This window comes from Enhydra lutris, unplaced genomic scaffold (genome assembly GCF_002288905.1).
Source record: "Enhydra lutris kenyoni isolate GAN:26980312 unplaced genomic scaffold, ASM228890v2 scaffoldscaffold1, whole genome shotgun sequence".
Classification (NCBI taxonomy): Eukaryota; Metazoa; Chordata; class Mammalia; order Carnivora; family Mustelidae; genus Enhydra; species Enhydra lutris.
This window is the reverse complement of record NW_019154085.1, coordinates 21,147,857-21,292,035: the sequence shown is the minus strand read 5'-3', so window position 1 is coordinate 21,292,035 and position 144,179 is coordinate 21,147,857. Positions and strand designations below refer to the sequence as shown.

The 144,179-nt window shown below is 38.0% G+C and overlaps 3 protein-coding genes across 6 annotated transcripts in view; all 3 read left to right on the top strand.

Annotated features, from left to right (window-relative positions):
• The first annotated feature begins 3,559 nt into the window (after positions 1–3,559).
• On the top strand, positions 3,560–27,029 carry LOC111145913 (myosin light chain 1). Of its 2 annotated transcripts, none has more exons than XM_022501224.1 (7): positions 3,560–3,826; positions 16,380–16,407; positions 20,543–20,686; positions 22,724–22,897; positions 23,356–23,433; positions 25,875–25,917; positions 26,715–27,029. In XM_022501224.1, the coding sequence occupies exons 1-6, from the start codon at positions 3,701–3,703 to the stop codon at positions 25,901–25,903; spliced, it is 579 nt and encodes a 192-aa protein (XP_022356932.1). In that variant the 5' UTR covers positions 3,560–3,700; the 3' UTR covers positions 25,904–25,917; positions 26,715–27,029. The 2 variants fall into 2 exon arrangements, with proteins under 2 accessions (XP_022356932.1, XP_022356941.1); XM_022501233.1 differs by lacking the exons at positions 3,560–3,826; positions 16,380–16,407 and adding exons at positions 15,243–15,313; positions 16,102–16,126.
• A 57,985-nt stretch (positions 27,030–85,014) lies between these two features.
• LOC111143314 (acyl-CoA dehydrogenase, long chain) lies at positions 85,015–125,635 on the top strand. Its single transcript, XM_022496976.1, has 11 exons — positions 85,015–85,091; positions 90,561–90,716; positions 92,958–93,095; positions 94,423–94,587; positions 100,559–100,625; positions 103,761–103,925; positions 104,580–104,681; positions 105,662–105,775; positions 116,695–116,822; positions 119,024–119,110; positions 124,697–125,635. The coding sequence occupies exons 1-11, from the start codon at positions 85,015–85,017 to the stop codon at positions 124,788–124,790; spliced, it is 1,293 nt and encodes a 430-aa protein (XP_022352684.1). The 3' UTR covers positions 124,791–125,635.
• Positions 125,636–141,972: 16,337 nt separating this feature from the next.
• The window catches only part of LOC111141724 (KAT8 regulatory NSL complex subunit 1 like), a 140,060-nt gene continuing 137,853 nt past the window's right edge, over positions 141,973–144,179 (top strand). For all 3 annotated transcript variants that reach the window (XM_022494528.1, XM_022494521.1, XM_022494513.1), the window contains exon 1: positions 141,973–142,045. The gene's annotated coding sequence lies outside the window, so the exon portion shown is untranslated. The remainder of the gene's footprint in view (positions 142,046–144,179) is intronic.

Below are 144,179 nucleotides of genomic sequence, written 5' to 3'. Positions count from 1 at the left end.
TCTAAAAAAAACTTACACAGCAAGTAGTACGGTTAAGCATGAGGAACACTTGGAAGATCTGGGCATGGAGGGCATCAGCTGTCACTGAGAACAGGATTCCTTAGCTCTTCCCTTTCTTTCCCCTTATAAGTAAGCTTTGTCAAATAGTCCTATAAAAAGGAGGGGTCAAGACAGCAATTTCCTTTTGATCGTGATTATCACATTAAATTGCTCAGGATCATAGTCTCAGAAGGCCTTTAAATTCTTCTTTCTCCACCTATAATTTCTGTGTATAACAAATAACACCTCACCAAACACCATATACATTATGTCCAATAGTACTAAGCATTTTTTAAAAGGACTGTGAACATGTTTAGACTTTCCTTCTATATCATACCTGACTAAAACACAAGGAATGTTGACTAAGTGGGAATGAGATCTTACATTTCTTATATTTGAAGTTTCAGGGTGACTTGTTTTTACATTTTTTAGACTTTTTTAAATTAATTCTTTAAAATTTTAGATGGTTCTAGATTTATGGAAAAGCTGAGGGAAGTTCCCATGCACTCCACACCCAGTTTTTCTACTGTTAGCAAGTGTATGGTACACTTGTCACAAGAAACCAATATTGATACACTATTTTTTTTAAAGATTTTATTTTATTTTATTTGACACACAGAGATCACAAGTAGGCAGAGAGGCAGGCAGAGAGAGAGGAAGAAGCAGGCTTCCTGCTGAGCAGAGAGCCCGACGCGGGGCTCGATCCCAGGACCCCTATCCCAGGACCCTGAGATCATGACCCAAGCCAAAGGCAGAGGCTTTAACCCACTGAGCCACCCAGGTGCCCCTATTGATACACTATTAATAGCATAAAGAAAAGTCCTTGCTTTATTCATATTTCTACCTAATGTTCCTTTTTTATTCCAGGCTTACACCTAGGACACCGCATTACATTTACCCATCATGTTACTTTAGGCACCTCTAGCCTAAAGGTTTCTCAATCTTTCCTTGTTTTTGATAATCTTGACAATTAAAAGTACTTGTCAGGAATTTCAAAGGATGTTTCTCAATTTAGACTTTATTGATGTTCTTCTAATGATTTGACTAGATTATGGGTTTTGGGGAGAAACCTGTCAAACACTACCTCCACAACATGATCAAGGTTAATAACAATAGTAATATGATATCAATATCATGTACCCTTGTATATGATATGAATGGCACCTGTACCTTTGCGAGCTCTACTCTTCAAATAGAAAGTGCTATGCCAACATATCTACTTCTGTGAATTCATAAATCCAAGATATATAATTGATAACACAAAGGGATTTAGATATATAGTGAGATCAAGCCATTTCCCTCTTCATACGAAATAAAGTATTTTTATTTCAATTTTTCTTTTTCCTTTTTTTTGTTTTTGCTTTGTTTTGATTTGCTCAGAACACAAAAAGCCCTTTTATATGTATGTCTGTCATAGATTTTAAGGGATTTCTTACATGGAGCAAAGTATTAAAATAGACGTTGAATTAAAGTAAGAGCTTACCCATCACTCAGTAATTGAAGAAAAACCCCATTTATCCTTTGATAGTCCAAAGGAAAGCAAATTGGCGGATATATTTCTGCTATTTAAAAAAGTACTTCTATTATAAAACATAACATTATTTATTAAATTCTAATTATTTACATTTGAAAGAAGCAATGTACCTAGAAAAATATGTTTGGATTCTTCCTGACTGTCCTATATGTGAGAAACAAGTACCAGTAGCTAATGTAGGTAATGATTGAGTCCTTGGTGTAAGGCAGCAAAGGAAAGAGCTAATAAAAACGGTTCTTCCGGGGCGCCTGGGTGGCTCAGTCGGTTAAACTGCTGCTTTTGGCTCAGGTCATAATCCCAGGGTCTTGGGATGGAACTCCAAGTCAAGCTCGCTGCTCAGTGGGGAACCTGCTTCTCCCTCTGCTGCTCCCCCTGCTTGTGCTTTCTCCCTCTCCCTCTCTCTCTCTCTCAAGTAAATACATTTTTTTAAAAATCTTAACAACAACAACAACAAAAAAAGCTTCTTCTGGACCTACGTGGATAATATAATCCAGTACAGTCTAGTAAGGAGACTGTTCTTGGGGTCAGATGTAACTTAAATAAACTTGATAATATGGGAGTCTAAATGTAACTTAGTTGTAATATATGGAAAGGAATAGTGACCTTCCCCAAACTGGGGAATGCTTTTATATCAGACCAAAACAAAATGGAAAATGGATAATAAATCTATATCTTTAAATATAATATTCAACAATTAAAATATAAATGTGTATTTACATATATACACATATATGTATGTGTATATAGATGTATGTGTGTGTATATATATACATCTATGTGTATATATAGATATACACCATATGCTCTTATATATCTAATTATCTAATGTATAAATATGCTCTTTTGAAATCCCAAACTAGCTACTGGGTTTTGGGGGAGGTTTTGTTTTGGCTTATTTTGTATTTTTGGTTTTTTTGTTTTTACTAATTAATAACTACTCATTAATTAAATACCCCACAAGTTAAAAGAACAGAGGTGAAGATGGTACAATGGTTAATCTTATGCTTCTCTAATATGAGAATCTAGCTTTGCAAACTGAGGAACCTAAAGACAGAAAAAGAAAAATTTTCAAGTTACTCACCAAAACTCACACCATATTGATAATTTAAGTCCTTTTCTCCTATATTTCTCTGTCCACTTAGATAAAAAGGATATCTTGTCTCCCTGGTATGGATAAAAAAAAATTCAGGAGATCAGTAATTAGGCTTTATGCCATTTAGGAAGTAAAATAAGTATCAACTTTGATTGACAGTTATTTTACTATTAGAAAAGCTATTTGGCAAGAAAGTAAATCTTGCTGTCATTCCATTCCATTTCATTTCATTTTTTTCATTATAGAAAGAAAATTAAGTTATATGAAGTAGTTTTGAATTATTTTTCTTTAGCATACAGTTAATTACAATTAAAAAGAGAGAGAGAGAGAGGCAGAGTTTGTGCTCCCTAGAAGGGAAAGCACTTTAATATTTGATGGGCTCTCCTTATACGTCTGCTTTTTATTTTTAAACACCACCACCACCTCTTTGCTGACCAACAACTTCTTGCAAATTATGGCAAGGGGGGTTGCGGAGCATGAGCAAAGGAGCTGAGTGAAAGTTGGTGATACTCCCTGCCAAAATTCCAAGTTGAAATCAAATCCTTCAGTAAAGTTTCCTAGGCATGAAAAAAAGAAAAAGATTTACAACTTCAGCAGAACTGTAATTCTACCAAGAAAAAGTATCAGTCAATCTACTTGACTGTCACCAAAGGATCTGAACCTGACTTTGTCATACTTCTTTCTCCTTTACATATGGAGGTGGGCGGGGGGGGGGGGGGCAAGAGGAGTTTTAAAAAAATTGATGAAGCCCTGACCCTTTAGATTCCATTTATAGTCTGAGCCTGAATGCCATCCCCCTTGACTAGCGAACTGTCCAATCCAGCTGCCTGTGTCTAGATTCTATTAGGCACTAAGTGAAATATATATGCACGCCCTTATACCATTTAACACTCTGGGTCCGCCTTCAAAACACTGGGCTGTGGATCCACTGAAGCACCAGCACCACTCCTCTTCCAAGAATCATTTTGACAGGTTCTTTTGGAGGTGCTCCTTTTCCTTTTTTTTTTTTTTTTTAACCCATTGTTTTAAACAAAATGGCACCAAAGAAGGACGTGAAGAAACCTGCTACTGCAGCCGCCCCAGCCCCTGCCCCTGCCCCGGCACCTGCACCTGCCCCAGCCAAACCCAAAGAAGAAAAAATTGACCTCTCTGCCATTAAGGTAACTAAAGGGGTGAACAGTTTGGTCACTGAAACATCTTTCAACAGTAGGAAACTCTAGGAACCTGCAAAGGGGTATGTTTTTCACCGAGAGAGACCGCGTTACTACATGGGCTGGGTGATTGGAGGAGAAAAGAATCCTGATTAGAAAATAAACTCCAGCGTCTAACTTCAGTTAAATCCCTAGGAATATGATATTGTCTACAGAACCTGTATTTGCTCTCATGTTTTGTTCTCTGGTTTTCTTTTTTCCCTAAATGGTCAGAGTGCAATTTAGGGATAGTAAGTGCAAAGGTGTTTTACCAATACTTAAACCGGCGTTTTGTTTTGTTTCATTTTGTTTTGTTTGAAATAAAATCTCTGTGGAAACTAGATCCCTTACCTTAAGGCTGCATCAAAAGGACATTTTTCACCCCTGCTTGTTTCCAAAAGTTTAAAAACAGCTAATGACCCAGTTGTCCTGGCTGCATTTATTGGACAGCTGCTGTATTTCATGTGAAAAAGAGAAGATTTTTGCAATTCAAGTTAGTTCCCCCTTCAGCTTCGCTTAATAAAATTTGATACAACACTAAATTAGATCTCAGTGCAGACAATTATGCACTCAAGTGTTTCAGTGACTATAACTGTCATCTTGTTTATTTATATACAGTATTTAATTCAGAATGTGTGAGCTGCTTCTAAATGAAACTAACCCCCCAAATACTATAAAACTTGGTTATATGGCTTTTAGCTTATGTCTCTGAGCTCTTGTGTACTGATCTTTAACTAAGGAGAATGTGATTGATTTTTGCATCCATACTTTGCTGTGATCAAAGTTCTCAAATGCCAAAAGATGATCTACTTTTGGGAAAATGACACAGTAGATGTGCCTGTTACCCCTCAGTGTTGTGATCTCTCAAATGTGCACCTTCTCCTTCACTGGGGCTGGACTGGTGAATGACAGTTTGAAAATCTTCATCTAATGAATTCTGCCTTACATGGAAAACTAATGGGCGAAAGGACCTATTAGGTGATCTTCTCTCGTAAGCCAAACGTTCTGTACATAATAAATCTAAATTTTGCTAACTTAATACTGTTTAATTGTAAAGACAAAGCTAACCGATAAACAAATGTTTCATTGAGTATTTTAGTATAATCATGGATTTTTAAAAATACTTCTGACATAAATAGTGACTTGGATCACACTTAGATATATTTCATGACATTAAATAAATACATTCATAATTTTTGTAACATTCTAGTTAAACATGAAATTTTATGTTCCAAAGTGGGAGTGGATTATCAAATATTTTACCTTGAGTTTTTAGGTACCTACAGTCACATTTGAAAAAAGTTGGACAGAGAATCTAATATTGGTTAGGAGCTATTCCTAATGAATATCCACTTAGGAGGAGAAATGTATGTCAGATCTTCTAATAAATGGTTTTCTACCTAAAAGACTGCATATAATTCATTAAGAGGAAACCCAATTTTTCATCTCCAGCAATTCTAGTTAATGTATCTTTATAGATGCACACCGACTACATTATACAGTGAACGTGATTGTGGCCATGACAATAATTCCAATAATCTGTATTATTTGACTCTCCACTCTATCCTAAGATTAGATACTTGAATCAGCATCAAAGCTGTTCCTCTGTATTTATTGTGATTTATAAGACAATATTACCTCTTTGCATCTAGGATTACAAGCATCTGTAATGGGAGAAAAATGTGCCTTCTTAAGAACAAAAAGAAATTTCCCACTAATGAATATAGGCATTAATTTTCTTCCCTGAAGAAATACTAAATACTATATATATACTGAGTTTGGCAGTAAGAAGTCTCCAAGAAAAGACAAAATATCACTTTTTTAAATACAGAAATTAAACTCATTAGTTGTTCACAGTCAGCAGAGAAGTGATGCTCTTTTAAAACTTGAAAAATTGGTTTATCCTTTAATCTGTATGCTGAATGAGTGCCAGCATGGCTAATGTAGCTAGCACAACTACACAAAAGAAGAAAATGCTCTTAGAATGTCTCTGTAGTGATGAGACTAGTTCATTACAGAATGAGAGATGGGATGGATCCTGATAAGGATGCAAAGGAAAAGGAGCAGTTAAATGAATGTAGAAGAAACAGGAGGAATTTAACCTTTATGGTTCACTCAGAGAGCCTACTCCTAATAGAGAGAGAACAAAAAGAACAAGATTGAAGCTAACATATTTTTGTAAAGGAATTTAAATGCCTTCAATGATTTGCATTCATCAATATGAATTCAGTGCACATTTATAGGTATTATAACCAAAGAAGGAGGTACAACTCGAGAACCATATAGAATTTAATTTCATCCCAGTAGGTAACAAGGCTAACTAAAATGTACATTAAAACATTTCATATTATGATGCTTTTAATCACTTAATGATGTTTCTAGATATATTACCTCATATAAGATATAAACTTTTTTCAAGCAGAGAAAATGAATTCTAAAGAAATTAATAGAGCTGTTATATGTGTTCATTAACTTTCTGAAAACTCGATAAAGAACAAAATTTAATTGGATTTTAAATTTTCTTTTATAAATCATATAAGATGAGAAATTCAGCTGTCCTTTAGACTTTGAGTAATGCTGAAGTGTAGGGGTGACTATCTTTGCATAGGACTACAATCTCAGGAATAGTAATATTTAATTCCTCAATACTATTCCTAGCTAATATCTGTGTTCTGTCATATAATATACCTTGTTTAATAGCCATATATTTAACCATAAACTCTGAATAATCTTTAATATTGTTAATTAGTATTATCAATTTCTTTAATGTGCTTTCCTACCCATTTTCCTAGTTTGTTGGTTATTTAGAACATTTGTTCAATTGTTCTAACATAAAAACTTTGATATTCATGAAAGGAATGCTTACCTGATGTCCCATGCCCATAAATGTTCTATGAGTATCCTTTTCAAAAACACAAAGACTGCTGATATTTGAACATTAAAGTTGCTGTCCTGGGTGGTTCTAAGCACTCTTCGCTTTCAGAGAGCTGACACTTCCAACAATTATGCCCAGGATAAAGAACAATGCCTGACAAAATCGCCAATGTAGGAATTAAAATCCACCATGAGTATAGTTGCAGGTGCAAACACAAGTATTAACACCTGCTGCCCAACACTTCAGCCAAGTGTTGAAATAATGAAAGAAAATAAGTAATGAGATGGCTGTGTGTCTAGTTTTTAAAAGATCTTCAATGTGTAAGTAAATGTTTTGCATGATGCATGTCTTGGGTGATATGTCAGGATTGCTATGAAGTGATGAGATTTGGAATCTTATGGTGCTTAAGTTCTAATTCTTGCTGTATTCACTGTAATTCAATCAGGTCATTTCTGACTAGATACTGCAGGCGATATTACAAAAAGCGGTAAAGGTACAGAATGCATTGACAGAAACTCATCCAATAACAAATCTCAACAATTTATCATACAGTCGGGGAGATTGAACTTTCAATTTACTGGGTAATGTGGAAATAGAGCATTCCCACTAAGTATATATGTTTACTGATGGGTATTCAGTGGAGGCAAATATTCTGTATATATTGCAATACCTGAGTTGTTCTGGTCCAGGTATAGGGTTGTCTGTGTTAATCTACAAATTCTTTTTTCTTGGCTCTAACAAGGCTAATACAAACCCAGTCCCACTTTGAAGAATTCTTGGGAAAATCAAGTGAGGTCATGGTCCAGGAAAGGCTTTGAAAATTATAAAGTTATTTGTAATATAATAATAAATATTCACTGAGAATTAACTCTGTGCCTTATTACTTTATTTAATCCTTAAAACATTATATTGAGGGGCGCCTGGGTGGTTCAGTGGGTTAAGCCTCTGCCTTCGGCTCAGGTCATGATCCCAGGGTCCTGGGATCCAGCCCTGCATCAGGCTCTCTGCTCAGCGGGGAGCCTGTTTCCCCCTCTCTGTGCCTGCCTCTCTGCCTACTTGTGATCTCTCTGTGCCAAATTAATAAATAAAATCTTTTTTTAAAAAGCCAAACAAACATTATATTGAGGTTGTTTTTAGCCTCATTTTGCAAGAAAAGAAATTGAGCCTAATGAATTTCAGTAATAACTAGTAGGTGATGGAGCTAGGATTTAACCTCTCAGGCCAAATCCAGAGTCAACTGTAGTAATCATATCCTAAACCACCTCCTGTTTATGAAGAGAAAGTTACTATTAAGAATGTGTGAAGAAAGGGCACTTGGGTGGCTCAGTTGGTTGAGTGACTGACTTTTGATGTCAGGTCAAGTTATGATCTCGGGATTCTGGGATTGAGCCCCCCAAAAGGCTCCACACTCTGCAGGGAGTCTGCTTGAGGACTCTCTCCCTCTCCCTCTGCCCATCCTCCCACTTGCATTCTTTCTCTCTCTCTCTCAAATAAATAAATAAATAAATAAATCTTTTTTAAAACGTGTGTGAAGTAGGGGTGCCTGGGTAACCCAGTTGATTAAGTGTCCAACTCCTGATTTCAACTCAGGTCATTATTTCAGGGTTGTGAGATCAAGCCCCATGTCATGTTCCATGCTGGGCTCGAAGCCTGCTTGGGATTCTCTCTATCTCCCTTAGTTAAAAACAGCAACAACAACACCTAATGTGTTAAGAAGCCTTTTTTTATTCAGAAAGGTGTGAGGTAGAGTGGATCTCGTATCACCCTGCACAACTCTGTGTAGCCAGTGGAGGGAGTGACAGGCACATGTCAGAGCAAGTTCACCTAGACTTTGACCTTGGCAGTCCACTACTCTTCTGTTCTACACAGCTCTCCCCTGTCTTTGCACATGTTGCTGACAGGTTGAGTGCTCTCTTTTACAGCTAGAAGGTGGGAAGATTAGGAACCCAGAAAGACTCCTAGTCACTTTGCTCCAGCTTCCTATAAAAGCTTGTACATGGGGACGCCTGGGTGGCTCAGTTGGTTAAGCAGCTGCCTTCGGCTCAGGTCATGGTCCCAGCGTCCTGGGATCGAGTCCCACGTCGGGCTCCTTGCTCGTCAGGGAGCCTGCTTCTCCCTCTGCCTCTGCCTGCCATTCTGTCTGCCTGTGCTCGCTCTCTCTCCCTCTCTCTCTCTGACAAATAGATGAATAAAATCTTTAAAAAAAAAAAAAAAAGCTTGTACATGGAACATGGATATTTAAAAAAAAAAAAAAAAGGTTATGAGAGTAGATTAGTTAGTAGTTGCCAGTGATGGAGCTGGGGGTGGGGGAAATGAGTGAGGGTGGTCAGAGGGTACAAACTTCCAGTTACAAGATATTTGAATAGGTTCTGGAACCTAATATACAACATAGTGAATATAGTTAACAATACCATATCGTATACTTTAAAGTTGCTAAGAGAGTAGATCTTTAAAGTTCTCACCACATAACACACACACACACAATATTTTTTAATTTAAAAAAACAATGTGACATGATGAATGTATCAACTATCTTTATTGTGGTGATCATTTCACAGTATCAAAATCATCAGATATCAAATCACGTTGTACGCCTTAAATTTACCCTATGTTAAGTCAATTATATCTCAATACAGCTGGAGAAAATAAACTATACCAAAGTATTTTTAAATGCTCTTAAATGTAATGAAACAGACTGAATTTTTAAAATAATTTTCATTTTTTAAATAAAATATACATCATACCAAAACTGGACCTCCAAATTTTGCCATCAGGCTAATATTTTAACAAAGGTATGGGATCTCTATTTTGCTTACAGATAGATAGCATGATTGAAACTGGGAAGAAATATCAACCATATGTCATTTAGAGTGATATGTAGGAACATAAGGCCACATGTATAACAAATCTTAACCTTAACTAGCTAGAGGAAAAGAAGTAGAAAAATAATACATATTGTCAATTTCTGATTAGAAAGAATGGGCAAAAGCATTTATAAGCTGTCTCTAAGTTTTCTTTATGTAATTTTAAGAGTTTGTCTTTTTTGAGGCACCTGGGTGGCTCAATCACTTAAGCGTCCAACTCTTGATCTCAATTTAGGTCTTGATCTCAAGGTCTTGAGCTCAAGCCCTGCACTGGGGGTTGTGCAGGGGGGTTGTGCACTGGGGGTTCTAAGCTGGGTGTGTAGCTTACTTTAAAAAAAAAGAATTTGTCTTTTTTATACCCTGGCCTTTCAATAATATGAATTAATTTTTACTATAACTATAATGTGACAAATTGCAATATCAAGCCATGTGCATTGTGAATATAACCTCAGGAGCAAATAAAAAAAATTATTTGAGACTACCATTAGGTATCAGTATCAAGTTTCCACTCTCAAACATCTATGATGTACAAGAAGAGAACAGGTGGAATGGAGTGGGAAAATGCTAAAGGACATTCTGTAACTCTCTAAAATTGTATTTTGAATTACAAGTAACTGGATAATGTCTTTGCAAAGTAAAATGCAGTTTGGAAAGGGATAGATACGCTCGCCAATTAATAGTGAATAGCCCTTTTAATTTTAAAGATAATGAAATCTTTGCAAGACAAGGAGACCACAAAGTGACAGTGCCAAATTTAGACTCTTGACATTTTAATGTTGCAAATGAACCCCCTGGCAAGTTGTCTTTAGAAGTCATTCCATAATTACCCAGCATTAAGCACCATCTGACTCATGGAAATTATGGAAAGGATTATATTTAGTCTGCTGATCCTACACTTTCTTCTGCTTCTCCTCATACTGAAATACTTTTTGTATGTGAAAATAAGATCTGCTACAGTTTGTTTCTACATCAACTTCTACAGTTTGTTTCTCACTCCAAATCAGAATTTGGAGGGCAAAAATTGCAATATACAAGTAGTAGTGGCTTTAATTATACTAGTTAAAAATTTAAATTATATGGACGATAAATCCTTGCTTTTCTGGTCATAAGTTAATGATAGTGAGTTGAAGCCAGAGGGAAAAAATATACACTAAAGATAAAACCACAACTTATTCAACTTTATATTCCTCCTTCCACTGGGGCAAGTGAAGTCTTTGTATCTAATAAGTGCTCAATGGTACATTGTCTCTTGTTTGTAAAACATCTGACTCACTTGAATATAGTGTTATGAAATTATATTTTAACTCCTTCTTATCTAAATTACTTCAAAATAATGAAAAATTTGAAGATGTATAGACCTAGGTCACATTTTTAAATTTTTATTAAAATTCACTTGGGCTTCGCATTAATTCTTGTAGGTGTGCATGGTGTTATTTTAATAATTCAGCCTTGGTCCAATGGGACCGAATTCAGTTGACTTGTCCACACTTTCTGAGCACAGAATTACTCACTTCCCCTTTCTGTTCAGATCAATGTATCCAATACAGCCATCTATTCTCTCTTATAATAGACAGGCTGAGCTGGTATTGTATTCTTAATTTCTTGTTGTTCTTAATTTCTCCTTTTTATATCATATTATAGTCACGAGCCTAAGTATATCCTTTGTTAAGTTAAGAAACAGAAATGCAATGAAAAATATGTATCTCCTTTAAACTAAGTGAGTTATTCTGAGGCACAGAACTCTTTATTTCCGAAATAGTATTTCTGCTGGCCTTTTATGGTGAGTCCTGGTAACTCTGAGATTAGAGTGAAAATTAATAATCTAAATTTTCTTTAGGATTTGTATACATCCTAGGTCTTTAGAGGCCTCTCTTCCTGGTATTAAATTAGAGAACATGCCTCAGTGTTTTCTTACTTGAATACTAGCCCTGGTGAGATTAACTTCTTTAACTTAGCCTTACCAGTCATTAGCCTCATTCTGTCTTGCAGGCAAGATGAAGTTGTTTAAAGACTACAGTCTGTGTCCCTTCGTCGGGCATTTTCACTCAGTATTCAATGTCACAGATCTCCTAGATGCTAAAGCTTAACATACAGCAATTTCAGACCTATTTGATTAAATTAATTTTAATATTTTCCTATAAATTAATTCCTTCTATATACCAGAAGCTTTATTTTGTTTTTAATCAGTTAACCGAACATCATGATTACTAATAGAAAAACACTTCTCAAAGTGAGGAAAGATCTGTAGACATTGCAATAAAAAATCCTTTTCAGTACCACCAATAAACTACTATTTACCTAAATCCAACACCAAAGAGCACATGAGTCACAAACATGTGAAATGTAGTTATTATACTAACAGTCTAATATAGGTATCAAGCTAAATGGAAAAGCCCCATGAAAAAGTAAATCAAGTGTCGGCAAATTAGAATTTCTGATCATAAACTTTATATAAAATGTAAGGAAATATATATTACTTTATATAAAAGTAATAAAGGCACTATATCAATAATTCAAAATGAGCAATGGGTGTGCCTAGTATGTGCCTGGCAGTTCTAGGTGCTGGACGTGTAGCCCTGTGGGAGATTATATGCACCTTCTGCAGAATGGAAGCTCTTTGAAGGAGATAAAGAAGTCTCTTCCCTCGGGGAACATATATAATATTCTAGAGGAGAGCTCATGTTTGAAGGAGGAAGCTACTATACATGCATTCTAACGATTTTAATTTATTGCAAATCTGTTGAACTAATAAAGGCAAGGTATTTTTCAGCTCTACGGGGAATAAAATGTAAGAATAAGGCAGGGACAACACTCTAGATGGCAGGAACATATTGGGGTGGGCCCACGTCCAATTTGCATCATGGACAAAGGTAAATGGCTTTCAGTAATAGCCTGGCTTTCTGGAAGTTTACAACCAGGAAGGTTAAACATCCTTCAGTTGGAAGAAAAGAGCTGAGTAAATAGAGAGAAAAAGTTCTTTCAAGAGGAGAAGATTTTACTAGAACTTTGGATAGTTAATTTCTAAGAAACAGAGATGAGAGGAGAGCATTCCAGATAGAAGAGCCTTGAGTTTAATTTTTAAAATGAAATGATGACAGAGCAAACTGAGTCCAAAATCAGCTGATATTTTGTATTTATATCATGCCTTTTTCAAAGAGCTGATGACTTTATCACTACAACACCAAGAAAGGGATGCAAGAGAAACTCTTCATCATCTGTGAGTGTACCAGAGATAAAGTAACATTTCCCATTTATTCTTTGAGCACAGCATTCATGTCTTTTATTTAAAACTATAGTTTATTCCCTAGGATGGACTACACTATAGCCTTTTGTACTGTTGTCAATAACTTGCTTACACATTTATTTTGATTTTTCAATAGGTACAGAAAAATCTAAACTCTGATCTTCTCTGTGGTAAAGATATACAGAGAAAGTAGAGTGAAATAATTTGACAACTGCTTGTCACTTCTAAATAATAGCATACCTTTACATCATATCCAGGTGGTCAGGAATAGCTTATTTATAGCATAAATACAACTTTTTAAAAATGACTTTCTAGTTTACTCCATAGATTTTGTACAAATTGTCCATATTTATACAAATTCGAGGACACACTTTTCTACTCAAAAAAAAAAAAGAAACAAAGAAAAGGAAATGAGCATTATTGTAGGGCAAAATATAGGCATTCTGTAGGGCAACTTTGATGGATTTATTTTGTATTATTTGTAGTTATTAATTCTACTAAAGATCTGTATTAGTTCTCAATATTAATCATAGGGCAATTCAAATTTAATGACACAATACATAAATGTAACTACAAGTCTAAAAAGAACAAAGAAACATGGTCTGCTCTCGTGGCTTGAATTTGAGCATCAAAAATCGTGAGACTCCAGGATTGATGGAGGGAGGTGGGCAGGGGATGGGCTAAATGGGTGATGGGCATTAAGGAGGGTATCAGCTCTAGGAATTACACGTAAGTGATGAATCACTAAATTCTACACATGAAACCAATTTTAGCATATATGCTAACTAACCTGAATTTAAACAAAAACTTGAAGGAAAAAATCATTAGACTCCAAGTTATACAATTATCAAAGGTGACAAATTTCTACTTTTGTTCTTCCCTTCCATTCCTCCTAATAACTTAAAGCACTTACATTTTTCTATTAACTTCCATTTCTCATAAACTCTCAAAATGTCTTTTTATGAAAATACATTTTCCTGGGCAGTAATATTTTTTTAAGTTGTGTTTCTAAGCCTCATTTTGACCCAATGAGATTTTTTTCACTACTTGTAAACTTTAGACAAAAAGTAATATGAAAAAAAAAAAAAAAGAAAGTGATATGCATTTAAATACTGATTTCTTCCTAAATGGCTTGAGGGAAAGCTGCAAAGCATTCATCTGCCCAGCAGGGAGAGACTTCATGCTTGTGGTGACCATTCCTTTAAAAACAATTACTGAGGGTGCGTGGGTGGCTCAGTAAGCAACTGCCTTCAGCTCAGCTCATGATCCCAGAGTCCCAGGATTGAGTCCCACATCAGGCCCCCTGCTCAGTGGGGGGTCTGCTTCTCCCTCTGACCCTCTCCCCTCTCATACTCTCTCTCTGTCATTCTCTCTCTCAAATAAATAAATAAAATCTTTAAAAATAAAAAATAAAATAATTGCTGAGACAGCACTTAAATCAAAATTTATCTCCAACATTCTTTATACTTATAACCTGCTTTAGGTATGAAGAACACTAATAAACATGTCGTCTGAACATTAGTGGACATGCTAGGACTGATCTTCCTAGGACCACTTTTCACAGTACCATTCTAGAAAGAGAGTTGCCTCCTATTTTCAGGTAAGCAGCCATGAAAACCCCTTACCAGCCAATTCCTTAGCCATCTTTAAAATCCTCAAGTATAAGTTGGCGTTTGACAGCTGCTGCTTTGGGTCTTTCTGGAGACCAAGGGTGGAGGATAATACCCACCCCTCACGTAAAGAAAGCTAAAGGAGAATGGTGAAAATGGAGTCCTAAACCACCACTGGCTTAGATACACTCTCTATGCCTCAGAACACAACTTCCAAAAGAGTGGTCTTTAATGAGAACCTTCAAGAACAGACCACATTTTCACATGGGTGAACCCTAAGAAACACAAAGAATACGCATGGCCTTTTCAAGTCTTCTGCACTTGACCCCAAAGGACAGAGCTCCAGAGGATGTTCCTTCTGTAGTCTTTGCCATTTGAAACCCCAAACCAGTCCCATCCAAAAAATTCCATTAAATACCAAAACTTGCTGACTTGCGGTTTGCAAAGTCCATAATTCACCAAGAGAAGGGGTCAGCCTGAGTGTGAGGGAAATTCTAAGCTCCTCTGCCACTGAACAAGGAAGAAGCTTCGTAAAAGAAGAGACTCCAAGAGACCATCTCAGGGATGAAGACCATAAAAGTACTGACAGGCTTCGGTCTCATTATGGCTGTCCACTCCCAGGTTCTGGTTGCCTAAAAATAGCCCTCAGGGTTCAGAGCCCTCCTTCCTTTTGCCCTAAGAAAGCTAAAGAACTCTCCAAGAGGAGTGGCCGTTTGTCTCTGAAACCTGATGCTAGCTCTGAGGTCACACCTTCGCCAGCAATAAAGGCAGCCTCAGCAAAGGCGTCCCCACTCAGGGACTGGAGCGACCCTCAACTCACTCTTCAGCTTTGCCGCTGTTCCGCAGCCCAGAGGCTCTGCCATGGTGGGTCCTAGGAGAAAATGGTTTGTCTGTTATAGGAGGATATAATCGTGCATATGATCTTACTGAGTAGAAAGGCAATCAAGGAACAGAATTGAAGAGAGAACATATTCGGTATTATAAGACTATAGAATCTGCGTTTGGGTTTTTTGTTGTTGTTTTTTGAGGTGGGGTGAGGATAGAAGACATTAATTCGAGCTGTTATGCTAACTGAAAATAATACACCTTATTCTCCAAAGCAGTACTTTATGCTTCATTAAGTTTTGCTATATCATGTAAGGTTTATTATATCTAGTTGGGGGGTGAGGGGAGGAGTGGGAAGTGGAAACTGCTAGTATAGCAAAATAGTATTCCTTTAAAAACAGTCTGATGAAGGTAGCTAAAATTAAGTAACCTACTTCCGACACATCAAGCAAAAACCTACTAGTTAAATAGAAGAAAGACTTAAGTAAATCTTTTTAATGCAGTATATCTATATTTCTGAATGCAGGGTATCTGTATTAGACATATCTTAAATACATCACAGGCTACTATATTATTCCAGGAAGTTATTTGACTTAGCATTTGTGAAATCATTGATTCATTGATCAAGTTACAGAGAGATGTTCCCTAACTATCTTTTGCAATAGTGTTTTTCCTAGATTTGAAAATATCCTAAGGCAACCTTCTTATTCTATGACACCTACATGTCTTCCTAAAAATCTCAGAACAGAGAGCACTCATTCTTCTGTCAATGCATTTGAAAGAGTACTAGTTGTTTCTTTCTTTCTCCCTCTCTCTCGCCACTGCAGTCCTTCAGTGCTGACCAGATTGCTGGTAAGTGAATTGAGCTTCTCTACTCCACATGTAGGCAGAACACTGCCTAGTTTCTGAAATACCCCTTATTTCTAAGGCATGTTACTGCGTGGCTCAACCTGTTAGTGTCTAAGCTATGCCTGAAGTCTGAAAAGTTGGCTTACTTTTGGAGCTTACTTTGACGATTACTCAGGGAATGAGCCTGGATACACTTAAAAACCAGGACATTTTTGTTTGGTTAAAATATTCTTTGTGGTTAATTTCTTTCTAACAGATCGAGTTCTCTAAGGAACAGCAGGATGGTAAGTTTAAAAGATACAGTTGTTAATATGTGCACACTCATAAAGACGGCGTGTGAGAAAACCGACTCCTTTGGGATGAGATTAGCTCTTCCTAATTATCCCCACTGGTGTTGCCACTCTAAATATAAATGCTCTCAATCATTCTAAGTTTTCTCAATGTGAACCCTTGCTTATAATCAGTAATCAAAGGTTTAAGCCAACAAAAGACAGATACCATAAGTTAGGTCCTTGTGTTCACTGATTTCTAAATAAAACCATTTTGATACAGTAGCCAATACCATATATATTACCCCGAAAAATGTTGTAGGTTATGAATGGCTAATCTGTTCATCAAATCCCTAAAGAAAGATTTGGCAGGTCTGAATTGTTCAATTTAGAAAATAATATTGATTGTGAAACTGCCCAATTGCCAAATCTACAAAATTTCATGGGCATGATAGTGAGTTGGGAGAAGCAGATGAAGTGGATAAGAATAAAAATGAATTCAGAAACAAAGAAAGAGGAGTAGTTTGTCACAAAACTGCAAGGAACATTGGACATCTCCTGGTCCATCTTTAAAGATCAAGACAGGCTCTCGAAGAGTTGATAGGGTTTGCTCAAGGACCCAAAGTATTAGTAACAGGATCAGCATCTGGTATAAGTCTAAACTAATGAGAAATTTCATAAAAACAGTTACTAGCCGGAAGACCTCAAACTCTTAAGATTCAAGAGAATCTGAGTGGTTTCCCTAACACTTCCACTTTTTCTCCTTCAGGCCTTTGGATCCAAAAGATCCCATGCCCCACAGGATGTGTTAATTCTCTAGAAGTGTAGGGGAGAATGTTTCGTTGAGCCAAAGTGGCCCAAATTCAAAGAAATGGAGACAGAAATACATCTCTAGAAGGGAGGGGGAGAAAAAATTTAGTTAAATGATAGCATCTAAATTAGGATATTAGTCATAAAAATTACTATGTATTTATATGTTATGATATATAATATATAAATAATTATAAATATAGGTGTTTGATAAGTACGTATATAAATACTCAGTTCTCTACCTAAAAAATTCCACATTTTCAGTTTGTTTCAATGTCTAGAATATTCATGTTTGGACATCAATTAAGGAAAAAAAGGATATTTGCTGTAGTAGAGACTCACATTTATCTACATCATGGCTGATAGTCTCATGTCAAGAGATTAGGTGATTTGATGGCTCAGAACTCAAGAGCATTTGAAATTATACTACAAAGGGCTATTTTTTTTTTTATTGAAACCAGTGGTAATTTTACTATAGTTTGTTTGACTCTTGATGCATTTTTAACTAGTGATGTTGCTACATTATCAGCTACTGCAACCCAGTCCTCTTAAATATCTCAATTATAGTGCCATTTTGACTATGAAACTATGGTGGGACAAAGCAACAGAAGACTTAAAAACCCTTGCAGGGACAGAAGGACTTACCATTGACCATTAAACCTGTAACTACATATATGAACTAGGTTTTAGGTAGAGAGGTTCAAGAAATGTTGGTGTAGTAGACTGGTTTTCTCTTGTGCCAGGAAAACAAATGGAAGCATTTAAAATGTATATGTAAACACAATGCTTTCAGAAATGAATGAAAATTTCCTCTGTTTCCTTCCTTGTTCAGTCCTTAAAGAGTTTCAGTCATGGCTGCTCTATTTGAAAGTATCACAGGTCCCAAGGAAAGAGGAAAAAAAAAAAAGAAAATTACCCATTCTAAAGGTTTATGTCCTGTGCTGTCCCGTAGAGTTGCCACTTGGCCACATGTGGTTATTTAAACTTAAATTTTTGTTAATTAGAAATAAATACATTTAAAAATCTATTTTCTCTGTTGTGCTGATCATATTTTAGTGCTCAGGAGCCACAGGTGGTTTTTGGGAAACCCAGATCTAGAACATTTTGATTGTCATAAAAAGATCTAGAAGAGTGTTGGTCTAGCCAGGGACTGTCAGTTTTTTTTGTAAAAGGCCTAATTGTCAAATGGCAGACTTTATTGGGAGTACAGTCTCTGTGAAAACAACTCAACTCCATCACTGTGGTATAAAAACAGCCATAAACAATACATAAGAGAATGGGATGTTTTCCAGCCAAACTTTATTTTACAAAAGCAGGTGACCAGCCCCTAGGTAGTAGTTTGCTAATCCATTATTCTAAACTCTTCAAGGGAATAAATCTTAAAAATCTGAGGTAGGAAGAGCAATTATCTTTCTGTCCTAGGTGTTTAAATCAATGAAGGGTTAATATCAGAGAGATTCTGTTACAGCCCATAAAATCCTATTTCTATATCTGCATCTGACCAGGGTAAAAGTGGCCCACTGGGCAATCTGCATGGAAGCCTGGAGCCAGTAACAAGAATAGTTCAGTTTCACATGTCCCTTAGAAAGACGAAAAATAATATTTGAGTAATGACCCCACCGTGTCTACAGCATGCTTTTTAGTTTAGGGGAATGATCTTTTATAGTCAAATTGCATAGAATCTGAAGGAGAAATTTTAGCAAACAATGGCGACATGATCTATAGTTGATTGTGAATATAATGTCTGTGCAACCTTAGATCAAGGGATGGACGGATGCTAAAACAGGGTACTTTGCTGAGAAATCTATCTAGATGGATCTTTGGATCTGAGGCCCCTAATGGCCTAAATACATTGTTTTCAGCTCTACCAGTTCCTTCACAAATGGTTTTTTGAGTGTTGCTGGGATTAACTCCAACAAGTTGCCATCAGTACTTTTGGGTTCCCCAGAAAACTGAATTATATTAAGTTAGGAATTCCAGTTGAAATGTCATTTCTGGACCCTTAATCTATGGTAATATCCTTTTCTGTCTCTTTGGTATACACATCTTAATTCTTTGTTAACATAATTATGAAAGGCCAAAATTGTTCCATCAACAGAGAAGGACAAAATTTAGGGAAAGTTAGCATTAGAGTAATTGTGATAAAAATAGACAACAGTAGGGGCGCCTGGGTGGCTCAGTGGGTTAAGCCGCTGCCTTCGGCTCGGGTCATGATCTCAGGGTCCTGGGATCGAGCCCCGCATCGGGCTCTCTGCTCTCTAGGGGAGCCTGCTTCCTCCTCTCTCTCTGCCTGCCTCTCTGCCTGCTTGTGATCTCTCTGTCAAATAAATAAAAATAAAATCTTAAAAAAAAAAAAAATAGACAACAGTAAAAATATGTACTTACATGTACACACATATAAGTACAATGAGACCTAGAAAAATCTGAATGAAATTGGTGGAGTCTATCAATGTGAACATTCTGGTAGTGATAGTACACTCTAACTTTGCAAACTGTTACTACTGGGGGAAACTAGACAGTATTTAAGAGATCTCTGCATTTTTTCTTAAAATTGCACGTGAATTTATAATTATCTGCACAAATTTTTAACTAAAAAATATATAATTAAATTCTAAAGTTAATATAGCAACACGTTGTCATATGTATTATCTGAAAAAAGAGTAAAGTTTAAGAGATTATCATCATGATAGATCCAAACAAATATTTCCCCTTCTGAAGTGATTACACCAGGAGCCTATTAAAGTCATACACTGGTTAAATGACACTCTAAAGCTTAGAAGTTTGTTTCTCTTTTCTAATTTTTTTTTCCTGAAAAATGAAGTTGCTCCTGAAGATAACTAGTCAAGGGGAAAGTCTAGGAAATTTGTATTTTAAGAGGAGGTTTTCCTAAATAATTTGAGAAATCTGGGTTAACCTCCTATAACACAACCCTGATTGAACATTTGTTTTCTTTAGATTTTATTAACTTTCTTAATTATGAAGAGTTCCTAAGATTTCTCAAGACCTCAGACTTTCTTAATCCAGTTCTGCTTCCCAGGCAGATGAAGGAAATATGAATAAATATGACAAGGAGCTTCAATTTCCACATCTGATTAATAATAATATATGATTTGAAGTTGGAAATGGTTTTAAATGGTTTTAAAGCAGTCCCAAAAAGAAATGTCAAAAAGGATGGTCAATGGCAATTTGAGCTAGGAAAAGGGAGAGTCCAAAGGTAACTTGAATGGTTACAAAAGTTGAAAAACCGAGGAGAATGTGAACTGGATCCTTGATGAAGTTAGGGGTAATTTATAGTTCTGAAGGAGAAAAAAAGCATCCTAATGCTTCTTGTTTCTTGCAGAATTCAAGGAGGCCTTCCTCCTGTTTGACAGAACAGGTGAATGTAAGATCACCTTAAGCCAGGTCGGTGATGTCCTTCGAGCTCTGGGCACAAATCCCACCAATGCGGAGGTCAAGAAGGTGCTGGGAAACCCCAGCAATGAAGGTAACCAGATTTTCCAAACAGCTGGGAAGCAAGCTTATTTACACACATGAGAGAAAGAGAGAGAGACAGTCTGTGTGTGCATGTGTATGTGCCCATGCACATGTAAGAGAAAGAGAAATTTATTGAGAAATAAGGTCCACAGAAGAGACTTTAATTTGCTCATGATGGTAAGTGTGTTTCTTGGCTGTCTAGAGTCTCAGTTTTTTCCTCATAAAATAGGTTGACCTTCCTTTGAAAATTTTAAGCATGATAAAATTTTGTGCTAATGAAATAATACCTAAAGCTAACATTGTCATCATCATCATCCTACCTATGTTCTTCATTTAAAGATTAATGACTGAAATAATATCCAAATCTGCATGTTTCTTTCAAACATTCAAAGTCAAAAACACATTTTGACAAAGATGGTAAATATCGCTAAAACACAACACACTTTGTAAGCAACTCAGTAAATTACAAAGGCATGATGACAAAAGCCTTGGAAATAAAATCTCAGTGCTCTCAGGAGGCTGAAAATACCTGCTGACTTGGCCCCGTGCTCTGTCTGTGATCATCTTAAAAGTAACTTGGCTCTTTTAATTAAGAATCGACAGAATGCCATGGTAATTAAGAGTATTTTCTATTTCTCAAGAATTATAAGAAGACTTAAAAATCTAAGTCCAAACCTGCATTCAGTACCCCCAAGTAAATCCTGGGACAAAAAGACAGTGAGATATGTAAGTGGCAACATCACAGCAGTCATTTGCTTGATACAGTAATCTAGTTATTAGTCTTCAAAAAATATTTTCTGATGCCAATGGTTCATGGCAAAGTATAAGCATTTATTGGAGAATACCACCCTGAACAAAAAGGACGAGACAACACTGAAATTTTTTCAAGTAGATATTTGGGCTGTTTATCTTTGCCATGAGGGAAAAAAAGAGGGGAAAGCAAAAGGTAAATAATCTCATTTTCCCCTTGATAACTGAAAAGACTTCTCCCTCGTTACCAAAATGGGGGGAGAGGAATTTGATTTCAAAGAAACCCACCTCTAAATCAATCAGCTGGAATTTTTCTCAAACTTTATTTTCTTTAGAGGAAAATGTCCAGGTAAATCACGCAAAAGTTAGCTGTGAGCATGAGATAACAGCCAGATCTTATTCTGTAGATGCCACTTTCTAACTTAACAAAAATATCCATCTTTTTTAGAATTATTAAGTAAATGTTCATTTGTTCAGTGTTCAAATTTGATCTTTTTAATACCATTCCATTTTTATTCTATGAGGAAAGACTAATAAAAGGGAATTTTGGTTTTAGGGTTACTTAACTTTATCCATTCACCTCCATCTGGATAGTCTGTTTGATACTTTTGTTGTAAACACAATTTACCTTACCATAATGAAGAAAACCTTACCATCCCCAGACCACTAAACTGCAAAGAAGTCAGGAAATCACAAGGAATTTGACATGCACACTCCTGTCATAGGCATCTTGTTAATGTTACATAAAACTTAAAGAAATTGAAGGCTCTACAAAAGCTCAGGACAAAGGAGGCATATATTTTAAAGTTAAGTTTTACTGTATTTATATGCTTATGGATTTGTTGTGTCAGTATATATTTTCCATTCCTTCTCTACTATTTATAGAAAATATTAAATTGACAATACTAATAAAAAGTAGCAAACACTTATTCAGCACTCAGTTTGTCCCAGGTATTATAATAAATTTTGCAGGTGTGATCTCATTTAGTGCTCACAGTAAAATTATGAGGAATCTCTATTTTACAGATGAAAAAGTTGAGGTACAAAAGGATGAAGAAATCTGCCCATGATCACATAGTTGTGATGGTGGGTTGAGGATAAAAGCTTAAGCATGAGGACTCCAGAGCTCATGCTATTATCTATTACTAATTTTTTGTCATCAGCAATTTACCAACTGAAATTTAAGCTATATGAAGATATTTTAGATCCTCTGGAATGAACTTTCAAGTTTAATTTGTGATCCAGAAGTGACATTTTATGGTAGTCTCCAAACTCTCCAAACTGCAATTTCTTCCAGAGATGAATGCCAAGAAAATTGAGTTTGAACAATTTCTGCCCATGATGCAAGCTATTTCCAACAACAAGGACCAGGGCACTTATGAAGACTTTGTTGAGGGTCTGCGTGTCTTTGACAAAGAAGGCAATGGCACAGTCATGGGTGCTGAACTCCGCCATGTTCTAGCCACATTGGGTAAGGAAAATTTATTTCAGTGGACTTAATAGGGCAGAATATATAGGAAAGGGCATGACATAGGGGGATCAAGCTCTAACAAAATAGGTAGGGGGGAAAAGCTACAAGATGAAAAAGAACAGTCCAAAATTAATGACCATTTCCATTGGCCTCAGTGTCAATGAGTTTGTTTTGGGGAAATGGTTAGTTTAAGATACTAGAAATGAATAAGTAAAGTAAAGCATCTTAGTTCTTATAGAATAGAGTTTAGATGACCCAGGAATAATATGTATTTAATTCATTCACTTAAAAACAATCCACTGACAATGTACTAAGTACCAGAGGAACAGGATGGGCTTGATTTCTATCCTCCAAGAGCTTATTCATAGTCTCTAGGAACCCAAAACTGATCACTTATGATGGAATTTAGAAAATAGCCTCTGGCCTTTTTTTCTGAAAAAAGAGTTTTATTTCCTTAGGTGAAAAAATGAAAGAGGAGGAAGTGGAAGCTCTGATGGCAGGTCAGGAAGACTCCAATGGCTGCATCAACTATGAAGGTATGATTTCGCATGCTCTGTGCTTATAGCAACTCTCAACTGATTGTGTTGTTGATAGACTCCTTCTGATTTTGAAACAACTTCTTTGTCTCTGTCTCTTTTATTGAATATACCCATGTTCTTTTTTAAAATCATCCATCAATTACACAATAACTCTAAGAAGATATCCTCTAAGAATCTGACTATATACCTAAGATTTTTATTCCAGTGGGCTTTGACTCTCCTATGCATTGTGATACAGCTTAAAATGTGTTTTCACATGTATTTTTTCTTGTTAGGTCTTTATAAAATCTCTGTAAAATAGACAGGGTTTGGGGGCGCCTGGGTGGCTCAGTGGGTTAAAGCCTCTGCCTTCAGCTCGGGTCATGATCTCGGGGTCCTGGGATTGGGCCCCGCATTGGGCTCTCCGCTCAGCGGGGAGCCTGCTTCCCTTCCTCTCTCTCTCTCTGCCTGCCTCTCTGCCTGCTTGTGATCTCTGTCAAATAAATAAATAAATAAATCTTTGAGAAAAAAAAAATAGACAGGGTTTGTATCAGAATAAAGTACAATAGAATATTAAAGTTGGAGAGATCTCAAAATCCTTTACAGTAAACAATTATGAAAATGAGGAAGTTGAGGGCCAAAGAGGTCTACTTACTGAGTGAAGGCCAAATCATTAATGAAAGGGCTGGTGCTAAAATTTCATTTATCTCCTTGTCTGGTTTTGCTTAAATCAAAGTTATCTCATGGCCGACCATCTATGTCCTGTTACCAAATTACAGCAGGCTCACCGAGAGGGTCTGAAAAACAACACACCCCACAAAATAAAGATGCAAAATAAAATTACATGATACAATTTATGAATTTTAAAATTTCCAATAAATTGAGAAACGTATCTATCCTCCCAAAAAGACTAACCTGGCCACTTTTCAACAAAGCTATGCTGATAGCTTTGATGTAAGTGTAGACTTATGAAGTCTAATGACTTGGGAAAAAGTAAGAAAAGAAAAGCAGAGAGAGGAGGAGGGAAGGAAAGCAGGGAGGAGGGGAAGAAGAGGAGAGGAGAGGACGGAAGAAAAGGAAAACAGTCAGCTAAGCACATCTTCACTGACGATCTTGATTAAACTTTACTTTTTCCCATAAATAACATTTTACATTTGGTTATTGCTATAAATACATAACATAAAAGAAGAATCATTCAATAAATATTGTTTGGACAAGTGAAGAGTCATCTAGAAAATAAAATCAGACCTGGATCTCATATCAGAATAAATTTCAAATGGTTCAAAAATTTAAATGTAAGAGCTAAAAGCATAAAAGCCATGGACAAATTATTTTATAACTTTCGGAGTGGGAAGGTGTTTCAAACACTGATAAGAACCCAGAAGGCATTACAAGTTTTGATAAATGCAACCACAAATTTTTTTAGCTCCATATGGCAAAAGCCACCAGAAGCAAAGTCAAAAGACAAATAGCAAACCATTAAAAAAAAAGCAATCAGTATCAGCAAAAGCTCATTTTCTTAATTAAAAGAAGCTATTGTAGATTAATAAGACTACAGCCCAATGGAAAAATTAACAAGTACATAAACAATTTGCAGAAAAAGAAATAAAATTATCTATAAATATAATATGCTAAACTTCACTACTATAAAAAAAAATGCAGATTTCTACATGGAGATACCATTTTTCAAAAAGATAATTGCCAAAGATTAAAAGTCTGACAGCACTTTGGGTTGAGGAGAGGGTATAAGCAGGTAATGTCATGCATTCCTGTTGGGAATATCTATCATTAAAATCCCAATATGGTGGTATAGTACTAATAATTCTAGCAAATCTACATCATGCAATGTGGTTTTTAGATACGCTTGCACTCAAGTGAGATGAGTGGTATGTGGTTATTCGTTACTGCGTTGGTAAATATTCGAACAATGTAATGTCTACCAATGTAGGATGTATCAAAGAGATTCTGGTATACCTACAAAATGGAATTCCCTACAGTGCCCCCCCCCTCCAAATGATAATCCTATTTACGGTCATTCAGTTAGAAAGCAAATGCAAAAGAGTTTGTGGAGTATGCCACCATTAGGGTGAAAAATAGTTTTAGAAATGAATATTTGTATTTTCTTATACATGCGTATTAGCTTCACCAACTTTGCTGTAAAGAGAAACTAGGTAGAAGGGAGACACTGGTGAGGAACATTTCCTTTTTGTTACAAGCCCTTTCATACTCTTAAAAAATTTTTTTATCCATGAGAATGTACTACTTTTTCAAAAAATGAAGTTTACAAAGTCAGGGGAAAGGCTATGAACCCAGGATGAAGAATAGTGGACTGTACTGAGCTTAAAACAATAAATGCTCCTGTTACAGCTAAGAAAAATTAAGATTGAACTTACTTGCTAAATCTCTCTTTCATTAAACTTGATGGTCTTTAACTTAAACTGTCTGTGTTATGCCCACAGCTTTTGTCAAGCATATCATGTCCAATTAAATGGAGCTTTCAAGGTAAATACCCTTTTGTTTTTTATTATACAAGGCTTTCTCAATATTGTGTTTTTAAAAAATTCAACAGCTTCACTTTATGTACTGGAAACATGATTAGTATTAGCTTTTAGTTAAAATTTATTTACATTAACCAGAAAATATCAACTCCTTTCAATTCATATCAACTCCTTTCAATTCATTTCAACTCCTGAAATCGGTTACTTGGAAATAGAGTATTTTGGGGGTGCTTGGGTGGCTCAGTCGGTTAAGTGTATCCTTCGGCTCAGGTCATGACACTGGGGTCCTGGGACCGATCCCCATGTCAGGCTCTCTGCTCAACAAGGAGCCTGCTATTCCCCCTGCTTGCTTGCTGGCGCTCTCAAATAAAACAAACTTAAAAAAAAAAAAAAAAAAAGGAAATAGAGCATTTTTGTATGAGTATAGAAGCAAAAATTTCTAAGATCTTTGCTGCCATATATAAACCTTGGTTTTGATTGTACTGTAATTTTGCAGTGGAGATTCAACAAGCCAGAGACTAGTTAATGAAGTTAGCTGGAACATCACACTAATAAAAGTATGACCCTAATTTCTTTGAATAATTGATAGAGTTTTTAACAATTACGGCTCTAGAAAACCAGGTTATCACAGCTTGAAGTTAAGCACTTGCATCTAGATTGTTACAAGTATGAAATGGCTTACCATCGAAGTGCTGGTTCGTTTGTGCTTTTTCTTCTTTTGCACTTCACTTTATTTCCTCCTCAGCTTTCTCTCTGAAAAGATGCAATCAACATTTAACTCAAATCCCTTTTCCTTTCCAGATCAAGCATTGTTTACGAAGACTGGCTGGAACCTTATTGCAATAACACCCATGACTTAGTGTCCAGAACTGCTTACCATCATTCAGAAAACAAAACAACGTGGACCGTTCTAGACTGAAGACTCCCTGTACTTTTATACATTTCACGTTCCTCTCTGAATTGTATTCATACCACACAAACCAAGTGTCTCCTGCTCTACACGAGAAGGATAAATACTGACAACCTCAAATTCAAGCACTACTCTTCATTTTCCACTAGGGGTCAATGAACAGCCTTAAAATACGAAATCAATAAATAATTTTGGTCAGTCTGGAATGCTCAAGTTGCATTGTGTTTTTTATCTTCCTGCTTAGAGAAAGTAATTTTTGAATTTTCAATTGTTTTGTTACTGTACAGAATATGGATGAATTGCAAACTTTTAGAGAAAAAATCACCGCGGTCTACATACCAGTAACAAACTGAATACGCATCAGCGTCATCACCACTGAAAAAGTGAGATAGAGAACTGAGGAAAGTCAGACAGGATCAGAGACCTCTTAATATGAACTATCCAGGTAATTTAAGATTAAAGCAGATTTTCTCAGTTTTGTGTAAATCGTCATATATGTGAGTTGACCTTATCACTTCTAGTGACAATCTGGCCTATTCATAAGAAAAAGGCCTAATAAACTATTGCTTCTTCTCACTGAATGTCCTCAAGGTTAAAATTTAAAGTGACCTTTCAGCAGTTATTAAAACAACAACAACAACAACAACAACAAAAAACTTCTGCAGATAAAATTATTACTCAGGAACTCAAGATCCTGTCTATTAATATTCTCTTTCCTGCTATGATCCCTGCTACCTTGCATATCCATATTCCTGAATTTTGGTTCAGTCTCCTAATACGTGTCCTAAGTGGTAAGACCAATGGTTAGGAAAGTTCAGAGGGTAAACTTACTTTGCCATCTCATAATGCTGTCATGTATCACTTTTTCTTTAGAATAGAGGCAGAATTTGCAATAATCAACTATGCAAAAGAGAGGAAGTGATAAATAGTTCTTTCACTCTCCAAAAGACTTCTATAATGTATAGGATTATAGAATCTCTGAAAAGCACCTGCCTGCCTATCCATTTTTGGAAGCTGAAACTTCTTCCTGTTGTTGGGCGCTTTAAGTCAATGTGCTCCTACCATCTTTAGTGAAGGTCACTCAGATTCCAGCAGGCAACAGCTTCAAATTGACCCATGTTTTTGTAGCCAAGATAATGTTGAGACATCACAATCCCTCTTTTAAGGAAAATTCATCATGGCCTTAAGATCCTTAAGGTCATGCTTGCCCAAGAATAGGATTTGGAAATTTTGCATGGCACTGTCCAATACGACTTGCAGTAAAAACGGAAACATATATATATGTACATTGTCCTATTTGGTAACCACTAGCCACATGTTGCTACTGAGTACTTGAAATGTGGCTAGTGTGACTGTGAAATTAAATTTTTAATTGATTTCAGTAGCTAAATGTGCCTCATGAATATCATATTGAAAAGCATTAGGTTTCAATATATATCTATATTTGGTTGTTATATCAGGCAATACAAAATGTTTTTTAAAAATGATGAATGTTAAAAAAAATAAAAAATAAAAAATAAAAATGATGAATGTTCACCATGTAGAAAAGTTGACTGGTATAAATAGGCCAATCATAAAAGACTCATTTTTGTTTTGGAATATGTAGCTAAATTTCACATCATCTACTTCTTTAACATTTTTCAATTAGAAAAATGTGATGTCTACAAGGTACTAACTTTTTAGTCTCAAGCTTCAGCTTTAATGCTTTTCCCTCAAGACCTTATAAAACTGTTTTAACTCCCAGTGGAATAACATCTTGTACACTATCATGCGACTTAACCTTATTAAATTACCATGTGTGAAATGCCCATAACTCAAGTAGTAGCAGGTGCAAAATAGAGTAGCAGGCGGAAGAGTGACAGTAATTTTAACATCTACACCAGCTGGCAAAAACGACAGGTGCTTAATTCTTCAGTCTTTAAAAATAACTTTTGAAAGCCCACGCTGCATAAGCAAATATTTTCAAGTTTGTTTTTTTAACTACCTTCAAGTTACCTCCCTGAAAAAATGTAACATACATTTTGGGCTTCAGAGTATATTTGAAACTTAATGCACAGGAACTTAATTTATTCTCCTCTATGAATAAAATAAATAATGATTATTAAATCGGGAATAAAAATTGATATTTTAGACTTCATGGTAATATTTCTCAAGAAACATTATACCAAAAAGAACTCTTAGTATATCTTTTTCTAACTATATTTACATGTCTCTTTCTATACTGGCAAATGTAACTTGGAACTTAATAGAATGGAGAAAGAATATCTTCCTTAAAATTCTAAATCCAGTGAAAACCACTGATCTATAGATTTATTTGTCAAACCACGCTATACCCTAAAAGAGAAGAGGAGATTAAACAGCAAGTATCTGGAGTCCAGACTAGAGTTTTGCTCCTTTAAATTACCAAGATAACTGAAACTAAGGAAGAACAAAATGATGGAGTAATTCAGGCAATGATCTCAATTTTACAGTGTGATGAGTTAAGCCCTGAGCACATAGAGATAGACATGAGAAGGCACAAAGCTCAGACTTTTCAGGGACAGATCTTGAGGTTGCCCGGAACTACTCCAAAAAGAATAGCAGAAATACTCCTCATCTTGAACTTTTGAAAAACAATAGCAGTAAATTCCTTTGTCCGTAATCACATAGGTGGCAAAGAGAAATTCCGGTAGCAAATAAATTGGGCTTTTCTTCCCACCCTCAAAAAGGCAAAGATTATCCTTTCCTATTGTCTTCCTCCAACCAGAAGGAGAAAATCAACTCTCCTCATAATATTCATTGTGTAGGGTGATAATAAGTATAACCCTATTAGAATAGTATTAGTCAATTATCAATAATGCCTGGTGGTACCTTAAAAAAAAAAAACATGAATTTAAAAGTGAAAAGCAGAAATATATTTGGGGGACATATTTTTAGACTTAAAAAATATATATAAAAGACAACCCCTAACTTGTATAAAAATGTACTTAATGGTAATCATTTGATGACAACTGGTGAGGTTCATTTGAACTGTACTTTAGCAGAAACGTCCAAAGAGCAAACACGGGCTTACTCTTCCTTGCTTTTCCACCCTCATCAGTTAGATGTTCTTAGGAAAAATTCCAAGCATGCCATAAAGGACAGGTGCTTTAGAGTCAAGGCTTAGGTTGAAACCTACCATGCCTATTTCTGTAGCAGCAATAGCTGTGTGACCATGTGGCAATTGCTTAAACTTTGCAAGACTCAAGTTTGTCTTCTACAAAATGTCTTTTTTTTTTCAAATTTACTTTTTTTGGAAATGTAATTGATATATAACATTGTATTAGTTTCAAGTGTACAACACGATTTGGTATTTGTATATATTGCTAAATAAATAGCAAGTATGTTATATTATAATGTATGCTATATAATAATAATAATATACATATGATATTTATGTCTATATAAAAATACTTACATATTTATTCAGTAAACTTATTATTAAGTTTACTTAATATCATTTACCTCGCATAGTTACAAACTGTTTTTCTTATGATGAGAACTTTTTTATTTTTAAGATTTTATTTATTTATGAGAGAGTGGGTGAGAGAGCAGGAGCAGACACAGAGGGAGAGGGAGAAGCAGACTCTAACCCCAGAACCCTAGGATCATGACCGAAGCCAAAAGCAAAGCTCCATCCGCCTGGGCCACCCAGCTACCCCAAAATGACTTTTAAAAGGATTATTTTATGAATTAAAATAAATTAAGAATGTGACTTATTTGGCACGAGGCAAGCACTTGAATATTTTTCTTCTCAGTTTCTTTAGTACTATCCCCTGGGTTTATATGAAGTATTGGGTTAAATCTTTAATAACTCCCTATTGCCTAGAGGATAAAATTCCAAGATTATCAAGATACACAAGACCTCTGAAGAACTTTTTTCAGTTTTGTCTCCTGGTATTACCTCTTAATTACTCTTCCTCACAATCATACTGAATGGTATAGTGCATAAGAGCTCAAACCTTTCTGTCACATCCTAGATGGGTAACTTTGATTATATCCTACGTAAGATAGAATTCTCAGGAAGCCCTGCTGTGAGAATGAAATGAGGCGACAGAGAGTGACAATATAAGAGCTATTTATTGTAAAATCTATATAAATGAAATGGTGGCTATTATTCTAATGATCACCTCTTGAAACTGTTATGAAAGTTCCTATTTAGAAAAATTATTTTACATCATCTAAGAGTTTGCTCCCTTATCACCTCTTTTACTGACCTTTCCTCACTTCATCCACCCACATATACCCACCAATGTGTGGTCTATAGCACCCTGTATCTATTATGGTATGTATAACATAGCAAAATTATTTGTTTGCTTCACAACATATCCGTATCCCCACAGTGTAAAATAGTGCCTGACACGTGGTTGGCACTATTTAGTATTTTTAAAAGCATGAATAAATAGTTGAATGAAACTATATCTAATGTCTTCCATTCCCTTAATCTTGAAGCTAAAAAACATGTCCCATTGGCATTTGTATCCTGAATGTTTAGGTGAGTAATAAAACTCAACAGGTACTCAATTCACTAAAAGTTAAGTGAATGTATTAATGAATTAATGAACATAAGAATGTATTAATAAACAAAAATGCCTATAATTATAGGTAAGATAACCCTGAAGTATATAACCACATTCTAGAATCAGACAGCAAATGGGTACAAACTCCTTTCAATTGGTAGTGTTTGTATGAAACACTTTCTTTAACCAATATTATGTAGCTATGCCCAAGTTCAACAGTAAAGAATGCTGTGATGGATTAGCATTACAAAAATTGTTGTGGGTGCCTGGGCGGCTCAGTAGGTTGCCTTTGGCTCAGGTCAGTATCCCAGGGTCCTGGGATCAAGTACTACAATGCGCTTCCTGCTCAGCAGAGGGTCTGCTTCTCCCTCTGCCCCCCTTCTCCCTGCTCATGCTCTCTCTCTCTCAAAAGTAAATAAAATCATAAAAAAAAAAAAGTTATAACAACAACAACAAAAAAGAGTTGTTGTGAGGTTTGCCATAAGATAGGATGGGTAAGTAGCGACATGCGTGCCGTGAATTTGCTCCTCCTGAGAGTCTACAGAATTTTCTGAGTCAAACAGTCCATTTCAATGTCAAATATCAGGTCAACACTGAACTGATCACATTTTAAAATTGTTCATGTGGACCCTGTTCTATCTAGGCACATCAATGAACAAAACAGAAAAACACAGCAGACCTCGTGGATTTACATTCTGTTGGTGGGAAAATTGGTAATTAAACAAATATATAAATAAATAATATAGGAAGTTAGAAGGCTATAATGCTATAGAGAAATTGAAAGTAGGGAAGAGGGAATGGGGAGCACAAAGGGAAGGGGAGGACGGGGGACACCAAGACCAGGAATGACCAAAGAAAGCGGAGAAAAAACTCAGAATAGGCTAACCCAAAAATTTCATGTTTTTAATTCCAAAAAGGGTTTCTTCACCATTGGCAAGTAATCCAAATTACTGCTGTATTTTCCCCTTGCCAATATATGAGTTCAGAATTTATCTGTCAAATTCCTTAAGTCGTAACCCCTGACCATCTCACGGCAAATAAAACCTACCCATATTTAATCCAGTAAAATTAGTGCATCTCTGCAGTTGATTTTGGTCTCAATATTCCAAATTCAAGTTCTATAAGTTTTAGCAAATAAAACACAATAAAACTTTACACTACAAACTATACACACACACTCAAAAGGTTGAGAAAGAGATGCTACTGATGGTTATGTAGACAGGCATAATAACGAGATTTTCGTTTCTTTGCATGTTATCTTTACTCGATGTAGGCATTCTTGACTTTTCATAGCAAGGGTATATTGCTTTTGTGATTAGTAATTAAAAACAAAATAAATGTTTCTTTTAATTTTGAAATCATATAATGGTAGTAGAACCAATGTGAAAAGGAAGACAGAGCAACAAAAACTTTTTTTTTTTTTTTTTAATTTTACTTATTTGTCAGAGAGAGAGAAAGAGAGAGAGAGAGAGCACAGGCAGGGGGAGCAGCAGGCAGAAGGAGAAGCAGGCTCCCTGTTGAGCAAGGAGCCCAACGCAGGACTCCATTCCAGAATCCTGGGATCATGACCTGAGCCAATGGCAGCTGCTTAACCAACTAAGCCATCCAAGTGTCTCAACAAAAACACCTTTAAAAGACAGGTTACTTGCAAAAAAGTTTACAAGGACGTTTAGGATTTGTCACTGCTGTTGTTTTGGAAAGGGTATCCATATAAAAATTCAATATTTAATGAAAATTTCCACATAACTACCAAATTACTCAGTTTTCATTTTTTTGTTGTTGTTGTTGTTTTCAGTAAACACACACACACACACACAGCAATGTTCTCCTATAATTTCAAAAAGACAGGGAGGTAGCTATTTCTGTTAGGAAGTACTTTGCAAGAAGGTTCAAGTTTTCATTTCTTTTGAGAACTATTGTTAAATAAGGGGTTCCAGGTTTGTTGGTTTCTTTGCTTAGTTTTTGCTCCCATAATATGATGTGTGCACTATCCGAGATGAAAGTACAGTGGCAGACTGCTTTCACATAAAACCATTTGATTTGCCTTTTGCCTTGGCGGTCAGGAAGCTCAGAACAAACTTAATGTATTTTACAATTCTCCCCATATAATGATTTTTTTCTCTTCTTTACACCTTTTTAAACTTTACTTTTAACTGCCCTATCGAAAATGCTTTTATTTTAAGCCATATCAATCTGTTTGGAAAGCTTGGTGGCATAAACTATAATAACCATATTGATAGACTTCATGGTTTCATCTTTCCAGATATAAACTTTATTTACTATCCATGAAAATCAACTTCCTGGATCAAATAAAAAGATGATAAAATGGCTCATAAGGTTTCTGGACATCAAGCATTTTCTACCAAATAATATTTCAATGAGTAATGTATAGCTAAATCAGAAACAGATTTAATTTCCCTTGAAATTCACATGGCTATAGGCTAAGAGTTTAACACATATTATTTGCTGAGTTTGCTAAACCCAGATAGAGAATTACCTAAAGTTTTCTAAACAACCAAAATTCTCATTTTTTTCTGTTCCAACTGAAAAAAAAATCAAAATTGACAAGATTCAAAAAAATATAACAGAAATTATGAAGACCCCCCAGGAGAGTAATAATGATGATAAAATGGATTCTCTTACTGTGGGTGCCCTTACTTCAGAGACCAAACTGGCACTTGAAAGTCCCTTCATAACAGCCTATATGGAACCAGGATTGAAATAAAATCCCAGGCCATCTTTCCTTGATTGTGGTATCATCATCTCCTCCGTACGTCATTTCTCTTTCAAACTATGCTAAGCTTGAATACAAATAAAAAAAGAAATCTGTACCTAATACAAACTTGTTTCCAGACTCTTAGGTAGGCTTAGAAGCCAATCTTTTCTTTGTGTCAAATTTCTGTACTTTATATTAGAGAGGTTGTCGAAAACAAGAAACAGTTACCCCCATTGACCAAAACGACATCCTCTTGACTCTTAAAGGGAGAGAGATTAAGGATTCATATATTTTTTTCTTTGAAAAAATAAATTTTTTCATGTTTCTTTTTGAAAACTTACCTTGGACAATGGATTTTTTTTATTTTTTTATTTATTTATTTTTATAAACATATATTTTTATCCCCAGGGGTACAGGTCTGTGAATCGCCAGGTTTACACACTTCACAGCACTCACCATAGCACATACCCTCCCCAATGTCCATAACCCCACCCCCCCTCCCAACTCCCCTCCCCCCATCAACCCTCAGTTTGTTTTGTGAGATTAAGAGTCACTTATGGTTTGTCTCCCTCCCAATTCCATCTTGGACAATGGATTTTTTTTCCTAATTTCATGACAGTGTAGAACCTATAACTGATTTTTTTCTCTTTTCCATGATCTGTGGGACACATTTGCAACCCCCTTCCAGCAACTGTGCCAGAAAGACTGTGACAAGAATTTCTGTGTATGAGTCTCTGAGGTTCAACTTTTGTACAACTTACTGTTTTAAACAGTATTCAGTGACAGCTTTAACCACTTCTCATATGCTGAACTAACGGGATGGGAGTTTGGGGGAGGTTGTTTTGGTTTGGTTTGGTTTGGTTTGGTTTGGTTTTTAGCCACTAGTTAAGTAGCTGCTTCCTCCTGTCTCTTTGTGTCATTTCCTACCAACTAACAGTTTACCCTTGGCCAGCAACACTGAGTTTGTGCAGTAGACAGCCTGCACCTCTGTCTTTCTGGAACTATTTGAATACTTACTGCATTTTGTACATATTCTATAAAAGAGAGTTCAAAACTGAAAATTGGAAGTGTTTATGATATTGATAGAAAGCACAGACTCCATAAATTTAAAACAAATCAACAGAGATAGAAATTAGTAAGTATATCAAAGGAGCAAATCAGTCTCAATTCCATACTCATGTGTTGGTTGACTAAGATATTTGATTGTAAAGTAAAAGAACATGTTGAAATACTGGAAACTGGTATAATGCAAATACTGTGACTAAAAGGCAAGGAACATTCCTTTTATTATGAAGCTCTTTGGGTCCACACTTGCAATACAGCTTTTGTACACACTTTATAGTAACTTTATCTCTTTTGCTTCACCTATTTTGCTTTTATTTCCCCTGTACCTAGCTTGTTTTGCTTTGTTTTTTTGTTTTTTTTCCCTTGATAGCCTATTCGGTTTACTACACTTGCTTTGGTAAGCTTCTTCATCCTTTCTGGAGTGAGGTAGAATATACAATTATAAATTAAATATTTATTGAATAAATGATGGTTTGGGGGCGCCTGGGTGGCTCAGTGGGTTAAAGCCTCTGCCTTCGGCTCAGGTCATGATCCCAGGGTCCTGGGATCGAGCCCCACATCAGGCTCTCTGCTCAGCAGGGAGCCTGCTTCCCCCTCTCTCTCTGCCTGCCTCTCTGCCTACTTGTGATCTCTGCCTGTCAAATAAATAAATAAAATCTTTAAAAATAAATAAATAAATAAATAAATAAATGATGGTTTGCATACTGCTTTAAAAAGTACTAAGAAAAGTTATTTGCGCTTGTTTTATTCTTTGGGCAGGCTGTTGCATTAGAAGGTTATGGGCTAAAAAGCCAGAAAGATTTAGATATGAAATTATACGAAACTTAAGATATGAAATTATAAGAAGCTGGATTTCTGTTTCCTTTTCTATAAAAACAGGGAAGAAACTACCTTCCAAGGACTGGTAAGGATTCCTTGATCTTTCCTGCATGTGGCATATACAGTAATTATTCCATAAGCTACTATTCTGATGACCGTGTGGAGGTTATGGCTCTATGTTGTAAATTTTGCCTCAGGTAATACATATATATTTTATAGGTAATATACTCTATCATATAAATATGACTAGAGGGCAATATATTTCACAGCAACCACCTCTAATTTCTCTGATTAACTTTTCTTTAAATATTTGTGATGAATTCTCTCCAAAAGCTTTCTTTGGAATTGAATATAAAACGTGTTAGGGCATGGGAATGCCTGGGTGGCTCAGTCGGTTAAGCACCTGCCTTGGACTCAGGATCCCAGGGTCCTGGGATTGAGTCCCACGTGGGGCTCCTTGCTCAGTGGGGAGCCTGCTCTCCCTCTGCCTGCCAATCCCCCTGCTTGTACTTTCTCTCTCTCTGACAAGTAAATAAAATCTTTAAAAACAAAACATTTTAGAGCATGAACTATTGTGGCTTTTACCTTAGTTACTCACCCACATTTAGGGAGTTACCTGGTTGTCTTTCATCCTGAAGATACATGTTACTATATTGACAGGGATAAAAGAATTTTGGAAAGGAAAATATAAGAATTGGCCTCTTAAATACCTATAAAGGCATTACAATGGCCTGAAAACAGGAAGAATTAAAGTTGGTATCTAGTGACTCGGAGTGGTACAGAGCGACAGAGCCAAGCTGAGTTTGCAGAAAGAGCCCCAGGCGGCTTCTGAGAATGTCACTGCAATGACCCAAGCCTTTGAAGTGGAGGAGAGTGGAAGTGGGATTAGCATGTTTCAAAAAGCAGGATAAAAGCTCTCCTCCTCCAAGGAAAAAGTCCCAATTTACTTAATTACTGACACTGATTATCTCACCTTGCAAGCTCTAATTATGTAAAGCAAATGCATTGGTGGTTCTCTTTTAATAGTGCTATTTTGGAACAGGACGACCATTAAATAATTTATAACTAGAGATGGTCTCTGTTAGGAAGACTCTGAGCCAATGCACATTGCCTCAGACAGGGGACAAAGTCAACAAATGAAGGGACCATTTTTCACAACTTCCAATTTCCTCGTTCATTTAACTAGGCCACTCCTGTTTTATGTAATGAGATGAAGAAGACTATATTTAGTGGGATTTTTCTTGGGAAGAGTGCTATATATGCCTTTAAGAAGTGTTTTAATATACTGACTGGAAGTAACAGGAATGTTCTTATTGCGTAAGAGTGACTGAAAACCCTACCACAAGTGGAGGATTTGATGCAGGAGGGAAGTCTTGCAACAGAGACTCAAGAAAAGTAGTGAGACTAAATGAAGCCGTCTCCCACTTCCACCCCACAAGGCCAGCCCACCCAAAAGCATGGTTATTTTTGGATTTTTTAAATTCTTTTTTTTTAAAGATTTTATTTATTTATTTGACAGAGATCACAAGCAGGCAGAGAGGCAGGCAGAGAGAGAGGAGGAAGCAGGCTCCCTGCTGAGCAGAGAGCCCGAATGTGGGGCTTGATCCCAGGACCCTGAGATCATAACCTGAGCCAAAGGCAGAGGCTTTAACCCACTGAGCCACCCAGGTGCCCCAATTTTTGGATTTTTTAGGATAACAATTTTTGGACTATTTAGGATAACGATTCCTTGTTATCCTACCTACTTCCTAGAACAAGACGATGATGGCTGTTTGGTTATGCCATTGTCTTTTTACTACGGCATGCCATCTCTCTCCAAAATTAATTACTAAACCAAATACCAAAAGAACTTTTCTAAGTCATTTTCTCACCTCCCAAAAAGTCATTTTCTTCTTCGTTGAATTTGACCAGTCAGTTAAATTCTAAAGCCTATTATTCGTGCATCACTTATGCAATGACCGCCCCCCAACACCTCCTTGTCAATTTGCACCTGTTCAGCTAGCTTGCTTTTATTAAAGTTATTTATGGGGTGTGGAAGATCGTTCCTCCTTATATTAGGAATTAATTATAGGATCAGTTGGATGTGGCTTGTACAAAAGTACCAAGCCTATCAAATTTTCTTTCTCAGAAAAGAAAAATATTATATTCCTGTAGGAATGAAACTGGGCCAGATATTTTTTTCTAAAATTCTTTTAATGTTTGACCTCAAGCAAAATATTAAGGATGAGCTACATTAAGGAATGTATCTCTAATGTTTTATTTGTGTAACCTGAGTTACTCCAGGCTTCTCACCAGATTGTGGGAACAGATGGGCAAGCAGCAATAGCAAAAACCCAGATATCACTAACATTTCCTCCCCCCTAACTTCCTACCTTGTTAAGGCAATACCTCTAAGGTCATACACGGGGTACTGCCTCACTTGGCCCCCAGGAAGTGTTTCTGGAAGTTTCCAGGCCTTTTTCATAGATGTGCATGCAAATCCTTCCTGCTGAACTTTACCACTGCCTTTGCGAGCACCTAGTGCAAAGCACCATGGACCTTAGCTTGGTGGCACCTGCTAAATATTACCAAATCTGTTGTGTACTTGCCACTCGCCACAGGTACCTACTGGGCACTAATCTGTCTGTTGGACACCTATAATTTGCCACTGTGCCTCTGCTGCATTTGGCCCTGCCTGCTGGGCACCACTATCCCTCGCCCTCACTGAGTCACTGAAGTCTCCTAATTGTCAATGCAACAAAGTTTTCTATTTAAAAGGACAGTGTCACTCTCTCCTTATATTAAGTTCTATTTAAGGGTCCCTACACACTGCTGTCAATATGGTCAATACTCAATAGTCTAAATGAAATTAGTTCTTACTAAGGCATAATTTTATAACCTCCCCCAAATAGGGCCTGTATGGGGGACTATATAAGAGAATTCAATTTGTGCCAAATGAAGAGTCAACTAAGGGTTGTTAGTGCAGACATTTCCGACCAAGCTACTGGTGAGGGACTATATGTCCCTGGAAGAGTCCCACAAAGGCTATATTATCTTGAAGAGCCTCTGAGCTTTGTACTCCTGGGGCTACATCTGACCAAAGGAGGTACCTTTCCCTAGTTTGTACAATAATGCTACAAAGGCTGGCAGCAGCCTAGGGCACGTGCGTCTATTTATAGTGGGGTTGGGGCAAGGAACCAAACCAAGTGACAGACACTGCACAGTTTCAGAATCACCCTTCCCTCCACCTTCTCAGAACCAAGAATCATGGCTTTCTTCATTGTACACAACTACATTTTTCTTCGATGACTGATCTTGGAAGGCCCCTAGGTCCTTGTGCAAAGGAGCTTCTAGAAAGGCCTCTCACCTAATTTACCAGATATGATCAGACATAGATTAGTATCCCTTAGACAGAAGCCACAATCCTACCATCATTAAATAGTCCTGTACGGTGTCTGAATGCTTGATGTAATTTTTCATGAAATCATTTATGAAATAATATTTGACAGTTCAAATCATAACTTGATCCATAAATTGAAGTAAGAATAAATAATCAATATTGCCGGATATTAGCTACATTGCCAGGGTCCACATTCACTTTGGGTTTGCATTTTTCTGCCCTTAAGATGGGTCAGTCCTGGACACTGGGGTAGCACCAAGCATAGAGATACAACCTGTTCCTCCACAAGTCTTTAAGCAACATTTGGTGACTTGAGAAACACTTTGATTTTGTGAGAAGAGAACAAAATTCATCAAAAGGCTTGGGTTCTAATTCTAGCATTGCCACTGGTTCTGGCCATGGCCAGTTTTCTAAGCCACAGAATGATGGTAAAGTCAATTCTGCTTATTTCACGTGGTTGTTATGAATAACTAATGAAAATATTTGAGAAACTATAAAAGCACTAGATAAATGTAAATCATTGTTATCACCTGCTATCCACAAGGACCTAGAAAACATTTTATGACAGGCTCTTCATGTAATGATGCTTACTAAAAGGAGATATTGTTTAAATATACAAGTAGAGAAAAAAAGACATATATACATATATCTGCTCATTACTGCATCACATTTTCAAGGAGTACTTTACTACAATTAAATTTCAAAGGATAATTATTGCTTTTATTTAAAAATTATTATATACTTGCTAATGTCAGTAATATGCATGTGTATAAACAATTCATCTCCTAACTTCATGATACATATGAAAGAAAACCAAAGGGGCAGTGCCAAGCCCTGAGTCCATATCAACTAGCTATATGAATTTGAGCAGGGTGCCATGAGTATTACAATTTAAAGAAACAGAATCAATCAAATACTTGAGCTCAGTCTTGCCAACAGATAAAGTAATATATTACCTAGAAAAATCTGGATTCTTTCCTAAGACTTGCTGTAGATACCTTTTTCATTTCTCCTCTAGGTGATTAGAGAAACAAAAGAGACAGAAATTATTCTAAAAAGAGGTACTCTGGTAGTTGAAAGAGGGTTGAGCAGGGAGCCAGGCTGTTTGTGCATGAGAGGTGGTAACAAAGTACAATTTAAAAAACTGAAAAACTAAAACAGAGAGGGACACAGATGAACAAAAGTCCGATTAAGTGAAAGAGTACTCCTCACTTACTTCTAACGACATTTTTAAAAATCGTTACCTTAATGGGGTGCTTGAGTGGCTCAGTCGGTTGAGTTTTGGTTTTGGTTCAGGCCATGACCTCGAGGTCATGATCTGGAGGTCATGAGTTACAGCCCCAAGCCCAGCCCCATGTCAGGCTCCATGCTCAGTGCTGATTCCGCTGGAGATTCCCTTTCCCATCTCCCTCCGCTTCTGCTCCTCCCCCTGCTCACTTGCTTTCTCTCAAATAAATAAATAAAATCTTAAAAGAATATATTTATCAAAAAAAAAGAATATATTTATCTTATTTACTCATGTATGAAAATAATTCTTTTTGCTCTTGTATGTAAATCTTTTTGTATTTCTTACATATTAGCTCTGAACGTCCACAGAGTCAAGGCAAAAGGAAAACAACGGACTACATCGCTATCTTCCCCTACTAAAAGGAAGCATTAACAATTCTTCGGGTAAACACAATAGAGTTTATGGATCCCATTCCCAAGGAAAATTATGTCAAGAATGTAGAGGGGGGGAGCTAGATAATGATGACATAATAAGACAAATATGTGCAAAGTATTAAAAGTAGTTTCCTAGTCTGTTAAATGTTGGGAAGTCAATTGGAATACCAGTCAATTGTTAGTGTTAAACAAGGCATGAAAGTAGAAAGGGGCTCTTTGTGTTTCTTTTCAATTGGATACTATTCTTCTCCTACAAGTCATTATTCATTTCTAAGTTATGCAACCACCGTTTCCTATGATACTTTTGGGGTGTGTGTGTGTGTGTGTGTGTGTGTGTGTGTGTGTTTCGTTGGAGACCTAGAAGGGCTTTTGTAAATTTTTTATTTTTGTTGATTCACCTGAAGTTGCAAATAAATATACATGGAAGTGTCATGAATCTTTCATTCTTTCTCCCCCAATATTGACATCTTGTCTCCTTACTATATGATAACAAAACCAGGAAATTGACATTAGTGCATTCCACAACGCATATTCAGATGTCCCCCGTTATACATGCACTCCTTTGTGTGTGTGTGTGTGTGTGTTTAGATGTCCCCCGTTATACATGCACTCCTTTGTGTGTGTGTGTGTGTGTGTGCGTGTGGCTTTATGCAGTTTTATCACATGTGTAGCTTTATGTAACTACCACCATGAACAAAATAGAAAACTATTTCATAACCACAAAACTTCCTCTTGCTCCTCCTTTATAACCACGCACTCGTCCCCCTATATTTCCAATCCTCAATCTCTATAATTGTGTTATTTCAAGAATGTCATAAAAATGGAATCATACAAGATTGGCTCTTTTCACTCAGAATAATTTCCTTGAGGTCCATCTTGTAATGTGTATCAAATTGAGTTTAAAATCCAAATGAAGTCATCATTTTTCGATGTCTCCTTTGAAAGTCAGTCCATGTAATTATAAATGTTTATCCTCATTTGGTAGAAAAAAATTTTTTAGATGAGGCAACTATTTTTCAGACGTGATCCTATTATTTCTGTCTTATTTTAAGTAATACTGTTCTTTATCTATTCAGATAATTATGCTCAGAACATCTGACTAGCTACAAAAAAAAAATCTTATCCTTATATAAGCTTTCTAGATCAATTGGTTCAATGTCTTACATTACAGTTTATTAGCATATTCAGCTAAACTTTCTATTGCCAAAACTCTGTGCTTCGTAAGGAAAATACAGGTTACTTCACAAATATTTCATCTGAAGTTAATGTAGCAATGATGGACAGCAACATTCTTAAAATACTTTGTGACAGAATCAACAACTGTTAATACCTTAAAAGAAAATGCTTTGAACAGTTTGGGGGGTGGGGGTGGTGAGAAAGTATATCCTCAATCTCTTTAAGCTCCCTTCATCTTCTTGCTGTAACCAAAATTTGACCTTCCCCTGAGAATTCTATTTCCCTGCAAGTAGTACCTATTTTCTTTCCACCCTGAAAGGTCTAGAGATGAGGTGAGCCACTTCCAGAACATTCTCTCTCTACCCTAGCACACTCCAGCTTTAAAATTCTTGCTATCAAGCTACATCAGCTGCTGTCCCTCCTTGCTGTAGTCATCTACAGATACCTAGGTCACTTCCTCTCACAAGTATTGAGGATTCATATATCCATCCAAATGATCCTTCTAACATTTTGACCTCACAGTATCATGGTCCTTTCCACGCCAAAGATCTTGTCCTCTAACCCTGTCTCAGCCACCTACTCACATGGTCATGCCCTCAGACATTGCTATTACCAATCACTTATACACCCTCCAAAATCTCAAATTCCAACTTCCTAGCACTCCTTAACTTTCTACCTCACCCTCGTTGGTAGTTTGACCCTAACAACTCCGCAATCCATAGATCATATTTCCATTTGATTTTCCATTGTCTCTCATCCTTTCATGTCCTCACTTCACACTTTATCTGGTTCAGCTTCCATGATCTATAATTTTTTTTAAAGATTTACTTATTTTAAAGAGAGAGAGCACGCACACACGAGCAAGGGCAGAGAGAGGGGCAGGGAAAGAGGAGCAGAATCTTCAAGCAGACTCCCCACTGAGTGTAGAGTTCAACATGGGGCTCAACCCCAGGACCCTGAGATCATGACACTCAACTTACAGAGCCACTCAGGTGTCCCTCCATGATTTATAATTATAATTACACCCCTGCAGACCTCTTCAATTTCTGGCCCTTTTTTGTTGTCTATTGTACTCACATGGCCAAACCTCAACCTTGGTGAAATACATCACCCAGCCTACTTTGTAACACCTTGCACAATAACACCTTGCACAGTTGAGGGTGGCTGGGAAAAAAGCGTGGTGACTGGGCTCAATTTAAATTCATATCTTACGTGACCTTGATTTAGCAAAACTATTACATTCCCCTCAGACATTTACTTTCTCACTCTTCTAAATGATTATTTCACACTTTTTCCTCTCCTCTCAAATCTGGAACACTTCCTATCTCATATCATTCTTAGAGGATGCCCTTGCTTCCTATTTCACTGACAGAATAGAATAAATCAGAAGAGAGCTTCCATAAGCTCTCCCCACCGTTTTACCAGCCTACATGCATCTGCTCCCATACACTTTGCCTTCTCTCCAGTTACTATGGAAAAGCTGGCTGTGGCCCCTTATTCACTCCTACATGGATTCTATCTCCTCTTGCCTCCTCAAAGACATAGCTTCTTCAATCCCTCCGCAACTGGCATTATTAATTTTCACTTTCTACTTGATCATTTCCATCAATATATACACTTGTAATATCTCCCATGTTCTAAAAAACTCTCTTGATCCCACTCTCCTCTCCAGGTCTTCCCCCATTCTCTGTTGCCCTTTACAGAGAACTTATAAAGCATTGCTTCCACTCATTGTCTTTAATTTCTCACCTTTAATTCTCCCTTCGGAACCCACTATGCTTTTACTGCCACCACCCCACTAAAACTGCTCTGATCAAAGAAACTATTTACCCTCACTTCATAATTGAATTTCCAGTTCTCAATTTAACTGATCAGTTGCATTTGACAAAATTGATTATTACTCCTCCTGGAAACACTTACTTCAGGACTCTGCACGCTGGTGGTTTTCCTTCTATCTCCTGAAAGTTCACATGTTCTCATAAACTTAGTCACTGGTTTTTCTTCACTCACTTCCTAGGGGATCCCATCCAGTCTATAAACTTTAAATACCATCTATATGCTAATAATTCCCAAATTGATTCTCCAGACTAGTTCTCTCCCCTGAACTCCAGGCTTATATATCTAAGTTCTGGTTAACCTCTTCATGTGGATATTTCAGAGTTACCTCAAACATGACATACCCAAAAATAAAATTCTGATTTTCCCCTCCAAAGCCTCTTCCTCACACAGTATTCCCCAGTGAAAAACCCTAGAATCACCCCTCATTAGTCGTTTTCTCCCACTTGTCCCATCTAGTCTATTAACAAATCTTGCCAACTCTATCTTCAGAATAGACTCAAATTCTGATCTCTTTCCATACCACCTTTAAAGCTAGCACCTTGATTTTCAAGTTATCATAACTCAACTGTCAGCAACAGTCTCTGAATTCTTTTACCAACTTCCATTCTTACCCATCTTATAATCTGTTCTCCACAACATAGTCACAATTATCTTTTTTTAAAAATATAAGTGAAATTATCTTACCCCCTGCTTAAAGCTCTCCAATCCATTTCCAGCTAACTTGGAATAAAAGAAGACGACCTTACAATATCTTATAAGGTCTTACATTATCTGTGTCCCTCTTCATCCCTTAATCATTTTCCTTTTTCCTTTTTTTCACATTCTTTTCTTGCTATTCCAGTCCCCATTATAATTACACCCCTGCAGACCTTTTCACTTTCCACCCCCCTTTTGTTGTCTATTGTACTCACATGGCCAAACCTCAACCTTGGTGAAATACATTGTGCACATTCTTACCATGTTTCCTGAATAAGCACATAGGGTCTTGACATTTGTTATTTCCCTACCTAGACAGCTCTTCACTGGTTACATTCTTGGCTCACTACCTTACTTCCCCTCAATCTGCTCAGATGAGCCCTATCACCACCACCACCTTGACCACCTATCCTTTTTGTTTTGCTTCATTTATCCCTTTAAATCTTACCATCTTCAGATATATCATCATTTGTTTATTAATTCTCTCAGCACCTGCCTCCCCCAGAAGAATTTAAACTTCCTAAGAGCAGGGACTGTGTTCTGCACCTTGAACAGTACCTAGCACAAAGCAGGTGGTCACTATTTACTGAAAAATATTTGTTGTTTATTTATGATACAAAAAATATAATAGCCACCCAAGTTATCTTTAAATATAAAAGAAATGTGTTTTATTGCTCTTTTGAGTTAGAATTTGTTTGGGTTTTAAGGAACTTTAAAAGAAATTTTAAGAGTTAAAAGTTGTAAAATTTTTCAGGTACCTGGTTAGCTCAGTTGTTTAACCGTCTGCCTTCAGCTCAGGTCATGATAGCAGGGTCCTAGGATCAAGCCTTACACCAGGCTCCTTGCTCAGGAAGGAGTCTGCTTCTCCCTCTCCCTTTTCTTCTCCCCCTTCTTGTGCATGCATATGCTCTCTCTCTCTCTTTTTCTCTCAAATAAAAATTTAAAAAGATTTTTAAATGGTATTCATTGACATTCAAGGGGATTTATTTGGACATTATCCTCAACACAAAGAACTAGAGGAAAGATATTTAATATCCCAGATTGATTTTTTAAATTTATTATGAAACTATTTCAAGCCTACAGGAAAGTTGCAAAAATTGTACAAAGAACTCCCATGTATATTTCACCATATTTATACTCGTTAACATTTTTCTACATTTACTTCATCATTCTCTCCCACGAATGCACAGAAGGGACTAAGCTGCAGATATACTCCTCCAGTCCTGAACACTTCAGTGTACGTCTGGATTCTTAACACCTACTAATTTCAAATGGAAATAATAAGTAAGCTAAAAATATCACTAATTGGGACCCCTGGGTGGCTCAGCCATTAAGCGTCTGCCTGGGGCTCAGGTCATGATCCCAGGGTCCTGGGATCGAGCCCCGCATTGGGCTCCCTCCTCGGCGGGAATCTTGTTTCCCCCTCTCCTCCCCTGCTTGTGTTCCCTGTCTCGCTGTGTCTCTCTCTAACAAATAAATAAATAAAATCTCTTTTAAAAATACCGGTAATTGACTACATGGAGTATTACAAGACCACAATGTAATTCTTTCTAACTTTATGAATTCAGATTATTAAAATAACACATATACTGCATTATTGTGACTTAGTTTCTTCATGAGCAATGTACACTCTTTACTTTAATCTTCTTATTAAAAAGTATAGAAATACCAAATAATATGAACTAACTTGATGAGCTTGAGCAATAAAAGGACATGTTCTGTAGAAAATACTTGAAATGGAGCTATTGGTCTTATATATTCATATTGCTACCAGAAAAATAAGTACAGATAATATATTTTGGATGCAGTAGGGGGTGACCACAAGGTTCTAGGGAAAAAAAAAATAACAACAACAGCAATCCTTATAGCAATTTCCAAGTAGAGGAGATTATGTTGTACAGAGGCAAAGGAGATCAAAAAGAAGGAAGCATTTGAGCTGAACTGAGTGGCTTGGGTTCCAATAAATAAGAAAAGGAGAGGAGGCCACACCTCACAGAACACATAGCAAGAACAAGGGCCCAAATACCTGCATGCCAGTGTTTATAGCAGCAATGTCCACAGTAGCCAGACTATGGTAAACTATGGTGTCCATTGACAGATGAATGGATAAAGAAGATGCACACACAATGGAATACTACTCAGCCATCAAAAAAATGATATCTTACCATTTTCAATAACGTGGATGAAACTAGAGGGCATTCTGCTAAGTGAAAGAAGTCAATCTGAGAAATTAATTATCATATGATCTCACTCATATGTGAGATTTAAGAAACAAAGTAGAGGATCATAGGGAAGAGAGGAAAAAAATAAAGCAAAATGAAGCCAGGGGGGAGAAAAACCATAAGAGACTCTTAATCACAGGAAACAAACTGAGGGTTGCTGGAGGGGATGGGGGGGGGGGGAAGGGATAACTGGGTGATGGACATTAAGGAGGGCACATAAAGAAATGAGCACTGGGTGTTATAAACAGCTGATGAATCAATGACTTCCACCTCTGAAACCAAAAATACATTATATGTTAATTAATTGAATTTAAATTAAAAAATAAAACAAAATAAAAAGAATAAACTGCTTAAGAGAAAAGAAAAAAAAAAATAACAAGGGCCCAGGGTTTAAAAAAAAAAAAAAAAAAAAAGTGAAGTGTGTACCCAGGGAGCTTCAAAGAGACCAGTCTGGTTGGAACAGATGTGTACTGAAAGACAGCAGCACAAGAAAATGCTGGTGAGGGAGGCAGGCCTTACTAAAGAAGACCCTGAATATTGGCCTATTGGTTCTGAACCCACTGAAAGTATTTGGGCAGAGAAGTGAAATGAAAACCACTGAAGGTATTCAAACAGAAACATAAAATGCTCCGAGTGGGGCTCTAGGAATATTTTCAGAACAAGAAGATGCTGAAAAGCAATTCAGAGGGTACGAGCTATACTAGAACCACTGGGAAAGCAAAAGTATTAAAGTCTTGATCAAATGTATGAGAATAAATCAGTTATTAGCTTAACCTCTTAGGCTTAGATATCTAAAAAAATGGTTAACAGTATTGTAATAAATCAGGAACCCCCTTACAGGGTAATCTTTATGAGAAAGGAGAGCACATCATCTTTGTTCAACAATGCCTATATCCCTTGTGTCTAGTATCCATGGTCCCTGGTGATCATTCTGTCCATATGTCTTCGAAAGGCGAACCAGATTAATTTAGGGGAATAAATTAAAGGATCACTTTAGGGCAAAATAAATTTTTCGGAGCACGTAGAAATAACCACCAGACAATTAGAAATAAGGAACTGAGGGGAGCCTGGGTGGCTCAGGGTTTAAGCCTCTGCCTTTGGCTCAGGTCATGATCTCAGGGTCCTGGACTGAGCCTGGCCTATGGCTCTCTGCTCAGCAGGGAGCCTGCTTCCCCTTCTCTCTGCCTGCCTCTCTGCTTACTTGCGATCTCTCTCTCTGTCAAATGAATAAATAAAATCTTTAAAAAAAAAAAAAAAGAAAGAAAGAACTGAATCTTGGGAGTGTGTCCAACTGAATTGATCTAAAACTTATTGAATGTTTTTAAATATACTTAGCTCTAGTAATTAAAGATACCATTTCTCACCTTCAACGTGTTAATGGTTTATTAGACTAGAAATCCAAATTTTAGATCAGAACTTCGAGGAAAGGAATGCACAGAAAAAAGACAGAACTTGTTTTTGTTTTTTTAAGATTTTCTTTTTTAAGCTCTACCCCCAACACAGGGCTCAAACTCATGACTCCAAGATCAAGAGTCGTATGCTCTACTGACTGAGTTACCCAAGCATCCAAGTTAGAAGTTTTAGGTCAGAAGATTTAAGAGCACCTATTCAATGGGTGGAAGGAAAAAGAAGAACCTAATTAAGAAACAGACAAAGCCTTTTCAGAGGTCAGGAAGGAGAATGGAGTGAACGTAATGTCATAGAAGCCACCAAAAGTGAAAGTTTCAATGTGTGTGATACTGTTGAGAAGGCAGCTTACTGATAAGAAGGCTACTGGTGAGCGAGAAAATGTTAGCAGGAAAAATGGATGCTAGAAGAAGAAGGTTAAGAAACTAAAGACATAAAATGTAAGTTACCCTTTTAAGAAACTTGAAAATGAAAGAAAAGACATGGAAGAAAAGGACCATTAATTTAAAAATCAAGGGAAAATAATTGCCATGTAAAACATGCAAAACTAACTGTTTTCCAGCACAGAAGGGATTAGGTACAGAAAAATTGGCCATCACTTTCCTTTTTGGTATAGCGCTTTTTGCATATTTCCCTTGTTGTCCAAATCACACCACAGAATAATTAGGTTTGTATTTTTGTCTCCCCTTCTTGACTGCACTCTTTGACTTTCTTGTTCTCCTTTATAGCCCCAGCTCCTGGCACACAGGGGCACTCAAAAGTTTGTCCAGCTTGAACTGAAAATTTAAGACACAAGATGATCACTGAAGGAGCATGGTCCTGAAGGAAGTAGGAGAGTTTGAAGTTGAGGAGAAAGCATTGGAGGAGGAAAAAAAGGACATGTCTGTCTTCGAGACAAGGGGAGAGAACCGGATCCATGAAGTAGAGACACAGTGGAGAATAGAGAGGAGGGAAACTGAGGAAATCCCAACAGATGAACAAGATTTGGTTAAGTAGGATAGCTCTGCTGAAGGTTCGAGAGGGAAAGCTGAGGAAAATGGAACCATTTGTGCAAAGGCTAGAGAAAATGGGATGAGAATTAATAAAAGTTCCAAGCTAGAAATGCTAGTTTCACGAATACAACCTCACTAATAATACTTAGTTAAGTAACTCTCAATCCTAAATGCATATTAGAATCACCTAGAAACACTTTTTTTTAAAAAATGACTTATATTCCTGCCTGCAGAAATTCTAATTAAGAAATCTGGATAAGACTCTGGCATTTTTAAAACCCTCCAATATCACTAATGTACAGCCAAAGATCACTCTGGCTTGGTAGAACTTCAGTATTTAAATACAAAGCACTTAGCATCAATTATTGGTACTGTCTGGATTTCAAAGAGAGGAAAAAACAACAGGATACAGGTAACGCCATGTCTATAAAGAGAGTGATTGGATAATTCTACATACTAAAGTTCACTGATTCTCTGTTATGAAAGAAATTATCAATAACAGTGTTGATTTCTCTCTACAGACTCACAAGACTTCTATGAAGGGAAGTCATCCTTAATGGTATTTCTCTCTCTGTGTCTCTGTCTCTGTCTTTCTGCCTTTCTCTCTGTCTCTCTCTTTCAAGTTATAGGTGGGAGCCACTCTGCTGATCTGAATCTGGTTTGTTATTTTATGCAAATTAAAATGCAAAACTTAACCTCTTCCTATAGAGCACCAGATAGCTCAGGTCCAGCAATGGAAAGATGTGGGTTTATTGATATTTTTACTACCATCACTGACACAAATAAGATCACTTCACACAGCTCCGCTCTAGAAAGCTATAATCACATCATCAGTGAGTGGAAATGAGCCTGCATTTACTTGACAAACTGGTTAGAGGAGATTGAATGCACCCTGTTAAGGATAATGTATCTGGGGAAGAAAGGAAGACACTCTAAATAAGACACCAGACTCTACCTAGTTCTGACATAATGGGAATAGTTAATGTCCACCATAAAGAGAAACATGCAACTTGTTTCTGGAAATTTTTATTTCTTTTATTTTGTTTCAATTACATACTTAATAAGCAACAAAGAAACATCTGACACAATCTAATGGTTAGTATTTTTTTCAAAACTACAGTTGACCCTTGAATAATGTGGAACTTTGGGGCACTGGCCCACCCCCCCTACAGTCAAAAATCTTCATATAATTTTGACTTCCCCAAAACTAAATTAGTAGATTCCTATTGACTAGAAGCCTTACCACTAACAAAACAGTTGATTAACACGTATTTTAAATGTTATATGTATTATCTACTGTATTTTTATAATAAAGTAAGCTAGAGAAAAGAAGATGTTAAGAAAATCATAAGGAAAATACACTTACAGTACTGCACTGTATTTATTGGGAAAAATCCACATGTAAGTGGACCTATGCAGTCCAAACCTGTGTTGTTCAAGAATCAACCGTACGAAGCAAATTTCTTCCATCCAAATATAGCGGGAAGAATAATAGCTTGTATTTTTTAGCTTCCTATCACATGCCAGACACTGAGCTAAACGTTATTTCCTCTAATCCTTCCAATATCACCAAGAGATAACAGCTCTTATTACTCCTGCTTTACAGAAGAGAAAATTAAGTTTCAGAAAGAAAAACTTGCCCATAATCACAGAGCCTGTAGATGGTAAAATCAGGATGGAACCCAAATCTTTTGGCAAGCCCAAGTACATAACGATTATGTAACATTACACCTCAGAAATTAAAGTGAAAGCAATTACATGCAAGTCTTTTGATTGCTCTCCGGTGCGCTTTCTCCAATGTCTTCCCTCGTGTGTTCTTACAAACTTTTTGAAATGAAAATGCGCCTGGCTAAGAAAGGGTCCTGGATATTTTTGTTTTGTTTTGTTTTTAAGATTTTATTTATTTATTTGACAGAGAGAGATCACAAGCAGACGGAGAGGCAGGCAGAGAGAGAGAGAAGGAAGCAGGCTCCCTGCTGAGCAGAGAGCCCGATGCGGGACTCGATCCTAGGACCCCGAGATCATGACCTGAGCCGAAGGCAGCAGCTTAACCCACTGAGCCACCCATGCGCCCGGGGTCCTGGATATTCTTTTGCACAGAACAAGAGAATGCAGATACTATGTAAGGTTGTGTTGTTACTTTCTTTTCTCCCTCTCTCTCTCTTTTTTTTTTTAAAGAATGCATTTCAGTCCACTTGCGTAACAAGCAGGAATTTTGAGACAAAGCCCAGAGAAGTAGTCAATATAAGCATATTGAAGGACGAAGACAACATTGAACTACAGAAAAATGGCTCTACTGTTTCGATTTATGTTACTCTATTGCCACCTTCTGGTTGTATCCTAAAATGCATTTTAGAAATGTTAATCTGGTTGTGCAGCCAGTGGGTACTGCTGCTTACTTAATAGAAGTCTGTATTGGCAAACCGGACAGGAATGATTAGCTCTTAGTCTAGGCTCCTACAGATTCCAGTGCTCTATACCAGCTTGTGTATAGCCACCAACAGTTCAGTTGGCTTCTCCTTGCCCTAGTAGACTTCTCTGCTCACCGTCTTCCAAGGCAATTGCCCCTGGGGCTGGAAACGGCTGCAAGTCTCTCTGATGTGCCACCCATGTTCTCTGTGGCTCACCCCTTTCTCAAGTTCAGTTTACTCAGTCTTATGTCCAGGGTTCTTCAAAAGCTCTAAACACAAATACATTTGCTTTTTTGCCTGTTTGTTTATCCAGGTTTCCTCATTAGAGATAAAACAAGGGTCTTGCCCTCACATATCCTATTTGAATGCTTTCTGGCCTCCCCCCGCCCCCCGCCCTAGGATTTTATTTATTTATTTGACAGAAAGAGAGGGAGAGAGAGAGAGAGCATGCATGTGTGCACATGAGCAGTGCAGGGGCGGGGGCAGGGGGAGGAGGGAGAGAATTTCAAGCAGACTAAGCAATGAATGTGGAGCCACTCAGGGCTCAAAACAGGGTTCAACCCCATCACCCTGAGATCATGACCTGAGCAGAAATCAAGAGTCTAGCACCTAACCGACTCAGCCACCCAGACACCCCTTCATGTCTTCTTTTTGAAATGAAATGAAATACCTCTAGTTCTTCCCAGTAGTCAATATACTGGTTTGGGGACTGAGATGGGATAGTATCAATTCTTACTTTCTTGAACATTTTTTCATTCACCAATGTTTGTTGAGTTTGTGAAAGATCTTTTAGTATACATAGAGAAATTAAGAAGAAAATTTTTGGAATATATTAAGCATTCTTACACCAAAGGATAATATTGAGAATGAGGCCCAAGACTTCATTATAAGGGTGTCAGAGGTACAGAGGAGATTATATACTCAGTCCTGGTAAATCTAACTATTCCCTGATTAGAAAGGACTGAGACTCTGAAGCATGAGATAAGAACTTTGGTTTGATGCAGTCAAAAATACTGCATCCGGGAGAGCCTGGGTGGCTCCGTTGGTTGAGCATTGGATTCTTGGTTTCAGCTCACATAATGGTCTCATGGGTCCTGGGAATGAGCCCTGCACTGGGCTCTGGGCTCAGTGGGGAGTCTGAAAGATTCTCTCCCACTGTCCATCCCCCTGCTCTCTCCCTCTCTCAAATAAATGGGTAAATCTTAAAAACAACAACAGCAACAAAAACACTGAAGCCCAAATCCTCCTGAATCCTCTTGGCCCACAGAAGTGGCGCACTCTTCGGGTAAAGACTCTAATACGTAATGAAAAAGAGGCACTTCTGTAGGCCGACTCATGGCCTCCAGATCATCTGTTCTCTCTCTCCCCTGTTTCCTCCTTACTTCACCCTTTATAGCTTCCAGTCCTGCATTAAATCAGTGGGGAGTTTACAACACAAGATAATGAATCTTTCCTGTGTAAAGAGAATACTAATCCCGATAACTATCATTTAAATAATGTCACATGTTATTTAAGAGTAGAATGACTCACTGAACTAGTCTTACAGACTTAGAATCCACACCAGAGAAAATCTTAACAGTTCAAGGTAGATGTGACAAGAAAGACAGATTTTTCCATAAACTATTTCATGGCTATTTCATGACTGTAAAGTGACCATATTTCCAACCACTTAATGAGCCATATCTTCTATCAATATTCAAGTAAGATGTTACTTCCACATCTAATCTATTAATGCTGTGGTCTGAATGTTTGCGGCCTCCTCCCTTCACAAAATTCATATATTGAAATCCCAACCCAAAGTGATGGTATTAAGAGATGGGGCCTTTGGGAAGTGCTTTGGTCATAAGGGTCATAAGAGAGTCCAGAAGGATATCTTGTCCCTTCCACCACATGAGGAAAAAACGAAAAGTCTGTAACCTGGAAGAGAGACTTCATCTAACTGTCCTTGGCACTCCCCTCTTGGACTTCTAACTTCCAGAAGTGTGAGAAATAAATTTCTGCTGTTTATAAGCTACCCAGTCCATGGTATTCTGTTACGGCAGACTGAACAGACTAAGTTTGCAAAACTTGTCAATTCTATCTCTAAAAAAATATATATATATTGAGAACCCATTTATTTCCTTCCATCTCCACTGCATCTGTTTCCAGGCGGCCATCGTCTCTCACCTACAAGAGCACAGTAACACGGTAACAGGGATCCACAGACCCACTCACCAATCTCTTCTCCACAAATGTAAACCATCATTCCACTCCCCTGCTTAAAATCCCTCCCTGGCCTCTTTTTGATGCTAAAATAAAATCTCAAATCCTTATCCCTGTTCCAATGTCCTGCCTGACTTGGCCACAGATAGCTGCCCCCTCCCCACATCTCACACTACCCTCCCACACACTCATTACACTGAATTCCAAACATGCCAAATCTTCAAGTTGTTCTCCCTCCAGGCGTTCCCTCCAGGCTTTGTTCCTGCTCTTCTCTCTACCTGGAAGTCAGAGATGATCCACAAAATAAAAAACCACCTGCTGCTCTATTTTGTGATCTCAGATATCTTTTTACTTTAGCCAAGAAATACTGTATACCTTGAGAATTCACTCCTCCAGACTAGTGGGAAAGATAAGAAAGAAAAACAGGAGGGGGAGGAGTAGCGGAAATAGTGCTGAATCACAGCCTGCTAATGAGCATGTATTTAGTACTGGATGGGCAAGGTAAGGACCAAGAAAATAAGCCCCTACCCCTCCAGCCTCCTCTTTTTCCCACTTGAGAAAGACTTAAGAGCCATGAACGACATGGAACTTCCCTTCAGGCTAAATTGCTAACCAATACATGACTGTGTTCCCTCATTTATAAGTTTACACATTTTAAAGCTGTCATATTTAATGTCATTTTCTTGCTAAAATCAAGAATTTGGCCACTGGTAAAGAAAAAAAAATAGAATTAGAACACTGGTATAATTGCAATGATTCTAGATGGAGCAGGAAACTGAATTAGGCACGAATGGGTTTATTCACAAGCATCCACCTTCTAGAACTATGTTTCAGGAAAGTGCATTACCTAGCCCTAATTATTGGATCTTTATAATTCTGGCGGTTTTCAAAACAAGAATTCTCTAGCTTCATATTCAGGAACAAAAATCTGCATTATTTTCTTTTTACAGCTGTAATTGTTGTTTTACTCTTGATTCAAGTCAAAAGAAAGATCATATAAGGGGGGAGCATGAAATAAGAGGGCACTTTTTTTTTAAGTGGACTCTTTTTTTTTTTTAAGATTTTATTTATTTATTTGACAAAGAGATCACAAGCAGGCAGTGAGACAGGCAGAGAGAAAGAGAAGGAAGCAGGCTCCCTGCTAAGCAGAAAGCCCGATGCGGGACTCGATCCCAGGACACTGGGATCATGACCTGAGCTGAAGGCAGAGGCTCTAACCCACTGAGCCACCCACGTGCCCCAAGAGGGCACATTTCTATCCTGGCCAGCTCACTGAGTTCCCACTGAAAATAAACGAGGCAAGTACCATCAGGATTTAACAGAATTCTAAATTTTCATATATATATTAAGCAGGTTCTCCAGAGAAAAAGAAACAGGAGTACATACATCTACATCAATGAGGAATAGGCTCATGTGATTATGGAATAGAAGGAAACAATATGCACCCACTGTGGACATTCAGCATTTATTCACTCATGCAGTAAGTATTCATTGAACACTTACCCTATACAAGACAAATGTGCCAGTGAATGAGACAAGACAATGCTGCACTCATCAGAATTCTATTAAAAAAGATACTTTAAAAGTATAATGGCTACCGTTTCTTTGCTATTGGTTATGCACCAGATTCTATGATAAATGTTTTATTCACATGCATTTCTCATTTACTCTTCACAAATGTAAATTAATCCTCCTAATTTAAAAATTACATATGGAGGAAATGCAGTAGGCTGAATAATGGCTTCCCAAAGATGTTCTTGTCGTAATTCTCAGAATGTGTGCATATGTTAATATATGTGGTAAAATGGGACCTTGCAAAAATGATTAAATTAAGAACAGTGGATTCTGGATTCCAGGTGAGCCCAGTGTAATAACAAAGGTCCTTCCTTATAAGAAGGAAGAAGGAGGATCAATCATTAGTAGACGTGAAGACAGAATCAGAGTGGAGTGGTTGAAGAGGCCTCGAACCAAGAAATGAAGGTAATCTCCAGAGGATGAAACAGCCAAAGAAAGAGACCCCTCCCTAGAGACTCCAGGGGAAACCCATGCCTGCCAACACCCTTCATGTTAGCCCAGTGAAACTTATTTGTCCTTGGACCATTGGAAGTGTAAGGTAATAAATCTGTGCTGTATCATACCACTCAATTTGTGGTAATTTGTTCTGCCAGCAAAAGAAGACAAATACAGGAAGACCGAACCCCATAGGAGGTGGATGCAGTGAGCTACTGGTTCTCGATTTGGGCTCTACCTTCCAGTGACTGATTCATGAAATCTTCTATGGGAGCAGGTTATTTTGAAAATGTTTCCCGGGGCGCCTGGGTGGTTCAGTGGGTTAAAGCCTCTGTCTTCAGCTCAGGTCATGGTCTCAGAGTCCTGGGATCAAGCCCCACATTGGGCTCTCTGCTCAGCAGGAAGCCTGCTTCCTCCTCTCTCTGTGCCTGCTTCTGTGCCTACTTGTGATCTCTGTCTATCAAATAAATAAATAAATCTTAAAAAAAAAAAATGTTTCTCAAGTGCCTCCAATATTCACTCACACTTTGCCGGGGTCCAGCCTTGGCAGGTCCAGGTGTCCCCGAAGGAGGGGTGGTGTCGGTGAGATGAACGGGAGAGCCACCAGTGAGTTCCAGCCAGTAGTCAGGCATCTCCATCTTACATAGGCAGTTTGACTAGGGCAGGGGGTTACAAGCACTCATCAGATAATTTCTCTTTGTTTAGCACATGTTATTTTAGTTAAGTCGTAATAGGTACAGACTGGCACCAGGGATGGGAGACAGGGTCTTGCTTCTTGAGTAATCATGTCCCTCAGAAAGGGAGGTAGCACAAATATGTGCTTTTTGGTAACTTATTCTGGGGTCTGCAGGAAAACAGGTCATAGGTTAATGAAAAAGAGGAGCTATAGGGATGAACTATATGGTAAAGAACTGTAGGAAAACAAGGTATAGGTTAACGGAAAACGAGAAGCTATCTGAAGAAACTAGGTATATAGGAGAGAAGTAGGAACAAGAAGGCATTACGTTTGCAGGAGGCAGGGTGTATTTTAAAGGCTTGACTTGTGAGAGCCTTGGACAAACACCAGCTTAGGGAGGAAACTGTCTATCGTGGGACACATCTAAAGTTCTCTATAGTCCTAGGTATAGAATAATTTACCTTCTTGGAGTTGCTCCGGCCCACAAGCCTGAGACAAGTTTCCGGCAGATTAGCAAGGGGCTCTTTGTTTGAGAGAGAAATGGGGATCAGAGGAAAAGGTAGGAGACTAACAGACCATGCTATGTGCAGGGCTCTCCGGCCTTCGGCAGGGTGAGGCCTGCATCAGCTCAAACCTTAACCTCAAACCTTAACCAAGGGCAATGCCCTTGACCAGGCCTCATGGCTCCCAACAACACTTGAGTAAATGCTTTTGGTAGGTAAATGAGAGTTCCGCATTCTCTCTTAAAATTTCATGCAGGACACAGAACTTTCAGGAAAAAACGACATTCCATTGCATCCTGCTGACTTTTTTTTCTTTTTTTAAGATTATATTTATTTATTTGTCAGAGAGAAAGCACAAGCAGCGGGAGCGGCAGGCAGAGGCAGAGGGAGAAGCAGGCTCCTAGCTGAGCAGGGAGCCTGATGCAGGGCTCAATCCCAGGACCCTGGGATCAATGACCCGAGCTGAAGGCAGAAACTGACTGAGCCACCCTGGTGTCCCTACATCCTGGTGATTATTTATAACTTCCTAAGTTGTTATACCCCCTACCAACCACGGTTAAAACATTGTAACTAAGTATACTGAGGATAAAGTCAAAATCATAAAAAGTACAATTTTCTGAAGCGGTTTTTACCTCTATGTAGATTTACCTCTTCGCTTTGGATGGAGGTACTTTGCCCATACAGGTTTCCCCCACTTTTTGTGTACACATCATACCACTTGACTCTTATGAAAGATCTAACATCAGTACTTGTTTTCACTAACTGAAAGAAACTGGAAAAGGATTTTCATTTTTATGATGAAAGTGGAAAAGCTAAAACAGCATTGTTTGTTTTTCAGGGAGCTGTGATTGAGCAGGTGCACACCCCATGCAGCTAGAGAGCTCCCCAGTCTCCTTCCCCAGAGACCACACAGCAGCTCACCATCAAGCAGCTCTAGATCTGAACTGTGTCTGTGAGCATCTGTACTTTACCATAACTTACTTTGTGCATCCTTTAGCAAGATGTGTTCTAAGGTATCAGAAAAGCCTAAGAGAGGTTATTTTTGGGGTTGGGAAATGCTCAAAATTTTTTGCATATAAATTAATAGTTATTGCTTCTATGTTGTTCATAGGAATATACTATTTTTGAATAGTGAGGGAAACCTGTATTCTCTAAGAGTTTTTGGCTTTTCTGCATTTTATCTTCTGTACATATCTAAAACTCTCACTTGCTCTTTTTGTATATATTTTTGCATATATTTTTTATATTTAATTACAAAAATTAACCTCCCCTCATCTGTATAGATCCCTCTATACTCCACCTCTGTATATCTCAAAATCCTTATGAATCCACTCATTCTTCCTTTATTAGCTTACTTATTCACTTGGACTCAAGGAAATCATTGAGTGTTTAGCACATGCAAGACTCCCCTCTACACATTCTTTGTACTTGTGGAGATAAACAGACAAACAATACCAAGTCCTTACCATCAAGAAACTTATTTCCTGTATGATTTATCAGCAATTTGTAAAAACCTTTATAACTGCACCTTTTACATAAGATTACCACTGTTTATGTCTGCATCTCTCCTAGGACAGCTCTTGTGGGCAGGGGCAGGTCATAATCATCTTTGTATCTGTGGAATTCAATAAATGTGTTCTTTCATATGTTCCTGATTGACTGAATGAACCTAAACTGAATGAATCCTACTAAGGAACCCTACTAAGGTAAACACACAGAAAATCTGCTCCACAAATCAAAGAGAATATGGAAAAAATCATATTCAATTGGGAGGATTTTACCAGATTGAGATGGTGGATATGGCAGCATCAGGGCTATAAGGTCACTAACTTCCTTTTTTCCCCCCTGACCTGACCACAAAGGAAGACAGTATTTTCTAGTCTTCTCAATCTTGATGGGGGTCACATGAAGCCATGTGGAGTCATGTGATTAGTTATGGTCCATGAGACATGAGTCAAAGGAATGTAAGCTACTCCCAGGCTCAACACCTAAAGTCAGTCTCCACTTAGATTTTCTGCTCTCCCCCTTTGTTTTTTCTTCTTTCTCAACAACCCCCGAGATCACAAATCTAAGACACTGGTGTTCTAAAAAGGAAAGATCTGGGTACCTAAATGTCTGCATGTAGTCAACTGCTTACTCTAAGGACCTATTTAGAAACTATCCCTGCTCCCCTTCCCCCAGGGAATTTCCTTGGAGACAAGTCCCGGAAACCAGCTTCAGGAAACAAAGCCCAGATACAAAGGTGGGTCAGGCCAGGTGGAGACATCCAATCAGTGGGGGATGCATACTGTCTCCCTGGTTACCAAGGAGTATGGGCTCTGCCCTTTGGGAGCCTTTTGGGTGCCAATCCCAATCAAGGTGTAATAGGCTGGTTCAAATGTCTACTAGAGTAAATTGTAACTCAATTGGTCACCTAGCATCACTGTGGAGTTTCCTGTGTGTGTTACAATCTCATTGGCCACCTGTGAGTGGCCAGGCCCGACCGCACGGCCTTTGCCTTAAAAGCTAGTCTGTGAAACAGAGAAGGGTCGCCCTCTCTTGTAAGAGGTGTGTCCCCAAACGTTCGGTTAGATTCTTGATGCTTGGTGTGAAATAAACCTTTGCTTGACCTTCGCTTTGTATCAGTCTCGCTCCTTTAATCACAGACCCATTATTGGGGCATAACATATGGGGGCTCCGTCCGGGATTAAATGACGAGAACTGAGCCAGCATCAGAATTTCTGGGAAAAGCCTCGAGGTAAGATCTCACAGATTTTACTCTGTGGGATCTGTCTATCTCCAGGTGCTCTGTGAGATCAGTCGGTCTGTCTGGGTGGAGCTCCAGGTATAGCCCACCGGGGTGAAGCCGGACATGGCCATGCTCCCCAGGGCTGGAGAGGATGCGGGGACACCCCTTCCCTCCACTGGTAGATAGTCAGGGGGTTCGAGTTCCCCTAGGCAGTCAGGGGGTTCGAGTCCCCCCTAGGCGGTCACCTAGGTGGTCAGGGGGTTCGAGTACCCCCAGCTGGTTACCGGGGGTTCAAGTCCCCCTAGGCGGCCAGGGGATTTGAGTCCCCCTGGACGGCCAGAAGATCAAAAAGTCCCCACCGGTGGCAGGTTCTGGGTAAGAACTGCTGGGCCGGCGGTTCTTTGTCTTGTCTCTTCGTTGTCTGCTGTGCTGTTTGTTGTGTTTGAAGGAATGAGGCAAACAGAGTAAGGGGACTCTGACTCTTAATGGCTATAACTGGAGCCAACTGGGGGTGGTCTAACTCGAGACAGAGACTTTAAGGAATATTCCCAAGCAACTGCCAAAACAACTTTGTTTCGGGGACATTCCTTGCCTTCTCTGGCCCGATGGGGACTGCCTAGCCCCTCCCCCTTGCTGGTGGGAAAGCATGGCGTCTGCTCCTCTCTTGGAGCTGATGAGCACCAGAATTGGGAACCCTTCCTCTGCCTTCTGGTGGCACCTTGTTCTGTTCTTCGCTGTCAGGAAACAAGAAGAGCCACCCTGGGACCTAACATCCCCCACTCCGGATCTTCCCACCCGGGTCTCAGGTAAACATTCGAAGTGGAGTGGGCCCAGGTGGAACGTAAATCAGTATTTGAACTAAGTTAAGTTTGTCAGGTTAATTAGGATAAACATGTCTTTTGAGTTAACAGTAGTAAATGTGAAACTTTAGAATTTTTACTTCAGGTCAGAAAAGCTCATGTTATTTGTTAATCTGTGTTGAAATGTTTCATGTTGGTAAACATGTTTTGTTCTTAACTGATTGATAAATTTGCCATCTAAAGAATTCTGTTGTAACAGTTCACATTTGGTTTATATTTAATCTTCGGCAGAGGTTAAGGTATTTCTAAGAGTAAAAAATTCTGTTAAGTGTAATTAAGACTGATGGAAATGAGAAAAGCAACTCTGTATGTAAAAAGCAGGAGATATGTAAAAAGAGAGAAAAACAGCCCTGAGGCCACCATCGGAGCTAGACCCATTTGTAAAAAAAATGGAAGGGGAGACTAATCACCTCCCATTAGCCAGGGATACCCAAAGGGAAGGGTGTCCAACCTGTTTGAATCTGAAGAGTGCCTGACTGTGTGAATGTGTCTGTATGGCTCCACCGCTTCAGCTACGGAGTCTGAGTGGGCTGCACCCTGAGTCTCGCGGGGTGTCATATGGCTCCACGGAATAGCCTGGTCCCGGGTTTATACAGACAGACCTTAGCTAAGACGCTCCTAAGTTCCCACGAGGGACATGAGCAGGACAACATCTGAAAGAGCCCCCTCCCTTCATCTGCGACATCATTCACGATGGGAGGGAAACCCAGAAAACTATCTTAAGGCTGCACGTTTAAAAAAAAAAGGAGGGGGGGGCGCCTGGGTGGCTCAGTGGGTTAAGCCGCTGCCTTCGGCTCAGGTCATGATCTTAGGGTCCTGGGATCGAGCCCCGCATCGGGCTCTCTGCTCAGCCGGGAGCCTGCTTCCTCCTCTCTCTCTACCTGCCTCTCTGCCTGCTTGTGATCTCTCTCAGTCAAAAAAAAAAAAAAAAAAATTTAAAAAAAAAAAAAAAAAAAAGGAAAGACACAGGTATAGAAAAGCTGGTTTTCTTTGTTTAAAAGGGCAAAGTTTTCTTCGGTTAATTGAAATGTAAATGGTTTTCTCTTTGATGGCCCAGAGTTGTCAATGAGATCTCTTTGGCTCATAAGGCTTCCTTGATATGCTAAGTTACTGATACACCTTGGGTTGCATTTGGGTAAATGCTGTAATTCTTCTAGAGGTTCTGTACATTTCCTACAATTTTAATGTTTTAATAAGGGTCATCACTTAATATTTAACTATATCTGTTCTGAGTTTTGTCATTTGTAATTGTTTTGGTTCTCTTGTAAGATGAATTCCGCCTTAAAGGAAATTCATGGGAAGACTTTGACATGTTAAAATCTGGGAACTGAAATGGGTAAAAATTTACAGAAGTAAGGGCTACATTCGGACTAAACCAGAATTAGTAACATGGGAACTAGATGAACTGAAAGGCTGTAATGTTGTGTCTCTTAATGTTTTAAACATGACTGGTTCTGTAATGTTTGCTCCTCTAGACTAGGGAAACTTTTTCTTAAGTTACCTGTAACTTATAGAGATGTAAAGGTGTTCATTTATAAACAAATCAAGGCATTCAGCTTTTCTCTCTGTCTGAACCCTCTGAAACCAAAAGGGCTCAATAAGTATTATTCCTTAGCAATCAGTCATTTGCATAAATTCAATAAGAATCTGTTCTCCTTGTAACAGGACAGCATTGGACACTGGTTATTTTACCAAGGCTTTGACTGGAACGTCATATTTGAAAAGACTCAGATATGACCAGACAGCTTAAAGGATCTAAGGTTGACTTTACAAAACCTGGAGCCGTAAAACCCCTTGGAACTGTTGGCCTGATACCTTGCTTACAGAGTTCCCAGCAGCCTCACCAGGTGAGTAAAGAATGTCACTCCCTGGTAGGAGGAGGAGCCTCAGACTACTTTGGGCACCTCAGGAGTTCGCCCAAATCTGATAGGTATTAATACGCAAGCATGTCTGGTGGCAAGTACGTGGCTTGGCTTCTGGCCCGGAGAGGCTACTAAAAGTTCAACCTAGAGATTCCTTATAAAAAGTTCCAGCAAAGCAGATTCTAAAAGATGTATATGATCACTCACTGTTCTTGCTGAGCTTATGTAAATAATTAGGCCAAGTTTGTTAAAACTGGACTTGTTTTTCAAACGAGTTAGTCCTGATTTGGCTATCTCTGGAAATGAGAGTTATTTTAGAGAGAAAAAATTATGTTTTAATAACATGGCTTTATGGGTGTTAAATTCTAGATTAGATTGTTATTAAATGTTTGTTTACCTAAGCTAGACAACTTAAGGTAAACTTCAGAGAAGTTGCACGATAACTCGTGTAAACAATCTTGCTTTTGCCAGTCAGTCAGCCCCAGATATAAGGAGGAAACTTCAGAAAACTGAAGGATTTGAAAGGAAAAATCTGACTGAGTTAGTGGGAATAATGGAAATAACCGCTGAGGACTATGGGTCTTGCTTGCAGGGGACGAGAGCTCTCTTACAGACTCTGCAGGGAAAAGGGTATCAGGTGTCCGCAATGAAAACACAGCTTTGTAAGAGCCACGCCACTTACTTAGGCTTTGGTCTCCATGAGGGAGTTTCTTGGGACGTTGGGCTACTGCAGGCTGTGGATACCGCGGTTCGTGGAGATGGCGCGACCTCTCTACGAACTGACTAGGGAGGACTCACTATGGTAGAGTGGACTAAATTAGACTATAAAGGAGATTGGGCTAAGACTAGAAGAAAATCAGTAAGCCAAATACATCAGGGCATTCATCTGGGGACACGCAAGCTTAAGGAGCTTATGGGCAAGCAGTTCTAGGTTTCTAAATTAGGGCATATGGCTCAAGGTGTGGTTGATAGATGTGCTCAGTGTCAGGCGGTAAATGCGGAAAGAACTAGAATGGGAAGAGGGAAAAGAGAAAGGTTGCTATAGCAGAATGACTGCTCAGTCTGTACTCCAGTCACTGCAGGCATTACAGTCTGTCTTAAAAGAGCCCATACAGGGATCCTGACTGTCCACACTGACAGAATCGGAGGTGGAGCCGCGTCCTCGCCAACCCAGGGACTTAGTTTGGATGCGCTGCCGCCAAGTGGGAGGCTTGGAGCCTCACTGGAAGGGACCGTTTACTGTCATCCTGACCACCCCCATGGCAATAAAAGTAGAAGGCATCAGGGCCTGGATTCACACAGGTCACATCAAATGAGCCGAGGACGAGAACGCCCCAGAGGTGGATGCCGCTGCCGATGGACCGGCTGATCGTGGACTAAAACTAAGCCGCAAAAAACAATGAGTTCATTAAATTCCTTGTTGGCCCTGTTGTTAAGATATAGGCGGGAGGTATAAGCAATTGCAAAATAAAAAGGGTGAGTATAGAACTGGCTAAAAAGTCAAAGATTTGACTAGTCTCCAAAGAAAAGGGGGGAATGTAAGGACCTGTTTAGAAACTGTCCCTGCTCCCCTTCCCCCAGGGGATTTCCTTGGAGACAAGTCCCGGAAACAGCTTCAGGAAACAAAGCCCAGATACAAAGGTGGGTCAGGCCAGGTGGAGACATCCGATCAGTGGGGGATGCATACTGTCTCCCTAGTTACCAAGGAGTATGGGCCCTGCCCTTTGGGAGCCTTTTGGGTGCCAATCCCAATCAAGGTGTAATAGGCTGGTTCAAATGTCTACTAGAGTAAATTGTAACTCAATTGGTCACCTAGCATCACTGTGGAGTTTCCTGTGTGTGTTACAATCTCATTGGCCACCTGTGAGTGGCCAGGCCTGGCCGCACGGCCTTTGCCCTTAAAAGCTAGTCTGTGAAACAGAGAAGGGTCGCCCTCTCTTGTAAGAGGTGTGTCCCCAAACGTTCGGTTAGATTCTTGATGCTTGGTGTGAAATAAACCTTTGCTTGACCTTCGCTTTGTATCAGTCTCGCTCCTTTAATCACAGACCCATTATTGGGGCATAACGCTTACCTCTCTACCACTTTTACTAAGAATTGTGATATAAGCAAACATTAAACTTTGATTGCATTGAGTTTTTGAAATGTTGGAATTGTCTATTACAGTGTTTAGGCTCAGGCTCATACAGAAGACAAAGGCTTTCCAGGTAAAGGGAACCATGGAAACAAAAGCAGAAAGGCAGGAAAAGCTATCAAATGGTTGCGGAGTATAAGAAAGAAAAGAGTCGGGGCTGCCTGGGTGGCTCAGTGGGTTAAGCCTCTGCCTTCGGCTCGGGTCATGGTCTCGGGGTCCTGGGATCGAGTCCCACATCAGGCTCTCTGCTGGGCAGGGAGCCTGCTTCCTCCTCTCTCTCTCTCTCTCTCTGCTTGTGATCTCTCTCTGTCAAATAAATAAAATATTAAAAAAAAGAAAGAAAGAAAAGAGTCTCTCTCTCTCTCAATAAATTTTAAAAAATCTTAAAAAAAAAAAAGAGAGAGAGAAAGAAGTGCTCCTGGGTGGCTCTGTTGGTTAAGTGTCTGCCTTTAGCTCAGGTCATGATCCCAGGGTCCTGGGATTGAGTCCATCAGGCTCCCTGCTCAGCGGGGAGTCTAATTCTCCCTCTGCCCCTCTCCCCGCTTGTGCTCTCTCTCCCCTCTCACCCCTTCTCTCTCCCTCTCTCCCTCAAACAAACAAACAAACAAACAAAAAACCTTAAAAAAAAAAAAAGAGTCAGAAGAAATCAACCCTAATAAAAAACAGAGTCAGATGCCAGGAGGGCTTTGATTGATGAATTAATCTGAAAGAAAATGAAAAGCAATAATTTTCTAAAAGTGACACAATCAAAGTAGTATTTTAGGAAGTATAACTTAGCATAAGTGCAATCTGGATAAAACTTTAAGTTCTTTTGATGGCATGAAATTATGACTGAAGTTAGATTTTCAGAAAAGAGAATTTACTGACTCCATAGCTAAAAAGTCAAGCATAGCTAGACTGAGTAGTTCAACAGGACTCTGGACTCTCTCCTATAATGGTTTTACTTGCAAGACATGATGTTCACCAGCAACTCCAATCTTATTTTCTATTGGCATCAAGTCCAGCAGAATGAGATTCTCTCCCAACTCAGGAGTGAGCTTATTTTTAGAGAGCATGATTAACATTTGCAGTTCAAAATAATGCCGTGCTCGAGTCCAGAGCACATGCTCTGGGCTGCAGAACAGAAACTGTTGGGGAGGAAATTTCTTCCTTTTTCCCTTCTATGTTCTTTGGCTGATCTAATAATTAAACTGATACAAGACAGACCAACAGGAGAAAAATTTCATTTCATACATATGGGAGCTTATAAAAATGAGACTCAAAGAAGTAACCAAAATAGGCAGCTTTTATACCTTTTAGACAAACAATGAACTTGTGACGAATTGACAAGATAAAGAAGTTGGGGTTAGGGTTAGCACATTAATGAAGCAATAACATGGCTTGTTCATATAGCTTTCTCAGACCTAAATTTCCTACATCTGACAATAAGGATGCGTTCTGCATAGAGCAATTTATTTGTTGCAAATTACTATTGAAATTGTTATCTGGGGCACCTGGCTTAGTTGGTTAAGCATCCACTTTTGGCTCAGGTTATGATCCCAGGAGCCTGGGGCTTTCTTCCCCTGCCCCAATTCATTCTCTCTCTCTCTCTCTCTCTCTCTCTCCCTCCCTCACCAAAAAAAAAAAATCTAAAAAAAAAAAAAAAAGTCAATATGCCAAAGCCTAATTTGGGGGCAGCCTGCTCTGAACCCCCATCACAACCCTATTATACCCATTATACTCATAGCTATGAGTATAATGAGTATAATGTGTAACAAAGAACTACAGAACTTCAGAAGCCTACAATGATAAGCATTATTACTCATATGCCTGGGGTCTGCTGGGAGTTGGCTTTGGGAAGGCTCTGATCCTTCTCAAGGGCTTTCATGGCACAACAGGAGAGCAAAAGAGGAATCAGAAACACTGAAAGCTTTTTGAGGCTTTGATTCACTTTCTCCTAATTCTGTTGGCCAAAGAAAATCACATAGGTTGGGGACATAAAATTTCTACTTTATAGGAGAAACCCCAAAGTTACAAACTAAAAGGTGTAATACAAAGAAGGATGAAGAACTGAAACCACTGACACAAACAATCTACCACACCCATGAATATCCCATAGGCAGAGTAGGAAAAAGATGGTATTCCAAGGAAAACATGAATGTTATTAATGGAAGAAGTGTGGATAGATTCTCGTTAGCAAAGTCAACAGATGACCACTTCTGTCATGATAAAATACAAACTCACACAGAGTTTTTGACTGTGGGAATGTAAAGAAAGCAATGTTTGAAAAATGTTAGAAGTAGAATCATTAGTATTTGATGACTATATTTAGAAGTGAGAGAAGTTGGCCCACAGATTCATACCAAAGTAGACTAGAGAACATGACACATCAGACTTGGGAAAGTTGCACAGGAAGGGGAGTGAAGGAAATGGTAAGTTTGGTTTTAAGCCTATGTATTGATTGGTGAAGAAAAAGAAAAGAAAATTGACGCGGAAAGGGGATAAATGGAAGACGTTCATCTAGCTGAGTCTGAAATATAAAAAGTCCAGAATTTTCAGAAGGTGTACTTTGAATTTAATCTCAGGTCTGTATAGCCAACTCTTCATCATTTTTATTCCAAAGATACCTTCTGGTATCTTAGAAGATGAGTTTCTAGAAAAATCATTAGCATTTTATTTCTATTAACAAGAACAATTATGTTCCACCAGTATCACAATATCTTGAAGGGCCCAAAATCATGTGATGTTTTCAGGATAGCAGTAAGAAAATTTTAATTCAATTCAATTCAGTGTTCATGTCATGTTTATTTTGTTAGTGTCTGATTCCCTTTAAATGAGAAATTAGGGTAGAGATTTTATTGTTAATCTCTATTAATCAGGATTTTTTTTAACCAGAACATCTCTAAACTATGACCATCAAGATAAGTGGCAATCTGATACCACCTTTTTAAAAATAGATGTCTTTAGTTAGGATAGCTTTCTGCATTTTACAGTTAATACCCTAAACTATATCTTGTATCAGATTTTCTTTACTCTCTTTTGCAGGTGTGATTACAGTCTCTTCTTTTTAGTTCTACCCTCAAAGCAGTAGATCAACTTTCTTCTAGAAAATTCATCATTACAGGTAGTTCAGAGAGATTAAGAGGAAGAACATGGGAAGCAGAATCACATAAGCTGGGCTACTTGCTAGTTATGTGACTTTAGGGGACTCACTTAATCTTTTGTGTCCTGGTTGCATCAAAGTACTTCTGCCTTTCATGTCTCACCAAAGAGATATCAAACCCAGATGCCTTAATCAGCAAAGTGAAAATCAGAAAAATATTTTCATTGGTAAAATCAATGACTTGCTCATCATTGAAATCATTAATCAAATATCACTGGGAAAATTAGTGGTGTTACAGACACTTATTGGCTGAAATATATCAGAAGTGCTTCGCACACTAAACAAAGAGCTTTTTTTATTTTGTAGTATGAACAGTTTTGTCCTTGCTGGCAAATACATGTCTAATAAATGTCTGTATAAGAGGTAAAATTTTGTCTGAGGTTTGCTTTTATTATAATCTGCCATCAAAGTGTAAGGAAATGGATAAGCTTCACCCACCTCAAACTCTTCCATGTTCACTCTTATCTGACAAAAAGAATCTTAAGGATTGTATGTGGCCAAATAGATTAAAGTCCATTTGCAACAGTAGTTATACTGAGTAAATATTTTTTTAAATAAAGTATAAGCAATTAGTTTCTAGTTTCAAAAGTCATAAAATGAAGAAGCCATGTTTATTAACCCCCAATAATACTAATTTCAGATAGTGAGCCAATATTTGCTGCTATTGTAATTTTAAGGGACTTTACTGGCCAGCAATTTAAATATATTATTTGTGATCAAAGTTCAGTACAACAGGTAGTGTAAATTAGTTTTGTTTTTAGGAACCAAGCAAAAAATACATATGGCTAACTTCATCCCTTGACTGCATTCTTGTTTAAGTTCTAAAATCTGGGGGTGCCTGGGTGGCTCATACAGTTAAGCATCTGCCTTTGGCTCAGGTAATGAACCTGGGATCCTGGGATTAAGCCCCACGTTGGGCTCCCTACTCAGCGGGGAGTCTGCTTCTCCTCTTCCTCTCTCCCTTCTTGTGCTCTCTCTCTCTTTCTCTCTCAAATGAGTAAATAAAATGTTTTTAAAAAATAAATTCTAAAATTTGGAATCAAGAGTAGGATAAAAACTTAATGGAATGAGTTCTTGCACAACTCCCAGAGACAAGGAAAATTGCCTTCCATAAAAGGAAAAAAGTTCAGAGGAATTAAAAAAGAAAGAACACTTATTTTTCCCCACAGGAGTTTAATTATTAAACTCTGGGGATGTTTTTAGTACAATTTTAACTTGGCAATTAGTATTTTAGGAGATAGGGGACCTCTAAAGTAATTTTATACAGCATTGGATCAAGGTATGTATGTCTTATGTACGTTAGATAAACATTGAGAAACACAGATAGACCTCATTTAATTGAGTGAACCTTCAAATCTAGTTACCTTCATATTTACGTCTTGCTTTATATATCATGAAGATACTTTGCTAAATATCCCTGAAGGTAAATACTTAAAATTGAGACACTGGGACAATATTTACCAGTTCTCTGACCATCAGTTTCAGCAGGTAATGTGCTAGAATTTTCATTAGCTGCCAACTAATGTAGCATAGATAACTTGTATTTCACCTAGAAGTAGCTAGGTGAAAATTTCACAATGCAAATGTAATTTGCATCTAGGCCATAGGTTCTAAAAATTCCATTTTGAAAGACAGACAGTTGAATGTTAGGAGGCTTCAGCTACCCCCCAAATGAGAAGGTTAAGAAGAAAATATTTTAAATGTTTTAAGGATAATAGTGTTTACTGTAAGCCAGCTGATTTGCAAACATTTCATTTAGCTTCACCAACAATCCTCTGCAGCATCATTATTTCAGTTGAGAAAACAGATCTGGGAGAAGCAACCTGCCCAGGGTTCAACAGATAGTATTTTCCAGAGTAGATAGAGCCCATTCGCTCTTCTATAGTTTCTCTTTACTTAACATACTCTCTATCTCTCTCTCCTCTGTCTTCCCCTCAAGGTCTCTTATCCCCAATTTCCTTTTCAAAATTAAAGTTCAGGATAATTAAAACAGTAGGTAATTACCTCATGAACAGGTACATGACTTATCTCCATTGCACAATCAGCATCTAATTTACGTTTTTTGGTTTACTATTTACTTCCACAGGGTTAAGAAACACGTTTTGTTCATTTGCCTCAATGAATGACTGAATGGATAAGCAGACAAATGGAAAAGAAAGTCTAGAAATACATCCAAATATAAAGGGAATGCAAATGATACAGATGGCATCAGTAGAAAAGATTATTATTCCTGTGAAAATGTTTAGTCACCTGAGGAAAAAAAATGTAACATTATGCCAAAATATGTTTTTAAGAGATATCAAAGATTTACATATGAAGAAAATGAATCTATAAAAATTCTAATAAAAACCATGGAAGAAATTTTCTGTGGTTACAGATTGGGGAATTCTTATCTATTCCTTTAAGACACAGCAGTTCTTTGCCAGTTAATAAAATGGCATTGCACTCTTTTTTTGGGAAAATGTATGTTTATGTATATATGTGTACGTAGAGTAAAGGGAGTGGGGATGAGCAGGTAAGTAAAACTGTGAGAAAGGGGTGATAATTTCTTGAACAGCAGACAGATGCCTCTCTTAGTCTAAAGGGAACAATGAACAGGCATGGTAGTAAACTTCAGAAGGGACATGGAAAGTTGAAGGAGTTCCCAGAAGATGAAGGTTGAGTGCAGGACTGCCAATTTCATAAAAATAAATAACATTTTTAAGGGGTGCCTGGTGGCTCAGTCAGTTAAGCACCTGCATTTGGCTCAGGTCATGGGATGGAGCCCCATGTTGGGCTCAGCAGGGAGTCGGCTTGTCCCTCTCCCTCTGTCCCACTCCTGCTTGTGCTCTCTCGCTCTCTCTCAAATAAATAAATAAAATCTTTAAATAAATACATAAGTAAGCAAATAAATAAATAAATAAATCTCTTGATATAAATGCATAATTCATGGTCCAGATGGTTCAGTCAATAAGCTGGCACTCATCAATATTAGTTTGTAATTATAGATTAATTTTACTAAATATTTTCAATTAAGTTTCCTAGCCTCTAAGAAGTGTATGCTAGAGAAGCAATCTTCCCAGTTTAAGATGAGTCTTTAGCAGAGATGCTCTCAGTCATGATATTCAGGTTTCTATAGGAATTATGCCAGATTTATCTACTCAAATAAAGCTTTAAAAAATTGTCAAATTTAGGGGCACCTGGGTGGCTCAGTGGGTTAAAGCCTCTGCCTTCGGCTCAGGTCATGGTCCCGGGGTCCTGGGATCGAGCCCCACATCGGGCTCTCTGCTCATCAGGGAACCTGCTTCCTCTTCTCTCTCTCTCTGCCTGCCTCTCTGCCTACCTGTGATCTCTACCTGTCAAATAAATAAATAAAATCTTTTTTTTTTTTTTAAAGATTTTATTTATTTATTTGACAGACAGAGATCACAAGTAGGCAGAGAGGCAGACAGAGAGAGACGGGGAAGCAGGCTCTCCACCGAGCAGAGAGCCCGACGCAGGGCTCGATCCCAGGACCCTGAGATCATGACCCGAGCCGAAGGCAGAGGCTTTAACCCACTGAGCCACCCAGGCGCCCCTAAATAAAATCTTTAAAAAAAAAAAAAATTGTCAAATTTAGACTTGGTCTAGTTACTATAGCAAAGGATGTGTGTGTGTGTGTGTGTGTGTGTGTGTGTGTGTGTGTGTGTGTACACATACATACTGGTGATTCATCACTTACATATATACCCAGAGCTCAACCCAACAAGGACCCTTCTTGATGCCCATCACCCATTTAGCCCATCCCCTCACTCACCTCCCTCAACTCTCTGTTCTCTATATTTAAGAGCCTATATGGTTTGCCTCCCTCTCTGTTTTTATCTTACTTTATTTTTCCTTCTCTTCCACTATATTCACCTATTTTGTTTCTTAAATTCCATATGATTGAAACCATCTATTTGTCTTTTTCTAATTTATTTATTTCACTTAGCATAAAACACTAGTTCCATCTACAGTGTTGCAAATGGCAAGATTTCATTCTTTTTGATCGCTGAGCAATATTCCATTGTGTGGGTATATGTGTGTGTGTGTGTGTGTGTGTGTGTGTGTGTGTGTGTGTGTGTGTGTGTACCATATTTTCTTTATCCATTCATCTTTTGATGGACATCTGGGCCCTTTCCATAATTTGGCTAATGTGGACAGTGCTGCTATAAACATTTGGGTGCATGCACCCCTTTGAATCAGCATTTTTTTTTAAAGATTCTATTTATTTATTTGACAGAGAGAGAGAGATCACAAGCAGGCGGAGAGGCAGGCAGAGAAAGAGAGAGAGGAGGAAGCAGGCTCCCCACTGAGCAGAGAGCCCGACACGGGGCCCAATCCCAGGACCCTGGGATCATGACCTGAGCCGAAGGCAGAGGCTTTAACCCACTGAGCCACCCAGGAGCCCCTGAATCAGCATTTTTAAAATTTTTTTTATATTTGAGAGAGAGAGAAAGCATGAGCAGGGAGAGGAGCAGAGGGAGAAGCAGGCTCCCAGCCAAGTAGGGAGCCTAATGGGGGGCTCAATCCCAGGATCATGGGATCATAACCTGAGCCATAGGCAGTCACCAACCAATTGAGCCACCCAGGTACCCCTGAATCAACATTTTTGTATCCTTTGGATAAACACCTAGTAGTGGAATTGGTGGATTGTAGGGTAGCTCTATTTTTAACTTTTTGAGGAACTTCCAAACTGTTTTCCAGATTGGCTACACTAGTTTGCATTCTCACCAACAGTCAAAAGGGTTCCCCTTTCTCTCTGTCCTTGCCAACATCTAATTCCTGAGTTGTTAATTTTAGACATTCTGACAAGTGTAAGTTGGTATCTCATTGTGTGTTTTTTTAAAGATTTATTTATTTATGAGAGAGAGAGAACAGGGACAAGGGCAGAAGGAGAGGGAGAGAAGAGAATCCTTAAGCAGACTCCCTGCTGAGCACAAAGCCCAATGCAGGGCTCAATCCCAGGACCCTGAGATCATGACCTGAGCCAAAATCAAAAGTCAGATGCTCAACTGAGCTACTCATGTGCCCCTCTCGCTGTAGTTTTGATTTGCATTTCCCTTACGATGAGTGATGCCGGGCATCTTTTCATGTGTCTGTTAGCTATCTGAATGTGTTCTTTGGAAAATGTCTATTCACATCTTCTGCCCATTCCTTAACTGGATTATTTGGTTTTTTGGGGGGTGTTGAGTTTGATAAGTTCTTTAAAGTTTCATTTATTTATTTTAGAGAGAGAGAGAGAGAGAGCTCGAGCAGGGGGAGGGGCAGAGGGAGAGAATCCCCAAGCAGACTTCCCAATGAGACTGAGGCAGGGCTCAATCCCAGGATTCTGAGATCATGACCTGAGGTGAAATCAAAAGCAGGATGCTTAACTGACTGAGCCACCCAGGTGCCCCAAGTTTGATAAGTTCTTTATAGATTTTTGATACTAGACCTTTATCAGCTATGTCATTTGTAAATATCTTCTCCTGTTCTATTGGTTGGTTTTAGTTTTGTTGATTGTTTCCTTTGCAGTGTAGAGGCTTTTTACCTTGATGAAGTACCAATAGTTCATCTTTGCTTCTGTTTCCCTTGCCTCTAGAGACCTGTCTAGTAAGAAGTTCCTGCAACCGAGGTCAAATAGGTTGCTGCCTGATCTCTTCTCTAGGATTTTGATGGTTTCCCGTCTTACATTTGAATTTATTTTTGTGTATGGTGTAAGAAAGTGGTCCAATTTCTTTTTTCTGCATGTCGCTGTCCAGTTTTCCCAATACCACTTGTTGAAAAAAAACGGTCTTTTTCCCATTGGATATTCTTTCCTGCTTCGTCAAAGATTAGTTGACGATACAGTTGTGGGTCCATCTTCTGTGTTCTCCATTCTGTTCCATTGGTATATGTGTCTGTTTTTGTGCCAGTACTATACTGTCTTGATGACTACAGCTTTATAATATAGCTTGAAGTCCAGAGTTATGATCCTTCCAGATTCGCTTTACTTTTTCAACATTACTTTGGCTATTTGGGGTCTTTTCTGGTTCCATACAAATTTTAGAATTGTTTGTCCCAGCTCTGTGAAAAATGCTGGTGTTATTTTGATAGGGATTGCACTGAATGTGTAGATTGCTTTGGGTAGTATAGACATTTTTAACAATATTTATTCTTCCAATCCATGAGCATGGAACATTTTTCCTTTTCTTTGTGTTTTTCAATTTCTTTCATAAACGTTCTATAGTTTTCAGCATACAGATCTCTTACCTCTTTGGATAGTTTATTCCTAGATATCTTATGGTTTTTGGTGTAATTGTAAATGCGATCAATTCCTTGATTTCTCTTTTTGCTGCTTCATTATTGATGTATATAAATGCAACAGATTTCCGTACATTGATTTCATATCCTGTGACTGCTGAATTCATGTGTCAGTTTGAGCAATTTTTTTAGTGGAGTCTTTCAAGTTTTCTATATAGAGTATCATGTCATCTGCAAACAGTGAAAGTTTGGCTTCTTCCTTGCCAATTTGGATGTCTTTTATTTCTTCTTCTTGTCTGATTACTGAGGCTAGACTTACAGTACTATGTTGAACAACAGTGGTGAAAGTGGACATCCCTGTCATGTTCCTTCCTGACCTTAGGGGGAAAGCTCTCAGTTTTTCCATTGAGAATGATATTAGATTTGGTCTTTTGTTTATGGCCTTTATGATGTTGAGGCATATTCCTTCCATCCCAACTTTCTTGAGGGTTTTTAATCAAGAAAGGATGCTGTATCTTGTCAAATGCTTTTTCTGCATCTATTGAGAGGATCATATGGTTCTTATTCTTTCTTTTATTAATGTTGTGTACCACATTGATCAATTTGAGGGTATTGAACTACCCAAGTAGCCCAAGAATAATTCCCACTTGATCATGGCAAATAATCCTTTTAATGTATGGTTGGATTTGATTAGCTACTATCTTGTTGAGAACTTCTGCATCCATGTTCATTGGCGATATTGGTCTGTAATTCTTTTTAGTGGGGTCTTTGTCTGGCTTTGGGATCAAGATAATACTGCCTCAAAGAATGAGTTCAGAAGTTTTCTTTCCATTTCTATTTTTTGGAACAGATTCAGAAGAATAGGTCTTAATTCTTCTTTAAGTGTTTGGTAGAATTCCCCTGGGAAGCCGTCGGTCTTGGGAGTCTTGTTTGTTAGGAGATTTTTGATTACTGATACAATTTCTTTGCTGGTTATGGGTCTTTTTAAATTTTCTATTTCTTCTTGTTTCAGTTTTGGTAGGATTTTATCCATTTCTTCCAGATTGCCCAATTTATTGGCATATAATTGTTCATAATATTCTCTTATTATTGTTTGTATTTCTGCAATGTTGGTTGTGATTTCTCCTTTTTCATTCATGATTTTATTTATTTGGGTTCTTTCTCTTTTCTTCTTGATAGGTCTGGCTAAGGTCTATCAATTTTGTTAATTCTTTCAAAGAACCAGCTCCTAGTTTTGTTAATCTCTTCTATTTTTTTTAATTTATATATCACTTATTTCTGCTCTAATTTTTATTATTTCCCTTCTTCTGCTGGCTTTAGGCTTTATTTGCTGCCATTTTTCCAACTCCTTTAGGTGTAAAGTTAGGTTGTGTAGTTGAGCCTTTTCTTGATTCTTGAGGAAGGTCTGTATTGCTATATACTTCTCTCTTGTGACCTTTTTTGCTGCCACAGGTTTTGGACTGTTGTGTTTTCATTTGCTTCCATGTATCTTTTATTTCTTTTTTTTTTTTTTTAAGATTTTATTTATTTATTTGACAGGCAGAGATCACAAGTAGGGGGAGAGGCAGACAGAGAGAATGGAGGAAGCAGCCTTCCTGCTGAGCAGAGAGCCCAATGTGGGGCTCAATCCCAGGACCCTAGGATCATGACCTGAGCCGAAGGCAGAGGCTTTAACCCACTGAGCCACCCAGGCGCCCCTATCTTTTATTTCTTAATCCTGGTTAACCCATTCCTTCTTTAGTAGGATGTTCTTTAGCCACCATATATTTGTAGACTTCCCAAATTTTTTTCTTGTGGTTGACTTCAAGTTTCATAACTTTGTGGTCTGAAAATAGGCATGGTATGATCTAATCTTTTTGTATTTTTTGAGGCCTGATTTGTGACCCAGTATGTGATCTGTTCTGGAGAATGTTCCATGTGTACTCAAGATTGTGTTTTCTGTTGCTTTAGGATGGAATGTTCTGTCTGTTAAGTTCATCTGGTCCAATATGCCAAAGCCTTGTTTATCTTCTGCTTAGATGATCAGTCCATTGCTGTGAGTGGGGTGTTAAATTCCCTGCTATTATTGTATAATTACCAATAAGTTTCTTTAAGTTAGTTAATTGATTTATATATTTGGCTGCTCCCAAGTTGGGGGCATAAATATTTACAATTGTTAAATCTCTTTATTATGATACAGTGCCCTTCTTCATCAATTAGTAGTCTTTGGTTTAAAATCTAGTTTGTCCAATATAAGTATGGCTTTCCCAGCTTTCTTTTGATGTCTATTAACATGATAGATGGTTCTCCACTCCTTCACATTTTTTTGACGGAGAGAGCAAGAGAGAGAGCATGGGGATTGAGAGGGACAGAAGAGGAGAGAATCTTGAGCAGTCTCCACACCCAGTATGCAGCCTGACACAGGGCTTTATCTCCCGACCTGGGCCGAAATCAAGACCTGGATGATTAACAGATTGAGACACTCAGGTACCCTTCACCCCCTCACTTTGTTTGTTTGTTTGTTTGTTTCCAAATAGATTAACTTTTTAAAAATTAGATTAACTTTTGGGTATATTCACAAAATGGAATGTTATACAATAGAAAAATGAATGGATTACAACTGCATCCAACATGAGTGATTCTTAGAAACATAATAACAATTACAAAGAGAACTGATAATAAAAATATCTGTTTATATATGCATGTATAATAATTTTATTTTTAAATTTTTTTTATTATTAACATATTATGTATTATTTGTTTCAGGGGTACAGGTCTGTGATTTATCAGTCTTACACTATACACAGTGCTCACCACAACATATACCCTCCCCAAAGTCCATTACCCACCCACTTCATCCCTCCCACTGTCCTCCACTCCAGCAACCCTCAGTTTGTTTCTTGAGATTAAAAGTTTCTTATGGTTTGTCTCCCTCTCTGGTTTCTTCTTGTTTCATTTTTTCCTCTCTTCCCCTAGAATCTTCTGCCTTGTTTCTCAAATTCCTCATATCAGTGAGATCATATGATAGTTGTCTTTTCTCTAATTGACTTATTTCGCTTAGCACAATACCTGCTAGTTCCATCCACGTCATTGCAAATAGTAGAATTTCATTTTTTATGGCTGCCTAATATTCCATCATATATATACATGTACATATATATATATATATATACATGCCACATCTTCTTTATCCATTCATCTGTCAATGGATATTTGGGCTCTTTCCATAATTTGGCTGTTGTGGACATTGCTGCTATAAACATTAGAGAGCAGTTGCTCCATCCCTTCACTTTCAATCTGGAGATGTCTTTGGGTCTAAAATGAGTCTCTTATAAGGAGCATATCGATCGATCTTGTCTTTTTTATCCATTCTGACATCTTTTGTCTTTTGATTGGAGCATTTAGTCCATTTACATTCAGAGTAATGAACTTAGTGCCATTGTATTACCTGTAAAGTCACTGTTCTTATAGATTATCTCTGTTCCTTTCTTGACTTTGTTGCTTTGGTCTCTCTTTCCTGCTGAAAGGGTCCCCTTTAATATTTCTCATAGAGTTGTTTTAGTGTTCACAAACACCTTTAATTTTTGCTTGTCTTGGAAATGATTTCTCTCTCCTTCTATTCTAAATGACAGCTTTGCTGGATAAAGTATTCTTGGCTGCATATTTTTCCCATTTAGCACATTGAATATATCCTGCCACTTGTGTCTGGCCTGCTAAGGTTCTGCGGACAAGTATGCTGCTAACCTATGTGTCTACCCTTGTAGTTTAATGTTTACCTGTTTTTGTTGATTTTGAGGGGCATTCTCTATACCTCTTGGACTTAAATGCCTATTTCCTCCCCTAGATTAGGGAAGTTCTCAGCTTTAATTGTTCAAATAAACCTTCTGCCCCTTTTTCTGCTCTTCTTCTGGGACTCCTATGATATGGATGTTATTGGGCTTTGTGAAATTGCTGAGTTCCCTAAGTCTCTTCTTTTCAGCTTCATTCTTTTCCATAATTTTATCTTCTGTATTACATTTGATCCTCCGTTTCCTCCATCCCCATTGTGATTGCATCTAGTTGATTTTGCTTGTTAGTTATAGCATATTTTACTTTGGCCTGACTAGTTTTTAGGTCTTTTATCTCTATAGCCAGGGCTTCTCTGATGTCTTCTATGCCTCTTTCTTTCTTTTTTTTTTTAAAAGATTTTATTTATTTATTTGATAGACAGAGATCACAAGTAGGCAGAGAAGCAGGCAGAGAGAGAGGGGAGGAAGCAGGCTCCCCGCTGAGCAGAGAGCCCGATGCGGGGCTTGATCCCAGAACCCTGGGATCATGACCTGAGCCGAAAGCAGAGGCTTTAAACCACTGAGCCACCCAGGTGCCCCTTCTATGCCTCTTTCAAGCCCAGCTACTATTCTTATGACTGTTATCCTAAATTCTTGTTCAGATATATTGCTTATATCTGTTCTGAGCAAATCCCTGGCTGTTATTTCTTCCTGATCTTTTGGGAAGATTTTCTCCATCTTGTCATTATGTCTAAGTTTCTGTCCTTTGCATATTATGAAACCTTGTTATGTTTCCTACTCTTGAGAGTAATACTACTTAAGAAGGAGTCAGATGAAGTCCAGGGCCTGGCATTTCGAAAAGTGTTTCTGGTGTATGCTGTGTGTACTCTGCTCTTTTGGGTTGCTCTTTCCCAAAAGTCAATCCTTTAGTACAAAGTTCTTCCTTGTTTGTAGTGGGGAGTATCTGGATCTTGAACTACCTGTGCTTCAGTTTATTTATTAAGATAAGCCAGGGCATAAAAAACACCTGATCCAAATAAAATGAAAAGGAACAAAAATCCAAACAAATGGACAAAGAACTATAAGCCTGATTCCAAAGAGTAAGAAAGAAGGGGGGGGGGGAGCTTGATCCAAAAAACAAGAAAAGGAAACAAACAAGCAACTAAACAAAAAAACTACAAGACTGATTAGAAAAAAAGAAGAAGAAGAAAATAAGATAAACTGAAAGTATAAAAGATTAAAAATTTAAAATTTTTTAAATTCACAAAAAAAGAAGCCTATTTCCACCAGAACTGAAGCTGACACTCCGGAGCACTCTCTGATCAGTACACTTGTTATATGTTGGGGGCCTGTATAGGTCTTCTGAGGGACCGGCCTGCTGCTCTGGCTCAGTCAGACCTGTCCCAGTGAAGATATACCTGATGAGCACATGGGGCTGGGGTTTGGTACAAATGACTCCAGCCTCCACTGGAGGTGCTGTGTTTCTCTTTGAAGTCCAACCATGCTGATGGCCAGGGAGTGAAAAATGCTGTCACCTGTCCTCTCCTCCTTGGGGAGAGGAATTCGTGGCTGCTGCCCTCATAGAAAAGCAAACAATCTCCTCTCCTGTGTCCAAAGCTTTTGTCAGATCCCTACCCTCAACTTATCTGTGTCCACCCAATGACACACTCAGGGCCACAATTAGTTTTCTCTGGCCAGTGGCTGGGATTCAAAACTTCAAATCTTAAAGGGCCTGGCAAGGTGCAGACCCGCTCCTCTCCCCTGGAGAAGAGACTTGAAGTGCATCCAGCACCATTCTGGACCAGAAAAACAGTCACATGGTGTGTGCAGGGTGGCTAGAGTCCACAGCAAAAAGCTCTGACCAGGTTATCCTGCCTCAGTGCATACCTTTGCCCCCTGTTGTTGAAAGCCGCTCAATGGCTCCTGGCAGCCCTGATGTCACTGGAGAGGCAAAATACACTCTTCCAAATGTACTCCAGGAAGGGGAATGTTTTCTCCCAATGAAACCCAGAGGATCCCCTCACTGCACCTTATTGTTCGAACCCTATGCAGTACTCTCTCTCCTGCTCTCTCTCTCACTGACTTCATTTTGCAAAAAGGGATCACTCCCCTTCACAGCACCATGGCTTCTCTCACCCCCAATTCACAGCTCTGAACCTTGCATCTACCGTGTTCTCTCCCTCCAACAGTGCAGACTGTTTTCTTAATCCTCAGATCTATTTCCTAGTTGTTCAAAATGATCTGATGTTGATCTAGCTGTGTTCAAGGAACAAGGCAAGCTCAAGGTCCCCCTACTACTCTGCCCTCTTAACTCTTAAGCTCTCCTGTTTTTCACAAAGGACATATATATGCTTAAAAAAGGAGGGCATCTGGGGGGCTCAGTCCTTAAGTGTCTGCCTTCAGCTCAGATCATGATCCCAGAGTCTGAGTCCTGGGATTGAGCCCTGCGTTGGGCTCCCTGCTCAGCGGGAAGCCTGCTTCTTCCTCTCCCATTCCCCATTTGTGTTCCCTCTCTCGCTGTGTCTCTGTCAAATAAATAAAATATTAAAAAAAAAAAAAAGGACATATATTCAGACATATATTCTTAGAGAAATCTTACCATAAGGGCTTATCTTACTCTCAATAAAAATCATCTATGCAGAGGAATTATTCCATATTACACAAGCAAAATGGCTTAACAATCTTCCTTCTGATACTGTCCAGGATTCCTATAACAGCATTACCTATGCTTAGATTTATTTAGTCTAAGAATATAATGCATTAAAATGTGTATAAAACTTCTCTACTTAATTAGATCACTTCCGCTTTTCATCAGAGGATTTACTTCTTCTAATGACCTCCCTATAAAATAAAGAACAGAGCAGCTCTAGAATATAAATTTTATGATCTTTTTCACATTGAGCAATGATTTGTTTAAAAATGTCTATCACTAATATTGTTATTATGGATGTGGCCCAGAGGGGATAAATTTAGAAGCAAGAATAATTAATTAATTAATTAATGACAATTAGAGGGGATAAATTTAGAAGCAAGATTAATTAATCAATGACAATTAGATTTTCTGCAAAAATTGTTCTGGCTAAAGATACTTAAATTACTTTTTTTTTTTTTTTTAAAGAAAATGTTCCAAAATGTAAAATATCAACTGATTTTTCCCTCTTTAAGGGAAAAAATATATATATATATTTCAGACAAATTTAGAAAACAAATTCCAAAGGCACCTGGGTGGCTCAGTCTGTTAATCTTCCAGCTCTTGGTTTTGGCTCAGGTCATGGTCTCATGGGTTGTGGGACTGAGCCCGCATGGGGCTCCAAAGGGAGTCTGCTTGTGATTCTCTCCCTCTGCTCTCTCCCTCTGATATTTTATCTTGTATAATGTTGTACCCTCAACATTCTTCTGAGGAACTCGGAACAAGTATTTACAGAATAAGAGAATGGATGAATGAATAAACTTTGCTCACCTGGGCCTGGTTTCTATTTCCTACCACATCAAACTTAATTTCCTTGCTATGATATTTAGTGATAATAAAAATACTGACCAACAGTAACTGAACTGAACTGGACAAAAGTAACAAAACTGAATGGTTACAATGCAGCAAACCTCTGTGTAATACCCTTTACATAAACACCAGAACATTTAATCTCCACAATGATAGCAGACAACCCGTAAGGAACAGAGATTTAGGATTAAACCCAGGTAGTCTCATGCCTAAATCTATACAATAAGCCCTATGTCCCAGGCTCCCTCCTAGCTACTACCTATCTGCTGAACCTGAATTCCTACTTCTTCCCAAGATTCATTCCCCAGTTGGACTGGTTTCTTTACTGTAAGTATTCTTATTTTTGTTCTAAGCTCCTAATTTTGTTCTAAGCTCCGGTAGTGCCTGGATCTTTAACTCCCTTCTGTTAACTCCCACACCTCCAAATTCAAAGTATACGCCCTAACTGGAATATTCCCTGATTACTCTGGCCCTAATTTACATTTCAATTATGTCTGACAGGAGATCAGTTAATAAAAGCATGCCATGGAGAACTCTCAAGTAAAAAATGTGACTTATTCCTGCCAGGGAGCTATAAATTACTCAAAGCATTCATGAAACATTTAGTAATTTGACTAAATTAGCTCTGCATTTAGAAGCACCTTTATTCTTATTCCGCAAAATGAAACATATTAACTTTATGAAACATTCTAACTTTCCAATGGAGAAACCTGTTGGACACCATCTTAACCAAGTTAAGCTATTAAAATTAAGGTGGTTCAAATTATCCTCACCAAAAATGGGACGAACTAGCATCAGGGATGGTCCAATGCAATATACTGAGAAGGACGTCACACTACTTATATACCCATTCTGCCATGAGGAAAACTCAAAAACCAAACTAAGTTATTTCTAAAAAATACTTGGCTTTTACTCTTTAAAAAAAATGTCAATGTCAAGATTTATCAGACAAAAGGAGCTGTGCCAGGTTAAAGGGTATTAGGGAGACAAGATAACAAAGTATTCTGCATTGGACTTGTCAAAAGTTCAGAAATAGCCAAAGCAAAACCAGTGAATCACTGAAGTAATTAGTAGAAGTTTTTTCTGCACACACAAAAAACAGTTCACAAATGGGAAGCATTTGAACCAAAACATGGAATGAGGCCCGGCAGTATATCGTTATAAAGCAGCTTAACAGTAGACACCCCCCAACCAGTGTCAATTTCCACAGTTTCAGTTGCCTGTGGTCATCCCTGAGGTCCAGAATCAGACCATTCTCCTTCCGACATGTCCTCAGAAGGTCAATAGTAGCCTAACTCTACTCTACAATGCCACCTGTCATTCACCTTACCACATCTCATTACATAGGAATTTTAGCATTTCACATCTCATTGACTTCACTGCCTCCTTGCTTCAGATAGCTCCCCATAGTTCTGCCTTGGCACCTTCCTCTTGGTAGGTAAATGAATTCTTATCTTTTTCAAGTCTTCTGCATCTGAAATTTCACTATTAGAGCCAATTGTTTGTGTTAAAAAAACAGAATTTTTGTCAAATTGATTATCAAAGGCCATTATTAAAAGTCACCATCATCTGAAAATGTAAGTCTATTAAGTGGAGGAGAATAAACACAGCTAACACTTACAGAAAGTTGTATGGAAAGCCTTGAGCAATGGTGTCCTAGTCTGGGTCACAGATGTGGTCCTGGTCGGGTGGAGGCTGCAGAATTTGCCAAGGCAAGGTGGGGGATGAGAGGTGGCTCCTCATCACTAACTGGGCTTCTTGGTCAAGGACATGAAGATAAAGTTCTCGGGGTGGCTCAGTCGGTTAAGTGTCTGCCTTCAGCTCAGGTCATGATCCCAGCATGCTGGGATCAAGCCCCACATTGGGCTCCCTGCTTTTTGGGGAGTCTGCTTCTTGCTCTTCCTCTCTCTCCGTCCCTCTCCTTGGCTTGTGTTCTCTTTCTGTGTCAAATAAACAAATAAAATCTTGGGAAAAAAAAAAAAAAGAAGAAGAAGAAGAAGAAGACAAAGTTCTTGGAATTCTATTCTTCTCCCTGCCATTAAGGAGTCTGAGATCATCAACTTTGGGGGGGGGGCATGTCTCTCTTTATAGATTGGGCCCATACAAAAGGAAACCTGTGCTGGCCAGTGGATTGAGTTCAAGACATTTGTCACTCTCTGGAAATACAACAGCCAAAGTTGGTTCTGGGTGTGCTCCAAGGAGACAGCCTCTGCCATGTGCAGGGCCGTGGTCCTGGCCCACCTCTCCACGGACACAGGGCACTGAGGTTCCTAGGAGATCATCAAGCCCCACACCATCTCTTGAAACATGACAGGCCACTGTGTCTCTGTGCTGGCATGCCTCACCCCTGCCCGCAGAAGCTCGAACATCACCTGTACCCAAGAAGCTGCTGAGGATAACTGCTATTGACAACCGCTACACCTAGACCAAATGTTGCACTGCCACCGAGGGCAACTATGCCAAGGCCTCCTTTTATGCCATCTCCAAGATCTATAGCTATCTCACCAACACGCCCGTAGTAAGAGACCCTGTTTACCATGTCTCCCTATCAGTTCACTAGACTGCCTAGTAAAGACCCACAGCACAGTCTCCGTGCAGAGGATCTACGATCCAGCTGTTGCCACCACGCAATGTTTTTATACAAGGAAATTAAAGTGGATCAATCAAGCTTGTAAAGCAAAACAAAACAAACACTGGTGAGATGTGCTAACTATCCAGAACCCTGGACCTCATCATCAAACGTTACTGCTGCTGCGGTTAGTCTCACACCACACTGAGGCACACTGCCTCCGTAGTATTTTATTATTATCATAATAACTAACATTATTATCATTTTTATTTCATGTATTATTATCGTTTTTCAGAGGCTCAGCAAGACCCTGCAGAAAAAGGTCTCTTATTGCCCCATACTGGCAGGTAACTTGATCCGCCGATGATCATCTGGAAAAACCAATAGTCTGAAGCTAATAAGTACCCTGGCACAGACTCCTAATGATGGAGGTCCTAAGACCACCCCCACCCCCACCCCAGGCATCGAGTCTAGAATTTTGGCAAGACTACACGGAGCCCTGAGCTCCCCCTGTCAGCTAATATCGTTCACACGCTTCTGTTCGGAATGAACTTTTTTTTTTTTTTTTTAATTCTTGATATTCTGCAATCAGTTAATGAGGTCTTCATTTCTGACGCAAAACCTCGTTTTCAGGCCTTTTTATCTCCTCCACTATTCGAATGGTCTCAATGTCCTGCCTTACCTCCTTAGAATTCCACGCCGCCAACTACTTGAGTTCAAAATCCTTTACAGATTTCCTATCCCTAAAATACCAAGTCCGTACATTTCAACAGCTCAGACTATCATTCCGTTGAAATGTAAATTATCAAGCAGTATTTGGTAAGTTGAGGGGAAAAAAGGAAAGGGCAAGACAGGAATTCCAATCAAAGACGACTTGGTTGGCTGCGACTCCAGAGAGGGGTGTTGCAGTCCGGGAGACGCTGCACCCGCCCGCCCGCCCGCGAGGAGGCGGGCTCCGGAGGTCGAAGCTGTCATCAGACTTCGAATCCTTAAAGGCTCCCGGGACGCTTTTCGCGGGGGACGACCCAGCAGGACGGTCCCGCGGAGAATCGACCCGCCTGCACCCGGCGCTGGGGTCTCCGAGGAGTCGCGTGCGTCGCCGTCGCCGCCGTCCCAGCCATGGCTGCACGCATGTTCCGCGGCTCCCTACGCTGGTGGGGCTGCCGGTGCGCCCTGCTCTCGCGGCCGGCCGCGAGGTGACTGCGGGCAGGGGGCTCTAGCGGAACTGCCCGCGCGGGCTGCAGGACTGTGACTGGCCGGGAGGAGAGGGGAGGGGAGCGGAGGGAGAAGTGGGGAGAAGGAAGGGTCGCAGGGAAGCGACGGGGGGAGTGGGAAGGTCGCTGGGGGCCTAGAACGCTGCGGGCCACAACGGCGCGGTGCGTGAGGGGCGGCGACCTGGGCGGGACTGGGCGTGGGCGTGGGCTCCGGAGGCGGCGGGGGTGGGGGCTGGGCTTCGACCTGCGGTGCGCGGAGTCTGGGTGGGACCGACATAGACCAGGGCGAATGTGGGCTTCGGTTGTGTCCCCAGGAGTCGCGGGAAGACCCAAAGCGGGGTTCGCCAAAGGCTCATTCTCCGGCCCCAGTCTGGCTTGTGGGATTCTAGCTCCCGCCGTAGAGGTGCGGGGGAGAGGCGCCACGGCTGGCGAGGGGCTCGGGCTTCTGCCTCTGGCCCTAGAACCTTGGCGAAGGGCGGCGGAGCAGTGCCCCAGACGCTTTCAGGGTGGTGAGTCTGGAGCTGGGACTCCGCCTCGCAGATCTGGAGAAAGAAAGGGTCAGGCGTCTGCGATGAAACCTGCTTGCAAGAGTGCCCCCGAGAAGGCAGCCCGGGACAGCAAAGACCTGACATCCGCCGCACCAGACAGTGACACTGAGACTTATTTAATAAATCCTTTAATCAATTAAATCAGAAGAGATGATAGTTTCTCAGTGGCTCTGTGATTATTAAGGTAGTGTTTATGAGATCAAAAGCTTTAGATACTGACACATAAAATCCATCGGATGAACTGGAAGCGTCCAGGACTCACAATTTAAGGAGTATGACATGAATGATAAATTAGCTCATTACAACATTGGTGGAACTCTCAGGTGCTGTGCGAGCGGAAAAGTACCTGTTCCTCCTGAGGACCGTTGGGAAGACTTCACTGAGGAGGTGACTTGACTTTAGGATGCACATACTTTTCTGAGCTCTTTCCCAGAGTTTCGTTAAGACTGTGACTTTCAATTTTTTGTTATCGGGACTCTTTCACTCTCCTAAAGTTAGAGGACCCCCAAAGATCTTTTTGTGTGTGGGGGGGGGTTGTACCTACCCATACGGATATCAGTGGATAACTACAAAACAAAATTTGCAAATGTTTAGTTAATTAAAAGTAACAATAGAGGGCGCTTGGGTGGCTCAGAGGGTTAAAGCCTCTGCCTTTGGCTCAGGTCATGATCCCAGAATCCTGGGATCGAGACCCACATCAGGCTCTTCTGCTCAGCAGGGAACCTGCTTCCTTCTCTCTCTCTCTCTCTCTCTCTCTCTCTCTCTCTACCTGCCTCTCTGCCTACTTGTGATCTGTATCTGTCAAATAAATAAAATCTTTTTTTTTTAAGTAACAATAGAGATTATGGTAAGTGAAGTAAGTCAAACAGAAGGATACTGTACGATTTCATTTATACATGGAATCTTAAAACAACAAATGAAAAAAAGAACTCAGTTACAGAGAAAAAATTGTGGTGGGGGGAGGGTGTGGAAATAGGTGAAGGGGGTCAAAACCTACAAGCTTCCAGCTCTAAGATAAATCATGGGAATTTAATGTACAGCATGGTGACTGTAGTTAGTACTGTATATATATATTTCAAATTTGCTAAAAGAATAGACCTTAAAGGTTGTCATCACAAGGAAAAAAATTATGTGGTGATGGATATTAACTAGACTTATTGTGTTGATTATTTCACCATATATAAAAATACTGAATCATGTACGTCTGAAACTATATATGTCAATTATATCCTGACAATAAGTAAAAGTAACAATAATAAACCCATGATGTGTTACCATAAATATCATTTTTAAAAACAGTAGCTTTTTTAAAAAAAAAGGAAAAGAGACATCATTTACATTGTCTGGCTTCGTAGAAGACATCTCAGTTCTCATATCTGTTTTCTGCATTACGTGTATTGGGATAAATTATTTTGGCTGAAGTCCAGGAAGAAAATCTCATAATTTCTGAAAAAGGAGGACCTGAGGGACCCTCTGAATAGGTCAGGGACTACAGTTTTATTATAGCAGGCTTCTTAATGTGCAAATGAATCATTCAGGGAATTTGTTGAAATACAAATTCTGATTCAGTAGATCTGGGGTGAGGTCTGAGTTGGTGTATTTATAACCAGTTCCCAACTATCACTGAAGGTGCTGGTGGAGACTGTCTCCCTTTTATGATGTAAATGATTAAAAAAAATAATAGAACTTGGCCTGTTAAATTAGAAGTTTATTTTTGTTCAGTACAGATTTCCTGGTCTTTATAAGGAAAAGAAGGGCCAATGTATTCAATAAAATTTTCTTGGTCTTCAGGAAGTGGATGTTCCAACATACTGGCTGTAAACTGTCTTGATTTTCTTCCACATGTTCTCTCTTGAACACTTTTGACTGACCTGAAATATCTTTATTTTTCCTGGCACTTCTTTCACTCTCTAGCGTCTTGGTTTATTTTACTTAGAAATATTCCAAAGGTTTCCTTAAGATAATATGGGATATAAAATTTTAAGATAGAGGCAGACTAGAATATAAATTCCACCCTGTTATTTGCTAATTATGTTGACAAATGATTCCGTGTTTCAGAGCACCCATTTCCTAGTCTCGGCACATTTTTTTCCTGAGGAAAAATTTCCAGTATGGAAAAGCTATGTGGACAAACGTGTGCATTATAGTTTTATTAATACTAGCAGGAAATTGGAACCAATCTTTTTTTTTTTTTTTAATTTATTTGACAGAGATTACAAGTAGGCAGAGAGGCAGGCAGAGAGAGAGGAGGAAGCAGGCTCCCTGACGAGCAGAGAGCCTGACGCGGGGCTCGATCCCAAGACTCTGAGATCACGACCCGAGTCGAAGGCAGAGCCTTCAATCCACTGAGCCACCCAGGCGCTCCGGAACCAATCATTTTGTTGGATTTCTTTTCCTTTACTTCTTGCTGTTCTTGGTCGCTTGGAAGAATGAAGAGGTAGACCAGACCTGCGGAGTGGTGGGCAGCAAAGCAAGGTTTACTGAACATTAGTGAAGTTTATTGAGTGATGGTACAAAGGTCCCGAAGAAGGAGGAGACTTAAAGGAGGTGACTGAGAAGGGTGCCGCTACTGGAGTTTCTGAGTCTAGGGGTTTTTATGGGCTTGTTGGAGGGCTGTTGTAATCTGATTAATTAAGTCTCCCTGCACCTGGCATCATCAGGTTTTTTTTTTGTCACATGAGAAAGAGTGGAGGCCTCCTTCTGAGGTATTGTGAAATCCTTTCAAGTGTGGTTTCCTCTTAGGGCGGAGTTCCCTTGTCCCTGCTGCCTTTCTTCAACTATCCTTCATCAATTTCAGTTATGGGATAAAGTAAACTTTGGCCTGTCTGTTTGATATAACAGTGTAGTGATAGGCAAGACCCCCCCTGCACGTGTTGGTGCTGTTACCTCTGACTTCATCTATTACTGTTTTCACTCAATCCACTTTGGGCCTCCTTGCCCTTTCTAGAATATAGCAGGTACCATCCTGCCTGACACCTTTTGCTCTAATTGTTTTCTTGTCCTAAAATTCTTCTACTCCAAAAATCTTCTTGGCTCTCCACCTTGAAGTGCTTGCTCAAATCTCATTTTTCTAACTTAACTTACTTTGATTGCAGTATTTCCATACTGCAGGCATGTCTCAGCCTTGTCCCAGACACACACTCTGAACCTTGCTCCACTTTTCTTTTCCATAGAACTTATCACCTTCTCCTTTATTCTATAATTTGCTTCTTTACTCCATTATTTATCATTATTCAGTCTCCCCTTCGAGAAATGTGAGCCCCAAAACAAGAATCTTTATTTATTTTGTACACTCTTGTAGCCCAAGGTACCTGAACAGTTCGGTGCATAATGAGTACTCAGAAAGTATGTGTTGACCAAATGAATGAATGAGCCATTAAAAATAATGATTTGAAGGACTGAGTAGTAACCATGAAGGCAAAAGGCAGACTTATATATAAAAATTGTAGCACTACCTGTTCACAACCAAAGATTACCATTTGAAAAGCTTCTCAGTTATATTAATAAACTTCACTGAAAGTTGCATATGAAAGATAAATCTAAAGCAAAATGACAGAAAATGCATATTAAGTGTATTACTTAGCTTATGCTGTCATAACAAAATACTGTAGACTGGATGGATTGAACAACAAACTTATTTTTCGTAATTCTAAAGGTTGGGTAATGGAAGATCAAAGTGCTAACTCTCTCTTCTTTTTATAAGGCCACAATTCTCTCAGATTAGGACCCTCCTTATGACCTCATTTAACTAATTACCTTCTCAAAGCCCTGTTTCCAAATACAATCACAGTGAGATCTTCAACATGTATTTGGGAGTGACACAATTCAGTCCATAATATTAAATAAAAATACATAAGCTAAAACAAAGTAATCCATTTCTGGTGGCAGGATTGGGTGGTGGTGGGGGAGAGGAGGTGGAGGGTTGAGACAACCTAAATGCCGGTAAGCAAAACTGCCATTTAAACAAAAACACTAAGGAGAGGAGGGGGAAGGAAAGAGAAAAGAAAAAAGAATGAAAGGAAAAAAAAAAAAAAAAAACAGGTTCCATCTAAGGAGGAGAGAAACTCCAAACAGAATTTCATGCAAAACAGAAAAACAACCTTTACCAAAATTTGGATATATGATAAAAAGTTTTTAGATATGAATTTGAAAATATGCAAAGTGGTACACAGATTTTCACACTCTTTTAGGAGTCCCCCAACAGGGAAATAAACCTGAAAACCACTGACCTAAAGGAACTACAGAGCAGTCTTATCTTAAGGTTAATAGCAGGGGACAAGGAGAAAGAAGTGTCAGTTTCTGAAGATCTTGAATAATTCTGTGTTAATCCTTACAGAGATTCATGGACTTTTTTTAAAATTTTCACCAGGTTGCCCTTAATATGGCAATAACATCCCCAAAGTTTATATCTTACACACCTGCCATTTCAAATTGTATGATTCTGAATGAAATATTAATTTGGGTTCTGGAAAAAATGTTAATACTATCATAAACATCATAGTAACATGAAAACATTAATATTATTCTATGGTGGTATTTGAGTTTTACATAATTTAATTCACATCGTGTAACAACAGGGTTTTACCTCAGTTCAGACCTGTGGTTAGTCATAGGCACTATGTCCTCACTATGGGTTTGAAGTGAAGAGTGAGTTGAATAGAGACAAACTACTTGATTTCATCTAGATGAGGTAGATCCTATCAAAAGTGGTAATGTTCAAATTTGAGCAGGTCTATCAAATTTCAGAGCCTTTCTATCTACTTCTGTAGTGTGTCTCATGGGGAGGGGGATCAGTGTTATGTTATTCAGTAGAAATAACCTTCCATGCTGTTTAGTGGTGTTAATTTGGATATGAAGAGTAACAAATCACTTAATTTTCTTAATGTGTATGTATATTTTTTAGATATTCTCATTCTGGAGGAGAAGAACGTCTAGAAACTCCTTCTGCTAAAAAATTAACAGATATAGGAATTAGAAGAATCTTTTCTCCAGAACATGACATTTTCCGGAAAAGTGTAAGGAAGTTTTTTCAAGAAGAAGTGATTCCTTACCACGCAGAGTAAGTGGCACATTTTCTTTTAAAGGAATATGCGTAAGGGGAACAATAAGAACCACTTCTTAGATAATGCTACAAGTTGTTCTACAGAAAATATACTGTGTTAATTGCTCTATTAACCTTTCACTCTCTTAACTATAATGCTATAATACTTAACTGTGTAACCATAAACTTAAGGATTCTTAAGAATCCTGAGATTCTTAAGTTAGTCCAAAGCTATTTAAATAAATTTTAAAATATACAATTGAAAATAAGACTATTTTGCAAATTCGCAACTCATTCTAAGAGTAGTACTCTTAAATGTCAATTAAGTAGTTAAATAGTTAATTACATATTTTTTCCTGCTTCATTAATGAATTAAAATATATAAAAGCTCAGCTGGCCAGCATAATGCAAATCTTGGTTGGCAATTGGCCACCTTAAAGTATTTTTATTACTGGGTGGGCTGTTTATTGATTAACTGATTAATTACTGATCCTGCTTTGTTGACCAAAAACCCATCGTTTCTATGAAAATAGAATTTTGCTCTATTTCCAAAATTCACTCACTGTCAGTACTTTACTACAATTAAAATTTTTTTTTTAAACACTGTTGGGGGGTACCTAAGTGGCTCAGTTGGTTGAGCAGCCCACTCTTGATTTCTGCTCTAGTCTTGGTCTCAGGATCAAGCCCTGCCCCCCCCCCCCAATCAGGCTCTGTGCTGAGCTTGGAGCCTGCTTTAGACTCTCTCTTATATGCTCTTTCTAAAATAAATAAATATATAAATAAATAAATACCTTCCATTGAGATTTGATTAATGCTTTCTCAGTAAAAATGACCAAAATTAGCTAAACTTAATGTCATCACTAGTCTTTGGTGAAAAGCAACTTTCTTTAAAAACAAAAGAAGGGCACCTGGGTAGTTCAGTCAGTTAAGCTTCAGACTCTTGATTTCCGCTCAGGTCATAATCTCAGGGTCCTTGGATCAAGCCCCACATCGGGCTGCTGCTGAGCATGGATCCTGCTTAAGATTTTCTCTCTCTCTGTCCATCTGCCCCTCCCTCTACTCTACTCACATGTGCACACTCTCTAAATAAATAAATAAATAAATATCTTTAAGAAAGAAAGTAGGAAAAAGTTTTGCTCTAGGAGATTCTTTTTTGTTTATTGCTTTACTGATTTGAAACTTTGTTCCAGAAAAATTGTTGGTGAGGATTTGAAGTAAAAATGATAGAAGTTGACAAATTTTAGGTTAATGATAAAACTATTTCCCAAGGTACTTTAGGCAATAGTTACATCAAAATGTACATGGCAATCAAACTCTTTTCTTTTTTTTTTTTTTTAGATTTTATTTATTTATTTGACACACACACAGAGAGAGAGAGAGAGAGAGATCACAAGGAGGCAGAGAGGCAGGCGGGGGGGGGGGAAGCCAGGCTCCCCGCTGAGCAGAGAGCCCGATTCGGGGCTCGATCCCAGGACCCTGAGATCATGACCCGAGCTGAAGGCAGAGGCCTAACCCACTGAGCCACCCAGGCGCCCCTCAAACTCTTTTCATTTATAATTTCTTGAGGTATCTGTGTGTAGCTTTAATCAGCATCTTCAAAAATATACCTCATACTTACCATAGCTAAATACCACTTAAAAAAATAAAAACAAAAGTTATCAGATTCTTTATCTCTGACTTGCCATCTCTTTCCTCATTATGCCATTCTCATTTTTAAAGAGGAAAAGCAGAGGTTGCACAATCTTATGCAAATATCTAATCTTTTCAGTTCATTTGACAGCTCAGCTGCAAGATGTTTCTGTTTTTCTGTTGTTCCTCCTTAAACTTAAGATTGCCTGCTCCTGTCACCTTTTTTCTTTGCTCATCCTGGTCAATTCAGCACTTTAAGGAAATATACAGAGGCCAGTTGCCTTTACAGGAGAGTTGGGCAAATTCCCATGACAATGTGGCACAACTAAGATTCCGTCCTACGAGTACCAGCTGAGAGAAACTGTACCCATGAATATCCGTGGATGTAATTCGCAGGTTCGATGAATAGTCAAGGGAGGAGAGAAGGGTAGGTAAGAAGAAGTAAGGAAGACAGCAAGGAGGAGAAACGATAAAAGAGTCAGATGCAAATAGGAAGTGACGTCCGATGTCAACAATAATTGCCTCAAATTAAGGGAACATTCCTGAACAATATCATTCATAAGTTCAAATTATGACCATTAAAATAATGGGAAAGAAGCTTTTCTAATTTTAAAATGTTGCTGTTTGCAGGTGGGAGAAAGCTGGAGAAGTGAGTAGGGAGCTTTGGGAGAAAGCTGGAAAACAAGGACTGCTCGGTGTCAATATTGCGGAGCATCATGGTGGTGTTGGTGGGGACCTTTATTCCGCAGCTGTTACCTGGGAGGAACAGTAAGTAGGCAGACATTGGAAGTGGAGTCTTATTTGTTGCTCACTTTCCTGAGAAGAGGATAAATTACGCTTTCTAATCTTATAATATTGAGAACAGTGTAAAATATGAATGAATAAACCCTTCATATGCTCTTGTGCATTTTTTTTTTTTTAATGTGGGAAGAGAGGCAAATGCCCTTTAAATTGTTAAAATAGGTGCTGTTGAAAATTAAAGAGAGCCCTTCATTTTTAATTGCTTCATGTTTACTTTTCTTCTTTTAAAAAAGCTATTTGGGAAAAAAAAAAACAGTAGAAAAATATTTCCATCAAATATACTTCAAGTTTAAGGAGAAATCTGTATGAGAAGAAATAGAGATTTCAGTTGATCAATGGGCACAGAATTTGACCCAACAGTTCATCAAAACAAAATTCAAATAGGTTCTTTTGGATGAAAAAAGTTCATCCTTATACCAATCAAATGCAAATTAAATTAACCTGGAGGTATCATTTTGAGTGTTTGCAAAAGTCCGTGAAAATTCACAATCATAATGTGCATCGCTGACAGGGTTGAAAATGAGACGCTCATGCTATTAGTGGCATTAACAATTAGGACAGTCGATACTTTGGAGATTAAAAACGTGGATATGTATAAAAAATTAAAAATATTTCTGCTTTTTGATCTAGGATGCCACTTTGGAGAATTTATCTTAGGGAAATAATTTTATAGAAAAAAGAGGAGCTGTGTGCAGAAATCATCGTCATGTTAGATCATAGTCTTCCAAATATGGAAGCAATCTAAATATCTGGTAGTGGGAGAATGAATAAGTAAATTCTATCACACAAACAATTTTGAATATTTTACAACTATTTCAGATTATTCTTTGATAGCTAGGTTAGAAAGAAGGACTGTTTCGTGTCACATACTTAAAAAAACAGTTAAGTACAAATTCACACCATGACTGCAACTATGTTAGAAGATATCCTTATGGAAAAGGTAATTTGCCAGAATGAAAATAGTTGCTATGTTAGGGTAATACAACTGTAGGTGATTAATACTTTTAAATGTTTTATCTTTTAATTCATTAGACAAGTATTCATGGAACTCTATTAGACTACTATTAATTGTGTTAGAGTCAAAAATTAAACGATTAATAAAAGCAAAGAGAGAACATCTTCAGGAACTTCCTACGTTTGTGCAGAGACAGGCTATTACCATACAATGTGATAAGACTTAATAATTTTTGTTGTTTATTGTTTGTTATTGTTTCATTGGAAATCAAAAAAACTGAAAGCAGAACAAAATAATTATTTTGTGCTTTAAATTTTCTTCTTTTTTTTTCTCTTTAAGAGCGTATTCGAATTGTACAGGCCCAGGTTTTATGCTTCATTCAGATATTATCATGCCCTATATTGTAAACTATGGCTCAGAAGAACAGATTAAGCGGTTCATCCCGCAGATGACCAGTGGGAAGTGTATCGGTGCCTTAGCAATGACAGAGCCTGGGGCGGGAAGGTAAATCAGCATTCATTTGGTTTTAAATTTCTGGAAGCAGTGCCCAACAGCAAATATTTTCTTACTATTCACTTCATATAAACCTTTGAACAATACGCAAGGAGGCGTACGAATGTGAACACAAGCAACCTTAAGTAACTTCAAACTCCAGTAGGAAAATAAGACCTTATCATATGTGAGTAATAATAAAACATTTATAATATATGCCATTTTGAGATATTAATATGAGGTAATATCCTACCAAATAAAATGGTAGGATATGAGTTGAATTTGGAGCATGGTGAATTTGGATGTGATTCCATGTGGATTCACATGGAAATGTCCAGAAAGCTTTTCGAAATAGGTATTTGGAACTCTGGAGGTGGACGGGGGGTGCAAAGAATTGACGCAATGGGAATGAGTAAGATGATTTATTCAGTCATTCGAAGGTTACTGACTAAGTGCCTTTAATGTGCCAGTGGTGAACAAAACAGACATGTTTGTTGTGCTTACTGAGGAGAATGACAAGAAACACATAAATAAGTAGATCCCTAATTATAAATTATGATTAAGTACTATGACGGGAACATGGTGCTATGCTAGAGACTAATGGAGCATGTGTGTTTGTTGGAAAAGGGAAAAAGGAATTTAGATATGAGTGCCAGAGAAGACCTATAAAATGTGGTTATATGTAAACTGAGGTGTGACAGCTTTGTAATATAACAAAGTTTGGAATTGTGATACTTCCAGTTTTGTTTTTCTTTTTCAAGATTGCTTTGGCTATTCTGGGTCTTTTGTGAATCTGTACAAATTTTGGGATTGTTTGTTCTAGTTCTTGAAAAATGCTATTGGTATTTTGATAGGGATTACATTAAGTCTGTAGATTGCTTTAGGTAGCTAGTATAGACATTTTAGCAATATCTGTTTTTCCATTCCATGAGCATGGAATGTCTGTCCATTTCTTTGTGTTGCCTTGAATTTCTTTAATCAGATTATAGGTCTTTCACCTCTTTGGTTAAGTCTATTCCTATTTTATTATTTTTGATATGGTTGTACATAAGATTATTAATTTCTCTTTCTGCTGCTTCATTATCAGTGTATAGGAATGCAGTAGATTTCTGTACATGGATTTTGTATCCTGCAAATTTACTGAATTCATTTATCAGTTTGAGTAGATTTTTGGTGGTCTTTCAGGTTTTCTGTATATAGTATCCTGTCATTGGCAAATAGTAAAAGTTTTACTTCTTCCTTACCAATTTGGATGCCTTTTCTTTCTTTTTGTTGTTTGGTAGCTGTGGCTAGGACTTTCAGCACTATATTGAGTAAAAGTGGTGACAGTAGATAACCTTGTGTTGTTCCTGACCTAGGGGAAAGCTCTCGTTTTCCCCCATTAAGTATGTTCACTTTAGGTTTTTCATATAAGGCCTTTATTATGTTGAGATATGTTCCCTGGGGACCTACTTTGTTGAGTTTTTAGCATAAACGGATGTTTTGTCAAATGCTTTTTCTGCATCTTTGAGGTGATCGTATGGTTTTTATCCTTTCTCTTATTGATGTGACATATCACATTGATTGATTTCTGAATATTGAATCACCCTTGTATCCTGGGAAGAAATCCCACCTGATCATGGTGAATTATTTTTTTTTAATGTATTGTTGGATTTTTTTTTTTTTAAGATTTATTATTTATTTGACAGATCACAAGTAGGCAGAGAGGCAGGCAGAGAGAGAGGAGGAAGCAGGCTCCCTGTTGAGCAGAGAGCCCGATGCGGGGCTTGATCCCAGGACCCTGGGATCATGACCTGAGCTGAAGGCAGAGGCTTTAACCCACTGAGCCACCCAGGCGCCCCTCTTGGATTTTTTTTTTTAAGATCTTTATTTATTCATTAGAGAGAGAGAGAAGAGAGAGAGAGAGAATGATTAGTGGGGAAAGGCAGAGGGAGAAGCAGACGTCCCACTGAGCAGAGAGCCAAATATGGGGCATGATCCCAGAACCTGGAGTTAATGACCTGAGCCAAAGTCAGACACTTAACCATCTGAGCCACCCATTCATTTTGCAAGTATCTTGTTGAGGATTTTTACATCTATTTTCATCAGAGATACTGGCCTGTTGTAGTTCTTTCTCTTTTTTTGTGGTGGTGGTGGTGGGGGGTCTATCTAGTTTTGGTATCAAGGTAATACTGGCTCTATAGAATGAATTGAGAAGTGTTCATTCCTCTTTTATGTTTTGGAATAGTTTGAGAATAATAGGTTTTAACTCTTCTTTAAATGTTTTATAGAATTTGCCTGTGAAGCTGACTGGTTTTGGACTTTTGTTTGTTGGGAGTTTTCATTATTGATTCAATTTCTCTGCTGGTAGCTGGTCTGTTCAAATTTTCTTTATTTTCCTTCTTCAGTTTTGGTAGGTTATATGTTTCTAGGAATTTATTCTTTTCTTCTAGCTTATCTTCTTTGTTGGTATATAATTTTTCCTAATATTCTCTTACAATTTTTTGTGTTTCTGTGGTGTTGGTTGTTATTTTTCCTTTCATTTATGATTTTGATTATTTGGGTCATCTTTATTTTATTTTATTTTATTTTATTTTATTTTATTTTATTCTGATGAGTCTGGCTGGAGGTTTATCAATTCTGTTGAATTTTTCAAAGAATTAGCTCTTGATTTCATTCATCTGTTGTGTTGTTTTTTTTTTATTTTTAGTTCCTGTATCATTTATTTCTGCTCTATTCTTCCTTCCTTCTGCTCTTTTGGGCTTTTGAGTGTTTTTCTTTTTCTAGCTCCTTTAAGTATGAGGTTAGGTTGTCTATTTGAAATTATTCTTGCTTTTTCCGGTAGAGTACTACTATAAACTTCCCTCTTAGAACCACTTTTGCTGCGTTCCAAAGATTTTGGACTGTTGTGTTTTCATTTTCATTTGTTTCCATGTACTTTTTGATTTCTTCTTTGATTTCCTGGTTGACCCATTCATTGTTTAGTAGCATGTTATTAACCACAGTGAATTTGTGCTTTTTCTAGATTTTTATCCTCATGGTTGATTTCCAGTTTCATAGTGTTATAGTCAAAAAAGATGCATGGTATGACTTTGAACTTTTTGAATTTGCTGAAATTTGTTTTATGGCCTAATATGTGATCTGTTCTGGAGAACGATGGCTGCCTTACATCCAGGGTATTCTGATACCAGCTGTGTGATTGTGGGCAAAATCTCTGTGCCTAAATGTCTGTATCAGTAACACTTATTTAATAGGTTATGGTGAGGGTCTGAATTCTTGGTAATACTAAGTAGTATATTTTAAGACCATTTTTCATATTTCATATTTACCATTTAAGAGGTTTTTTTTTAAACCACAAACTGAGTTGTGTCATTATCTTTATTACCTTTGATATGCCCCTATACAGAAGAATTACTTTAATAAGCCATGTGTAGGGGCGCCTGAGTGGCTCAGTGGGTTAAAGCCTCTGCCTTTGGCTCAGGTCATGATTCCACGGTTCTGGGATCGAGACCCACATCAGGCTCTTCTGCTCAGCGGGGAGCCTGCTTCCTCCTCTCTCTCTCTCTCTCTCTATCTCTCTCTCTACCTGCCTCTCTGCCTACTTGTGATCTCTTGTCTGTCAAATAAATAAAATCTTTAAAAAAAAATAAGCCATGTGTAGACCTTAGGAACTAATATTTCATATTGACTTATGATGAAAATTATGTTAGAATACAATAGCATGCAGCTTTAAAATGTTCTTTATAATCATCTCTCCTTTTACTGAGAACCAAATTAAAAGTTTTAGGTCATTTAACTCATCTTTCAAACAGGTGGCCATGTTTCCAATGTCTGGTGTCCCCAGGATCACCTCCAGGTTCAGTGATTTGCTAGAAGTCACAGGATTCAGCTTCTAATTGTATTCACTGTAATTTATTTCAGTGAAAGAATACAAAACAGAATCAGTATAACTAAAAGCCTCATGGACTGAAATTCATAGAATTCCAAGAGCTCTCTTTTAATGGAGTTCCACAGGACTTGTTTAATTCCTTTAGTGACAAGTTCTGAGAATACTTATGGAATGTTATCTACCGGGGTAGGTCATTAGACACTCAGTACCCAGAATTTTATTGGAAGTTGATCACATAGATACTGTTTGTCTGGCATGTGGCAAAAGTTGAGATGCCAAAAAGCAAACAACTGTTTAACATAAATCATTATTTGTTCAAACAGTTTAGGTACATAGTGCATCACTCTTCTCTGATCTGGGAATGGTGGGAACCCTCCTGCCAAATTCATAGATGCCAACCAAAAGCCAAACTTATAATCAGGTCTTTTTAAGGATAGCAGCCCGAGACCTATTTATTTATTTGTCAGACAGATAGATCACAAGCAGGGGGTGAGTCAGGCAGAGGGAGAAGCAGGCTCCCTGGTAAGCAAGGAGCCTAACACGGAACTCTATCCTAGGACCCTGGGATCATGACCTCAGCTGGAGGCAGAAGCCTAACCAGCTAAGCCACCCAAGTGTCCCATTTGAGTGCCTGTTATATTCAAATATATTCAAATATATTCAAATATATTCAGTATGCTATGTGAAGGGCATATAAACTTGATCTACAGCATGTCCTCAGAAGGTTTGAGTCTGATAAGTGGGGTAGGCAAGAAAGGTAAGATCTTTTTAATTAGTCACTGAAATACAAGATAAATGCTGTAAGAGAGTGTGTTATTTTCCTATGGTTTCCATAACAAATTACCCCAAACTTGGTGCTTAAAAAGGCAGAAATTCATTCTCTCACAGTTCTGAAGTCCAGAAGTCCAAAATTAGTGTAAATCGGCCCAAATCAAGGTATCAGTAGGGCTACACTTCCTCTAGATGTTCTAGGGCAGAATCCATTCCTTGCTTCTTCCATTTCCTGGTGTCTGACACGATTCCTGGCCTTGTGATCTTATCATTCCAGCCTGCTTCTGTGGTAACATTGCTCCTCCTTTTCTGTGTGTTTAATCTCTGTCTGCCTCTCTTTCATAAGGACATTTGCGTTTAAGGTCCCTCCATCAGATAACCCAAGATAATTTCCCCATCTTGAGAGCCTTAAATTAATCACTTCTGCAAAACCCTTTTTCTATATAAGGTTCCAAGGATTAGGATAAGTGATGTAGATTCTTTATACATGATGTTATTTTTGTAGGATATTTACAAAAAATTGGAAATTTACCCAAATAGATTGTTTTAAAAAATCATGATAAATCTATACAATGTAATTCTATGCTGATGATATAAATGATCTTATGGAAAAGCATTAGATCTTATTTGGAGGTCAAAAGCATATAATTTTATGAAAATACATACATGTGTGTATCTGTTTCCGTTGAAAAAATGATGGAAGGTTGTATTTTTAGAAATGTTTATTCTAGGAGATAAAATTGTTTTCAATATTTTTTTGGTCTGGAATATTGTCTGTGCCTTTCATATTTCAATTGTGAACATTTGTTTACTTTTTATTAAAAAATAATCTATTCCACTTTTAGAGCAGGCTTGTTAGAGGAAGCATTTGAGACATAGTCTTTTAAATAGCTAAATTTTACACTTGATCTTAGCCAAAAGGCCGAGAAGTGATTGACTAGCTAAGTTTTGATCAGTAGAGATAGAGGAAGGACCCAAGGTGAATGGAGGCAGGCAGGTACGTGGTGGCAAATAATCTCAAATATAGTGGGCTTTAAGATGTCATCTGAGTCTAATGTGGAGGTCTTGAATGCTACTTGGAATTTTTATGCTCTATAAAAGCTGACTAGTTTATGTAATCTTAATCATATACATTTGTATAATTGGTTTAGAAAATGATACAGCAGACGTGATTTTTCAGTGCATTTGTATAAAATTTCTAATATTAGAAGTCAATTTCTATCATGGTATAAACATTTGAATTATCACATTATAGATATACTTATGTAAGATCTTTTTGATAATGCAGTTTTTAACCAACTAATGAATTTCTTTTCATTATATTTCACTTTTTTCCAATTGTAGTGATTTGCAAGGAATAAGAACAAATGCCAAAAAGGATGGAAGTGACTGGATTCTCAATGGAAGCAAGGTGTGTAAAGAGAGACTTCCACAGCCCTTCTCTCCTTAGTCATGCCAAGTGTTAACTGTCTTAATGCTTACTCATTGTTGATTCTCTCAGATCTATGGACTCAGGAGAAGAATATTTATTCAAGTTTTGTCTTGTAAGAATTTTGCAACATTTGTATTACATGAGATCTGTTCCTCTTCTATGTTCCATTTGTCATGCTCTCCTCACTAATATAGCAAATGTTTTCGCTTCCAAATAGCACTTCTCAAGCCACAAAAGAGAGAGGAAAGGGTTGTATTGTCCAAATATGAGACAAACAATAATTAATAAACTTGATATTCATGAAAAATCGGAGATAAGATTTTCTTACAAATATCAAGAAGAGTTTCAAAAGTTTTTTGTAGAGAAAGAATTTGATAGAATTCTTTGATAGAATTTGAGAGTTCTTCAATCTGAGAGTCACATCAACCCAGATGAAATTGGAAAGCCCTCCAATTAAGGTTACAGACAGGCTTAGGAGTAAATACGTCCCTTAGAATCTAATATTACTGATGGCAGAGGATTTTGTTTACCTAAAGCTGTGTCTGGTATAAACTCAGTAAATATTTATTGCTGATTGAGAGTTAAGTGAAGGAAAGATGTTTATCTTTTACATTAAGGAGGCCTTTCCAAAAATTGTTTCAAAGCCTGTTGAAGAACTAAATATGTTTGTTTTCTTTGAAATTTTTGAAAAAAATTCTAATTAGTTTTAGATTAATAACTTGCACTTACAAAATCACAAGTTTAAGTGTTATACTGTCAAATCACTGTAAGATTTTGTAAACACTCTTGATTTCTGTACTTAACACTGTCAAGGACTAAGAACAGTTTGTGGGCTCACATTGGTCTGAACAACACATTTGGAGTAGCGCAGTTCTAAAGACCGTTCCATAATCTAGTTTCATAGTTGTTATACTGAAAAACAGTATCTGTGGTGTCAAATAAATTCAGAAAATGTGTGCAACTTCTCATCCTTTGATATGCTAATATGCATTGTGAACCTCTAAAAGTCGGGTACAGTATGTCTTATGCCCTAGGAAATTCTCTTCAGATTATCTTGAGTCACTGGTGTTTTCCCAAATATACTTTAAGAATTTTAGTCTAAATTATTCATCCTAAGAACGATAATAAATATGTCCTGATTCTAGTATATGATCACTTACCTCTGCCCACAGAGGACCACAGAAGACTAGGATATTTGGTCAAAAGTGAAATGGGAACCCTTTCTCCTATGACTCCAGCTTTCTAAGCAGGTTTTCTGTGTGAACTACCCAAGATAACACCACTGACTGCTTTCAGATCTCTATTAGACATAACAAAAAATTGAAAGGAAGCAAAAGTAAAGGAATAAGTAAGTAAATATAGTACATCAATAAGATGCACCTATTAAAGCATCAATATGAAGTTTTTAATGGTATAGAAAAATAATTACATTAAGTGAAGAGATCATATTAACATTTAAGTGAAAATGCCTATAAATTTCAACTATGTTAAAAGAAAAAAGACCAGAAAGGAAATTCATAATGCTATTTGTATGATGGACTCATGGAGGATTTTTTTTTTCCTTTTCTTTATCACAATACGCTATCTATGTAACATCTACAATGACAATTATAATATAATGACATCTACAATTTCTATTATACCAGAAAATAAAATAAGAAAATAAAAAAATTAAAAATGATGGCACTCATTAGGGATACCACCAGCCCTATTAAAAATTTTGACTGTTATGATTAGGAAAGAAATTGAGAAAGTCTTTTTTACAGAGAGAATTCTGTTATAATTTTATAAGAAAAGGAGATCAGTCATGCTGAAAATACTTACGTTCTGTCAGACTATTGCAGAAATGGTTCAGAATCTATTAACACTTTTCCACAATTATGGCCAAGAAAAACTGTTGAAGAACTCCATTCAATTTTACCAAATTGAAATCAGCATTAAGTGAAGAGTTTTTGCCCTGTAAACAGTTCCTTTCCTTTCATTCCGTTGTTTGTCTTTATGTATAGTAATGTCTGTTGGTATATGTCTGAGGCCTGGATTTAGAGTATACAGGCACTAATCAAAACAAAAAAAGGCACTGTGGGCAATTCAGCTGTGGCAACTACACAGATGGCCATTATTATCTTAAAAAGGTACGAAACTGGGAGACCTGAAAGGTTTTTGAACAAGTGGTGTAATGGAGCAACACTGTAGAAAAAGTAGTTTTGCTATGATGTATAGAATTTATTTTCAGGAATACATTTTTCTCATTTAGTCAACAAATATCCTTGAAGGCCTTCTATGTGCCAAATGCTATTCTAGGCACTAATGGTAGGTATATGAGTAGGAAATAGTCCCTTCGCTCAAGGATCTCCTTATACAGAGAGATGTTGAGGGTCTTTGATTATTGTGTCAACATATAACCATGTCCCCCTTCACTTGCTATCGTGTAGACAAGCCTCATATCAGTAGCTTATTTCCCATTATTTGTATGTATAGCACTGTGGATTTTAGAATATAATTGTTCTTTGATAGTATAGTGTCATTTAAAACAGGTTCCCTTTTCTCATCTGCAGCTTCTTTCTAAAATACAGTTGATCAGGCACCAGGGTAGCTCAGTTGGTTAAGCGACTGCCTTCAGCTCAGGTCATGATCCTAGAGTCCTAGGATTGAGTCCCACATCGGGGGATGCAGGGCCGGGGTGTCCCTGTTCAGTGGGGAGTCTGTTTCTCTCTCTGCCCCTCACCTGTCTTGTGCTCTTTCTGTCTCATTCTCTCTCTCTCAAATAAATAAAGTTTGTCATTTTATCATTTTTATAGATAATTCTGTTTTAATTTGGAAAGGATATAATAAGCTCTGTTCATTATTATTTATAGTATTAGTTGTGGAATGAAAATGCACTGGGTTCATTCTTTGAAGTATTGGGCTGTTTTCCTTGTGCTCTTTAATAACCTCCTATAGGTTATTAACACTGCAGATCCTTGGCTAGAGTACAAAGAGAGGCATAAAGTGTGTCTTGTCTGATTTAGTCTTCTTGAATATACTTTCTTTTTTTTTAAATATACTTTCTTCCAATCATGACTTATACATGGATCTGATTCATTGTGGAACATCACAGTATATTTGGGGTTGCAGGTGTTCATCTCCAATGGGTGGCTGAGTGACATTGTGATTGTAGTGGCAGTCACAAATCGTGAAGCTCTCTCTCCTGCCCATGGCATTAGCCTTTTTCTGGTGGAAAATGGAATGAAAGGATTTATCAAGGGAAGAAAGCTACAAAAAATGGGACAAAAAGCCCAGGTAAGTCACACTACAAATTATTAATTATAAATAATTGAGCTTACTCAATTATGACTTAATAGAACTATGTAGTTCTATAATTTTGATGGATGTATATCAAATCATATCTTCTTATGCAAAATTCCTAAGATACGCTTTTCAGAAATGTTGAGAGATTTATTCCATTTATCTAACTGTATCTCTTTCTGTTATTCAGCAGCAGAAGTGAATCAAGGTATTTTGAATATCTGCTTCATTAATGGCAAAATTAATTGTATATTGGTAGACCTATTAAACTGATTGAAGAAAATTATGAATAAGAGGAGAAAATTTTTTTTATTATTTGGTAATTATCTTGTAGTTTTTTCATCACCAAAAAAGAAAAACATGTTTTACTTTGCATTAGAAACCCTTAGCTCTTGGTACATATAGAACTGGACAAGATTAGAGCTAGAATGACAGTGTGTTGTGAGAAAGCCACCAGTTTTTGAAATCAGGTGAATCTGGGTTTGCATACCTGGTTTACCACTTCCACATCGTAATATTAACCACTCCAACTTGGCTTCTAGTTTTTGGTCTTCTTTTTGTTTTCTTAAATGAAAATAATCATTACCTCATTGGTTTGTTGGGAGACTTGAGTGAAATAATTCTGTACTTAATTGTGTGATCCATTAGGATACTGCAGAATTATTCTTTGAAGATGTCCGGTTACCAGCTAGTGCCCTAATTGGAGAAGAGAATAAAGGCTTCTATTACCTCATGAAAGAGCTTCCACAGGTCAGAATTATTAAAGAGTCCATCTTTTGATTAGCTAATGAAGTCGAATGCAATAACATAGAACTATGGAAATTCACATATATAAAACTTATGATACAGTCAGTCATTTGAGTATAGCTTAAAGTTGTAAAAAACAACAACAAAAAACACCTGAGTTTTGTAGGCTGGATAAGTAAATAACTAAACTCAGGGATATCCAATCAAAGCTTATACGTGAGTAGGGAAATTATGTATTTCATGACTATGATACCCTCTTAGAATGATTTTAGCTGCTTAACTACAAGTCAAGAATTCTTAGCTCCTTATAAGGAATGGTCAGCCAAAACATTGGGCAGGATTTTTTGTAATACCTGAGAATCAAAGGAGAAAGTTGTTGAGTTCATACCTCATAAGGTCAACCCTCACCTCTGTGTTTTTGGAGTGTGCTAGCTGAGCGTCACTGAGTCTCACATACTAGCATATGAGCATAGGTGCATATGCCTACTAACTGCCTCAGCCTGTGCTAAACATGAAATTTGGGACAAGGCTAGAAACACTGCCATAGAAATAGAGAAAGAAATCACCAGCAAGATGGATTTAAACTGGTTGTGGATACTTTTGCACTAATAGAATTTAACCTGTACCCTTTGAGATATTGATTTTCACAGACCAATTAGGACATTAATGTGCAGAGATCAATAAAAATCTACAATTTCATATTTCTCTTTTCATTGATGAGTGATGAGAAGGAATGAAATAAATTATGTATATATCTATAGGTAGTAAAGACAGTCATTTATAAAAATAAAGGATTTGTTTTAGAGAATTATTATGGAGATGTCAAAATATTCTTATAAATCTTTGTGGGAGCATTTTCTTCTAGAAGTAAGAGATTAATTTTTAGGAGTTTCATAAAGATTATGAGATTTATTATCATTGAAATCATGTGAAAATCACTTGTGGAATTAGAATGATGCTTAAGACCTAATTTTGGGTTCTAGGAAAGGCTAGTGGTTGCTGACCTGGCAGTTTCAGCCAGTGAATTCATGTTTGAAGAAACCAGGACTTACGTTAAAGAAAGAAAAATTTTTGGGAAAACAGTTGCACAAATGCAGGTAAGCTTGTCATCATAGTTTAGTATTAAGTGACATCAATCTAAATATGAATATGGAGTAATTCTCATAGAGGTAGTATTAGAATCCATGGAGGTGGGTGAGACCGTTGGGGGAAAAAGTAGAGAATAAGACAAGAAGAGGTTCTAGGACAGAGTCCTATGAAAAACGTAGGATTTACAGGTAGAGTAGGAGGAGACGAACCTGCAAAGACAACAGAGAATGAATGGCTAGAAAGAAAAAAGCAAATCAAGCAAGTAGTGTTCCAGAAACTAAGAGGAAAGATTTCAAGTAAGCAGGAGTGGGGCCAATGACAGTTAGAGGGAAACTAAGATGAAGGTCAAGAGTGCCTATTGGAAGATGAATGGATAAAGATGTGATAGATAATGGAATGAATGTGATACACACACACACACACACACACACACACACACACCACGAATATTATGCAGCCATCAAAAAGATGAGATCTTACCATTTGCAATGACATGGGTGGAACTAGAGGGTACTATGCTAAGTGAAATAAATCAATCAGAGAAATAATTATCATATGATCTCACTGATATGTGGAATTTAAGAAACAAGGCAGAGGATCATAGGGGAAGAGAGGAAAAGATGAAAGAAGATGAAAGTAGAGAGGGAGACAAACCATAAGAGATGCTTAATCATAGGAAACAAAAGGAGGGCTGCTGGAGGGGAGGGGGATGGAGGGATGGTGAAACTAGGTGATGGACGTTGGGGAGGGTATGTGTTGTAATGAGCACTGGGTATTATATAAGACAGATGAATCACAGACCTGTACCCGTGAAACAAATAATATATTCTATGTTAATTGAATTTAAATTAAAAATAATAATTAATTTAAAAAGACTGCCCACTGGACATAGTGGTAGGGAAGTTATTTCTTAAGAGCCATTAATGGACTGGAGTGGAATGGTGCCAGACCAGAGTGGTAGAAGAATAAATGGAAATGAGGAAGTAAAGATACTCATAGCAGACAACTCTTTCCTGAGTTCAGTTGTGAATGGTTGTTAAAAGAAGGATGGTTACTAGGGAGTAAGAAGAGGATGGGGGGGCAGAATTTTGGGGTCAAGTGACATATTTGGAGATTATTAAGTTTTTGTTATTATTATGTTGAAAATGCTAGAAGCGCATTTTAATACCTAGAGAAAGGATTTAGTTAAGAGAGAAATATTGTAGATATGAAGAGGATAATCAATTGGGTCTGATATTTGAGAAAGTATTAGGATGTGGATGCCAAAGCACATGGAAAGATAGGCCTTCCCACACCCACAGCAGAGATGTTTCCTCCATTGACAGAAAGGACAGGTAGGGGTTCATTCAGATACTTACCTCTGTTGGTAGAAGATCAAAAAAGCTCTTTTATGAAGGCTTTCATTTCCCTTAAGTAATATAGGGCAACTCAGTTCTTGAAGATCAGCTGAGTAAATGGGGCATGGAAGTGTCCATGGAGAGGAAGATTTGAAATACCCCTTCAAACTGAGAGACTGAACTAACTTGAAAAATATAGTAAGGCTGCTCGCAGTGTTGAGGACTCTGGTGAGGTTAATGATCATGGGTTTATAGTGGTACCTTCTGCTTTTTTGTGTATTAGATTTACTAGAAGGGTTTCACTATCCAGGATCAAGCACAGAGTAGGTGGATGACTGTTTAAGGCTGCGTTTTGAAAGGAAATTAAAGGTATTTGCCAAAGAACTCAACATATGGTGCCCATAATCACTAACCATGCCAATTAAATATTAGACTCTAGTTTCTTCTTAAATGAACAGTTTATAAACAAGGAAGTCATAAAATTGATTAAACATTTTATCAGCAAAAAATCTGGAATTGGAAATCTACTTAAGGAGTTTGAAGTGGAATGACCTATTAGATGATGGGCTTTGTAAAGGGCAAAGCAGAAATGAAACACTTTGGTAGGCTTTTAGGACCAGCATTACAGAAATTGACTTCAGGCGTGATTAAGTCCTAGGCTCAACTACTTGGATCTCTGTGGTCTCGTCAGGTTGTATGATCACTCTCCAAAGCATTTTCTTATTTGCAAGATGTGAATAATATCTGTAACCTGTCGTGTAGAATTGCTGTGAGGATTAGATGGTTCACTCAGAGTGTTCAGAATATTGCCTGGCAAAGTAACCACTCCCTAAAGTTTGCTATTTTTCCCTTACCAAGTGTCTTCCTCCATTCTGTTCCAATGAAGGGAACCTTTTCATCAACTTCTGGCTCCTGGTCTGGACCTACCTCAGGCCATTTTGAGAATTATTTGCTACCTGTGTGTTCATCAAGTGAACTTTTTCCAGGGCGCCTGGGTGGCTCAGTTGGTTAAGCATCTGCCTTCAGCTCAGGTCATGATCCCAGGGTTCTTGGATCTAGCTCCACATTGGGCTGTCCCACTCAGCTGTGAGTCTGCTTTCTCTGCCTCTGATCGCTTTCACTCTTTCTCAAATAAATAAATAAAATCTTCACTTGATCTGAGAAAAGAAAAAAGTCAACTTTTTCCATTCTGAAAACACTTCTTTATATTCTTTCTTATTGACATAACAGATCTAAGAATAGTTGTTCTGAATCTGAATCTAAAATGAGACACTTTAGAAAACAACTTATTAAAATGGTATGCTTTGACTTGCCTAAATTGTGATTTCCTTTAAAGTAAGGATTTTATATTTTATATTCCTTTTCATTTATGTATCATTAATTCACACATTGCAGTGATTCTTAGTGTTTGTCCTCTTCCCACAGGCATTTAGAACTGTCAGGAAGTAGAGTACACAGCAAAGGGGAGGATGGTGTTTGGTATTTGGTATTTTGGAGGCCAGTATTGTTAAATGTCCCGTAATTCAGAGATAGATTTGTAGAGCAACTAATTGTCTCACTCAAAATGCCAATAATCTCCCTTTGAGAAATAGTGATATACATAATTTATTCCTTTTTGTTTCTCTGAACAAATATGTACTGATTGCCTTCTAAAGTTGTATGCCGAAATATAGTTGGATAGGTATGATTCTGAAAATATACACTATAGGCTCCTCGCAACATGAAGTATTACTCTGTGACTTTCTGAACTTTACCCAAAGTACTTTATAGGCATACCTAGAAAATACTGCCAGTTCTGTTCCAGATATTGCAATTAAGCAAGCCTAATGAAGTTTTTGGTTTCCCAGTGCATATCTTTACACTATACTATGTCTATTAAGTGTGCAATAGCATTGTGTCTAAAAGGTGTACTACATACGGGACAGCTGGGTGGCACAGTCAGTTAGTTAAGCATCTGACTCTTGGTTTTGGCTAAGGTCTGATCTTAGGGTCATGAGATCTAACCCCGTGTGGGGTTCTACGCTCAGTGTGGAGTCTGCTTAAGACTCTTTCTCCCTCGCCCTGTGCTCCTTCCCCCTGCATATGCACTCTCTCCCCCTCTCTCTCAAAGAAATAAATAAATCTTAAAAAAAAAAAAGGTGTGCATATCTTTATTAAAAAATACTTCATTGGGGTGCCTGGGTGGCTCAGTTAGATAAGTGTCTGCCTTTGTCTCAGATCATGATCCCAGGGCCCTGAGATTGAGTCCCGCATAGGGCTCCCTGCTCAGGGGAGAGCCTGCTTCTCCCTCTGCCTGCCATTCCTCCTGCTTGTGCTCTCTCACACCAGCTTGCTCTCTCTCTGTCAAATACATAAATAAAATCTTTAAAAAATACATTGCTAAAAATGCTAGCCATCATCTAGCCTTCAGCAAGTGTTAATCTCTTTGCTGATGGAGGGTCTTGCTTCAGTGTTGATGGTTGCTGACTGATCAGGATGGTAGCTGCTGAAGGCTATGCCTTTTTTTAAGACAACAATGAACTGTATGTGTTGTGAGCGCTGTGTATTGTGTAAGACTGATGAATCACAGACCGGTACCCCTAAAACAAATAATATATTATATGTTAATAATAATTTTTTAAAAAGACAGTGAACTTTGCCACATCAATGGACTCTTCCTTTAACAAACGATTTTTCGTAGCATATAACACTTTTTTGCCTACATTTTATCCACAGCAGAACTTCTTTCAAAATTGTAATCAGTCCTCTCAAACCCTGCTGCTGTTTTATCAACTAAGTTTATGTAAAAATCTTTATCATTTGTTGTCATTTCCACAGTCTTCTCAGCATCTTTACCAGTAGATTCCATCTCCAGAGCAACTACTTTTTTCGTTCATCCATAAGAAGCAACTCCTCATCTGTTAAGGTTTATTGTAAGATGGCGCCAGTGCAGTCCCATCTTCAGGCTCCACTTCTGATTCTAGTTCTCTTGCTGTTCCCACCACATCCACAGTCACTTTGTCCACTGAAGTCCTGCATCCTTCAAAATCATCCAGGAAGGTTGGAATCAACTTCTTCGAAAACTCCCACTAATGTTGATATTTCAACCTCTTCCTATGATTCTTAAATGTTCTTAATGACCTTTGGAGTGGTGGATTCTTTGGAGAGGGTTTTCACTTTACTTTGCCCAGATCCAGCAGAGAAAATCACTGTCTATGGCAGCCACAGCCTTATGAAATGTATTCCTTAAATAACACAACTTGAAGGTCGGAATTTCTCCTTAATCCATGAGCTGCAGAATGGATGTTGTATTAATAAGCATGAAAACCACATGAATCTCATTGTGCATTGAGAATTTGGTCAGAATTTGGGTGATCAGGTGTGTTGTCAATAAGCAGTGATATTTGAAAGGAATTTTTTTCGTCTGAGCTCAACAGTGGGCTTAACATATTCAATAAAATCAACCATGTTGTACAAAGATGAGATGTTATCCAGGCTTTGTTGTTCCAGTTCTAGAACACAGGCAGAGTAGATCTAGCACAATTCTTAAGGTCCCTAGGATTTTCAGAATGGCTGATGAGCACTGGCTTCAACTTAAAGTCACCAGCTGCATTAGCCCCTAGCAAGAAAGTCAGCCTGTCCTTTGAAGTTTGAAGCTAGGTGTTGACTTCTCCTTTCTAGCCATGAAGGTTGTAGATGGCATCTTCTTGCAATATAAGGCTGGTTCATCTGCATTGAAAATCTCTCGTGTAATGTGGCCACCTTTGTTAATGACCTTAGCTGGAATTTCCGGGTAACCTTCTGTAGCTACTGCATCAGCACTAGCCGATTCCATTTGCCAGTCTACGTTATGGGGACAGCTTCTTTCCTTAAACCTCATGAACCAACCTCTGCCAACTTCAAACTTCTTCAGATTCCTCACCTCTCTCAGTTTTCATAAAATTAAGGAGAGTTAGGGCCTTGCTCTGGATTAGGTTTTGGCGTAAGGAAATGTCGTGGATGGTTTGATATTCTATCCAGACCATAAAACTTTCTCTATATCAGCAATAAGGCTGTTTTACTTTTTTTTTTTTTTTTTTTAATCATTCACATGTTCACTGGAGGAGCACTTTTAATTTCCTTCAAGAACTTTTCCTTTGCATTCACAGCTTGGCTAACTGGCACAAGAAGTGTAGCTTTCAGCCTGGCTTGGCTTTTTTCATACCTTCCTCAGGAAGTTTAATCATTTCTAGCTTTTGATTTAAAATGAGAGGCGTGTGACTCCTCCTTTCTCTTGGATTTTAGAGGCCATTGTAAGGTTATTAGTGGGTCTCATTTCAGTACTTTTGTGTCTCTGGGAATAGGGAGAAGGACAGAGATAGGGGAAGGACTGGTCAGTGGAGCAATCAGAACACACATTTATCGATTAAGCTAAACATCTTTTATGGGCGTGGTTCGTGGTGCCTCAAAACAAGAATAGTAATACCAAAGATCGCTGATTATCATAACAAATATAGTGATAATAAAAAAGTTTGAAATATTGTGAGAATTACCAAAATATGACACAAAGACACCAAATGAGCAAATGCTGTTGGAAAAATGGCACAGATAGACTTTCTCAACACAGGTCACCACAGACCTTCAATTTGTAAAAAAAAAAAAAATGCAACTTCTACAAAGTGCAGTAAAGCAAAGAGCAAGAAAATAAGGTATGTCTGTAATAGCTTTTGCTTCTGAAATCCAGCCACCACCAATTTCATGCCTTTGGCCCTATTATGGTTACTATAAAAAGTGAACCTTGTGGAGCCTGGGGTGGCACAGTTGGTTAAGTGTCCAATTCTGGGTTTCAACTCAGGATCTTGAGCTCAAACCCTGCGTCAGGCTCCGTGCTGAGCACAGATTTTGCTTAAGACTCTCCCTCTCTCTCTGGCCCTCCCCACCCTGCACACACACTCTCTCTCCCTCTCTCTCTCTCTGAAATAAATAAATAAATCTTTTTTAAAAATTCAAAAAATGGCGATGTCTGGGTGGCACAGTCAGTTAAGCATCCGCCTTTGGCTCCGATCATGGTCCTGGGGTCCTGGGATGGAGCCCCACATCAGACTCCTTGCTCAGCGGGGAACCTGCTTCTCTCTCTGCCTGCTGCTCCCTGTTTGTGCTCTCCCTCTCTCTCTCCAACATAATATATAAATAAAATACTTTTAAAAATTAAAAGTGAACCAAATAAGTGTATTTTTTTCCATCTCCTTGGAAATCTACATCTCCTTTTATGGGATTCATATTAAATTACAACAAAGATGACTATGCTATTACCCAGATTGTCTGTAATTCAGAATGTTAAGTCTGATTTGACATTGGACCTTGAAGGAATAGGAAATTGGCATAATGTTTTCCCATAGAAAAAACAAAGTTTGTAATATATGTATTTTATTAATATATATACTAAATAAATACATATATTTTGATAGAAAAAAATAAAGATAGTTTCAATCTTTTTTAAAGGATTTGAAAAGGATTATATTATTGCCTCCTTTCAAAGGTAGTTTACCAAAATGTCACTAGATGGCAGTAGCATCACTTCCACCAGTATACTAGGACTACCTGTACTATGGTTTTCTGAGTAATTATGTGTATGTTCTTAGATTTCTGAGATATTTCTTTTCTTTAAGATTTCATTTATTTATTTGACAGAGACAGAGAGACAGTGAGAGAGGGAACACAAGCAGGGGGAATTTGAGGGAGAGAAGCAGACCCCTGTTGAGCAAGCAGCTCTGTGCAGGGCTCAATCCCCAGGCCCTGGGATCATGACCTGAGCCGAAGGCAGATACTTAATGACCAAGTCACCCAGGCACCCCCCAGATTTCTGGGCTATTTCGTCTAATCTTTCTGTTTTATTGAAATAAGTATCTTTGAATAATATTTTTGTGTTCAGTCTTGGAATGTATTCAAAGAAGATGAACAACTAATATATTGCCTATACCTCCTATCCTGGAGCCAGGTACAGTATTGTTCTAGTTATTAAAATGAAATAGAAGACCTTTAAACATCATATTATACCTAGCCAAGTGTCATCTTATGATCATTTAACTATTCAGTTTCCTTATTTTCTCTATGTTATTCTTGAATTTTGAACATTGGGGCCTCTCTGCCATTTAGCTATATTCCACCAAAAAATCATATTCTTTTTAGGATGGAGACCTATCATACTTCAGTGGCAATTATAGGATTTTCGTTTCCTTTCATTCATACTCTCCATATTTGATGTCACATCTTATGATTTTCTAAAGATTAGATAATGATCAAGTAAAATTCAGATATAAATAATGATAGTGGCTCGTTATTGCATTGTTTCCATGTGCCAGAAACTGTGCCAAATGAATTCTCATTTTTTCTTCACAACTCTCTATATAATAAGCATTATATTTGCCCTCATTTTACAGGTAAGGAGAGTGAACCATGGAGAGGTTAAGCAATTTTCCAAAGATAACACAGATATTATAACTCCACAACCTACACTCTTAACTCACACCCTAGTTTTACTACCTGGAAAGTTAAAGTAGATGGAGCTTTTTTTCTTTCCCTACTTCCTTCACCCATGGGCGATGAAGTGAAAATTCAATGTTCTTTTCTGAGACAAGCTTTAGTTATTTCCTGTGTGGTATGTTCTTGATTCTAAGAGCACAGAATATTACAAAATGGAATAGGAGAGGGGAAAAAAAAGCACTTCTTCTTTACATTCCTCCAAAAAGTAATTATCCAGTTCTTAAGACCTTGAGTGGGGGGTTAATTAACTAAAATTAAATGGCAAACCTAAGATGTTATATTTTATATTTGAGTCATAATATATTAGAGTACAATTATTGGTGTTGTTTAAATGGAATATGGGCTAGGTAACCTCTCCAAAGTGTATTCCAGGTTCCATAATTCTATGATTCAAAGAGTTTTGTCATTCAGAACTCTGAAAGACACTCTGATTCACTCATTAAGTTTTGAGGATTTTCTTTTTAAATGCTAGCTGCAGTATTATCTATTAGCAATTATTAATGAATGCTTGAAAAGATTGCTACAAGTGTGTTGATCAATTACAAGAAGCACCTTGCTAATAATGTGTGGTGTAGTTATTAGCCACCATTCATTACAGAATAATTTCTGAAAGCCTGAGGCAATGTCTGCAATGAAGAGCCAGGACAATGTGATACCAAGAATATGCAAATATTTAATCTCTTTGTCCCCCGGAGAATAAATTCTGTATTCTTGGAGGCATTAATTTCTTCAAACCTGTGGACTTCACTAAATGGATTAAAGCAAGAGTTCTAAATGAGCCCATCCTGATCTGAAATTTAACTTCAGCTTCTGGAAGCTCCCAGCATTCCCAGAGAAATAGCTCTCAGGTGAGGGAATTGGGCTTAGAGATCCTGATTCTCTCACATTGTAAATAGAGCATAAATTCTCAAGTGTGCCATTACAGTGGGGAAAGAGTGAAAGTATCTTAAGAATTATCAGATTGTCAGGGTACCTGCATGGCTCAGTCAGTTGGGCATCTGACTTTTGATTTTGGCTTGGGTCATGATCTCGGGGTCAGGGGGATCAAGCCCCACCTTGGGCTCTGTTCCCAGTAGCGAATCTGCTTGGGATTCTTTCCCTGTCCCTCTGTCCCTTACCCTTGCATGAGCACATGCATTCTCTCTCTCTCAAATAAAAATACATTAAAAAAGAAAAAAAAGAATTGTCAGATTCTTGCTTATTTTCCATTGAAAATAAGTGTCATTGAACTAAACCAGGAATAGGCTTAGAGGGAATATATACTCATCTGTTTCCAATGTATAGAACATTTTTTTCCCCACTTTTTTTCATTTCTTCCATCTTTAGGCTTTCTGTGAGTAATCTTGGATGTGTGGTTTAGAAGTAGGAAACTGTGTGTTGATTAGATGGTAGAGATTTGGTGTAATTAAATATAAATGAATAGAAAGGGAGATAATGTAAGGGAAAGAGTGAGAGGGGACGAAGGTTTTGATGTGACCCAGCATGTTCTGAATCAGAAGCCAGGATACTGAGGTGGGAAAATTGTGATGCCAACCTTCCTACTGCTTGGTTTTGGAACCATTAGGTGCCAGTCATATTGTCTGTTGGGTGGAGTAAGGCCAAGGGAAAGGCAGTCAATTGGGTTTTTCACTGGAATGGTAGTTCCGTTGATACACTTCTGAGGAATCTCTTCCTTGTAGTGCCTGTTCCTCCTGACACTCAGATCTTGCCTGGTCCTGGGTCTTAATTATGTTCCTTTTCTACTCTTTTCTGGAAATGGAAAGTACCCCAACTATCCCCATCACAACGATGCTAAAAGGCTCGCTTTTGTGGTTTGAGAATTGCCGTAGCCAATAGGAATGGCAGAGCCAGCATTCTCTTGAGAATCTAGTCCCTAAAGCCTTCCTTCTGGGGACTCAGTCATGGCTTTGAACTTGCCAGTGCATAGGTAGGGCGCATTAATTTCTAGTTTGAGTTTAACTGCACCACCTCTGTCACTAACTTCCATACCTTTTATTAGTCACAGCAAAGATCTCACTCATGAATTCCATAGATTTATCAAAACTCTGTTCTATCTGAATTTCCACACGGAAGACAGAGCTAGCTGACCATAGCTGGGCCTTGAACCTAAGAGGTCAACTTGAATGGGATGTATTCAGGGGGTTACCCAAAGTGGAAGGCTAATATGTCAAATCCAAGTTCAAGAGTTGGTGCGCCAAGGAGACCAGATGTGAACTCAGAATTCAAGGTATAAGAGCCAAGAATCTGGAATAAAGACAATTTGATTGAAGTGAAAGCAGTCAAAAACACTTGGGAAAAGAGAGAATGATTTCAAAGGCTACTATAGGTTTTCTGTGGACAGCAGGAGAAAGTATATCACATTGGCCATTCCAGACCATTTAGTTCAAGTTAGAGACTAACTATATGTAGGGATGTACATAGAGATATATACATAGCGGAGAGACGTGGAAGAAATTGGAGGCTACTGGACTTTGAGCTCTTGCATGCTCTGATGCTTTTATTCTACATTCTGTAGATGCAGATTAAATACTTTGCAATATAAAATAATGTCTAATAAATATTTTTAACATTGTCCTTCCAGCTTGTTACTTTATTATTTTATTCCAAGACAAAGAAGCAGAATAATGTGTATACTTAATTTCATTAATAGAGACAAATTCTTTATAAAAAGAAGAAAAAACCAAATTCTTCATGGATTTAGATTCTGGAGGAAAATGGGTGTTTTCAACAGCTGTATTAAAGGACTATACCACCAGATGGTGCTCACCTATTAAAGCCATGCTGTTTTTCAAGCAGTTTCCCTAAATGGTCTAAATTTTTAAATCTAAAACATGAGATATTGTTTATGTATTTATCTCTTTTTTTTTTCTCTTTTAGTACAGGTTTTTCTAGCAATGAATATAGTGTGTTTTAAATTTAAGCTATTTAGTTTATCATGCCTCTTTGGGAGTAAAAAAAAAAGAACTGGTAATTCCACTTTTGTTTTGCTCTAAAGATCTTCTATTATATAATTTTTGATATGCTAGGTGACTATAAATATGCTCTTTTTTATGCTCAATTTTTTTCCTTTCATTTCCTTCAAACTTAAGACAGTACAACATAAGCTAGCAGAATTAAAAACACAAATTTGTGTAACCAGAGCTTTTGTGGACAGCTGTCTCCAGCTGCATGAAAAGAAACGTCTGGACTCTGCCTCTGCCTCCATGGCGAAATATTGGTATGCATCCTTCAATAATTAAAGCGTGGTGTTTGCACAGACTGTTATGGAATTCTTCCAACTTTAAACTCAGCCTTGAGGGTCTTAAAAGAAGAAGGCTGTGAAAATAAAAACTAACAGTAAGAACCAACTTAAAAAAAAAATACTGGAAGGTCCCATTAAGCCTATATATAATGTGCTAAAAATTACTCAAGTTGATTTAACTTTTAGCTTGTTATTGAAAATAAGATATTATATACTGAAGAAGGGTGACTGATTAGTTCATTCAAGTACGAGTTTAGTTTCAAATTATCTGACAAGTGGCCCTGTAATGAGACCAAACAAGAATAGTAAGACTTAGAATCCTGAGATTGACTCCCAATTCTTTCATTAAATAACTGTAATTAAATGTAATTCTTTCTGGATCAACATTTTGGTGTCTGTGAAATGAGTAGATTGGATTGCATTTCCCTAAAGTGTTGTCTAGATCTAAGAAAAATTTCCGAAAAATTGATTGTCCCATCAAATGTTGCACATGCTCTATTAAATGAAAGGGAAAATGTCCTATAAGTCTTGGAAAGACTTTTCACTGGTATTAAAGATGAGTTTAAAAATAAATAAGTAAATAAGGATGAGTTAATTGAAAAGAGACTCCTTGTTTTTTAAGATGCAAGAACATAATTTAAATCAGATTCTGGAAATGGGTTTGGTTTCCTGTTTTAAAAACAAACATTCTCACATCTCATTAGCCCAAAAATAACCTAGAAAAAAATTTCTGTCATTATTCATTAACTTGTGTTCAGTTCAATCAGAAATAGAATGAGGAAATATGCAGGATAACTCTTTATGTAATAATTCCAAAATAATAAAACTGCCAGGTTGAAGTTGTTGTGAAATTACTAGGAACTTGTACTTTGGGGGAGAGACATTGGACATTTACGTTTATAGCAAGTTCTTTGACCAGTTGAAAAAAGTGTAAAATATTTTTAGATAATTTTAGAAAAAGAGATATTCAGGTAGCTATTGACCTTATTGATCTTTGAAAACACTAAGTTTAAAGACGTACTGTTACTTCACATTGAAGCAGAGGAGGCAACTAGTTATAACCCAGTAAATATTTCACTAAAATCCTTACCAAATACAAAAATGTATAGAATTCCAAACATGGCTGCCCCCTGAGCCCTACCTGTTAATCATTATATTGCTGCTCTTATATTAGGAACATCCTCACCTGTCCTATGACTTGAGTTAAAAATTACTTTAAATGAGAAAATGTGGTTATGCTTACTTTTACTTTATGTTTTCCACTATTGAAAAATAGATGGAGCTCTTGGCTGGCTCAATCGGTAGAGCATGTGACTCTTGATCTCAGGGTCATGAGTTCAAGTCCCATGTTGTGGGCAGGCATTACTTTAAGAGGAAAAAAATAAAGAAAATATGTTGAAAAGCATTTTGAACTTATGTTTTTATCTTAAGATGAATAAAATCTCCACCAGTTACCTTATGAATTTTAATGGTAGTTAAAATTATTATGATAGATCAAGAATATTTCTCAAGTATTTCATATACTTTGGGAATAATAATGCCCAAATAATCTTTAACAAGTTTCCTATATGATGGTGTGTACCTTAATAGTAGTCTTCCCACTTAGGTTTTTACTTTTACTTTCAGTTTATTTCTGAAAATCCCTAAAAAAATTTTTTTTCACAGTTACTGAAATTCAATATTGTAACCTTCGGAATAAAATAAATTCAGAATTGTAAATTCAGAATTGTAACCTTCAGGTAGAATCAATGTCTTTGGAGAAAAAGACATATTACAAGGCAAAAGGAAATAGATGGGCTGTATAACTATTTAGTTACTTGGATCATACAAAGAATCTAAATTAATTAGACCAAAATCAGGTTTTTACTTTGTCCTTTTCAGGCCTAAAGTAGCCAAAACCTAATAGTCTCTGTGTTCCACATTTTATTTCTGGCCTTACCAAAAACCCAGCCAGAACTAATTGGTGAAGAAAGTATTCATTATGTGAAAATTGTTTAGAGTTTTGTTTCATACATAATTTATGTCAATCTTCTCTGGTTGGCTAATATGTCTAATTGTAATTGTTTGATAAATGTATGTATTTAAACAGTCAGAAATAATTTGTTTCCTGATTGTGAAGCGCTTTGTGAAAATCCATTTCAAATGTTCCCTTTTTGCTTTTTATTTTGGTCATCTAGGGCATCTGAGTTACAAAACCGTGTGGCTTATGACTGTGTCCAGCTCCATGGAGGTTGGGGATACATGTGGGAGTACCCAATTGCAAAGTGAGTATGATGTGAAGAAAAAGGAAAATTTCTTTACCGTACTTTCTACATTGAGTGTAGAGGAAAAAGATGTAAAATCTTTGTGTTTGTCATCTGACTACAGAGTGTGTTCAAGCAGATGAAACAGCTTCATGTTATCAGCTTGCTACTAGGATTTTATCATTTTTAAAGAAAGCACACAGAATAGTAAAGTATGGCTGTATTTGAATCATTATACAGAAGGATTAATATCACTTTCTTTATGGTCGAATGATACTGTATTTTATTGGTTAGCCATAATTATACAGGTTATTTTGACTCTTTTACTATGACAATAAATGCTGCAATAGAACACCTTTAAAAATTTGTCTTAGATACATGTGTTTTTAATTACAACAGGACAGAGTTCCAAAAGTAGTATTGCTAGTTCAAAAGTATACATATTTTAAATTTTAATACATTGCCAGATTATTTTCTCTAGTTAGTAGCAACTCATACCCAAATGAAAAAAGTTTGAGGATAGCTTATCTTCCTAAACTGTGAATGTTATTGTTTTTTAAACCTTATGCTAATGTAACAGGTAGAAAATAGATTATTATTCTTCCTTTAATTTGCATTGACTATTAATTATTTTAGTTTCCTGTGGTAAGAATATTTAACATCGGATCTACCCTCTTCACAAATTTTTAAGTGCTCCATACTGAACAGTTAACTATAGAACAACATTGTACTGCAGACCTCTGAAGCCTACTCATCTTGCTCAGCTGAAACTTTAAGCCCATTGATTAATAACTCCCCATTATCCCCTTCCTTTGTTCCTGGCAACCATCATTCTTCTGTGATTCTATGAATTTGGCTATTTTAGATACCTCATAGAGGTGGAATCACATAGTATCTGTCTTTCTGTGACTGGCTTATTTCACTTAACAGAATGTTCAAGTCCATCCAAGTTGTCGCCTACTGTAGAATTTCCTTCTGGTTTAAGGTTAAATACTATTCCATTCCATTTTCTTTATCCATTCATCTGTGCATAAACATTAGGTTGTTTCCACATCTTGGCTATTGTGAATAATACTGCAATGAACATGTGAATGCTAATATTGCTTGGAGGTCCTGATTTCAATTCTTTGCAATAAATACCTAGAAGTGGGATTTTAAAAATCATACGGTAGGGACGCCTGGGTGGCTCAGTTGGTTAAGCAGCTGCCTTCGGCTCAGGTCATGATCCCAGCGTCCTGGGATCGAGTCCCACATCGGGCTCCTTGCTCATCGGGGAGCCTGCTTCTCCCTCTGCCTCTGCCTGCCATTCTGCCTGCCTGTGCTTGCTCTCTCTCCCTCTCTCTCTCTGACAAATAAATAAATAAAATCTTTAAAAAATAAAAAAATAAAAATCATACGGTAGTTCTTTTTTTTTTAAGAATTTTTTTAAGGTTTTTATTTATTCATTTAACAGAGAGGGAGAGTACAAGCAGGAAGAGCTGCAGGCAGAGTGGGAGGGAGAAGCAAGCTCTCTGCTGAGCCAGTAGCCGGATGTGGGACTTGATCCCAGGGTCCTGGGATCACAACCTCAGCCGAAGGCAGCCACTTAACGAACTGAGCCACCCAGGTGTCCCGGTAGTTCTACTTAATTCTTTGAGGAGCCTCTATACTGTTTTCCACAGCAGCTGCCCCATTTTGTATTACCTCCAACAGTGTGCAGGGTTCCAATTTCTCCACATTCTTTTCAACACCTGTTTTCCTTTGTTTTTTTGTTAATAGCCATCCTCACAGGTGTGAGGTGATATCTCATTGTGGTTTTGATTTGCATTTGCCTGATGATTGGTAACAATGAGCATTTTTTCATATACCTGTTGGTTATTTATATGTCTTCTTTTAAAATACACTTTTTATCTTCATTTTATTTTTTAAAGATTTTACTTATTTATTTTAGAGTGCTCACGTGCTCTCATTCTCTCTCTTTCTCTCTCTCTCTCTCACACACACACAAACACACTCGCACGCACACACACACACACACACACACACACACACACACACACACACACAGCAGGGGAGGGACAGAGAAAGAGAGAGAGAATCTCAAGTCAGCATGAGCCAGATACTGGGCTTGATCTCATGACCCTGAGATCATGACCTGAGCTGAAACCAAGAGTGAGATATTCAACTGTTGAACCATCCAGGCACCCCTAAAATATAACTTTTTAGAACTAAAAAAAAATTGGCACTTCAGAAAAAAACAAATATGAAAAGGCTTAAGTTTTCATATCTTAAATTTTGATTATTCATTTTGCTCTAGAAAATTTTCCTCTTACTTAGCAATATTTTCAGTTTATAAAACTTTCTCAAGGGCGTTTTATAACTTAAACAGGAAGGAAGTCCAGTTGAGTTCTGGATCTGAGAATGTGAATGCTATGGGCTTCTAAAAACTTTTTCTCTTCTAATTTTAATCTAAATACAGACTATCTGAAGGGGAAAATTATCAAACTAGTATTCAGACTGACTTTCAAATTTATTGTTTTGGCAAACATAATTGAAAACATTTGATATACTTATGGTCTTTAATGAGGAAAATTAACATTTTAGTTAAGTTACATTAAGAACAGAAGCTCCAGTATAGATATAATCTACTAATTTTCTGTAGCCATTGGGGCAGTTCAGAAAGCTTTAATCACAGGGTATGTATAATTTATGACCTTTTATAAAAACTCAGCAACAGCTATGGCTTTTCCTTTCTTTGGGAATGTAGATATGAAGTAGCTAAATCATAGATATACATATATACATACACTCATATATATACTCATATATATATGTATATGTATGTCTATATCTTGATCTAGATATAGATACAGATTTTTTTGTTGTTGTTGTTAATCCCTGGACTTGGATTTTGGTATATCCTTTCAGAACTACTTCAAATGAGCCTTAATCAAAAGCAGATTTATTTTTTTATCTTTGTATAGTCATGAAATCAGAAATAAACACAGAGTTATGTTAGCACAAATTAAATCATCACTGGAATTTTTTTGTGTGCATTTTCATGTTATACTCAGACTATTAATGCATCTTATTCACAATATTCACAATGGTTAGAAAATAAGACCATAATGCAAATCTATATTCTTCTACTTGACTGTGCCATTACAACTTCTGCTGGAAATGTAGACATGTATTCGCTCAGTGTTTGTCTAGTCTAGTTCAGGTTCCAAAGAGGGCATATGAGGTGAGGATGAGTCCCCCACCCACATGGCCCAAGATCAGAGTGCAGAGTAAGTCTTGCTCTCTGTTTTTTTCAGAGGCCATTCCTTCAGGTCAGTAGCAAGCAAATACTGTAGCTTGATGGCTTACTTGAAAGGCCTGGTTTCAATTTGAGAGACTTATATTTCCTTTTAGGAATACTAATCCCCTTCTTGGCTGGTTTGTTAGTTCAAAGATAGTATGAACTTTTAAACTAGACTGCTATTTCTCTTCCCCAAAGATATGAGGAAAGAACTTTTCATAAGTTAGGAAGAGAGAACAGTAGATAATATCGAGCAGCTGATTAGCCACATTAGGCAGTATGTGGTTGCAGGGCACAGACTTTGATTTGAAGGAAAAAAAATCATTCTAATTGTGTTTCTTATATCCTTGGATTAAGCTGTTTTATTCGTGTGTGTATGTGTATGTGTTTTGAGTTTTGTTTGGGGTTGTTTGTTTTGCTTTTTTGTTTTGTCACCTTTTTTTATTTGTTTATTTTTAAATAACTGGTCGTAAGCATGTGAACTTGTTTCAGTCTTACTCATTAGGCTTGGGGTCTGTGAGAAGTGAGGCATGTTGAGCTATGCCATTTCAAGACTCCTCTGCACTGCTGGGGAGAATAGCCTGAGATACAGAGCTTCATCACTGTGTGGTTAAACATTCCTTCTGCTGCCCTTCTCTGTTAATTTTAGTTGATGACTTAATTTAATTAGTAACCTATAAAAGGTCTACTGATCTCTGTCTTTACCTACTCCATTGGAATTTCCTTAATGTGGAAAAAAAAAAGCCCAGTCCGAAAATTTCTAAAAGCATTGCTGAAGTAGGCTGAAATGCTAGGTAGGCTCTCTACATGCAAGTGCTGGGTTTTGTGGGCAACCATGGAAGCTGTTCAAAAGAAAAAATATATTTGAAAATGCAAATGTCTTCATATTTCAAGTTTCATCAAAAAGTAGGTATTGAGACTCTAAAATTCCTTTCTAATATACTAAATCAGTAAATATTTACAGAGTGCTCACTGTTTGCAAGGTACCATGATAAATATGGAGAGTCCAGAATTGGTCATGTTCCTAGAGAACTGACACATTTAGTTTGTTTCAGGTGTTAAATTAAAAACAAAAAAACAGGGATGCCTGGGTGACTTCATCGGTTAAGCGGCTGCCTTGGACTCAGGTCGTAGGATGGAGCCCTGCCTCAGGCTCCCTGCTGAGGGAAGAGCCTGCTTCTCACACTCTTTCTGCACCCCACCATGCTCTTGCTTGCTCTCTCTCTCAAATAAATAAAATTTTTAAAATAAATAAGAACAAAAGAATTCTATGCTTGAAAAAAAAATGCCATTGAATTTGTCTACTAGGAAAGTCCAAAGCTTATAACTAGTCCTGCATGCCCAGACCAATGAAAATATTGTGAAATAATAAAAAAGATACTTGCCAAAGTGGCAAGATACCTACATTCTCATTCCAGCCTGCCAATTATCTGTTATGTGACCAATAAATAGCAGCCATTAATTAGTACATGTATAACTGCTGCTCTGTACCTCAGTTCCTTTACGTGCAAAACTATAGTAATATTTATCCTCCCTGATGCCAGTATAAAGGTTAAAGGATATGAGAGGATAAAATGAGAGGATAAAGTGGGAGGATAAAATGAGATGAGAATAGGTAAAAACAAGTATACAGTATCATGGTTGCTATCATTCCTATTAAAAGTGAATTCCTCATAACATTTTTTTCTTTTTTCCTTTTTTTTTTTGCGGCAGTAGACTTAGGCACTCAGTATTTTAATGTCATACATTACTGGAGTGAGTGACTATTAACCATTTCCAGAAAATAAGTTACTTGTTAACTTTGTGGGAAGTAATCTTTTCTAAAGCATCAATTTATACTCCTGATGTAGCCTTGGTGGTGGGAATCTAAAGAGATATTGGGAAATAGGTACATTCTTTTCTCTTTTGTTTCCCATGAAACCAGTAGATTTCAACTTTTTTAAGGGAACATTAAAGATAACAAGAAATTAAGACATTCTGTCCATTCTAAATCCGAAATAGCCTTTTTTAGAATGCTATTATATGTGCTAAGTTTTACAAAATTAAATCAAATGAAGCATACGATTAAATGTTATTTTGAAATTATAATCTCATCAAGCAAACTAAAACAAAGCTATACAGATGATCAGTATCTTAATAGAATTTTATAATTATACAAACCTAGGTTGAATGCCATAGTGAACAAAAAAAGGAATTTATAAAGAACTTTATTATTTGGATTTCATTAAATAAATACTTTAAAGTAACTAATAGTTACATGATAAGACAAAACTTGTAATTTCCAATGTCTTTTATTTACTCATTCAGTCATCTTCTGATTTATTTAGAGCTTATGTGGATGCCCGAGTTCAGACAATCTATGGTGGTACCAACGAAATAATGAAGGAGCTGATTGCAAGAGAAATCATCCATGACAAGTAGATGTCTGCCCACATCCTGGAATCCTATTACAACTAATCTGGTTTTAAATCTACTCAAGATGAAATGCAACCTGGCAAGGGAGGAAATGCTAAACATGTTTTTATATGCTCTCTCTATAGGAAGAGAAATCAAATATGAAATTAATACAGTAGTAGGAAAAACTTTGAATTCGAAGATTCTGAAATTCTCCAGCATAAGGTTTAACTTTTCATTTTTTACATAGCTAAAAGGCAAACATTTTCTGACTCTAGAAACCTTGGTTTTTGGTTCTCCCTAAAATTCTAAAAAAGCATAATTGCTTTCAAATTGGGGCAGCAACAGTTATGTTACTATTACTGTTTATAGTAACATTAATAATAGTTACAGCACATTGACTTTGAAAGGGAAGGATAAATATACAACGTAAATGCTTTCTACCACCCTATCCTAACTAACCCTGTTTTTAAGCAGTGGCATCATTTCTTCAAACAAAAGCTTCTGCAGGGTCCCTGATGAATGAAGAGTTGAGTTTGTGGAAGCAGGATCTTTCTGCCTTGCTGCCTTGGAACAGCTAGGACTCAAGCTGAGCATTTGCCCAGCCCCACCCAACTAGAGAATGTGGTCACTTCTCCCATTTAACACCTGGGATTTCAGCAGATTTCATCCCAGTTTCATTTATAGGCAAACACAGACTAACTCATCATCCTTTAGTTTCAATATATTGGTATAGTTTATAGGTATCAAAACAGTGACTTTTATTTTGGAACAGTGTACATTAAAAAACTAGCAAATACTTTGTGTCTTCTGTAAGCCAAACTGAAAAATATGATGGCAAACGAAACTGGCAAGATCCCTGCTAATAAGTGAATAAACAAATAAGTTGCAAAAATAAAGGAGGAAGTACATTAATAAACAAGAAAATTTCAAGTCATGATAAGTACAATAATAACAAAGTAATCATTTAAAACGGAAAATGAGGGAGCACTTGGCTGGCTGGTGCACTCCACAGAGCATACAACCCTTGCTTTTGGGGCTGTGAGTTTAAGCCCCATGTTGAGTATGGAGATTACTTAAAAATATGATCTTTAGGGGCACCTGGGTGGCTTAGTGGGTTAAGCCTCTGCCTTCGGCTCCAGCCCTGGTCTCAGGGTCCTGGGATCGAGCCCCACATCAGGCTCTCTGCTCAGTGGCAAGGCTGCTTTCCCCCTCTCTGCCTGCTTCTCTGCCTACTTGTGATCTCTCTCTGTCAAATAAATAAATAAATCTTAAAAAAAAATAAAATTTTAAAAAGTGAATAAGATGGGAAAGTGTGGAAACATTTGATTTGATACTTAAAAGTAATTACTACCCAAAAACAAGCCATGTTATCTATGAAACAATGAATAAAGATACTTTTAAAGGAAACAAATAAAGGTATAAACTTCAAAAATGTAAACATTTTATTTGGTGCTGTTGGTATTAAACACTATTTTTTTAATGCAACCATTACAACTGGGTAGAGCAGAGGGAAAAGAAAATACCTTGATGTCGTTCTTTCCTAGAATTCTGCACCTTTGATTTGCTCTTGGGTAGAAGTTTGTATGATTGCCACCCGGAGTTCTTGTTCATATGCATTAAATACCGTGCAAAATGGGTTTAAAATAAATTTCTATTAGATTACAGTATTCGTGGTTTTCATCTCCCCCCCATTACCAGGAAACCAATATAGGATTAAACTGACTGACCCAGGGCCTCTCAGCCCATTTTCCTTCCTTTCTCAGTCATACAGAAACTTTATTTTGGGAGCATACACATAAAAAGTACATTGGCATAGTAGGAAAAGCCTACTATGTGGATGGATAGGGACAGTCCTGGATTTGAATAATGACTCTACTTTACAGGAGCCCTTGGATCTTGGGCAAGTTCTTTTAATGTCTCAGGATTCTTTCAGGTGCAAATGACAAAAGAAAACTTTATTCGTACTATTGTGAGCACAAACTTAATGTGCCAGCTTAAAAGGATTGTGGAGGGGCAGTAGGGTGGCTCAATCAGTTAAGTGCCCAACTCTTGATTTTGGCTCAGGTCATGATCTCTGTCAGGGTCATGAGATTGAGTCCCTCATCCACGCTGGGCATGGAGCCTGCTGAAGATTCTCTACCTCCTCCTCCCCACTGGCCAAAAATAAAGATAAAAGGATTGTGGAGTAGTTCAACAATCCAAAGAACTATAGGAACGAGGGTCCCAGAGCCTTGATTTGGGGCTTAGCCAGCACTTAAACTGTAACCATGTATTTTGTTTTTATTTCTATTTTTATTATTATTTTTTGCAAATAGGTTTAATGGACCCTGTAGAGAAATTTCATTGCACAGTCTGTTAAAATGACCTTGGGCTTCTCTGGGCCTACAGCCTTCAGCACAATGTCATTATAAGGTAGAGGAAAGGTGCATTATGATTGACAATCTCATCAGGAATACACAGACAGGGGGAGGCAGTTCCTGAAGCGAGAGTGGTTTTATCAAAAGCAAAGGAACAGAAAAGTCTGCTGGGAAGACCTAAATCATACACACACAAAGCTATTACAGTCCACTAGAGCTAGGAATAGGTTTGGGTAATTTATAGATCTCAGAGAGTGAAAGGATTTCTAAGATAGGATATTTTCTTGGAATAGTGTCTAGGATGTTTTCTATCTCCTAGATTTATTTATTTTGTCTTGCCAACTTCTCTCTTCTTCTGGGACCCTAAAGAGGTATGTGTTGTATCATGGGCTTAAAGCTGAAAGAAAAAAAAAAAAAGTGGAGGGGGGGATTCAGAATGTGTTTCTTAACCTTTGATTTAGTTTTCATTTCTTAAATAGCTAATCTTTGTGTTTTGCTTGTGTGACTTTGATTGTTGTCCCCTAGGGAGGGAATTTGTCATCATGTATGTCACGCTGTGCTAAGTGCTCAAGAAATGATAAATAATAATAATGCGCAAAAGAACAGACTGGCCCAACACAGCAAGAGAGCTACACTGTGTAAATAATTAATGAGAATCAAAAAGCCTGAGTAATTTTGTTTTTTAGCTGAGGTTTTTAGAATCATAATTATTGCTCTAAAATTTTCACTCTTTATTTCTTTGATGGAGTCATTGAAAATGGTAATATATAAAGGAGACTGTCTTGATATGCTATTTTAAAATCTAGCGGCAAATCTTTACTAATCTAGTAATTTTAGGAGTTTATTGCTCAAGGTGTAAGATTTCTAGGAGGCTTTTTTTTTTTCCTTGGGTCAGTATTATTTTTGGCACACACAGCATTTATTTATTTACAGTCACTGGAAAGATTTGACATTGAGATGGAAACCAGTCATATCTACTGCTTTATAATAAATGTGGAAAGGAAGTTCTACTCTGTTTTGAAATCTCATTTCCCATTTTTAAGAAAAATTGCAGATAACTTCAAACGTATTAAAAAATAGTAAAGATCATAACATGAACCACTAGCTTCAACATTTGCCAATGTATCTCTCCCACTTGTTTTTCTCAATTATTTTAAAACAAATCCCGGCTTAATCCTATTTCACCATATGTGTATATCTCAGAATACATATCTAACTGATGAAGGAAGATTTTTTTAAATAACCACATCATCATAATTTAAAAACAAATTTAACTTATACTTCCAAATCGACATTAAAGTTTTCTTGGTTGTATCAAGAATGCCTCTTCTAGTTGGTTTGTTCAAATCAGGATCCAAACAAGGTCCACAAATTGCATTTTTTTGGGGGGGGGCCTCTTAAATCTCTTATTTCGTAACTGTTCTCCCTTCTCTCTTTTTTCTTCCTTTATAAATTTTATTTGTAAATTAACATACAGAAAACATGCCTGTTTTTGATATACATACATAGAGTAAAATTGCCTTTTTTGGTTCTCTGAATTTAGCATGTAAATAGATTCATGCAACCCCCACCACGATCAGGATACAGAACCATTCCATTACCCGCCTCCCAGAAATACCTTGTGCCCTTCATAGTCACACCCTCTCTGTACCTCTACCCCCAATCTGTTCTGTTATTCCAGTTTTGTTGTTTCAAGACTGTCAAATAAATGGAATCGTACAGTATGTAACTCCTTGAGAATGGCTTCATTCTCTTAGCAAGATGAATTTAAGATTTATTCATGTTGTGTGAATAGGGTGTTCCTTGTTTTAGTGCTAAATGCTATGTCACTGTATGAATATACTGCAGTTTGTTCATTCATTCACTTGCTTAAGGACATTTTGGTTGCTGAGATTAAATACCCAGGAAATGAATTGTAAGGTCATGAAGGTAAATGTATGTTGAACTTTCTAGGAAATGCTGAGCTGTTTTTCCAGAATACCTGAACCATTTAGTTTTCCACCAGCAGTGCAAGAGTTCCAATTGCTCTGCATCTTGTCTAGCACTGTATTTTTTATTTTAGTCATTCTAATGTGCATATAGTGGTATGGCCTTCTGGTTTTAATTTGCATTTCCCTAATGCCTCATGATATTGAACAGCTTTTCAAGTGCTTAATTTCCTTCCACATATCTTCTTTGGTGGAGTTTCTACCCAGATCTTTTGCCCATTTTTTAGTTGCGTTGCTTGTTCTTCTCAAGCTTTAAGAGTTCTTTATATATTCTGATACTGTCAAGCACAAGGCAAAGCCAGGCTGTAAAGAAGCCAGTAAAGAAGCAATGAGCCCTTTTTTGACTCAGTTTGCTGCTTACATAGCATGAAAAGATGAGTAGCTTAAAGGTACCAGCTTTCTGTGGCCTTTGTATGGGATGACACTGAAATGTAAGAGGCCAGATGACGGTAGCAGGGCTGATGGGACACTCTGTTGCTGAGGATTCCATTCCATGCTGCTGCTAATCACTTTTATAGCTGTATGTGTGCCTTAATGCTAGGGAGGCAGAAAAGCCTCATACCCCATAAGAATCCTGAAATTATGAGTAGCGGCTCATGACAGCCTCCCGGGTAGATAGGGAAGCCAGTGAGAAATGGTCTTGTAGCAGCACCTCTTCGGAACATGCTCTCATGTTCCAGGAGGACCACAGGGCATCCTGTCAAAGATTCAGCTGCTGTTCAAGACTTGCCTGTGTGGCCTATGTGGCAACATGCAAGGTGGTCAGGCTCTGGCTCTTCCCCAGTAGATACAAGTCCTTCGTCAGATATGTGATCTGTAAATATTTTCTCCCTACTTGTAGCTAGTCCTGAAATGGGTTTCATAAAGCCGAAGCTTTTAATTTTGATGAATTCAAATTGATAAATTTTTTCTTCTGTGAATCATGAATTTGGTATAATATCTAAGAACTTTTTGCTCAAACTCAAGTCATAAAGATTTTTTCCTGTTTTCTTCGAAGAATTTTGTACTTTATGTTTTTCATTTAGGGGTATTTGGGTGGCTCAGTCAGTTTAGGGTGCAACTCAATCTCAGCTCAGGTCTTGATCTCCAGGTCATGAGTTCTAACCCGACACTGATCTCCATGCTGGGCGTGGAGCCTACCTAAACAAACAAAAACCAATGTATTGTTCATTTCAGATCTATGTTTCATTTAGTAATTTTTTATAAGGTATGAGACTTTTGTCAAGGTACATTTTTTTGATTGTAGATGTCTGATTCTGCCAGTACCACTTGCTGAAAAGAATATTTTCATTGACTAACCTTTGTACTTTTGTAAAAAAATTAATTAAACCATATTTGTGTGGCTTTATTTCTGGACTCTGTTCTGTTTCATTGATCTATATATCTCCTTCTTTGCCTTAGAGTGGCTTTATGGAAAGTCTTAAAATCAGATAATGGGATTCCTCTAATTTTATTCTTTTTCTAAATTGTTTTGGCTATTCTAATCCTTTTCCCCTTCCATACAAATTTTTGAGTCAACTTTGTATCTACAAAATATCCTGGTAGGGTTTTGATTGGAGTTACAGTAAATCTGTTAATCACTTTGGAGGGATTTGCCATTTTTACTATGTCGAATCTTCCAATTCATGAATGGGAATGACAATTTATTTAGATCTTCTTTGATTTATTACTTCAGCACTTGGCAGTTCTCAACATAGAGATCCTATATGTGTTCATTATATTTACAATTTCTTTTTTCTTTCTTTTTTTTAGGGGGTGGTAGCTATTGTAAGATTGATGTTTAATTCTGGCTTGCAGTTTTTCGTGTTTTCATTTTAAAGGGAGAGGAGGCAGGGAGGCAAAGGGAGAGGGAGAATGTTCAGCTAGGCAGGGAGCCTGACACGAGGCTCCAGCTCATGATGCTGAAATCATGACCCGAGCTGAAACCAAGAGCATAAATGACTGAGCCATCCGGACACTCTGGTTTACAGTTTTTATTGCCAATATAATTATTGTTTGTTGACCTTGCGTCCTATGATCTGCTAAAGTCATCTATAAATTCTAGGGGGTTTTTTTTGTTTGTTTGTATTTTGGGTTTTTTTGTAGATTCCTTGGAACTTTCTACAAAGGCAATAATGTCATCTATGCATAGGGACAGTCTTATTTCTTTTTAACTGTAAAGAAAAAGAGAAAGACAATTTCTGTATGTCTGTCTCTCTTTCTCTTTCCTCCTTTCTTTAATTTTTACTTCTTTTTTCTTTTTCTTTTTTTCTTTTCTCTGACTTTTTTCTTCTTTCTTCCTCCCTCCCTCCCTTCATTCCTACCTTTTTTTTTTTCTTATTGTACTTACGAAGACTTCCACTACATTATTGCATAGGAATTGTGAAAATGGACCTTCTTGTTTATTTCTGATCTTAGAGGGAAAGCATTCAAGCTTTTACATTAAATACAGGTTTTAAGTAAATTTTTAGTAGATGCCCTTGATCAGGTTTAAGTGGTTCTACTGTATTCCTAATCTGATGAGAGTTTTTACCATTAATGGATGTTGAATTCTGTCAAATGCTTTTATACATCACTTGATATGATCATATGGTTTTTCTTCTTTGAATTATTAATATTATGGATTACATTGATTGTATTTTGACTATTGAACCGAACTTGTATTTCTAGGATAAACCCCATATGGTCATTTTGTGTTACGATTTTTACATTGCTTTGTACTATTTGATATAATTTACTGGGAATTTTTGCCTCTATCTTCATTAGAAACATTTAGCTGTAATTTTCTTTTCTTGAACTGTCTTTGCCTGGTTTTATTATGGTAATGCTAACCTTGAAAAATGAGTTAGGAATTATTTCTTTTTCCTCCATGCTATTGATTTGTTAGAAAAAACATAGTCATTTGTTTTGTAGAATATCCATCATTGATTTGCCTGATTGATCTTTCATGGTGATTTTTAATTTATTTCTTTATTCCCTATGTTTCCTATAAACTGATAGAGCAAAAGGTTTGATTAGATTCAGGCTCAATATTTTTGCCTAGAAAACTTAATAAATGGTGGTGCGAATATTCCATTGCATTGTGCTAGGAGACATATAATATCTCATTATCTCACTTTTAAAGATACTGAGATTGATTGGTGGATTCAGATAGTATTAGTCTGATAATTCCATAAAATACCCTGTCAACATCTTACCTAATGGTTTTAATATCCACTGATAATTATTTAGAAAATCTGTGGTTTCATTTGGGGTTGTAAAGGATGATTTTATAATATTTAACTACGTTTGCACCAATTAACTTTCATAAAGAAGAACTTTCAACTTTTTGGTTAGTCTCTGTGTGCATTGGGTCCTCTAGTAATCAGAAGTAGAGACACAGAAGTGCGAGAGGTTTTTTGGAGAGGTAGCATCTGTGACAGATGAAAGTGGAAGGAAGTCATTGGACAAGGGGAAGTCACTGGACAAGACCTTAGACCATGAAACAGATCTGGACAAAGTCTTGCAGAGTCCAGCGAGGAACCCTGGAGTAAAGACTGCCCATTAGAAGTATCCCACATTTGTCTGAAATGGTGAGCCCCTGTTTCTTATGCCCTAATCAGTCATTGTCCAAGGACTGCTTGAGGAGAGGGCAGCCTCAGCTCAAAAGCTAATGTGAATCCTACAGCTGCTCATAGCTAGAGGCTAGGTTAACTGTGTTCCCTACAAGAAAGAGGCAAGTTCTTTCTTGAAGGGAGATGAGTTGTACCTCCATTCTATTTCAGGATGGCTGCCCGCATCCTGAAATAAAATTTGTAAATAAAAGGTGACGTAAATTCTTGATTTTTGTTTTCTGTTTATCGGTTTTTAGAGTAACGAGTGGGTATCCTAAGACCCTCCAATGGTAAGGTCTTTTTAGCATAAATAAGACTTTGGAAATGTTCATGTATTTTGGTTAATCGTAGTCATTATTCTTTTCGATGTGTGAATTGTTTCATCTTAGGCCAGTAAGATTTGCTGCAAGTTTGTTCCAGTTTTTTTTTTCTTTTTTTATTATAAAAAATGTCAAACATACATAAAACTACAGAGAATAGTGTAATGAACCACCATGTATATCTCACCCAGCTTTGACAATTATCAACGCATGACTAATCTTTATTCATCTGTTGCACTATATACCCCCTATTTTCATGGATTATTTTAAGATTTTTTTAGAGAGATTTATGTATTTATTTTATATAGAGAGAGTGCATGTGAGCGGTGGGAAGGGCAGATGGAGAGAGAGAGAGAGAGAATCCTTGAGCAGACCCCCTGCTGAGCACAGTGCCTATCACAGGGCTCAATCCCAGGAACCTGAGATCATGACCTGAGCCAAAATCAAGATCATGACCTGGTTGCCCAACTAACTGAGCTATGAGCTATCCAGGCATCCCATGTCATGGATTATTTTATTTCATTTTATTATTTTTTAAAATTCTATTTAAATTCAGTTAATTAACATATACTGTATTATTAGTTTCAGAGGTAGAGGTCAGTGATTCATCAGTTGTACAGAACAACCAGTGCTCATTACATCATGTGCCGTCCTATCCTATCCCTCCTCCAGGGATAGGAGGGATATCCTATCCCTCCAGCATCCCTTAGTTTCTTTCCTATGGTTAAGAGTCTCTTATGGTTTGTCTCCCTCTCTGATTTCATCTTGTTTTATTTTTCCCTCCCTTCCTCTATACTCCTCTGTTTTGTTTCTTAAATTCCACACATGAGTGAAATCATATGATAATTGTCTTTCTCTGATTAACTTACATCACTTAGCATAACACCCTAGTTCCATCCACTTTGTTGCAAATGGCAAGATTTCATTTTTTTTTAAATATTTTATTTATTTATTTGACAGAGATCACAAGTAGGCAGAGAGGCAGACAGAGAGAGAGAGAGAGAGAAGCAGGCTCTTGGCTGAGCAGAGAGCCCGATGCGGGACTTGATCCCAGGACCCTGAGATCATGACCTGAGCCGAAGGCAGCGGCTTAACCCACTGAGCCACCCAGGCGCCCCAAGATTTCATTTTTTGATGGCTGAGTAATACTCCATTGTATGCAGATACCACATCTTCTTTACCCATTTATATATCAATAGATCTAGGCTCTTTCCATAGGTTGGCTATTGTGGACATGGCTGATACAAACATTGGGGTACTGGTGACTTCTCAGATCACTACATTTATATCTTTGGGATAAATACCCAGTAGTGCAATTGCTGGGTCATAGGGAGTTCTATTTTCAACTTTTTGGGGAACCTCCATACTGTTTTCCAGAGTGGCTGCACCAGTTTGCATTCCCACCAACAGTGTAAGAGGGTTCCTCTTTCTCTGCATCCTCAGCAATGGAGCCCATCACAGGGCTCAATCCCAGGAACCTGAGATCATAAGGAACCTGAGATCATTGTTGTTTCCTGATTTGTTAACTTGAGCCATTCTGACTGGTGTGAGGTGGTATCTCACTGTGGTTTTGGTTTGTATTTCTGATGCCAAGTGATATGGAGCATTTTTTCATGTGTCTGTTGGCCATTTGTAGTCTTCTTTGGAGCAATGCCTGTTCATGTCTTCTGCCCATTTCTTTGATTGGATTATTTGTTCTTTGTGTATTGAGTTTGGTATTTCTCAATTTCTGGTAATTTCTTTATAGATTTGGGACACTAGTCCTTTATCTGATAAGACATTTGCAAATATCTTCTCTCATTCTCTCAGTTTTCTTTTAGTTTGGTCAGACTGTTTCCTTTGCAGTGCAGAAGGCTTTTATCTTGGTGAAGTCCCAATAGTTCATTTTTATTTTTGCTTTGTTTCCCTTGCCTTTGGAGACATGACTAGCAAGAAGTTGAAGTGGCCAAGGTCACAGGGGTTGCTGCCTGTGTTTCTATCTCACATTTAGGCCTTTCATCCATTTTGAGTTTATTTTTGTGTATAGTGTAAGAAAATGGTCCAGTTTCATTCTTCTGCATGTGGCTGTCCAATTTTCCCAACACCATTTGTTCAAGAGACTGTCTTTTTTCCATTGGATATTCTTTCCTGCTTTGTCAAATATTACTTGACCACAGAGGTAAGGACCATCATGGATTATTTTCAAAAAAATACCAGACATCATGTAATGTTGAAACATTTTGACATGACCCCATTATTTCTTACAGTGCCCTTGCTCTATGGCACCACAAAATTTCCCATACTCATCTGCCTTAGAGCTGAAATCAGCCATTTTTGCAAATATCTCTAGTTTATTTTAGTGAGGTTTTTCTAGTTTCAGAGTACTACCAAATTTATTTATTTTTTTAAAATTTTACCTTCTGTTTAATAAAATCCATCTTGAATATATTCTGATTAGTAAAAATTGAACTTTTTCTTCAATCCTTTCCTTATATCTAAACTCAACAGAAGTTTATCTTAACATATCCCAAGAGAGGTTATGTTCCATTTTATGTAGAAAATTATATTGAAGAATATAGAAACAGAAATCCCAAATCAAATTTGACTTAAAAAAATGAGGGAAGGGCTCATTAAACTGGAAAGGTCAAAGATAGAACAGACTCCAAACTGATTGACCAAACAGCTTAGTTTTGTCACTAAGGACTCACTTTAATGGTTTCTTTCCATCTCTGTGTTCTGTCATTTATAGTGTAGGCCTAATTTTATTTTATTTATTTTGTTTTATTTATTTATTTATTATTTTTTTAAAAGATTTTATTTATTTATTTGACAGAGAGAGAAATCACAAGTAGGCAGAGAGGAGGCAGGCAGAGAGGGGGGGGAAGCAGGCTTCCCGTTGAGCAGAGAGCCCGATGTGGGGCTCGATCCCAGGACTCTGAGATCATGACCTGAGCCGAAGGCAGAGGCTTAACCCACTGAGCCACCCAGGCGCCCCTTATTTATTTTTTTTAATTTAAATTCAATTAGCCAACGTATAGTACATCGTTAGTTTCAAATGTAGTGTTCAATAATTCATTTGTTGCATATAATACCCGGTGTTCATCACATCACATGCCCTCTTTTAGGCCCATCACCCAGTTGCCCCATTTCCCCAATCACCTCCCGTTCAGCAACCCTAAGTTTATTTCCCAGAGATAAAAGCCTCTCATGATTTGTCTGCCTCTCTGATTTCTCCCCATTCAGTTTCCCCTCCCTTCCCTTATGATCCTCTGCACTATTTCTTATATTCCACATATGAGTGAAACCATAAGATAACTGTCTTTCTCTGATTGACTTATTTCACTTACCATAATACCCTCCAGTTCCATCCACATCGATATAAATGGTAGGTATTCATCCTTTCAGGTGGCTGAGTAATATTCCATTATACATATAAACCACATCTTTATCCATTCATCTGTTGAAGGACATCTTAACTCATAAAGGGCTGGTAACCAAGATCTGTAAAGAACTTAACAAACTCAACACTACTATCTTGTTACATTTAGCAGCTCTGGTTATAGATACTTTGCTTTGGGAACTGGTGGAAGCCATTGCCCAACCAACATCTGTTCTCCTTTTCTCTCTAAGTGATCCTATATTATTCCTGATAATCCCTATATTCTTGAAGGTGACAATGTGTTCAACTTCAGTTGTATTTGTTAGTCTCTCTAGCAACTAGGTATATCCATAGGACCAAATTGTAGAATTCTGAAGAGGAACTTCATGAGAGGAAGAGAGAGACTTAAAGGTCTTGTGTCCTTTCCTTATCTGCTGCCTAGGAAGTGGATACAGTGACTGGAGTTCCAGTAGCTCTCTGGGACCCTAAGGTTACCTTGAGAATGGACGTCAGGACTGAGAATGGCAGAAGGAAATAACAGAAAGCAGCCTGGGTCCTTCATGACCTTGTAGAGCTGTTATATCAGCTTATTGCTATTTACCTTTAAACTTTTTTTTAAACCATATTTCATTAACTCTCAAGGTGCAATTTTTTTTGTATTATTAAAGGCCACTGTCAGTCAGACTGATAAAATGATTTCTTCTTGCATCAGTACCAAGGTCATTTTGATTTTAGAAATGATAAATTCTAAAAAAATAAAATATGTTTCAGAATCAACAATATATTTTATGAGAGAGATAATTAACCTTTGTATTTTCTTTTAAGATTTTATTTATTTATTTGTCAGAGAGTGCGCGTGCGGGACTTGATCCCAGGACCCTGGGATCATGACCTGAACCAAAGGCAGGTGCTTAACCGACTGAGCCACCGGGTGTCCCAACCCTTGTATTTTTAAGGTATCATTATTTTGGGCTTTTGGATACATTTCATATGGATTATCTGCATCCTAGCTAAGATAGACTGGTTTTTAATTTTTCTGTCTACATTTTGGACCGCCATCTGAGAATACACACGGCAGATGGAGAAAGTGTAAATTAGGCTGTGAGGACAGTGTCCATGTCTGGGACAAATGAAGATGGCTCAGTCCTTCCCAGTGTCCTCCAGTCAGTCACCACTCCTACTGGTGGAGCAGCCCTGTCTGGAACATGCCAGATAAAGGCAGACATGATCTTTTTTCTGCCATGAACTCCTGGCAATTTTAGGAAGCTTATGGACACTTTCTAGAATGTCTTTTAAATTAAATCCCATTAAACTATATTTCAGTACAAGTTAAAAAAAATGCTCCTTGAAATTCCTGAGTCAACTTTCATCAGAGCCCTTGTTTTAAAAATAAATTTTACTGAAGTATAATTCTCACACATTGGCATGTATCTGTTTTAAGTATGTTTAAGTATATGTTTTGACAAATGTATGAACCCATTTAACTTCTGCAATGATCAAGATGTAGTTTTTCCAACATCCCTTATATTTATCCCGGTAAATTCCTCCTGTCCCAGGCCTAAGCAACTGCTTTCTGTGATGATATGTTAAATTCAAATTTTCTAGAACTTTATATAAGTGGAGTCATGTAATATTTAGTCTTTTGAGTCTTATTAATCACTCAGCATACTGTTTCAGACTTATCTATATTGTTCTGTGTATCAATAATTTTTTTCTTTTTTATTGCTGAGCAGTTATTTCATTATATGGATTGTCCCACCGTTTATCTTTTTACTGTATGGTGGATCCTAGGGTTGTCTCTAGTTTGGGGCTATTGTGAAAAAAGGTGCTATTGATATTCATATACATTAGGAGTCATTTTTTATTCCTCTTCAGGCATGGGCCAGGTCTGACCACTCTTGTATCCTGCCTTGGTTCTAAGAATCTTATAGTTCTTGCTTACCTACCCCTGCTCTTTGCTTGACTGTTGACACTGGCTAGTTAGAGCTAAATCTATCTTGAATAGGAGTTATCACCTTTTTAGCCTTGCTACTTCTCCGGTTCCACTTTCCAAACATGACTATAAAAAGAAAGAATTAAATATACCAGAATATAAAAGAGGAGGACAGTTGCCCTGGGCATGGAAATTTGAGGAGTAAATGGTACAGACTTCCAAACCAGTTTTCTATTCTAGGAAAGGTGGTGGGGAAAAATCTCTGCCTCTGGAGAAGGGTATGTCTGTCTTCAAATCCCATATTGGCCACACTTTATTAGTGTGAGAATTTGGATATATTATTTAACCTCACTGAGTTGTCTTTTTTTTCTAACCTGGAAAATTAATGTAAAACCCATTTTGCAAAATGTGAGCATTAAATGCATGCCTGCCCTCAACAAATATGTTTCGGAAGTATACATGTACCAGGCCCTGTCCTTGGTTCTGGGGATATAGCAGTGAGCAAAATAGCAGAAGTTCCTGACCTCATGGAGTTCACATTCTACCACGGGAGATAAAACAACAAAAACCAAAAGAATAAAAACCTGTGTTATTAGATGGTGGTACGTACCACGGAGAAAAACAGAACAGGGAAGGGAGATAGAAAAGGATGTGTTTGTTACTGCTAGGGTGTGAGCTGCTTAAGAGTAGAATATGATCTTTTTCCTGTATCGCTAGCATTTATCATAATGTAAGCTGTATATTAAGTGCTGCACACATGTTTCTTGAATGAAAAGAGTTACTGAATAAAAACCAGTGTTGAGGAGAGAAGCTTATCTCATGAAATCACTGTAATACTGCTTACCTGGACACATTTATGTGCTTCTAGACAGGTAATAATTATGTCAGCAAGAATGGTGCCCTTCCCTTCTCCTTGTCCTTACTGGTTCTGTAAGTCTCCTGGCCATTGTTATATTTTTTTCTTAGAAGTCAGAATGCCTTTAATGTACCCTCTTTATAATAATATACCCTTGGTCAAAAAAATTAACTATGTGCATTTTTTCCAGGCTTTTGCTGAATAAGTAATATGGAAAACAATTTAACAAATGGTTCAGTATGTCAATTTCATATTAAGGAGCATTGATATTCTACAATTTCTGGAAAACCAGCATACATATGCTACAAATATTAAAATATTTAGGGTAACGTTCAATGTCAAGAAATAATGTGCTTAGTATTTGGTTAATTGGAGTAAAAAAAATTGTGCAGTGTCATCTCATACATATAAAAGACAGTGCTTTTCTTCTTTGGGCTTTTCTACATTTTTAAAACCAAGTCTATATTATTAATTATTTCCTATTCCCCAAGTTTCTATTATTTTTAAAGTATCAAAAACAATATAAAAGAAATGAGAAAATTATGTTTCTATGATGGCTGCAGAGGGAGAGGGAGAAGCAGGCTCCCTGCTCAGCAGGGAGCCTGATGCAGGGCTCAGTCCCAGGACCAGGAATCTTGACCTGAGCCAAAGGCAGACGCTTAATCGACTGAACCACCCAGGTGCCTTCCTAAGGCTGTTTGGTGAACAAACTAGATAATGTGTGTAAAAATGCTTCCTGAATTATACTTGTGTAATTACAAAGCTCAATGCCTGTACCTTCTTCTACAAATAACACCAGGGCAGGAACCTTGTTTATGGCTATAACTCCAATACCCATCACAAAACATGTGTGCAATAAATATTTGGTAAGTATATGAATACTTTGTTTTAGTAACTGATAATTATTTCACAGAAGAAAACTGTATCCTCCAGTAATTTGATGGCACTACAATTCCTTCAGGTTAAAATCTGAATTCCTGTTATTCAAGATTTACTCAATCTAGCTGACATGTACTTTTCCAGCCCAGTAATATCATTAACACAACCTCTACTCAAATTCAAAAAAATACTATCTCCTGATTGATGCCTTCTTTCTTCTCTGTCCAAAGTCTTTAAAAACACCCAGCTGAAATAAAAAAGCCTTCCTTAGAACTATCTCAATCCTGATTTGACTTCTCAAACTGTTAATCTTAAAAAAAAAATTTTTTTTTTTTAAATATCTTACTCATTTTTGCATCTCTGTCCCCAGGGGCAGGGACAACCTTGAATATAGTGAATATCCAGTAAATATTTGCTGATTTAACTATTTACACAACACATCATTTGCTTACAAATTTTATTCCAAGGAAGGTAAATCAATTTCCTGAAACTCTTCCCTTACTCCATATGAAAGTGCAATTATTGTTCTGAGCAATCTTCAGAAAGTATTCTCTGCTATAAATGTAACCTGTCATAAAGTTATTGCAGTAATGTCCCAATGCACTAGAAAAACCAGGAACGGGCGGTTATTTTCTAATTTCAGTAATCCGTGTCATGCCTTATGGTTTGTTTTAACTCCAATTCCTAGGATTCCCCCGCCTGCCTACCCCGACCATCCGATCTCCTTCAATTAATAAGGTTGAAATAATGGCAATTGTCTTTTTGGATCTAAAATTCGAGCGCGCTTTATTCCCTAAATCATTTCATGTGTAAATTAGGTGCTTAAGCCTTAGTACATCATCTAAAGAGCTATATTTAGTGCTCAGTTTATTTAAAAAAGAGAGAGAGAGAGAAAGAGAGAGAGCGTGGCTGGGGAAATGCCCGGGTGTAGTTTAGTGGTGAGTGGAGCCAGGTGCAAGACTCTCAGAAATGTTTTTATGTGTCCCTGGCCAACTATCTCCGCACAAAACCCCGTTTATTTGACTGCGCTACTGCAGAACAGAGTTAACTCCAACGCCACTCAAACCAGCTTTGCACAGATTTAAAAATGCTTGAACAGGCGGCTCCTGATTTTTACCATAAAACGACCCAGCCGGATCCAAAGCAGATTTGTCACCCTACTTTAGAGCCTCTCGGGGGTCGTACAGAATTATGGCTCTGGATTTGAGCGCGGAACACACATACAAGCAAACCCACAGAGAAATACAGATTTGGCAACTGTGACAAAGCTTTGTTAAAACTTGCCCCTCGAGCCGCAGGGAGGGACTGGACACCCGGAGCCCGCTCAGCCCGAGCGCGGGCGGCAGGGCGTAATGCAGCCCGACTTTCCCCTCTCTTTGCTTTTCCTGTCACGGTAGTACAGAAATAGCAAAGCAAGGGCGGGAAGGCACCCGCCCGTATTTTGGGGGGTGGGGGTGGGGTGGTGTGTGTGTGGGTGTGTGTGTACGCGCGCCCGTAATTTTGGGGAGGGTGGTGTGTGTGCGTGTGTGTACGCGCGCCCGTCCGCGCGCCTCCCGCTCGCAAGGGAAGAGGTAAGGAGGAAGCGAGAACGACCAAGAACCCACCCCCAGGGAGCCGCCGCGCCTCTGCACCAGGGTTCGGGCGTCGTGCTCCAGCCACTTCCAGAACGCTCTCAGCCGCTGCTGCAGACCCCGCCCCCTGCCGGGGTTTCCCCGCCACCCGCACTCATTTGCATGGCGCTTCCCCTCCCCCGCTGCCATTGGCTGGCGTTGCGCCCCGCCCACTGCCCCTCCACCACGGCAGGGTTCCGTCCCCGAGCCGCCCGGAGCTGCGGGCAGCGGGCGGACTGTTAAACCGCGGCGGCGGCCGGGGCGGGAGCGGGGCGCGCTCTGGAGACGAGTCAGCGGCGCCCCGGGTGGGGGGGAGGCGGGCGGGCAGCTAGAGATCACCTCAGCAGCCCCCACCACGGCCGGACCGAAGGTGCGGCGGCGGAGGGGAGCCAGGGCGCCCCAGCAGGCGAGTGGCCGGCGTCTCAGCGGCGGGCTGAGGGGGGTGGGTCTCCTCTGCCGGGGACGGCGGCGGGCGGGGAGGGGAGAGCGGAAAAGACCGCCGGGTGGACTTGCGGGCCAGGCAGCCGAACGGCAGCCCCTTCGCGTCCCGAATCCTGTGGGCTGTTGGACTCTGGGTCCCGGCACCGGATCGCGCTCTAGGGCAGGGGTCGGACGGCAGCCAAATTTAAACGGCTAAACCTAACAGCCTTGGCAGAAGCTGAGGGGAGGGGAGAGGAGGAGTGGAGGGAGGGGTGGGGGCGGACCTAGGAGTGGTCACGTGGAGTCAGGGGCGGGGCTTGGCAGGCCTCCCTTTTGTTTTGGCTGGCGCGTGCGCAGACGGCAGAACACGTGGTCTGCTGGGCCCGCCCCTTGTTTTAGCGGCCGCACCTTCTCGGGTGCGGTTGTGGTGTTTGCTGTTTTGGGGAAGCTCTGAAGCGGAGGCGTCTGTGTTGGATGCGACCCTTGTTTTCTTTATTTTATGCTTTATTTCAGGCAACGTTGTGTTGGTTTTCAGAATTAGATGGGGTGGAGAGGAGTCTAGAGAATAAGGAATGGTGTTTCCAAGTTTGTGTCTCTTCTTGGCATTCTGAAGGGACCGACGCTGCAGGAAAATTTGAGGATGTGTGCTGATTAGTAGCAAGAAAAAGAAGGCTGTTTTCTGGTCATTAAAGAAAGGAAGAGGTTAGCTTTACATCCAAGAAGGGAGACACTGGGATGGACCTTCTTGTCTTTCACTTTGAAAGGATTAGTTTTTGGTTGGTTCCCTGCCGGCTCTGCTGCGCAGATCCACTCCACCCTTTACCTCCGATCAGCTGTGAGCCGCGGGGCTGGGGGCTGGGGGTGTTGGAGATTGATTTTTTTTTTTTTTTTTTTTAACTGAGGGAAGCACATTCCTTTTTGATTCCCCAAACTCTAGTCAGCTGGTGAGATTTAAAACTGTAACTTCTTTCGTCTTACTCAGCTGGCTTAACTTCGCGCTTAGTTTGATTCTGTAGGAATGTTTTTAAAATACAGGATGGGGCAGTTTTGTTACCAACTCAACCTTTGTGATATGTTTACCAATACTGCAGACAAAACTGACAGTGTTTTTGACTAGGAGAAAGTGGCTTTAAAAATAATTCACTCTTGGAGAAAAACCTGGTGTTCTGGAATGTGGAGTGCTTGAAAAAGAGGTTTAGCTTTGAGTGGTTTCTACTGTTTTCCAATTCTCAACTGGCCGTTTCCTTGGGCAAGTCACAACCCCTCTTTTCTCGATGTTTGTTTCGTCTTGTAAATAGTTTCATAATACTGTCCCTGCTTTAAGAGGTTGTTATGAGAATTAAATACCTTGTGTTAGTAAAAGTAGTTTACAATTTTTACCAACACTGCAAAAATACAGAAATTGCTAAGTGACAGGGTTTATAGTAAAAGTAATTTTTTAAAAATAATCCAGCATCTTGGAAGAGTAAAAACTGAGTGAATCATGAAATAGGATATATTTGAATATCTTCAAAATCTATTGTAGTGACTATTATCTTTGATTCTGTTTTCACCTAGTTATTCAGATCAGTGTCAAGGTTGCCATCATTTATTTGTAGATAGATTATCATTACTTCTCTTCCCCAGTGCTTCTAGACTGTTTTTAGATGAAATTTTTCTTAATCCACCCCAATTCTATCACATTTATTTTTTACATTTATCTTTTGCGTGTATATAATATATGACTTTCAAATAACAATTGCTTATTTTCTTGAATAATCTAAAAATAATTTGGAAAATAAAGATGAGTGCAAATAACAATACAGTTTGCATTTCTAAATATTTATGTGTATTTGTGAATTTTTCCTATAACGGGGTTCATGTGTTATATTTTCATTTAATTCTACCTCATAAACGTTCCCATGTCATTAATCTTTGAAAAATTATATTTGGCTGCTTAAACTTGTATCATGAAAATATATTCTAAATTTTTCCTATAGGTAGATGTTTGGGATTTTTTGATGTTTTGCTAATATATAAACTTCATGACAGAGAATTGCCTTTTACATAAATCTTAGAGATTTTTTTTTCCCCTTAGATTTGTAAAATAAATTACTAGGTCAGAGTCTGGGATTGTGTGT

Bases quoted from the DNA above. Each gene is read 5' to 3' on its own strand.
- LOC111145913 (XM_022501224.1), top strand. From the start codon at position 3,701: ATGGCACCAAAGAAGGACGTGAAGAAACCTGCTACTGCAGCCGCCCCA. The intron at 3,827-16,379 runs GTAACTAAAGGG...TCTTTCTAACAG, and splicing joins TTGACCTCTCTGCCATTAAG to ATCGAGTTCTCTAAGGAACA. The intron at 22,898-23,355 runs GTAAGGAAAATT...TTATTTCCTTAG, and splicing joins CCATGTTCTAGCCACATTGG to GTGAAAAAATGAAAGAGGAG.
- LOC111143314 (XM_022496976.1), top strand. From the start codon at position 85,015: ATGGCTGCACGCATGTTCCGCGGCTCCCTACGCTGGTGGGGCTGCCGG. The intron at 105,776-116,694 runs GTAAGCTTGTCA...TTCAAACTTAAG, and splicing joins AAACAGTTGCACAAATGCAG to ACAGTACAACATAAGCTAGC. The intron at 116,823-119,023 runs GTATGCATCCTT...TTGGTCATCTAG, and splicing joins GCCTCCATGGCGAAATATTG to GGCATCTGAGTTACAAAACC.